This window comes from Nerophis lumbriciformis, linkage group LG24, assembly GCF_033978685.3.
Source record: "Nerophis lumbriciformis linkage group LG24, RoL_Nlum_v2.1, whole genome shotgun sequence".
Lineage (NCBI taxonomy): Eukaryota > Metazoa > Chordata > Actinopteri > Syngnathiformes > Syngnathidae > Nerophis > Nerophis lumbriciformis.
In genome coordinates this window covers 40,968,221-41,112,399 of record NC_084571.2, presented here as the reverse complement: position 1 = coordinate 41,112,399, position 144,179 = coordinate 40,968,221, and the positions used below count along the sequence as shown (strand labels likewise).

At 38.2% G+C, this 144,179-nt stretch overlaps 4 protein-coding genes across 7 annotated transcripts; 1 reads left to right on the top strand and 3 right to left on the bottom strand.

The window, feature by feature from the left end:
* Positions 1 to 36,341: 36,341 nt before the first annotated feature.
* LOC133620523 (serine/threonine-protein kinase pim-2-like) lies at positions 36,342 to 52,825 on the bottom strand. 2 transcript variants are annotated; one of them, XM_061982103.1, is made up of 8 exons: positions 51,897 to 52,825; positions 51,091 to 51,822; positions 47,341 to 47,435; positions 47,209 to 47,256; positions 46,853 to 47,077; positions 43,132 to 43,309; positions 36,748 to 36,921; positions 36,342 to 36,653 (listed from the first exon to the last, which is right to left on the bottom strand). In XM_061982103.1, exons 1-8 carry the CDS (start codon positions 51,943 to 51,945, stop codon positions 36,562 to 36,564), a joined length of 1,593 nt encoding a protein of 530 aa, XP_061838087.1. In that variant the 5' UTR covers positions 51,946 to 52,825; the 3' UTR covers positions 36,342 to 36,561. The 2 variants fall into 2 exon arrangements, with proteins under 2 accessions (XP_061838087.1, XP_061838088.1); XM_061982104.1 differs by having other exon boundaries at positions 36,748 to 36,897.
* A 4,607-nt stretch (positions 52,826 to 57,432) lies between these two features.
* On the bottom strand, positions 57,433 to 72,038 carry dnajb1a (DnaJ heat shock protein family (Hsp40) member B1a). Its single transcript, XM_061982084.2, has 3 exons — positions 71,477 to 72,038; positions 67,801 to 68,378; positions 57,433 to 61,379 (listed from the first exon to the last, which is right to left on the bottom strand). Exons 1-3 carry the CDS (start codon positions 71,685 to 71,687, stop codon positions 61,149 to 61,151), a joined length of 1,020 nt encoding a protein of 339 aa, XP_061838068.1. The 5' UTR covers positions 71,688 to 72,038; the 3' UTR covers positions 57,433 to 61,148.
* Positions 72,039 to 75,351: 3,313 nt separating this feature from the next.
* tecra (trans-2,3-enoyl-CoA reductase a) lies at positions 75,352 to 120,429 on the top strand. Of its 3 annotated transcripts, XM_061982082.1 has the most exons (11): positions 75,352 to 76,343; positions 87,537 to 87,588; positions 87,660 to 87,704; positions 87,786 to 87,889; positions 100,067 to 100,182; positions 100,258 to 100,363; positions 110,448 to 110,520; positions 110,587 to 110,630; positions 110,709 to 110,766; positions 112,856 to 112,944; positions 120,005 to 120,425. In XM_061982082.1, exons 1-11 carry the CDS (start codon positions 76,176 to 76,178, stop codon positions 120,176 to 120,178), a joined length of 1,029 nt encoding a protein of 342 aa, XP_061838066.1. In that variant the 5' UTR covers positions 75,352 to 76,175; the 3' UTR covers positions 120,179 to 120,425. The 3 variants fall into 3 exon arrangements, with proteins under 3 accessions (XP_061838066.1, XP_061838067.1, XP_061838065.1); XM_061982083.2 differs by lacking the exon at positions 112,856 to 112,944 and having other exon boundaries at positions 120,005 to 120,429; XM_061982081.1 differs by having other exon boundaries at positions 110,448 to 110,630; positions 120,005 to 120,416.
* A 397-nt stretch (positions 120,430 to 120,826) lies between these two features.
* Positions 120,827 to 142,177, bottom strand: samd1a (sterile alpha motif domain containing 1a). The gene is made up of 7 exons (XM_061982080.1): positions 141,581 to 142,177; positions 129,775 to 130,135; positions 129,621 to 129,709; positions 129,485 to 129,542; positions 123,989 to 124,073; positions 123,811 to 123,925; positions 120,827 to 121,167 (listed from the first exon to the last, which is right to left on the bottom strand). Exons 1-7 carry the CDS (start codon positions 141,998 to 142,000, stop codon positions 121,021 to 121,023), a joined length of 1,275 nt encoding a protein of 424 aa, XP_061838064.1. The 5' UTR covers positions 142,001 to 142,177; the 3' UTR covers positions 120,827 to 121,020.
* Between the last annotated feature and the right edge of the window lie 2,002 nt (positions 142,178 to 144,179).

The following is a 144,179-nucleotide window of genomic DNA, read 5'->3' as shown; positions in this document are numbered from 1 at the left end:
AATCATGAAATAATCAAATGATTAAATGTAATTTTACATTAAATTGATGACACGTTGAATAACACATTTATGTCTTTAAATCAAATTCTAATTAAATATTGGAAAAATGAGGAATTATTTTAAAGACTGACTTTGACAGATAACATGAAACGCTGACAAGGGCCAAAATTGTATTAATAAATTAAATTACTTAATTGTGTAATAAATTAATTAAATCAATAAAAAAAATTGAATTAATTTAATCTGTAAATAATTAAATGACAAAATAATCATATCATGAAACAATGAAGTTAAATAATCAAAAGATCAAATATAATTTTACCTTATATAAATTAATGACACATCCAAGCAGACTTATTTATTTAGTTCAAATTATGATTAATTAATGAATCTTTGAGTGATTATTTAAATATGTATTTATTTAATTTTGGCCCTTGTGAAAAGATCCATTAATTGTATCTGTTAAATTCAGCCGTCAACACCTGACTGGTTAAGTACTTGTATTTACTTTTGCTACCATTTGGCCCTCCATTTCTTTGGGGAAATTTAGGGTGGGGGGGAAATGTCACAAAAGGCAAGAAAAAAAAAAAAAGTCCTCTTAATAAAAGTGAAATAAACACATGATTGTTCTGCTAGCGACAGATAACTTTCTAACTTAAATACAAGATTCTTCTTCGCATTCGGGCGGAAGGCGGGGTGCACCCTGGACAAGTCGCCACCTCATCACAGGGCTTAATAATTACTTAATTTTAACATGAATGAATATAATTTGGGATAAAATACAGTGTCACTCATTTCATTCATGTAAAAAAAAGTACATTTGATTATTTAATAATTGAATTATTTCATGATTAAATTATTTGTAATGAATTAAATGACTAAATAAAGCTTTAAATACTTAAATGTGTCATTTAGTTAATTAAAAAAAAAAAAGTGATATTTAATTCATGAAACAATTAAATAAATCATGAAATAATCAAATGATTAAATGTAATTTTACATTAAATTGATGACACATTGAATAACACATTTATGTCTTTAAATCAAATTCTAATTAAATATTGGAAAAATGAGGAATTATTTTAAAGACTGACTTTGACAGATAACATGAAACGCTGACAAGGGCCAAAATTGTATTAATAAATTAAATTACTTAATTGTGTAATAAATTAATTAAATCAATTAAAAAAAAATTCAATCATGAAATTGAATTAATTGAATCTGTAAATAATTAAATTACAAAATAACCATATCATGAAACAATGAAGTTAAATAATCAAAAGATCAAATATAACTTTACCTTATATAAATTAATGACACATCCAAGCAGACGTATTTATTTAGTTCAAATTATGATTAATTAATGAATCTTTGAGTGATTATTTAAATATGTATTTATTTAATTTTGGCCCTTGTGAAAAGATCCATTAATTGTATCTGTTAAATTCAGCCGTCAACACCTGACTGGTTAAGTACTTGTATTTAATTTTGGTACCATTTGGCCCTCCATTTCTTTGGGGAAATTTAGGGTGGGGGGGAAATGTCACAAAAGGCAAGAAAAAAAAAAAGTCCTCTTAATAAAAGTGAAATAAACACATGATTGTTCTGCTAGCGACAGATAACTTTCTAACTTAAATACAAGATTCTTCTTCGCATTCGGGCGGAAGGCGGGGTGCACCCTGGACAAGTCGCCACCTCATCACAGGGCTTAATAATTACTGAATTTTAACATGAATGAATATAATTTGGGATAAAATACAGTGTCACTCATTTCATTCATGTAAAAAAAAAGTACATTTGATTATTTAATAATTGAATTATTTCATGATTAAATTATTTGTAATGAATTAAATGACTAAATAAAGCTTTAAATACTTAAATGTGTCATTTAGTTAATTAAAAATTTAAAAAAAGTGATATTTAATTCATGAAACAATTAAATAAATCATGAAATAATCAAATGATTAAATGTAATTTTACATTAAATTGATGACACGTTGAATAACACATTAATGTCTTTAAATCAAATTCTAATTAAATATTGGAAAAATTAGGAATTATTTTAAAGACTGACTTTGACAGATAACATGAAATGCTGACAAGGGCCAAAATTGTATTAATAAATTAAATTACTTAATTGTGTAATAAATTAATTAAATCAATTAAAAAAAATTGAATTAATTGAATCTGTAAATAATTAAATTACAAAATAATCATATCATGAAACAATGAAGTTAAATAATCAAAAGATCAAATATAATTTTACCTTATATAAATTAATGACACATCCAAGCAGACTTATTTATTTAGTTCAAATTATGATTAATTAATGAATCTTTGAGTGATTATTTAAATATGTATTTATTTAATTTTGGCCCTTGTCAAAAGATCCATTAATTGTATCTGTTAAATTCAGCCGTCAACACCTGACTGGTTAAATACTTGTATTTAATTTTGGTACCATTTGGCCCTCCATTTCTTTGGGGAAATTTAGGGTGGGGGGGAAATGTCACAAAAGGCAAGAAAAAAAAAAAAAAGTCCTCTTAATAAAAGTGAAATAAACACATGATTGTTCTGCTAGCGACAGATAACTTTCTAACTTAAATACAAGATTCTTCTTCGCATTCGGGCGGAAGGCGGGGTGCACCCTGGACAAGACGCCACCTCATCACAGGGCTTAATAATTACTTAATTTTAACATGAATGGATATAATTTGGGATAAAATACAGTGTCACTCATTTCATTCATGTAAAAAAAAGCACATTTGATTATTTAATAATTGAATTATTTTATGATTAAATTATTTGTAATTAATTAAATGACTAAATAAAGCTTTAAATACTTAAATGTGTCATTTAGTTAATTAAAAAAAATGTGATATTTAATTCATGAAACAATTAAATAAATCATGAAATAATCAAATGATTAAATGTAATTTTACATTAAATTGATGACACATTGAATAACACATTTATGTCTTTAAATCAAATTCTAATTAAATATTGGAAAAATGAGGAATTATTTTAAAGACTGACTTTGACAGATAACATGAAACGCTGACAAGGGCCAAAATTGTATTAATAAATTAAATTACTTAATTGTGTAATAAATTAATTAAATCAATAAAAAAAAATTGAATTAATTGAATCTGTAAATAATTAAATGACAAAATAATCATATCATGAAACAATGAAGTTAAATAATCAAAAGATCAAATATAATTTTACCTTATATAAATTAATGACACATCCAAGCAGACTTATTTAGTTCAAATTATGATTAATTAATGAATATTTGAGTGATTATTTAAATATGTATTTATTTAATTTTGGCCCTTGTCAAAAGATCCATTAATTGTATCTGTTAAATTCAGCCGTCAACACCTGACTGGTTAAGTACTTGTATTTACTTTTGCTACCATTTGGCCCTCCATTTCTTTGGGGAAATTTAGGGTGGGGGGGAAATGTCACAAAAGGCAAGAAAAGAAAAAAAAAGTCCTCTTAATAAAAGTGAAATAAACACATGATTGTTCTGCTAGCGACAGATAACTTTCTAACTTAAATACAAGATTCTTCTTCGCATTCGGGCGGAAGGCGGGGTGCACCCTGGACAAGTCGCCACCTCATCACAGGGCTTAATAATTACTTAATTTTAACATGAATGAATATAATTTGGGATAAAATACAGTGTCACTCATTTCATTCATGTAAAAAAAAGCACATTTGATTATTTAATAATTGAATTATTTCATGATTAAATTATTTGTAATGAATTAAATGACTAAATAAAGCTTTAAATACTTAAATGTGTCATTTAGTTAATAAAAAAAAAAAAATGTGATATTTAATTCATGAAACAATTAAATAAATCATGAAATAAACAAATGTAATTTTACATTAAATTGATGACACGTTGAATAACACATTTATGTCTTTAAATCAAATTCTAATTAAATATTGGAAAAATTTGGATTTTAAAGACTGATTTTGATGGCTGAGTTTGACAGATAACATGAAACGCTGACAAGGGCCAAAATTGTATTAATAAATTAAATTACTTAATTGTGTGATAAATTAATTAAATCAATAAAAAAAAATTCAATCATGAAATTGAATTAATTGAATCTGTAAATAATTAAATTACAAAATAATCATATCATGAAACAATGAAGTTAAATAATCAAAAGATCAAATATAATTTTACCTTATATAAATTAATGACACATCCAAGCAGACTTATTTAGTTCAAATTATGATTAATTAATGAATCTTTGAGTGATTATTTAAATATGTATTTATTTAATTTTGGCCCTTGTCAAAAGATCCATTAATTGTATCTGTTAAATTCAGCCGTCAACACCTGACTGGTTAAGTATTTGTATTTAATTTTGGTACCATTTGGCCCTCCATTTTTTGGGGAAATTTAGGGTGGGGGGGAAATGTCACAAAAGGCAAGAAAAGAAAAAAAAAGTCCTCTTAATAAAAGTGAAATAAACACATGATTGTTCTGCTAGCGACAGATAACTTTCTAACTTAAATACAAGATTCTTCTTCGCATTCGGGCGGAAGGCGGGGTGCACCCTGGACAAGACGCCACCTCATCACAGGGCTTAATAATTACTTAATTTTAACATGAATGAATATAATTTGGGATAAAATACAGTGTCACTCATTTCATTCATGTAAAAAAAAGTACATTTGATTATTTAATAATTGAATTATTTCATGATTAAATTATTTGTAATGAATTAAATGACTAAATAAAGCTTTAAATACTTAAATGTGTCATTTAGTTAATTAAAAATGAAAAAAAAATGTGATATTTAATTCATGAAACAATTAAATAAATCATGAAATAATCAAATGATTAAATGTAATTTTACATTAAATTGATGACACATTGAATAACACATTTATGTCTTTAAATCAAATTTTAATTAAATATTGGAAAAATGAGGAATTATTTTAAAGACTGACTTTGACAGATAACATGAAACGCTGACAAGGGCCAAAATTGTATTAATAAATTAAATTACTTAATTGTGTAATAAATTAATTAAATCAATAAAAAAAATTTGAATTAATTGAATCTGTAAATAATTAAATTACAAAATAATCATATCATGAAACAATGAAGTTAAATAATCAAAAGATCAAATATAATTTTACCTTCTATAAATTAATGACACATCCAAACAGACTTATTTAGTTCAAATTATGATTAATTAATGAATATTTGAGTGATTATTTAAATATGTATTTATTTAATTTTGGCCCTTGTCAAAAGATCCATTAATTGTATCTGTTAAATTCAGCCGTCAACACCTGACTGGTTAAGTACTTGTATTTAATTTTGGTAAGATTTGGCCCTCCATTTCTTTGGGGGAATTTAGGGTGAGGGGAAATGTCACAAAAGGCAAGAAAAAAAAAAAGTCCTCTTAATAAAAGTGAAATAAACACATGATTGTTCTGCTAGCGACAGATAACTTTCTAACTTAAATACAAGATTCTTCTTCGCATTCGGGCGGAAGGCGGGGTGCACCCTGGACAAGTCGCCACCTCATCACAGGGCTTAATAATTACTTAATTTTAACATGAATGAATATAATTTGGGATCAAATACAGTGTCACTCATTTCATTCATGTAAAAAAAAGTACATTTGATTATTTAATAATTGAATTATTTCATGATTAAATTATTTGTAATGAATTAAATGACTAAATAAAGCTTTAAATACTTAAATGTGTCATTTAGTTAATTAAAAATGAAAAAAAAGAAGTGATATTTAATTCATGAAACAATTAAATAAATCATGAAATAATCAAATGATTAAATGTAATTTTACATTAAATTGATGACACGTTGAATAACACATTTATGTCTTTAAATCAAATTCTAATTAAATATTGGAAAAATGAGGAATTATTTTAAAGACTGACTTTGACAGATAACATGAAACGCTGACAAGGGCCAAAATTGTATTAATAAATTAAATTACTTAATTGTGTAATAAATTAATTAAATCAATAAAAAAAATTGAATGAATTTAATCTGTAAATAATTAAATGACAAAATAATCATATCATGAAACAATGAAGTTAAATAATCAAAAGATCAAATATAATTTTACCTTATATAAATTAATGACACATCCAAGCAGACTTATTTATTTAGTTCAAATTATGATTAATTAATGAATCTTTGAGTGATTATTTAAATATGTATTTATTTAATTTTGGCCCTTGTGAAAAGATCCATTAATTGTATCTGTTAAATTCAGCCGTCAACACCTGACTGGTTAAGTACTTGTATTTAATTTTGCTACCATTTGGCCCTCCATTTCTTTGGGGAAATTTAGGGTGGGGGGGAAATGTCACAAAAGGCAAGAAAAAAAAAAAAGTCCTCTTAATAAAAGTGAAATAAACACATGATTGTTCTGCTAGCGACAGATAACTTTCTAACTTAAATACAAGATTCTTCTTCGCATTCGGGCGGAAGGCGGGGTGCACCCTGGACAAGTCGCCACCTCATCACAGGGCTTAATAATTACTTAATTTTAACATGAATGAATATAATTTGGGATAAAATACAGTGTCACTCATTTCATTCATGTAAAAAAAAGTACATTTGATTATTTAATAATTGAATTATTTCATGATTAAATTATTTGTAATGAATTAAATGACTAAATAAAGCTTTAAATACTTAAATGTGTCATTTAGTTAATTAAAAATGAAAAAAAAATGTGATATTTAATTCATGAAACAATTAAATAAATCATGAAATAATCAAATGATTAAATGTAATTTTACATTAAATTGATGACAGATTGAATAACACATTTATGTCTTTAAATCAAATTCTAATTAAATATTGGAAAAATGAGGAATTATTTTAAAGACTGACTTTGACAGATAACATGAAACGCTGACAAGGGCCAAAATTGTATTAATAAATTAAATTACTTAATTGTGTAATAAATTAATTAAATCAATAAAAAAAATTTGAATTAATTGAATCTGTAAATAATTAAATTACAAAATAATCATATCATGAAACAATGAAGTTAAATAATCAAAAGATCAAATATAATTTTACCTTATATAAATTAATGACACATCCAAACAGACTTATTTAGTTCAAATTATGATTAATTAATGAATCTTTGAGTGATTATTTAAATATGTATTTATTTAATTTTGGCCCTTGTCAAAAGATCCATTAATTGTATCTGTTAAATTCAGCCGTCAACACCTGACTGGTTAAGTACTTGTATTTAATTTTGGTAAGATTTGGCCCTCCATTTCTTTGGGGGAATTTAGGGTGAGGGGAAATGTCACAAAAGGCAAGAAAAAAAAAAAGTCCTCTTAATAAAAGTGAAATAAACACATGGTTGTTCTGCTAGCGACAGATAACTTTCTAACTTAAATACAAGATTCTTCTTCGCATTCGGGCGGAAGGCGGGGTGCACCCTGGACAAGTCGCCACCTCATCACAGGGCTTAATAATTACTTAATTTTAACATGAATGAATATAATTTGGGATCAAATACAGTGTCACTCATTTCATTCATGTAAAAAAAAGTACATTTGATTATTTAATAATTGAATTATTTCATGATTAAATTATTTGTAATGAATTAAATGACTAAATAAAGCTTTAAATACTTAAATGTGTCATTTAGTTAATTAAAAATGAAAAAAAAAAGTGATATTTAATTCATGAAACAATTAAATAAATCATGAAATAATCAAATGATTAAATGTAATTTTACATTAAATTGATGACACGTTGAATAACACATTTATGTCTTTAAATCAAATTCTAATTAAATATTGGAAAAATGAGGAATTATTTTAAAGACTGACTTTGACAGATAACATGAAACGCTGACAAGGGCCAAAATTGTATTAATAAATTAAATTACTTAATTGTGTAATAAATTAATTAAATCAATAAAAAAAATTGAATTAATTTAATCTGTAAATAATTAAATGACAAAATAATCATATCATGAAACAATGAAGTTAAATAATCAAAAGATCAAATATAATTTTACCTTATATAAATTAATGACACATCCAAGCAGACTTATTTATTTAGTTCAAATTATGATTAATTAATGAATCTTTGAGTGATTATTTAAATATGTATTTATTTAATTTTGGCCCTTGTGAAAAGATCCATTAATTGTATCTGTTAAATTCAGCCGTCAACACCTGACTGGTTAAGTACTTGTATTTACTTTTGCTACCATTTGGCCCTCCATTTCTTTGGGGAAATTTAGGGTGGGGGGGAAATGTCACAAAAGGCAAGAAAAAAAAAAAAAGTCCTCTTAATAAAAGTGAAATAAACACATGATTGTTCTGCTAGCGACAGATAACTTTCTAACTTAAATACAAGATTCTTCTTCGCATTCGGGCGGAAGGCGGGGTGCACCCTGGACAAGTCGCCACCTCATCACAGGGCTTAATAATTACTTAATTTTAACATGAATGAATATAATTTGGGATAAAATACAGTGTCACTCATTTCATTCATGTAAAAAAAAGTACATTTGATTATTTAATAATTGAATTATTTCATGATTAAATTATTTGTAATGAATTAAATGACTAAATAAAGCTTTAAATACTTAAATGTGTCATTTAGTTAATTAAAAAAAAAAAAGTGATATTTAATTCATGAAACAATTAAATAAATCATGAAATAATCAAATGATTAAATGTAATTTTACATTAAATTGATGACACATTGAATAACACATTTATGTCTTTAAATCAAATTCTAATTAAATATTGGAAAAATGAGGAATTATTTTAAAGACTGACTTTGACAGATAACATGAAACGCTGACAAGGGCCAAAATTGTATTAATAAATTAAATTACTTAATTGTGTAATAAATTAATTAAATCAATTAAAAAAAAATTCAATCATGAAATTGAATTAATTGAATCTGTAAATAATTAAATTACAAAATAACCATATCATGAAACAATGAAGTTAAATAATCAAAAGATCAAATATAACTTTACCTTATATAAATTAATGACACATCCAAGCAGACGTATTTATTTAGTTCAAATTATGATTAATTAATGAATCTTTGAGTGATTATTTAAATATGTATTTATTTAATTTTGGCCCTTGTGAAAAGATCCATTAATTGTATCTGTTAAATTCAGCCGTCAACACCTGACTGGTTAAGTACTTGTATTTAATTTTGGTACCATTTGGCCCTCCATTTCTTTGGGGAAATTTAGGGTGGGGGGGAAATGTCACAAAAGGCAAGAAAAAAAAAAAGTCCTCTTAATAAAAGTGAAATAAACACATGATTGTTCTGCTAGCGACAGATAACTTTCTAACTTAAATACAAGATTCTTCTTCGCATTCGGGCGGAAGGCGGGGTGCACCCTGGACAAGTCGCCACCTCATCACAGGGCTTAATAATTACTGAATTTTAACATGAATGAATATAATTTGGGATAAAATACAGTGTCACTCATTTCATTCATGTAAAAAAAAAGTACATTTGATTATTTAATAATTGAATTATTTCATGATTAAATTATTTGTAATGAATTAAATGACTAAATAAAGCTTTAAATACTTAAATGTGTCATTTAGTTAATTAAAAATTTAAAAAAAGTGATATTTAATTCATGAAACAATTAAATAAATCATGAAATAATCAAATGATTAAATGTAATTTTACATTAAATTGATGACACGTTGAATAACACATTAATGTCTTTAAATCAAATTCTAATTAAATATTGGAAAAATTAGGAATTATTTTAAAGACTGACTTTGACAGATAACATGAAATGCTGACAAGGGCCAAAATTGTATTAATAAATTAAATTACTTAATTGTGTAATAAATTAATTAAATCAATTAAAAAAAATTGAATTAATTGAATCTGTAAATAATTAAATTACAAAATAATCATATCATGAAACAATGAAGTTAAATAATCAAAAGATCAAATATAATTTTACCTTATATAAATTAATGACACATCCAAGCAGACTTATTTATTTAGTTCAAATTATGATTAATTAATGAATCTTTGAGTGATTATTTAAATATGTATTTATTTAATTTTGGCCCTTGTCAAAAGATCCATTAATTGTATCTGTTAAATTCAGCCGTCAACACCTGACTGGTTAAATACTTGTATTTAATTTTGGTACCATTTGGCCCTCCATTTCTTTGGGGAAATTTAGGGTGGGGGGGAAATGTCACAAAAGGCAAGAAAAAAAAAAAAAAGTCCTCTTAATAAAAGTGAAATAAACACATGATTGTTCTGCTAGCGACAGATAACTTTCTAACTTAAATACAAGATTCTTCTTCGCATTCGGGCGGAAGGCGGGGTGCACCCTGGACAAGACGCCACCTCATCACAGGGCTTAATAATTACTTAATTTTAACATGAATGGATATAATTTGGGATAAAATACAGTGTCACTCATTTCATTCATGTAAAAAAAAGCACATTTGATTATTTAATAATTGAATTATTTTATGATTAAATTATTTGTAATTAATTAAATGACTAAATAAAGCTTTAAATACTTAAATGTGTCATTTAGTTAATTAAAAAAAATGTGATATTTAATTCATGAAACAATTAAATAAATCATGAAATAATCAAATGATTAAATGTAATTTTACATTAAATTGATGACACATTGAATAACACATTTATGTCTTTAAATCAAATTCTAATTAAATATTGGAAAAATGAGGAATTATTTTAAAGACTGACTTTGACAGATAACATGAAACGCTGACAAGGGCCAAAATTGTATTAATAAATTAAATTACTTAATTGTGTAATAAATTAATTAAATCAATAAAAAAAAATTGAATTAATTGAATCTGTAAATAATTAAATGACAAAATAATCATATCATGAAACAATGAAGTTAAATAATCAAAAGATCAAATATAATTTTACCTTATATAAATTAATGACACATCCAAGCAGACTTATTTAGTTCAAATTATGATTAATTAATGAATATTTGAGTGATTATTTAAATATGTATTTATTTAATTTTGGCCCTTGTCAAAAGATCCATTAATTGTATCTGTTAAATTCAGCCGTCAACACCTGACTGGTTAAGTACTTGTATTTAATTTTGCTACCATTTGGCCCTCCATTTCTTTGGGGAAATTTAGGGTGGGGGGGAAATGTCACAAAAGGCAAGAAAAGAAAAAAAAAGTCCTCTTAATAAAAGTGAAATAAACACATGATTGTTCTGCTAGCGACAGATAACTTTCTAACTTAAATACAAGATTCTTCTTCGCATTCGGGCGGAAGGCGGGGTGCACCCTGGACAAGTCGCCACCTCATCACAGGGCTTAATAATTACTTAATTTTAACATGAATGAATATAATTTGGGATAAAATACAGTGTCACTCATTTCATTCATGTAAAAAAAAGCACATTTGATTATTTAATAATTGAATTATTTCATGATTAAATTATTTGTAATGAATTAAATGACTAAATAAAGCTTTAAATACTTAAATGTGTCATTTAGTTAATAAAAAAAAAAAAATGTGATATTTAATTCATGAAACAATTAAATAAATCATGAAATAAACAAATGTAATTTTACATTAAATTGATGACACGTTGAATAACACATTTATGTCTTTAAATCAAATTCTAATTAAATATTGGAAAAATTTGGATTTTAAAGACTGATTTTGATGGCTGAGTTTGACAGATAACATGAAACGCTGACAAGGGCCAAAATTGTATTAATAAATTAAATTACTTAATTGTGTGATAAATTAATTAAATCAATAAAAAAAAATTCAATCATGAAATTGAATTAATTGAATCTGTAAATAATTAAATTACAAAATAATCATATCATGAAACAATGAAGTTAAATAATCAAAAGATCAAATATAATTTTACCTTATATAAATTAATGACACATCCAAGCAGACTTATTTAGTTCAAATTATGATTAATTAATGAATCTTTGAGTGATTATTTAAATATGTATTTATTTAATTTTGGCCCTTGTCAAAAGATCCATTAATTGTATCTGTTAAATTCAGCCGTCAACACCTGACTGGTTAAGTATTTGTATTTAATTTTGGTACCATTTGGCCCTCCATTTTTTGGGGAAATTTAGGGTGGGGGGGAAATGTCACAAAAGGCAAGAAAAGAAAAAAAAAGTCCTCTTAATAAAAGTGAAATAAACACATGATTGTTCTGCTAGCGACAGATAACTTTCTAACTTAAATACAAGATTCTTCTTCGCATTCGGGCGGAAGGCGGGGTGCACCCTGGACAAGACGCCACCTCATCACAGGGCTTAATAATTACTTAATTTTAACATGAATGAATATAATTTGGGATAAAATACAGTGTCACTCATTTCATTCATGTAAAAAAAAGTACATTTGATTATTTAATAATTGAATTATTTCATGATTAAATTATTTGTAATGAATTAAATGACTAAATAAAGCTTTAAATACTTAAATGTGTCATTTAGTTAATTAAAAATGAAAAAAAAATGTGATATTTAATTCATGAAACAATTAAATAAATCATGAAATAATCAAATGATTAAATGTAATTTTACATTAAATTGATGACACATTGAATAACACATTTATGTCTTTAAATCAAATTTTAATTAAATATTGGAAAAATGAGGAATTATTTTAAAGACTGACTTTGACAGATAACATGAAACGCTGACAAGGGCCAAAATTGTATTAATAAATTAAATTACTTAATTGTGTAATAAATTAATTAAATCAATAAAAAAAATTTGAATTAATTGAATCTGTAAATAATTAAATTACAAAATAATCATATCATGAAACAATGAAGTTAAATAATCAAAAGATCAAATATAATTTTACCTTCTATAAATTAATGACACATCCAAACAGACTTATTTAGTTCAAATTATGATTAATTAATGAATATTTGAGTGATTATTTAAATATGTATTTATTTAATTTTGGCCCTTGTCAAAAGATCCATTAATTGTATCTGTTAAATTCAGCCGTCAACACCTGACTGGTTAAGTACTTGTATTTAATTTTGGTAAGATTTGGCCCTCCATTTCTTTGGGGGAATTTAGGGTGAGGGGAAATGTCACAAAAGGCAAGAAAAAAAAAAAGTCCTCTTAATAAAAGTGAAATAAACACATGATTGTTCTGCTAGCGACAGATAACTTTCTAACTTAAATACAAGATTCTTCTTCGCATTCGGGCGGAAGGCGGGGTGCACCCTGGACAAGTCGCCACCTCATCACAGGGCTTAATAATTACTTAATTTTAACATGAATGAATATAATTTGGGATCAAATACAGTGTCACTCATTTCATTCATGTAAAAAAAAGTACATTTGATTATTTAATAATTGAATTATTTCATGATTAAATTATTTGTAATGAATTAAATGACTAAATAAAGCTTTAAATACTTAAATGTGTCATTTAGTTAATTAAAAATGAAAAAAAAGAAGTGATATTTAATTCATGAAACAATTAAATAAATCATGAAATAATCAAATGATTAAATGTAATTTTACATTAAATTGATGACACGTTGAATAACACATTTATGTCTTTAAATCAAATTCTAATTAAATATTGGAAAAATGAGGAATTATTTTAAAGACTGACTTTGACAGATAACATGAAACGCTGACAAGGGCCAAAATTGTATTAATAAATTAAATTACTTAATTGTGTAATAAATTAATTAAATCAATAAAAAAAATTGAATGAATTTAATCTGTAAATAATTAAATGACAAAATAATCATATCATGAAACAATGAAGTTAAATAATCAAAAGATCAAATATAATTTTACCTTATATAAATTAATGACACATCCAAGCAGACTTATTTATTTAGTTCAAATTATGATTAATTAATGAATCTTTGAGTGATTATTTAAATATGTATTTATTTAATTTTGGCCCTTGTGAAAAGATCCATTAATTGTATCTGTTAAATTCAGCCGTCAACACCTGACTGGTTAAGTACTTGTATTTAATTTTGCTACCATTTGGCCCTCCATTTCTTTGGGGAAATTTAGGGTGGGGGGGAAATGTCACAAAAGGCAAGAAAAAAAAAAAAGTCCTCTTAATAAAAGTGAAATAAACACATGATTGTTCTGCTAGCGACAGATAACTTTCTAACTTAAATACAAGATTCTTCTTCGCATTCGGGCGGAAGGCGGGGTGCACCCTGGACAAGTCGCCACCTCATCACAGGGCTTAATAATTACTTAATTTTAACATGAATGAATATAATTTGGGATAAAATACAGTGTCACTCATTTCATTCATGTAAAAAAAAGTACATTTGATTATTTAATAATTGAATTATTTCATGATTAAATTATTTGTAATGAATTAAATGACTAAATAAAGCTTTAAATACTTAAATGTGTCATTTAGTTAATTAAAAATGAAAAAAAAATGTGATATTTAATTCATGAAACAATTAAATAAATCATGAAATAATCAAATGATTAAATGTAATTTTACATTAAATTGATGACAGATTGAATAACACATTTATGTCTTTAAATCAAATTCTAATTAAATATTGGAAAAATGAGGAATTATTTTAAAGACTGACTTTGACAGATAACATGAAACGCTGACAAGGGCCAAAATTGTATTAATAAATTAAATTACTTAATTGTGTAATAAATTAATTAAATCAATAAAAAAAATTTGAATTAATTGAATCTGTAAATAATTAAATTACAAAATAATCATATCATGAAACAATGAAGTTAAATAATCAAAAGATCAAATATAATTTTACCTTATATAAATTAATGACACATCCAAACAGACTTATTTAGTTCAAATTATGATTAATTAATGAATCTTTGAGTGATTATTTAAATATGTATTTATTTAATTTTGGCCCTTGTCAAAAGATCCATTAATTGTATCTGTTAAATTCAGCCGTCAACACCTGACTGGTTAAGTACTTGTATTTAATTTTGGTAAGATTTGGCCCTCCATTTCTTTGGGGGAATTTAGGGTGAGGGGAAATGTCACAAAAGGCAAGAAAAAAAAAAAGTCCTCTTAATAAAAGTGAAATAAACACATGGTTGTTCTGCTAGCGACAGATAACTTTCTAACTTAAATACAAGATTCTTCTTCGCATTCGGGCGGAAGGCGGGGTGCACCCTGGACAAGTCGCCACCTCATCACAGGGCTTAATAATTACTTAATTTTAACATGAATGAATATAATTTGGGATCAAATACAGTGTCACTCATTTCATTCATGTAAAAAAAAGTACATTTGATTATTTAATAATTGAATTATTTCATGATTAAATTATTTGTAATGAATTAAATGACTAAATAAAGCTTTAAATACTTAAATGTGTCATTTAGTTAATTAAAAATGAAAAAAAAAAGTGATATTTAATTCATGAAACAATTAAATAAATCATGAAATAATCAAATGATTAAATGTAATTTTACATTAAATTGATGACACGTTGAATAACACATTTATGTCTTTAAATCAAATTCTAATTAAATATTGGAAAAATGAGGAATTATTTTAAAGACTGACTTTGACAGATAACATGAAACGCTGACAAGGGCCAAAATTGTATTAATAAATTAAATTACTTAATTGTGTAATAAATTAATTAAATCAATAAAAAAAATTGAATTAATTTAATCTGTAAATAATTAAATGACAAAATAATCATATCATGAAACAATGAAGTTAAATAATCAAAAGATCAAATATAATTTTACCTTATATAAATTAATGACACATCCAAGCAGACTTATTTATTTAGTTCAAATTATGATTAATTAATGAATCTTTGAGTGATTATTTAAATATGTATTTATTTAATTTTGGCCCTTGTGAAAAGATCCATTAATTGTATCTGTTAAATTCAGCCGTCAACACCTGACTGGTTAAGTACTTGTATTTACTTTTGCTACCATTTGGCCCTCCATTTCTTTGGGGAAATTTAGGGTGGGGGGGAAATGTCACAAAAGGCAAGAAAAAAAAAAAAAGTCCTCTTAATAAAAGTGAAATAAACACATGATTGTTCTGCTAGCGACAGATAACTTTCTAACTTAAATACAAGATTCTTCTTCGCATTCGGGCGGAAGGCGGGGTGCACCCTGGACAAGTCGCCACCTCATCACAGGGCTTAATAATTACTTAATTTTAACATGAATGAATATAATTTGGGATAAAATACAGTGTCACTCATTTCATTCATGTAAAAAAAAGTACATTTGATTATTTAATAATTGAATTATTTCATGATTAAATTATTTGTAATGAATTAAATGACTAAATAAAGCTTTAAATACTTAAATGTGTCATTTAGTTAATTAAAAAAAAAAAAGTGATATTTAATTCATGAAACAATTAAATAAATCATGAAATAATCAAATGATTAAATGTAATTTTACATTAAATTGATGACACATTGAATAACACATTTATGTCTTTAAATCAAATTCTAATTAAATATTGGAAAAATGAGGAATTATTTTAAAGACTGACTTTGACAGATAACATGAAACGCTGACAAGGGCCAAAATTGTATTAATAAATTAAATTACTTAATTGTGTAATAAATTAATTAAATCAATTAAAAAAAAATTCAATCATGAAATTGAATTAATTGAATCTGTAAATAATTAAATTACAAAATAACCATATCATGAAACAATGAAGTTAAATAATCAAAAGATCAAATATAACTTTACCTTATATAAATTAATGACACATCCAAGCAGACGTATTTATTTAGTTCAAATTATGATTAATTAATGAATCTTTGAGTGATTATTTAAATATGTATTTATTTAATTTTGGCCCTTGTGAAAAGATCCATTAATTGTATCTGTTAAATTCAGCCGTCAACACCTGACTGGTTAAGTACTTGTATTTAATTTTGGTACCATTTGGCCCTCCATTTCTTTGGGGAAATTTAGGGTGGGGGGGAAATGTCACAAAAGGCAAGAAAAAAAAAAAGTCCTCTTAATAAAAGTGAAATAAACACATGATTGTTCTGCTAGCGACAGATAACTTTCTAACTTAAATACAAGATTCTTCTTCGCATTCGGGCGGAAGGCGGGGTGCACCCTGGACAAGTCGCCACCTCATCACAGGGCTTAATAATTACTGAATTTTAACATGAATGAATATAATTTGGGATAAAATACAGTGTCACTCATTTCATTCATGTAAAAAAAAAGTACATTTGATTATTTAATAATTGAATTATTTCATGATTAAATTATTTGTAATGAATTAAATGACTAAATAAAGCTTTAAATACTTAAATGTGTCATTTAGTTAATTAAAAATTTAAAAAAAGTGATATTTAATTCATGAAACAATTAAATAAATCATGAAATAATCAAATGATTAAATGTAATTTTACATTAAATTGATGACACGTTGAATAACACATTAATGTCTTTAAATCAAATTCTAATTAAATATTGGAAAAATTAGGAATTATTTTAAAGACTGACTTTGACAGATAACATGAAATGCTGACAAGGGCCAAAATTGTATTAATAAATTAAATTACTTAATTGTGTAATAAATTAATTAAATCAATTAAAAAAAATTGAATTAATTGAATCTGTAAATAATTAAATTACAAAATAATCATATCATGAAACAATGAAGTTAAATAATCAAAAGATCAAATATAATTTTACCTTATATAAATTAATGACACATCCAAGCAGACTTATTTATTTAGTTCAAATTATGATTAATTAATGAATCTTTGAGTGATTATTTAAATATGTATTTATTTAATTTTGGCCCTTGTCAAAAGATCCATTAATTGTATCTGTTAAATTCAGCCGTCAACACCTGACTGGTTAAATACTTGTATTTAATTTTGGTACCATTTGGCCCTCCATTTCTTTGGGGAAATTTAGGGTGGGGGGGAAATGTCACAAAAGGCAAGAAAAAAAAAAAAAAGTCCTCTTAATAAAAGTGAAATAAACACATGATTGTTCTGCTAGCGACAGATAACTTTCTAACTTAAATACAAGATTCTTCTTCGCATTCGGGCGGAAGGCGGGGTGCACCCTGGACAAGACGCCACCTCATCACAGGGCTTAATAATTACTTAATTTTAACATGAATGGATATAATTTGGGATAAAATACAGTGTCACTCATTTCATTCATGTAAAAAAAAGCACATTTGATTATTTAATAATTGAATTATTTTATGATTAAATTATTTGTAATTAATTAAATGACTAAATAAAGCTTTAAATACTTAAATGTGTCATTTAGTTAATTAAAAAAAATGTGATATTTAATTCATGAAACAATTAAATAAATCATGAAATAATCAAATGATTAAATGTAATTTTACATTAAATTGATGACACATTGAATAACACATTTATGTCTTTAAATCAAATTCTAATTAAATATTGGAAAAATGAGGAATTATTTTAAAGACTGACTTTGACAGATAACATGAAACGCTGACAAGGGCCAAAATTGTATTAATAAATTAAATTACTTAATTGTGTAATAAATTAATTAAATCAATAAAAAAAAATTGAATTAATTGAATCTGTAAATAATTAAATGACAAAATAATCATATCATGAAACAATGAAGTTAAATAATCAAAAGATCAAATATAATTTTACCTTATATAAATTAATGACACATCCAAGCAGACTTATTTAGTTCAAATTATGATTAATTAATGAATATTTGAGTGATTATTTAAATATGTATTTATTTAATTTTGGCCCTTGTCAAAAGATCCATTAATTGTATCTGTTAAATTCAGCCGTCAACACCTGACTGGTTAAGTACTTGTATTTAATTTTGCTACCATTTGGCCCTCCATTTCTTTGGGGAAATTTAGGGTGGGGGGGAAATGTCACAAAAGGCAAGAAAAGAAAAAAAAAGTCCTCTTAATAAAAGTGAAATAAACACATGATTGTTCTGCTAGCGACAGATAACTTTCTAACTTAAATACAAGATTCTTCTTCGCATTCGGGCGGAAGGCGGGGTGCACCCTGGACAAGTCGCCACCTCATCACAGGGCTTAATAATTACTTAATTTTAACATGAATGAATATAATTTGGGATAAAATACAGTGTCACTCATTTCATTCATGTAAAAAAAAGCACATTTGATTATTTAATAATTGAATTATTTCATGATTAAATTATTTGTAATGAATTAAATGACTAAATAAAGCTTTAAATACTTAAATGTGTCATTTAGTTAATAAAAAAAAAAAAATGTGATATTTAATTCATGAAACAATTAAATAAATCATGAAATAAACAAATGTAATTTTACATTAAATTGATGACACGTTGAATAACACATTTATGTCTTTAAATCAAATTCTAATTAAATATTGGAAAAATTTGGATTTTAAAGACTGATTTTGATGGCTGAGTTTGACAGATAACATGAAACGCTGACAAGGGCCAAAATTGTATTAATAAATTAAATTACTTAATTGTGTGATAAATTAATTAAATCAATAAAAAAAAATTCAATCATGAAATTGAATTAATTGAATCTGTAAATAATTAAATTACAAAATAATCATATCATGAAACAATGAAGTTAAATAATCAAAAGATCAAATATAATTTTACCTTATATAAATTAATGACACATCCAAGCAGACTTATTTAGTTCAAATTATGATTAATTAATGAATCTTTGAGTGATTATTTAAATATGTATTTATTTAATTTTGGCCCTTGTCAAAAGATCCATTAATTGTATCTGTTAAATTCAGCCGTCAACACCTGACTGGTTAAGTATTTGTATTTAATTTTGGTACCATTTGGCCCTCCATTTTTTGGGGAAATTTAGGGTGGGGGGGAAATGTCACAAAAGGCAAGAAAAGAAAAAAAAAGTCCTCTTAATAAAAGTGAAATAAACACATGATTGTTCTGCTAGCGACAGATAACTTTCTAACTTAAATACAAGATTCTTCTTCGCATTCGGGCGGAAGGCGGGGTGCACCCTGGCCAAGACGCCACCTCATCACAGGGCTTAATAATTACTTAATTTTAACATGAATGAATATAATTTGGGATAAAATACAGTGTCACTCATTTCATTCATGTAAAAAAAAAAGTACATTTGATTATTTAATAATTGAATTATTTCATGATTAAATTGTTTGTAATGAATTAAATGACTAAATAAAGCTTTAAATACTTAAATGTGTCATTTAGTTAAAAAAAAAAAAAGTGATATTTAATTCATGAAACAATTAAATAAATCATGAAATAATCAAATGATTAAATGTAATTTTACATTAAATTGATGACACGTTGAATAACACATTTATGTCTTTAAATCAAATTCTAATTAAATATTGGAAAAATGAGGAATTATTTTAAAGACTGACTTTGACAGATAACATGAAACGCTGACAAGGGCCAAAATTGTATTAATAAATTGAATTACTTAATTGTGTGATAAATTAATTAAATCAATTAAAAAAATTGAATTAATTGAATCTGTAAATAATTAAATTACAAAATAATCATATCATGAAACAATGAAGTTAAATAATCAAAAGATCAAATATAATGTTACCTTATATAAATTAATGACACATCTAAGCAGATTTATTTAGTTCAAATTATGATTAATTAACGAATCTTTGAGTGATTATTTAAATATGTATTTATTTAATTTTGGCCCTTGTCAAAAGATCCATTAATTGTATCTGTTAAATTCGGCCGTCAACACCTGACTGGTTAAGTATTTGTATTTAATTTTGGTACCATTTGGCCCTCCATTTTTGGGGAAATTTAGGGTGGGGGGGAAATGTCACAAAAGGCAAGAAAAAAAAAAAAGAGTCCTCTTAATAAAAGTGAAATAAACACATGATTGTTCTGCTAGCGACAGATAACTTTCTAACTTAAATACAAGATTCTTCTTCGCATTCGGGCGGAAGGCGGGGTGCACCCTGGACAAGTCGCCACCTCATCACAGGGCTTAATAATTACTTAATTTTAACATGAATGAATATAATTTGGGATAAAATACAGTGTCACTCATTTCATTCATGTAAAAAAAGTACATTTGATTATTTAATAATTGAATTATTTCATGATTAAATTATTTGTAATGAATTAAATGACTAAATAAAGCTTTAAATACTTAAATGTGTCATTTAGTTAATTAAAAATGAAAAAAATGTGATATTTAATTCATGAAACAATTAAATAAATCATGAAATAATCAAATGATTAAATGTAATTTTACATTAAATTGATGACACATTGAATAACACATTTATGTCTTTAAATCAAATTCTAATTAAATATTGGCAAAATGAGGAATTATTTTAAAGACTGACTTTGATGGCTGAGTTTGACAGATAACATGAAACGCTGACAAGGGCCAAAATTGTATTAATAAATTAAATTACTTAATTGTGTAATAAACTGATTAAATCAAATAAAAAAAATTCAATCATGAAATTGAATTAATTGAATCTGTAAATAATTAAATTACAAAATAATCATATCATGAAACAATGAAGTTAAATAATCAAAAGATCAAATATAATGTTACCTTATATAAATTAATGACACATCCAAGCAGACTTATTTAGTTCAAATTATGATTAATTAATGAATCTTTGAGTGATTATTTAAATATGTATTTATTTAATTTTGGCCCTTGTCAAAAGATCCATTAATTGTATCTGTTAAATTCAGCCGTCAACACCTGACTGGTTAAGTATTTGTATTTAATTTTGGTACCATTTGGCCCTCCATTTTTGGGGGAAATTTAGGGTGGGGGGGAAATGTCACAAAAGGCAAGAAAAAAAAAGAGTCCTCTTAATACAAGTGAAATAAACACATGATTGTTCTGCTAGCGACAGATAACTTTCTAACTTAAATACAAGATTCTTCTTCGCATTCGGGCGGAAGGCGGGGTGCACCCTGGACAAGACGCCACCTCATCACAGGGCTTAATAATTACTTAATTTTAACATGAATGAATATAATTTGGGATAAAATACAGTGTCACTCATTTCATTCATGTAAAAAAAAAAGTACATTTGATTATTTAATAATTGAATTATTTCATGATTAAATTATTTGTAATGAATTAAATGACTAAATAAAGCTTTAAATACTTAAATGTGTCATTTAGTTAATAAAAAAAAAAGTGATATTTAATTCATGAAACAATTAAATAAATCATGAAATAATCAAATGATTAAATGTAATTTTACATTAAATTGATGACACGTTGAATAACACATTTATGTCTTTAAATCAAATTCTAATTAAATATTGGAAAAATGAGGAATTATTTTAAAGACTGACTTTGACAGATAACATGAAACGCTGACAAGGGCCAAAATTGTATTAATAAATTAAATTACTTAATTGTGTAATAAATTAATTAAATCAATTAAAAAAAATTGAATTAATTGAATCTGTAAATAATTAAATGACAAAATAATCATATCATGAAACAATGAAGTTAAATAATCAAAAGATCAAATATAATGTTACCTTATATAAATTAATGACACATCCAAGCAGACGTATTTATTTAATTCAAATTATGATTAATTAATGAATCTTTGGGTGATTATTTAAATATGTATTTATTTAATTTTGGCCCTTGTCAAAAGATCCATTAATTGTATCTGTTAAATTCAGCCGTCAACACCTGACTGGTTAAGTACTTGTATTTAATTTTGGTACCATTTGGCCCTCCATTTTTGGGGGAAATTTAGGGTGGGGGGGAAATGTCACAAAAGGCAAGAGAAAAAAAAAAAGTCCTCTTAATAAAAGTGAAATAAACACATGATTGTTCTGCTAGCGACAGATAACTTTCTAACTTAAATACAAGATTCTTCTTCGCATTCGGGCGGAAGGCGGGGTGCACCCTGGACAAGACGCCACCTCATCACAGGGCTTAATAATTACTTAATTTTAACATGAATGAATATAATTTGGGATAAAATACAGTGTCACTCATTTCATTCATGTAAAAAAAAAGTACATTTGATTATTTAATAATTGAATTATTTCATGATTAAATTATTTGTAATGAATTAAATGACTAAATAAAGCTTTAAATACTTAAAAATGTGATATTTAATTCATGAAACAATTAAATAAATCATGAAATAATCAAATGATTAAATGTAATTTTACATTAAATTGATGACACGTTGAATAACACATTAATGTCTTTAAATCAAATTCTAATTAAATATTGGAAAAATGAGGAATTATTTTAAAGACTGACTTTGACAGATAACATGAAACGCTGACAAGGGCCAAAATTGTATTAATAAATTAAATTACTTAATTGTGTGATAAATTAATTAAATCAATAAAAAAAAATTGAATTAATTGAATCTGTAAATAATTAAATTACAAAATAATCATATCATGAAACAATGAAGTTAAATAATCAAAAGATCAAATATAACTTTACCTTATATAAATTAATGACACATCCAAGCAGACTTATTTATTTAATTCAAATTATGATTAATTAATGAATCTTTGGGTGATTATTTAAATATGTATTTATTTAATTTTGGCCCTTGTGAAAAGATCCATTAATTGTATCTGTTAAATTCAGCCGTCAACACCTGACTGGTTAAGTACTTGTATTTAATTTTGGTACCATTTGGCCCTCCATTTCTTTGGGGAAATTTAGGGTGGGGGGGAAATGTCACAAAAGGCAAGAAAAAAAAAAAAGTCCTCTTAATAAAAGTGAAATAAACACATGATTGTTCTGCTAGCGACAGATAACTTTCTAACTTAAATACAAGATTCTTCTTCGCATTCGGGCGGAAGGCGGGGTGCACCCTGGACAAGTCGCCACCTCATCACAGGGCTTAATAATTACTTAATTTTAACATGAATGAATATAATTTGGGATAAAATACAGTGTCACTCATTTCATTCATGTAAAAAAAAGTACATTTGATTATTTAATAATTGAATTATTTCATGATTAAATTATTTGTAATGAATTAAATGACTAAATAAAGCTTTAAATACTTAAATGTGTCATTTAGTTAATTAAAAATGAAAAAAAAAGTGATATTTAATTCATGAAACAATTAAATAAATCATGAAATAATCAAATGATTAAATGTAATTTTACATTAAATTGATGACAGATTGAATAACACATTTATGTCTTTAAATCAAATTCTAATTAAATATTGGAAAAATGAGGAATTATTTTAAAGACTGACTTTGATGGCTGAGTTTGACAGATAACATGAAACGCTGACAATTAATAAATTAAATTACTTAATTGTGTAATAAATTAATTAAATCAATAAAAAAAATTCAATCATGAAATTGAATTAATTGAATCTGTAAATAATTAAATTACAAAATAATCATATCATGAAACAATGAAGTTAAATAATCAAAAGATCAAATATAATGTTACCTTATATAAATTAATGACACATCCAAGCAGACTTATTTAGTTCAAATTATGATTAATTAATGAATCTTTGAGTGATTATTTAAATATGTATTTATTTAATTTTGGCCCTTGTCAAAAGATCCATTAATTGTATCTGTTAAATTCAGCCGTCAACACCTGACTGGTTAAGTATTTGTATTTACTTTTGGTACCATTTGGCCCTCCATTTCTTTGGGGAAATTTAGGGTGGGGGGAAATGTCACAAAAGGCAAGAAGAAAAAAAAGTCCTCTTAATAAAAGTGAAATAAACACATGATTGTTCTGCTAGCGACAGATAACTTTCTAACTTAAATACAAGATTCTTCTTCGCATTCGGGCGGAAGGCGGGGTGCACCCGGGACAAGTCGCCACCTCATCACAGGGCCAACACAGATAGACAGACATGTTGAAGTTCATGTTAAAGTAGCAATGATTGCATACTTGCCAACCCTGAGACCTCCGATCTGGGGAGGTGGGGGGTTGGGACTGGGGCGTGGTTGTGGGCGGGCGCGTGGTTAAGAGGGGAGGTGTATATTGACAGCTAGAATTCACCAGTCAAGTATTTCATACATATACATATACATATATATATATATATATACATATACATATATATATATATATATGTGTGTATATGTATGAAATATATATATATATATATACATATGTATGTGTGGGGGAAAAAAATCACAAGACTATTTCATCTCTACAGGCCTGTTTCATGAGGGGGGGTTCCCTCAATCATCAGGAGATTTTAATGGGAGCATTCGCATACCATGGTTTGTATAGGGCACAGAGTGGGTGGGTACAGGCTGGCGTAGGGGCGTGGTGATTGGCTCATGTGTTACCTAGGAGGTGTTTCCGTCTGTGGCGGCATGCTGTTACAATTTCGCTGCGCTTGTTGAGGGATGACAGGTCTGGACGGTAAATAATAAACAGTTTCTCTTTCAAGCATAGGTTTCATCTTTTATTACCACTATTGTAAGGTGTGCTGGATGCAAGAATTTGCCATGTTATTGAATATTCAACATTATTGTCTTTGAGGTCCCAAATGTGTTTGCTGAGTTCTGTGGTATTCCGCAGGTTTTGGTTCCTGAAAGAAGCCTTGTGATTGTTCCATCTGGTTTTGAATTCTCCCTCGGTTAATCCTACATATGTGTCGGATGTGTTAATGTCCTTGCGTGTTACCTTAGATTGGTAGACAACTGATGTTTGTAAGCACCCCCCGTTGAGAGGGCACTCAGGTTTCTTTCGACAGTTACAGCCTTTGTTGGTTTTGGAGTCGCTCTGTCCGGGGGCCGACGGCTCATTTGCAATTGTTTTGTTGTGGTTTGAGATAATTTGTCGTATATTGTTCATGCAGCTGTAGCTCAATTTAATGTTGTTCTTGTTGAATACTTTTCTTAGGGTGTTGTCTTTGGGAAAGTGTTTGTCAATCAGATTGAGGAATTTGTGTCCAATGTTAGTTGAGACGTTTTTGCTGTATGGGGGGTTGTACCAGATGATGTCGTTTCGTTTTCTGTTCTTTTTTGGCTGGTTTCCTGGCGTGGGTTCATAGGTGAGGGTGAAATTGTATCCGCTTTCATCAAGGGCTTTTTGGTACGGGGGGGTTGCTTGGTCAAATTCAGCTTTGCTAGATGACAGCATCGATAGCCTTTTATTAATTCCGGTAGGTATTCTTTTCGTGGTGGTGGGTGGGTGGTTGCTGTCATGGTGCACGTATTGGAGTGTTGTGTTGGGTTTCGTGAATGGTTGGTAGCTGTTATTTCTCAGGTTGAAAGTGACGTCAAGGAAGTTGACGGTTTGCTTGTTGGCTTCAATCGTGATCCGTAGGCCGTTCTCTTTGAAAATTTGGCATATGCGCTTCTTGGTATTCTCGCTGCTCCTTGGCGAGGCGCGACACACTGCCAGTCCGTCATCACGGTAAATACCAAGGTTCAGATTGAGGCTAGCGAGCTGGGAGAGGAGGAAACTCCCAACGAGTTCACACGTTTCTGCTCCGTCATATATATATATATATATATATATATATATATATATATATATATATATATATATACATAAATATATATATATATATATATATATATATATATATATATCCTGAAAATATGCAAACAAAACTGTGTTTAGATAGTTGATACTTCAAACTTGCATAAATAAATATTAAGGAATATAACATAACTTGGCTTCTGAGAGCTTCAAAATGTAATGAATAAAATGCTAAAGTTGTTGATAAACAAGCAATTATTTTAATAATTAAATATGGTCATTTTAAATGAATTATTATGATAATTTAAAATTAATTATTTCATATATGTTTATTTTAATGTATAATTCTATGGCTGGATGTTATAAGGAGTCAGAAAAAAATACAAATAAAAACAATTAATTTTGATGTTTTTAGCAAAATATAGTAAAAATGTATTTAGGTTTTTTTTTGTAATTAATAAATGTATTTAGTTTTAGGTAAGATAAACATAATAATACAATTTATCTCTAGTCTGGATGATTTAGTTCTTGTCACCCTGTTGTCCTCCTGTCATTAAAAAAAAAAAAGGCTGTCCTCACTCAGGTCCGCATGGAGCTGGAGGGGGCGTGGCCTCCAGCTCCGGCTGAAAATCGGGAGGTTTTCGGGTGAGGCGCTGAATTTCGGGAGTCTCCCGGAAAATTCGGGAGGGTTGGCAAGTATGATGGTTGTCACACGTACACACATGAGGTGTGGCGAAATGATTCTCTGCATAATAATAATAATAATGGATTTTATTTGTAAAAGCACTTTACATTGAGCAAACGACCTCAAAGTGCTACATCCATAGCCTATCTCAGCTGCATTCGTGCAGAAGTGTGTAATAAAGAATAAAAAGATACTAAAAAAATAAATAAAAAGATAATTTAAAAAAACTGCAACAGCCTAATAGCTAAAACTAGCAGGCATATGTAAAAAAAAGAGGCTTTCTTTTTAAAAAGAGGGGTTTTTAAGCCTTTTTTAAAAACATCTACAGTCTGTGGTGCCCTCAGGTGGTCAGGGAGGGCGTTCCACAGACATTTGACCCATCACCCTTGGTGAGGGGAGCAGTGAGCAGCAGCGGTGGCCGCGCCCAGGAATCATTTTTGGTGATTTAACCCCCAATTCCAAGCCTTGATGCTGAGTGCCAAGCAGGGAGGTAATGGCTCCCATTTTTATAGTCTTTGGTATGACTCGGCCGGGGTTTGAACTCACGACCTACCCATCTCAGGGCGGACACTCTAACCACTAGCAGTAGTGTTGTTAAAACATGTAAAAACTGAACATCACACTGGTGTGCCGTGCAGGAGATGATTTAATTTCACCTAATTGGGTTAAAAATATTATTTTGCAAAGCAGTAATTATAGTCTGCAAATGATGTGTTGTTGTCTAGAGCTCGGCAGAGTAACCCTGTAATACAGGGAGACAGGTCTGTACTACAGGCAGGCCAGTCTAGTACCCGCACTCTTTTACTATGAAGCCACGTTGATGTAACACGTGGCTTGGCATTGTCTTGCTGAAATAAGCAGGGGCGTCCATGGTAACGTTGCTTGGATGGCAACATATGTTTGCTCCAAAACCTGTATGTACCTTTCAGCATTAATGGTGCCTTCACAGATGTGTAAGTTACCCATGTCTTGGCCACTAATACACCCCCATACCATCACACATGCTGCCTTTTACACTTTGCGCCTAGAACAATCCGGATTGTTCTTTTCCTCTTTGGTCCGGAGGACACGACGTCCACAGTTTCCAAAAACAATTTGAAATGTGGACTCGTCAGACCACAGAACACTTTTCCACTTTGTATCAGTCCATCTTAGATGAGCTCAGGCCCAGCGAAGCCGACGGCGTTTCTGGGTGTTGTTGATAAACGGTTTTCGCCTTGCATAGGAGAGTTTTAACTTGCACTTACAGATGTAGCGACCAACTGTAGTTACTGACTTTCTGAAGTGTTCCTGAGCCCATGTGGTGATATCCTTTACACACTGATGTCGCTTGTTGATGCAGTACAGCCTGAGGGATGGAAGGTCACGGGCTTAGCTGCTTACGTGCAGTGATTTCTCCAGATTCTCTGAACCCTTTGATGATATTACGGAGCGTAGATGGTGAAATCCCTAAATTCCTTGCAATAGCTGGTTGAGAAAGGTTTTTCTTAAACTGTTCAAAAATTTGCTCACGCATTTGTTGACAAAGTGGTGACCCTCGCCCCATCCTTGTTTGTGAATGACTGAGCATTTCATGGAATCTACTTTTATACCCAATCATGGCACCCACCTGTTCCCAATTAGCCTGCACACCTGTGGGATGTTCCAAATAAGTGTTTGATGAGCATTCCTCAACTTTATCAGTATTTATTGCCACCTTTCCCAACTTCTTTGTCACGTGTTGCTGGCATCAAATTCTAAAGTTAATGATTATTTGCACACAAAAAAAAAAAGTTTATGAGTTTGAACATCAAATATGTTGTCTTTGTAGCATATTCAACTGAATATGGCTTGAAACTGATTTGCAAATCATTGTATTCCGTTTATATTTACATCTAACACCATTTCCCAACTCATATGGAAACGGGGTTTGTCGATGTCGGGAACAGCGGGAGGCAGTGTGGAGGTAAAAAGCTGCCTAATGCTTGAACCTAGGGCTGGTCGATATATGGAATATACTGGATATATGGTGGGTTTGTCTCTGTGCGATATAGAAAATGACTATCGTGATATTGGAGTATACGTTCTCACGCAGTTGTTTTTAGCTGCTGGCATTACTAATCACTCTTTCTTGTCTCTCCTTCTCACAGAGACATAAAACATGCGCACCTTCTTACATACGTCACATACTGTCACGCGTGCAACGTCACACGCCCTCGCCGAGCAGAGAGGTAGCATGTGGTGCGAATCTGGTAACAAATGAAGAATAATTAATTCCCAAGGAAAACAGCAGGGGGTCCATCGTCTGGCAGTGGTTTGGCTTCAAGCGGGAAGATGTTGAACAGACAACCGCAATATGTCAAGTGTGGGGCAAAAGCGTTGCTACAAAAAGTAGCATTACTGCTAATATGTAGCATTTGAAAAGTCACCCGCTAGAGAATGAAGAGTGCTTGAAACTCCGCATGTCAACATCTCCGTTCGGTGCTGTAATGTCTGTGTAATCATGTTTTGTTTAGTTATAGGACTCTTTAGTTTCTGTCTTTTCACTCCCTTGTCTTGTTTCCATGATTACCCCATTAGTTTCACCTGTTCCACGTTTGGACGCATTGTGCACTCTTGTTTGTCACCATAGCAACCATTAGTTTTCATCTGTCACGTGAAGGGGGGGGGGGGGGGTCGCAACTCGCTGCGCGGGTGTTTTTCCAATGCAAAGAGACGGCTCCGGACAACAGCGTGAAGGTAGGCTAGGATTTATTAACATAAATCACGCACTACTGCAAACATAAACAATACAACAACAACAAAAAAGGCAAGTGTCACGTTCAAACACTGAGGACATCTATTAAACAAGACAAAAGGCAAGGAATCAAACAGAGACAGAATTCAATTTGGACTCAATTGAGGAGAGACATGGCCACTGCACTCTCTGTAAAGTTAAAGTTAAAGTACCAATGATTGTCACACACACACTAGGTGTGGCGAGATTATTCTCTGCATTTGACCCTTCACCCTTGATCACCCCCTGGGAGGTGAGGGGAGCAGTGGGCAGCAGCGGTGGCCACGCCCGGGAATCATTTTGGTGATTTAACCCCCAATTCCAACCCTTGATGCTGAGTGCCAAGCAGGGAGGTAATGGGTCCCATTTTTTTATAGTCTTTGGTATGACTCGGCCGGGGTTTGAACTCACAACCTACCGATCTCAGGGCGGACACTCTAACCACTAGGCCACTGAGTAGTCCTGCACCACGCTCTGACGAAGAAGGTTTTCATCTACTCCTTTATTCAGATGTTCAATGTTCACGCACCAACACATGTCACAGCAGGAATGGGAAGTATTTAAAACAGTCATTGTTTTCGGTCGCTTTGAAGTCCAAGAAGAGGATTTCTCGGGCTTGGGCTCTTCCTGGATCCAGCTGGGGCAGGTGTTGGAGGACAATGGATAACCCCTCCCGTCTCCTGACCACAGTGACTTCAAGAGGGCAGCGGGTCGTAAATAGCGTTGACCTCGGTTACCAAATAGTTGGAAGAGAGTTTGTGAAATACTTCAAAGAGAGTTCGTTTAACACTTCAAAGAGAGTTCCTCTGGAAGTTGAGCAGACCCTGCCATCTGTCCGTGTTGAAATCACAGTGGAGTTTTACGAGCCTTCTTCCTCTTGTTAGGCCTCGAAAGACAGCATTCATAATACAACGTTTCTTTTGTGATAACTTACAAACAATTATTCCAACAGCAAGCGTGCCTAAAACGCAAGTGAGGCTAATCTTAAACAGAAGCTATGGCATGGACATGGAAACTTACTTGGACAGAGCAAGACATAGCTCTGCCTTCAATACAATAATCCCGGACAGACTCTGCAATAAACTGGACACTCTTGGCCTCCCCCCTCTCACAAACGCCTGGATAAGGGACTTCCTAACGGACCGACCCCAGAATGTGAGACTTGGCCCGCACCTCTCATCCTCCCGCACGCTGAGCATCGGCTCCCCACAGGGCTGTGTGCTGAGCCCCCTCCTCTACTGCCTTTACACCCATGACTGCAGTCCGGCCCACAGTGACAACCTTACCGTCAAGTTCGCCGACGATACCACAGTGGTCGGGCTCATCTCCAGGGGTGACGAGGCTGCCTACAGAGAGGAGGTCCTGAAGCTGACGGCCTGGTCTTCGGAGAACAACCTCGCTCTCAACACCAGCAAGACCAGAGAGATCATCGTCGACTTCAGGAGGAGCAGCACCGACCCTGCCCCCCTCTACATCAACGGCGAGCGTGTAGAGAGGGTCCACACCTTCAGGTACCTTGGAGTCCACATCTCTAATGACTTCTCCTGGACAGTCAACACCACATCAATCATCAAGAAGGCTCAGCAGCGGCTACACTTCCTTAGAGTCCTCGGGAAGTACAACCTGAAGCCTGACCTGCTGCTGACCTTCTACCGCTCGTCCATCGAGAGCCTGCTGACCTACTGTATTACGGTATGGTACGGCAGCTGCACTGCAGCAGACAGGGAGAGGCTGCAAAGAGTGGTCAAGACGGCTCAGAAGATCATCGGCCGCCCTCTCCCTTCTCTGACGGACATCTACACCTCCCGCTGCCTCAACAGAGCCAGTGCCATCATCAAGGACAGCACCCACCCTGGCTCTGACCTGTTCCACCTGCTGCCCTCTGGGAAGCGCTACAGGTGCATTAAAACCAAAACAAACAGGCTAAAGAACAGCTTCTTCCCCAGGGCCATAACCATCCTGAACGGACTGCCCCATTGTCCCTCATAACTGCCTTCTCTTCGGTGCAATAACCCATTCCACCAACCACCCTGTTTTTGTTTTGGTTTTTCATGTATATATTCATTTCACACCATATTCATTGCACTTCTACATTTTTTAAATTTTTATATATTTGCACATTGTTTTTCTAGCATGCACACATCGCACTGTATGGAATGGCCTCAATCTCGTTACCTTGCGTAATGACAATAAAGCTGATTCTGATTCTGATTCTGGACTAAACATATCCACATATATATGGTGTATGGTGACATGGACTAAACATATCCACATATTAATAAAAGGTCATATCGCCCAGCCCTACTAAAACCAAAAATAAAGAAAAGGTGAGTGCCCCTAAGAAAAGGCATTGAATCTTAGGGAAGGCTATTGTCGGAGGCAGATATTTACATATATCCGAATTTAAGTTGTACTTCTTTCATTTCTTAGTCATATTTGAAAACAGCTCGTGTTTTCCATTTCTTCTCTTGATGCTCTGTCAGCAAGTATACTGTGTGTGTTAACCTTGAGTTCTTTGGAATGTATTATGTCTAGGGAGACGTTGTGCTTGTATTATGGCTAGGGAGGGGGAAGGAAAGAGGGGTTTTTGGCGTCGGGAAGACAGACCATTTTGGGAGGCGCAATAGAATGTTCTAGGGTTAGACTGGTCTCAAAATGTATATTGGCAAAGCTTTGAAAATATACAACAAAATACCTATTCTGTCTCTGGTGGTTTTTTCAACTCAGCTTTAAGTGTCGTAAAGAGCTTGGGAGCGAATTGTGACTTGAATTCCCTGGGAGGAACAACTGGTCCAAAACGCAACACTATGCAGAACAAAACTAAAACTGAACTGGCTACAAAGTAAACAAAAACAGAATGCTGGACGACAGCAAAGACTTACTGTGGAGCAAAGACAATGTACATCCGAACATGACATGACAATCAACAATGTCCCCACAAAGGATAAAAACTGAAATATTCTTGATTGCTAAAACAAAGTAGATGCGGGAAATATCGTTCAGGAAGACATGAAACTGCTACAGGAGAATACCAAAAAAAAGAGAAAAATCCACCAAAATAAGAGCGCAAGACAAGAAGTAAAACACTACACACAGGAAAACAGCAAAAAAGTCCAAATAAGTCAGGGTGTGATGTGACAGGTGGTGACAGTACACCTACTTTGAGACAAGAGCTATAGTGATGCATGCTTGGTGATGCTTTAAAGTCATATCCAACAACTTTTTACTGTCAACTGAGTTTAGTTTTTTAATGATTTCTGCTGGTGGTGTGCCTCCGCATTTTTTCAACGCAAAAAATGTGCCTCGGCTCAAAAAAGGTTGAAAAACACTGAGTTATAGACAAACTTACCCGTATGTTGGTTGGTAGAAGTGTACACAGTTCCAATATGATACATCACATAGTTCCCATTCCTCATTACAACACGCCCGGAAATGAGAAGAATATAAGTCGATTTGTTTGTAGTTTGTTAAATTCCGTGTTATGTGAGCGTGTCACACTGTAATCACACCGACAGGTTAAATATATATGAAATAGAAGTGTAACATTTGATTTGGTATGTTCTTATTTTTGAATGGAAAGACTCTTATTTACACATTATTGAGTCACATTACTGTTATTCTCATGTAACACGTTTGTTGTATTGTCATTTATTTTATTTTATACGGTCCCGCATCTTTAAAAATGAGGGTGGTCCCAAAAAGGAGGGATTTTTCACATTGACTGTGTGTTGCCTTTAAAAGTGCTCCCCCTCTGGCAACATATGAAATAACAAGTGTAAAAAAATTTAAGTGCACCCCCTCTGGCAACATATGAAATAAAAAAATGTATTAAAAAAAATACAATATGTATATAGAGACATACTGTAATAACTTGAAGTAAATAGTGAATATTAAAAACCAATTACAAAAATAAAATACAACTTTGAAAAATGAACTAAAAGCAGTCTTTTTCTCACAATGTGTTGACTTCTTTCTTATAAAAATAGGGAACAATTTTCTCATATTCTTTCTGTTTCTGTCATATTTTCTCATAAAATTATTACTTTCTTAATGCAAAATTATTACTTTTTTATGCAAAATGGTGACATTTATCATATGCAATTCTGACTTTTATCACAACATTGCCAATTATTTTGTTCTTGTAAAACAGTGACATTTTTGGAGTAAAATTATTGTAGTAAACTTTGAGTAAATTTTAAGTAAAATTTGTGCACTTTTTGAAGAGCTGTATTACTTTCAGTTTTGTGCCCAAAGGACTGATTTTATTTAACACTATGTTATTATTTATACACCTATAGTGATCCCAGAGACAGGTTGTTTTTGTGTTACTGTATATATTTGTTTTTCTGAAAAATCCCACTTAATATACTTTAGGTAACAACAGTCAATATATATAAATATATATATATATATATATATATATATATATATATATATATATATATATGTATATATATATATATATATATATTGACTGTTGTTGTAGAGATGAAATAGTCTTGTGATTTTTTCCCCACACATACATATATATATATATATATATATATTTTTTTTTTAGGGGGTAACAGTCAATATATATTCATTTTATTTTATTTTTTTCTTATAAAATAAAAGCGAGCTTTTGGTTAAACCAAATTTTAAGTAAAATGTTGTCATAATTTTGCCTAGTAAAATTCAGATTATTAATATTATCATAATATTGCCAACATTTTTTTAGTTTTCTTACAAAAACTGTGACTTGTCGAGTAAAATGACGACTTTTTTCATAAAATTGCCAAAATGTTAAGCTTCACTTGGAAAATTGCGACCGTTATTAGTAAAATTCCAACTTTTATCAGAATATCGCACAAATGTTCAGTTTTTCTTGTAAGATTTTGACTCGCGTCGAGTAAAATGACTTTTATTATAATGCTGCCAAAATTCTCAAGTTTTTCTTGTGAAATTGTGACCTTTTTCTTGTGAAATTCCAACTCCTTTTTCACAACAAGATTTTTTATATTTGCATAGTATGTATATATTATTAATGTTGTAAATACACTTCTTTATATATCTAGAAAGGCTGGTCCTAAAGAGGTAGGCATTTTTCTCAGGTCTCAAGAAGGTAACAAATACGTGTGTGTGTGTGTGTGTGTGTGTGTGTGTGTGTGTGTGTGTGTGTGTGTAATAAAGTGGAGTCAAGCACAAGTCACACACTAAAACAGTTCGAAAGCAAAACTATCCATCCATCCATCCATTTTCTACCGCTTGTCCCTTTCGGGGTCGCGGGGGGTGCCGGAGCCTATCTCAGCTGCACTCGGGCTGAAGGCGGTGTACACCCAGGACAAGACGCCACCTCATCACAGGGCTTAATAATTACTTAATTTTAACATGAATGAATATAATTTGGGATAAAATACAGTGTCACTCATTTCATTCATGTAAAAAAAAGTACATTTGATTATTTAATAATTGAATTATTTCATGATTAAATTATTTGTAATGAATTAAATGACTAAATAAAACTTTAAATACTTAAATGTGTCATTTAGTTAATAAAAAATAAAAAATAAATGTGATATTTAATTCATGAAACAATTAAATAAATCATGAAATAATCAAATGATTAAATGTAATTTTACATTAAATTGATGACACATTGAATAACACATTTATGTCTTTAAATCAAATTCTAATTAAATATTGGAAAAATGAGGAATTATTTTAAAGACTGACTTTGATGGCTGAGTTTGACATGAAACGCTGACAAGGGCCAAAATTGTATTAATAAATTAAATTACTTAATTGTGTAATAAATTAATTAAATCAATAAAAAAAAAATCAATCATGAAATTGAATTAATTGAATCTGTAAATAATTAAATTACAAAATAATCATATCATGAAACAATGAAGTTAAATAATCAAAAGATCAAATATAATGTTACCTTATATAAATTAATGACACATCCAAGCAGACTTATTTATTTAGTTCAAATTATGATTAATCAATGAATCTTTGAGTGATTATTTAAATATGTATTTATTTAATTTTGGCCCTTGTCAAAAGATCCATTAATTGTATCTGTTAAATTCAGCCGTCAACACCTGACTGGTTAAGTACTTGTATTTAATTTTGGTACCATTTGGCCCTCCATTTTTGGGGGAAATTTAGGGTGGGGGGGAAATGTCACAAAAGGCAAGAAAAAAAATAATAAAAGTGAAATAAACACGTTTGTTCTGCTAGCGACAGATAACTTTCTAACTTAAATACAAGATTCTTAACATTTATTCTATTTATTCTAAAAAAAAAACACTGTTTTTGTCCAATTGTACTCATTAGCAAGCTATTTCCTGCTTAATGAAAAGTAACTGGACTGTGCCAAGAGTTGAGTTTTTCCTCGGTAAACATGCCACTAGTCAGTTGAGATCGTTTTTAAATTCAAACTGATAAAAACAACAAAATAAAAGCTACAAAAAGGAGTGAAAACACTGTAGCTTGCATGCCAGGCCAGTAGGGGGCACTGTCACTTTTACACAAACTGTTTTCATAAGATTGCACTTTGACAACTTATTTTTTTGTGTGTACATATTCAGCTTCCAAAATGCAGTTCCAATATGCTGCTAAGTTCAGGGCTATTTAGAGGAGCCACGGGTGCTGGTGTATCTGCACCAGAGTGGCGCGCTGATCCGGATCGGAATTGAGGCACAGCTGCAAGAAGTCTCTGCAATCTGGAAAATGAAAATGGCGGTTAGGGACAAGCGGTAGAAAAATGGATGGATGGGTCAGGCTGCGGTTTGTACGACCTGTCGGTCACAGCCATACCTTGGGATAGAACACGGTTCAGTCCGAGCATCTGCGAGATGAAGAGGAGCGTGTCAAACTGTTTGGTGCCAGCCAGTAGCTCAAAGAGCATGGCGCCCAGGTGCCACACCGTGGTGGGTCCGGCCCTGTACGCCCCCCTCAGGACAAACTCTGGGGGCGCGTAAGAGAGAGTCCCTAAAGAACCACGTCAAAGTCAAGTATGAGAGGGTGGAGTGAGAAGGTGATGGAGGTCGGGATGATGTTCGAAATCGGTTCTCCCGGGTGTTCGATAAGAAAAGAACCGATTCTATGCACTCGAATCCCTTTTTGAGAACCGGTTCCTGTTATCGAGGCCACTACAGGTAAAAGCCAGTAAATTAGAATATTTTGAAAAACTTGATTTATTTCAGTAATTGCATTCAAAAGGTGTAACTTGTACATTATATTTATTCATTGCACACAGACTGATGCATTCAAATGTTTATTTCATTTAATTTTGATGATTTGAAGTGGCAACAAATGAAAATCCAAAATTCCGTGTGTCACAAAATTAGAATATTACTTAAGGCTAATATAAAAAAGGGATTTTTAGAAATGTTGGCCAACTGAAAAGTATGAAAATGAAAAATATGAGCATGTACAATACTCAATACTTGGTTGGAGCTCCTTTTGCCTCAATTACTGCGTTAATGCGGCGTGGCATGGAGTCGATGAGTTTCTGGCACTGCTCAGGTGTTATGAGAGCCCAGGTTGCTCTGATAGTGGCCTTCAACTCTTCTGCGTTTTTGGGTCTGGCATTCTGCATCTTCCTTTTCACAATACCCCACAGATTTTCTATGGGGCTAAGGTCAGGGGAGTTGGCGGGCCAATTTAGAACAGAAATACCATGGTCCGTAAACCAGGCACGGGTAGATTTTGCGCTGTGTGCAGGCGCCAAGTCCTGTTGGAACTTGAAATCTCCATCTCCATAGAGCAGGTCAGCAGCAGGAAGCATGAAGTGCTCTAAAACTTGCTGGTAGACGGCTGCGTTGACCCTGGATCTCAGGAAACAGAGTGGACCGACACCAGCAGATGACATGGCACCCCAAACCATCACTGATGGTGGACACTTTACACTAGACTTCAGGCAACGTGGAGCCTGTGCCTCTCCTGTCTTCCTCCAGACTCTGGGACCTCGATTTCCAAAGGAAATGCAAAATTTGCATGGTTGGGTGATGGTTTGGGGTGCCATGTCATCTGCTGGTGTCGGTCCACTCTGTTTCCTGAGATCCAGGGTCAACGCAGCCGTCTACCAGCAAGTTTTAGAGCACTTCATGCTTCCTGCTGCTGACCTGCTCTATGGAGATGGAGATTTCAAGTTCCAACAGGACTTGGCGCCTGCACACAGCGCAAAATCTACCCGTGCCTGGTTTACGGACCATGGTATTTCTGTTCTAAATTGGCCCGCCAACTCCCCTGACCTTAGCCCCATAGAAAATCTGTGGGGTATTGTGAAAAGGAAGATGCAGAATGCCAGACCCAAAAACGCAGAAGAGTTGAAGGCCACTATCAGAGCAACCTGGGCTCTCATAACACCTGAGCAGTGCCAGAAACTCATCGACTCCATGCCACGCCGCATTAACGCAGTAATTGAGGCAAAAGGAGCTCCAACCAAGTATTGAGTATTGTACATGCTCATATTTTTCATTTTCATACTTTTCAGTTGGCCAACATTTCTAAAAATCCCTTTTTTGTATTAGCCTTAAGTAATATTCTAATTTTGTGACACACGGAATTTTGGATTTTCATTTGTTGCCACTTCAAATCATCAAAATTAAATGAAATAAACATTTGAATGCATCAGTCTGTGTGCAATGAATAAATATAATGTACAAGTTACACCTTTTGAATGCAATTACTGAAATAAATCAAGTTTTTCAAAATATTCTAATTTACTGGCTTTTACCTGTATAGTAAAGAAAAAGAGTTGGTTCTTTATTCCAATCCCTTCCCACCTACAGGAAATGCCCTGTGGGACCTGCAATGTTATGCCCATTTGATTGTAGACTCTTACTGACACCTTGTGGCGATATGAAAATACTACACGTCATTAGTTTGGGCACTTTCGGGTTGAAACGATTGAGAAGTAGACAAGTCATACTTGCCAACCCTCCCGGATTTTCCGGGAGACTCCCGAAATTCAGCGCCTCTCCCGAAAACCTCCCGGGACAAATTTTCTCCCGAAAATCTCCCGAAATTCAGGCGGAGCTGGAGGCCACGCCCCCTCCAGCTCCATGCGGACCTGAGTGACGTGTTGACAGCCTGTTCTCACGTCCGCTTTCCCACAATATAAACAGCTAATGATGGAGGGCGAGTTCTTGGTTTCTTATGTGGGTTTATTGTTAGGCAGTTTCATTAACGTCCTCCCAGCGCGGTAACAACACACAACAACAGCAGTCAAGTTTTCGTCCCCCGTAAAGCAGTTTGTCTGCCGTAAACAGCAATGTTGTGACACTTTTAAACAGGACAATACTGCCATCTACTGTACATGCATATGTGACCCACCCATAATGTGTCACATTTTTGTGTTGATTTATTTAGTTTATTTTGTGGTTTGAATTCGTTTTTGGAGCTGTCATTACACATTTATCAGTATTCACGTTGGTCAGTAGGGGGCAGTAGGGCGTTTCTTCCCAATTGAATGCTATCACCTGCAGACCGGAAGTGTCTTGTCATTCTGATGAGCGCGACCAGTCTGTGAACAATTGAAACGTCCTGTGTGCTTTTTCTTCCTGTATAACAGGTTAGTTTTGGTGAATCAACTCACTGAATAATATCCATGTGATCTTTATAAGTTTAAGTACACATTCTGATGGTGGAGCCTAACTCTAAAGTGTTTGTGAGTTGTAGTTTGTATTTGTGAATGAATCCAGTGCACAGCTGCAGTAATCAATACAAAAAGGCGACGTGAGTGCGCAATGTTTATATAGGAACTTCTGATCCTAATTCAGACTTCCCAAATTAGAGCTCCCGTTTTCTTATTGATTTTATAATGTATATTTGTATAATGTGTGTGTTCTGAAATAGTGACAGAGAATAGAACAAGGATGGACAATTCAACCCTTAACTCAACAATGAGTAGATGAGTGTTATGTGTGTGTATATGTGTAAATAAATGAACACTGAAATTCAAGTATTTCTTTTATTTATATATATATATATATATATATATATATATGTAATAAAATATATATATATATATATATATATTAGAGATGCACGGTTTGCGGGCACAACCGCGGAGTCCGCGGATTATCCGCGGATCGGGCGGATGAAATTTAAAAAAATTAGATTTTATCCGCGGGTCGGGTCGGGTCGGGTCGGGCGGTTGAAATAAAAAAAAAATTAGAGTTTAAATAGATTCAGGCGGGTGGCAGTTAAACCAATTGGGAAATATATATACATAGTTAAATGTTGTTACCCACATACGAAAAACGAGCAGGCACCTGCAGCATATGCCACAACAGAAGAAGAAAAAAAAAAAGAGATGGACACTTTTACGGAGCGGAGAAGGGACGCCTCGCCGGGGTCCGGGACCGAGGCCCCTTCCCCCGAGAGGGCTCCACCGGGAGCCGTAGCTGAGGCAATCCGCGAGAAGGGCCCGACGCACGTCCAGGGTCACCACCGCGCCCACCGCACCGACACCCCGCCTCGTCCGCCTTCGCCGCGGCCGGCGTCACGCGCAGCAGGTAAGCAGCTTACCTGCCCGCCACCCCCGTGGCCGGGGGCTCGTAACAGGGGTCAATCCGCGCGCTCCGCCCGCGCAGCTTACCTGCCCGCCACCCCTGTTGCCGGGGGCGCGTAACAGGGGTCACTCCGCGCGCAGTGCGCTCACGAAAGGGGTGGGGCTCACCCTGGTTGATATAGACAGCAGGACGGTGGCCATGGAAGGTGGAACCCGCTAAAGAGTGTGTAACAACCCACCTGCCGAATCAACTAGCCCTGAAAATGGATGGCGCTGGAGCGTCGGGCTCATACCCGGCCGTCGCCGGCAGCGAGACGCGCTTGGAGGTGCGCTCAGCGCGGCTCCCATATGATTGCGCACTGGTGTGCGTCTGGGTCGTGACAGCGTGGCACGCGAATGTCTGTGCTGCATTGGATCAGTCTCCTTTCTTTAACAGGCAAAAGCTTTATAACCTCACTAATGCCTTGCATCGTCTATATTAGATATATAACAATGGGCGGGTGCGGGCGGGTGTGGTTCTGATAAAATGTTAGGTCGGGTGGATGGCGGATGGTTGACGACTTTCTGATGCGGTTGCGGATGAAATAATTGCCTATCCGCGCATCTCTAATATATATATACATGTAATAAAATATATATATATATATATATATAGCTAGAATTCACTGAAAGTCAAGTATTTCTTATATATATATACATATATATCTTAACCACGCCCCCAACCACGCCCCAACCACGCCCCCTGCCCCACCCCCGATCAGGCCCCCTGCCCCCATGCTCAGGGTGTTTGTGGAGATTGGGGGTTTTGCACAAATGTGATGCACCATGTTAGATGTCCCGGTTTTGTGACTGTCGGAGACATAAACAGCGTCGCAGCTCTTGCAAATCACGTAGCCAGCATTACTATCATCCTGATTTACAACCTCATAAAAACGAGTCCACGCTGAACTTTTCTGGCATTTTTTTCCCCCTGGTCTTTAGTATTCCCTTTTTTAGTTTGTCGTGTACCACGTTTGCTGTCTCTTTTTTTTTTCTTCTTCTGTTGTGGCATATGCTGCAGGAGCCTGCTCGTTTTTTGTATGTGGGTAACAACATTTAACTATGTATATATATTTCCCAATTGGTTTAACTGCCACCCGCCTGAATCTATTTAAAATCTAATTTTTTAAAATTTCAACCGCCCGACCCGACCCGCGGATAAAATCTAATTTTTTTTTATTTCAACCGCCCCGACCCGCGGATAATAAAGTTGTGTCCGCAAACCGCGCATCTCTAGTGTGTAGTTAGTATGTTCCAATAGCAGAAGAAGTGCACTTTTTGGAGAGCTGTATTATTTTCAGTTTTGTGCCCAAGGGACTGATTTTATTTAACATTATGTTATTATTTATACACCTATAGTGATCACAGAGACAGGTTGTTTTTGTGTTACTATATATATTTGTTTTTCTGAAAAGCCCACTTAATATACTTTAGGTAACAACAGTCAATATATATATATACCGTATTTTCCGCACTATAAGGCGCACCTAAAAACCACAAATTTTCTCAAAAGCTGACAGTGCGCCTTATAACCCGGTGCGCTTTATATATGGATAAATATTAAGATTCATTTTCATAAAGTTTCGGTCTCGTAACTACGGTAAACAGCCGCCATCTTTTTTCCCGGTAGAACAGGAAGCGCTTCTTCTTCTACGCAAGCAACCGCCAAGGTAAGCACCCGCCCCCATAGAACAGGAAGCGCTTCTTCTTCTACTGTAAGCAACCACCTGCCCGCGTAGAAGAAGAAAAAGCGCGCGGATATTACCCGTTTCATTTCCTTTGTGTGTTTACATCTGTAAAGACCACAAAATGGCTCCTACTAAACGACAGGGATCCGGTTCATGAAAAGACGCAATCTCTCCATCCGCACACGGATTACTATTTCACAGCAACTGATATTCCTGTGAACCGCACTGTGGATACAACGGGAGCACGTACGGTGAATATTCGCACCACAGGGAATGAGAAGTCATCCTTCACTGTGGTTCTAGCTTGCCATGCTAATGGCCAGAAACTTCCACCCATGGTGATATTCAAAAGGAAGACCTTGCCAAAAGAGACCTTTCCAGCCGGCGTCATCATAAAAGCTAACTCAAAGGGATGGATGAAGAAAAGATGAGCGAGTGGTTAAGGTAAGTTTAAGTTTACGCGAAGAGGCCGGGTGGCTTTTTTCACGCAGCTTCGTCCATGTTGATATACGACTCCATGCGCGCCCACATCACGCTGGTTTTTAATATATTATTAAAGTTTGACTGACCTATCTGACTGTTTTTTTGACATTCCTTTAGCGCAGTTAGATGCGGCTTATAACACGGGGCGGCTTATAGGTGGACAAAGTTTTGAAATATGCCGTTCATTGAAGGCGCGGCTTATAACCCAGGGCGCCTTATGGTGCGGAAAATACGGTATATATATATATATATATTTTTTTTTTTAGGGGGGTAACAGTCAATATTTATTTATTTATTTTATTTTTTCCTTATAAAATAAACCAAATATTGTGTTTTTTTCCATATACAACAACCTATCCGGATTCGATAAGAGAATCGATAAGGAATCGGTTCGATGAGAGGATTCGATAATGGACTCGAACTCGATCATTTCTTATCAAACATCATCCCTAGATGGAGGTGGTGTAGTACCCGTGTAGTCGTAGTAAGGTTCCTCCGTCACGAAGCAGCTGCAGCCAAAGTCGATGACGCGCACTCGAGGGACGCCGTAGGTGGCCTCCAGGAGAATGTTCCCCGGTTTGAGGTCGCGGTGGAAAACGTTGACGGCGTGCATTTTGATGGCGGCGTCCACCAGCTGCTTCATGATGTTCTACAGCCAAAACAATGAAGGAGACATGGACACTTCATTAGGCACACCATCTCATCCCATTCAATCATTGTGTGAATGCTCCAAACACTATTTTCACACTTTTTTACCCACATTTCTTTACCCACTTCCACCGTCAAAACATTCCTCTTAATCAGGACAAAAAACAAAGTTGTTTTTTGAACTGGAAAAATTCCCGGTTTTCCCGAAATTCCAGGAATTCCTTGATACCATTTCTGAATTAAAAATGTTAACACTTCAACATCTCTCTACCGTTTTGTAACATTGACATTTTTTTTTACCATTTTCCAAAAAATTCCCTTTTTTCCGGATTTCCCAAATTGAAATCAATGGGACATTTTTCCAAGTTGCACAACTCCCACATTTTTCATCCAATTCAAACCGTTTTAATTTCAAAATATTCCACCTGTTCAGGAATTGTGTGCTCCCTTTCAGCAATTATACAAAAATTTCCCGAATTTCCTAGAATTCCCAGTTTTCAGGGACATTTTTCCCATTCCAAATGATTTATCAATTTTTCAAACTTCCACAATTCCCCCAGTTTTCAACCAATTCCACCTTCAACATATTCAACTCATCCTGGAAATTCAAACTACCACTTTTCCACGTTCAACAAATTTCCAGGAATTTACATACATACATACATACATACATATATATATACACACACACATATATACATATATATGTATACATACATATACATATATACATATACATATATATATATACATACATATATATGTGTATATATATATATACATATATATGTATGTATTAGAGATGCGCGGATAGGCAATTTATCTCATCCGCAACCGCGTCAGAAAGTCGTCATCCATCCGCCATCCACCCGATGTAACGTTTGATCAGAACTGCATCCGCCCGCCATCCGCCCGATGTTATATATCTAATATTAATAAAAAAAAAAAAAAAGGGTGAAAACTACGCGAATTGCACCTTGTGCAGACAAGATTTTTCGATCGGACACGGAGGAATTAGCGATGTAAAAGACCACGTTGGGACAAAAAAACACAAGTCTAATGCCGTTGCTAGCGATACAAGTGGAAAACTTTCAACGTTTTTCGTCGCCCAAACAGATTCTTTGGATGTGATAAATGCCGAAGTTTTATTTACGGAGGCAATAATTGAGCATGGACTTCCAATCGCACTGGCTGATCACATGGGACAGTTAAATGTTTGTAATGCAACCTTTAAAAATCATTACGCGGTGATCGCGATCCCAAAAATAAACTTTTCTTGCATGATAATGTCCAGAAAATTTCGCTTTATATTACTATAGAGTCCTTTTAACGAATGAGTTTGATGGTTTATCACAAACCTTAAATGAAATTCCATGGCCACCGTCCTGCTGTCTATATCAACCAGGGTGAGCCCCACCCCTTTCGTGAGCGCACTGAGCGCGGAGTGACCCCTTTTACGCGCCCCCGGCAACAGGGGTGGCAAGCAGGTAAGCTGCGCGGGTGGAGCGCGCGGAGTGACCCATGTTACGAGCCCCCGGCCACGGGGGTGGCGGGCAGGTAAACTGCTTACCTGCTGCGCGTGACGCCGGCCGCGGCGAAAGCGGACGAGGCGGGGTGTCAGTGCGGTGGGCGCGGTAGTGACCCTGGACGTGCTTCGGGCCCTTCTCGCGGATCGCCTCAGCTACGGCTCCCGGTGGGGCCCTCTCGGGGGAAGGGGCCTCGGTCCCGGACCCCGGCGAGGCGTCCCTTCTCCGCTCCGTAAAAGTGTCCATCTCTTTTCTTTTTTTTTCTTCTGTTGTGGCATATGCTGCAGGTGCCTGCTCGTTTTTCGTATGTGGGTAACAACATTTAACTATGTATATATATTTCCCAATTGGTTTAACTGCCACCCGCAAAAAAAAAAAAAAAAAAAAAAAATCTAATTAATCCGCCCGACCCGACCCGCGAGCCGATAAAATCTTTTTTTTTTAAATTTCATCCGCCCGATCCGCGGATAATCCGCGGACTCCGCGGTTGTGTCCGCAAACCGCGCATCTCTAGTATGTATACAAATATGTATATATATATATATACATATATGTGTATATATACATATATATATATATATACATATATATATATATATATACATATATATATATATATATATATATATATATATACATATATATGTGTATATATACATGTACATGTATATATACATATATATATACATATATTGCGCTCTACTACGGTATCGAGCACTATTTTTTGGATAACCTTATTAAGACATATATATATATACATATATATGTGTATATATACATATATATATATATTTGTATATATACATATATATATATATGTATATATATATATATATACACATATATATATTTGTATATATACATATATATATATATGTATATATATGTATGTGTGGGGGAAAAAATCACAAGACTATATATATGTATATATGTATATATATATATATATATACATATATATATATGTATATATATACATATATATGTATATATACATATATATATACATACACACATATATATATATATATATATATCATATATATACACATGTATATATATATATAAATACACACAATATATTTATACATATATATACATATATGCATATAAATATATACATATATGCATATAAATATATACATATATACATACATACATATATATACACACACACATATATACACCTATATATGTATACATACACATATATATATATATGTATACATACATATACATATACATATATATATATACATACATATATATGTGTATATATACATATATATGTATAAAAACACATATATACATATATGTATATATATATACATATATATGTATATATATACACATATATATGTATATATACATATATATATATATATATATATGTATATATACATATATATGTATATATATACATATATATGTATATATATACATATATATGTATATATACATATATATATATGTATATATACATATATATACATATTTGTATATATACATATATATATGTATGTATAGATGTATATATATATATACATATATATATATATGTATACATACATACATCTATATACATACACACATATATATATACATCTATATACATACACATATATATATATATATATATATATATATATATATATATATATATATATATATATACATATATATATATATTATATATACACACGTATATATAAATACACACAATATATTTATACATATTTAAAAAAATATAAAACAGAATACATATGTTATATACATCCCATTTTTTTAAATACATTTTATTTATATTTTATAGAAATATTTTCACATATTTTCTCTGCAAAATATTACATGTGTACAGTTAGTTAGCCAATGAATGTAATATTTATAATTATTTATAAATATTATTTATAATTATAAGTATTTTATGATGAGTTTACCAGTGATGAGATATATTCAATCATGTGTCAGTATTCAAACTGCAAACTAATCAAGACGCTTTGTTCACTTAGTCTCCTCACCTTTGCCTCGTGTTCCTTGAGGTGTCCGAGGCGACACCTGGTGATGTACGTGAACATGTCCACCGACCGCACCGGCTTCTCCATGACCAGCACCAGCTCCTGCCCCAGGTCGTACTTGTCCAGCAGGGACACCACGGCCGACTTGCCGTCCGCGTTCTTTATGGAAGAAGCCTGAAGCATGAGCAGCGCCTCCAGTGGGACGTCCTGCTTTCTGCCATTGATGTTCTAAAGGAATGAAACACTCATACATCAACCATCCATCTTTTCCCTCAATGAACCGCAGCTCCCCCGTCATGCTGGCAGAACTCATGCAGCAATAGCCGTGCTTGACAGTAGACAAGACACCATCACCTTACCAGTGGGATTATCTTGACTTCATCTTTGGGGATGTGTTTGATGGCCACCTGCAAGACACAATCATTTCTTTTTCACAAGTGGGATTTTTCTACACTCCATGATTGACGCATCAATAATAAAAAAATACTTACGGCAAAAGAATCATTTTTCCGGTATCCTGCATAGACGGAGCCGAAGCCTCCTTCACCGATCTTCTCCAGCTGCTGATACTTTTGCTCAAACGAGGCTGTGCAGGCGGGTCCATCAGTCAAAAATACAAAAACAAACAAGTATTGGATGACATCAGCTTGCTCTCTGGTACAAGACTGCTGGACAGACAGTTAACAGCTCAATGTCTTCCAATAAACACACAAAGTTGGTGTGCTATTATAATGAAGTCATTTACAAACCCCGTTTCCATATGAGTTGGGAAATTGTGTTGGATGTAAACATGTTGGGAAAGGGCATGTTCACCACTGTGTTACATGGCCTTTCCTTTTAACAACACTCAGTAAACATTTGGGAACTGAGGAGACACATTTTTGAAGCTTCTCAGGTGGAATTCTTTCCCATTCTTGCTTGATGTACAGCTTAAGTTGTTCAACAGTCCGGGGGTCTCCGTTGTGCTATTTTAGGCTTCACATTTTCAATGGGAGACAGGTCTGGACTGCAGGCGGGCCAGTCTAGTACCCGCACTCTTTTACTATGAAGCCACGTTGATGTAACACGTGGCTTGGCATTGTCTTGCTGAAATAAGCAGGGGCGTCCATGGTAACGTTGCTTGGCTGGCAACATATGTTGCTCCAAAAGCTGTATGTACCTTTCAGCATTAATGGCGCCTTCACAGATGTGTAAGTTACCCATGTCTTGGGCACTAATACACCCCCATACCATCACACTTTCACCCTATAACAATCCGGATGGTTCTTTTCCTCTTTGGTCCGGAGGACACGACGTCCACAGTTTCCAAAAACAATTTGAAATGCGGACTCGTCAGACCACAGAACACTTTTCCACTTTGTATCAGTCCATCTTAGATGAGCTCAGGCCCAGCGAAGCCGACAACATTTCTGGGTGTTGTTGATAAATGGTTTTCGCCTTGCATAGGAGAGTTTTAACTTGCACTTACAGATGGAGCGACCAACTGTAGTTACTGACAGTGGGTTTCTGAAGTGTTCCTGAGCCCATGTGGTGATATCCCATACTAACTACATTCTAGCTATATATATATATTTATTTTATTATATATATGTATATATATTTACATATATATATATATATATATGTAACTTTGGACACAAATTCCTCACTCTGATTGACAAACACTTTCCCAAAGACAACACCCTAAGAAAAGTATTCAACAAGAACAACATTAAATTGAGCTACAGCTGTATGAACAATATACGACAAATCATCTCAAACCACAACAAAACAATTGCAAATGAGCCGTCGGCCCCCGGACAGAGCGACTCCAAAACCAACAAAGGCTGCAACTGCCGCAAGAAACCTGATTGCCCTCTCAACGGGGGGTGCTTACAAACATCAGTTGTTTACCAATCTAAGGTAACACGCAAGGACATTAACACATCCGACACATATGTAGGATTAACCGAGGGAGAGTTTAAAACCAGATGGAACAATCACAAGGCTTCTTTCAGGAACCAAAACCTGCGGAATACCACAGAACTCAGCAAACACATTTGGGACCTCAAAGACAATAATGTTGAATATTCAATAACATGGCAAATTCTTGCATCCAGCACACCTTACAATAGTGGTAATAAAAGATGCAACCTATGCTTGAAAGAGAAACTGTTTATTATTTACCGTCCAGACCTGTCATCCCTCAACAAGCGCAGCGAAATTGTATCAGCATGCCGCCACAGACGGAAACACCTCCTAGATAACACATGAGCCAATCACCACGCCCCTACGCCAGCCTGTACCTACCCACTCTGTGCCCTATATAAACCATGGTATGTGAATGCTCCCATTAAAATCTCCTGATGATTGAGGGAACCCCTCATGAAACAGGCCTGTAGAGATGAAGTAGTCTTGTGATTTTTTTCCCACACATACATATATATATATATATATATATATATATATATATATATATTTTTTTTTTTTTTTTTTTCATGCACATTGAGATAAATTCCTCAAAATTACAATTAAAATGTTTTTGGCCGGGGGTCGGGCTGTATCTATGCGCACTAATTGACGGAAAGAGCACACACTTGGTGCAATGATGTCATGTTGTCGATGGAAAAATGCATTTTTAGACAATATAATTTGCCTGAGAGGCTAGGAGACCCCGAGAGTAACAAGCAGTTGCCTTGTTGCTTTTCCATTAAGAACAATAAACTAGTTTTTAGTGTAAGTTTGCTGGTTTCAAGAAATGTAATATCATTATGTCAAGATAATGGCACTAGCATTTACTTCATTTAAGAATATTTTTCAACATATTGAGCAAAAAGGTCTTTTTTTTCTACCAAGAAAAGTGCACTTGTTATTAGTGAGAATATACTTATTTTAAGATATTTTTGGGTTCATTGAGGTTAGCTAATTAGGGCCCGCATGGCCCATTGCATAAGGACTCCCGAAGGGAGTCCTTATGCAATGGGACATAAGGACCTATTGTTTTTCTAAGGTTTTATTATTCTTTATTCTTCCGCCGCCACATTAAACTGTAATTTGACCCACTTAACATGCTTCAAAACTCACCATATTTGACCCACACATCAGGACCTGCGAAAATTGCCTTTTTTTTTTAAAAAACCGAACCACAAAACTCAAAATTATGCTCTAGCGCCCCCTAGGAAACTCCCACTAAGAAGGTCGGAGAGACATGAAACAAAAACCTCTATGTAGGTCTGACTTAGAACTACATTTCATAATTGTACATTTTTGGGCTAAAATCAACAGGAAGTTGGCAATTCCCCCTTCAAGACAAAAAAAGTACTAAAAACAGTAACTTTTGCCTCTTTGAGCTGTAATTTGACCCCCTTAACACGCTTCAAAACTCACCAAACTGAACGCACACATCAGGACTGGCAAAAATTGCGATCTAATAAAAAAACCTAACCCCAAATCTCAAAATTGCGCTCTAGCGCAATTTTTTAATAAAACGCAGAAAAAACTGCTCCTCGCAAGAAACAAATGACAAAACTGCCTGTAACTCCCACTGGGAAGGTCGGAGAGACATGAAACAAAAACCTCTATGTAGGTCTCACTTAGACCTACATTTCATAAATTGACAACCCCCAGAAAAAATCAACAGGAAGTTGTCTATTCCCCCTTCAAAACAACATTTTTGTAAAAACCGGTCACCTTTCTTCAAACATTATCTCCTCTGAGCGCGTTTGTCGTTTCGGCTTCAAACTAACACAGGAGAGAGATTGAACCCTTTTGATTAAAAGTTATTGAAAGAGTTTTAATACCAACTCCGGTTTTGATTTTATGACCCTTCAAAGAGCCGCTGCGCTGATGCTGCTGTTTTTTCAAGAAGGCTGCTTAAAAGCAGGAAGCACCAGCGTGCCCACACAATGCAGACAAGGTAGGTACACTACACAAAAGTATTGGGACAATTCGGACTAAAAGTAGACAAAAGTATTGGGACACTTATGACGAAAACTGAACAAAAGTATTGGGACACTTAGGACTAGCACCTGCCAAATACGCGGGCCCGATAAATGCTGCTTGCAGCTTTAATTTGACTTGTTTTGGAAAGTCTTGACAAGCCAAATTTTCTTGTTCTATTGGCAGATAATTTTGTTTAATTCAAGTAAAATACCCCTCATTTTTGTATTTTTTTCCCCCTTGTTTTTGAACACTGACTTTTTGCAGTGCAGGAACTCCACCAGGGGCCCAAAAGGCATCTTTTAAGGGGCTTCTGGACTTACCTTGACTGGTGGTGGCCAGGAGACGCCTCTGGGCCTGTTGGACCATGGACATCTGCGTGGCTTTGACCCACTGCCTCCTCGTCAAAGTCTCTGGTCTCTTATCAGCCCTCCGTCTGGGTCTGGTCCTCCTGGACCACTCATTGGTTTTTCCTCTATGTCTCCTCTTCGGTTTGTCTTTGCCGCCTCGTCTCCTCGTCAGCGACTGTAGTTTGGATTTACCCTTTCGCCTGCGCATGAGGGTCTCTGGCTTGACTTTGGGTTTCCTCATCTGCGGTCTGGTTTTCAGTTTAGCCGGCACCACCTTTACGGACACCCTCTGCTTTTTTGTGAGGGTCACGAGCTTGGTGTCAGCCTTCCTCTTGGTGCCCCGTGCAGGTCCGACTTTCACAGGCAGGGTCTTGGTGACATTCTTTAGCAGGGCGTCCGGTTTTGGGTTTTTTGTAGATTTGACCCTCTTTTTTTTTTTAAGGCTGTCCATTTTTCTTCTGCTCTTGCGTTTGGTTCTCCGAGACGCCTTCATGGACCCCTTGGTAGACGTGACCCTTCTGTTGGACAAGAGGGTCTCTTGTTTGGTCCTTTTGGTGGGCACAGCTTCTGCGGCTACCGCTCTGGAGCCGCCAGTATTTAGGACAATGGGGTCATAGCACCTCTTGGTGGGTATTGCTCCATTTTTGATGGCGGCGCACTTTGGGTTCCTCGCCCTGCAGGTGCTTTTTGCTGGGTGGTCTGCAACTAGTAAGACAAAGTCAGCATTATCTAAACAATGACAACTACCACTTTTCAGCTTAGATACTCATGCCTTATACCTGAGAGGATGCCAGATGATGCAAAATCAACACACTTGTTGACATTCATTTTGTTAGCAATATTGTCCAAAACTCTATTTTAGAAATAAATTTAAAAAAAGTAATAAATGTGTGTACGCGTCAGTGAATCCGAACTTTATTTTGCTTTTTAGTCACCCACACGTCAAGGCCACTTACTGCAGGAGGAAGGTGACGTCACGAGGGCAACAACACGTTTAGTAAACACCAAAGAATACAAAAATATCATATTTTATTTCGGATTCGGGTGTGGATTGGTACATACGGTGTGAATAACAATAAAGATGTGTGTTTTTTTTAAAATTTTAATTATTATTATAACGAGACGACATGATGTTGCATTCACGGGCTATAGGATGTCACAGTGACAGCAAAAGTTGACGTGTGTTTTCTTCTCCCCCGAGCCAAAACAAAATAAATAGCACGTCTTGTTTTTGATGAGCAGTTGTTAAAAAGGTTGTCGTCATGGTGAGAGCCTGTGGGACTCTCATGCAAAGCATTTGACGACACTTTCTCACGTGATAAACTTTCCTCCATTGTTGTGTTAGAAGGGTGGTGCACTTACGCAGACGGCCGCTAGAGGGCAATGGGCACTGAATGCAAGTCTGTTGGCAATAAAAAGATGACAAAAGTCAATGAAAAACAGTAATGTGTGTATTTAAATAATATTTATTATAAAATATCAATGTCCCTACCAAACAGTAATCGTAATCAGATGTTGGTTGAGTAATGAGACATTTTATTCCTGTTTTGCAGTCTTCTGGCCTATGAAAAGTCACTTCCAATGGCATAAGTTACTGATGTGTTAGTGCAAACCAAGTGTGCCAAAAATGTAAATCATGACAATAAAAGCATTAAAAAATCATCATTTTTAAAAGTGCAAATAAATAGAGAATATCCCTCAATGCAAACATACTTTCAATACTACTTAATGATGTTAAAATGTGGTAATGCGAGATGAAACAAGCCATTATAATTTCAATAAATCCCTTCGTGAAGCAACAATAGCATCAATCACAACCTAATAAGGCTCAACCTAATAAGAGCTTACGAATTATTCTCCACCTGCCCTCACCATCCACACATTATTTGGCACATTGACGTAAACAAAGTGCGCCATTTTGAAATAAGGTATTTTTACGTCAACAATTTGAATTAAAAAAAAAAATCCCTCTGTATCAGACTGCTACATCAGTGGCACTCTTACTGTGGGAAGGAAGCGTGGTGGTATTCAAGTTGTGTTAACAAGACATCTCAGTGAATATGAGGTAACTAAGTAAAGATATTTAGCGTAAATAGGTGACATGATGAAGGACCTCTCAGGGAGGTAACAGGAGTGGTTCAACTCAACGCCTCGGCTGTAAATAACGGAGAAGCACAGATGATGAAGAGGCTTTCTACCAAGGAGCCACACTGACAAAGTTGCTCCTGGGTGGAGTCATAATCCTACAATAATAAAGTCATATTACGGGGGAAAGAAAGTCCAAATAGTACAAAAAACAAAAACAAAATTAAAGCTGCAAGCAGCATTGGTCGGGCCCGCGTATTTGGCAGGTGCTAGTCCTAAGTGTCCCAATACTTTTGTCTACTTTTAGTCTGAAGTGTCCCAAGACTTTTGTCTAGTGTACCTACCTTGTCTGCATTGTCTGGGCACGTTGGTGCTTCCTGCTTTTAAGCAGCCATCTTAAAAAAACAGCAGCGCAGCAGCATCAGCGCAGCGGGTCTTTGAAGGCTCATAAAATCAAAACCGGAGCAGTTAACTTTTATTTGGAAGGGTTCAATCTCTCGACAAACGCGCTCAGAGGAGATAATGTTTGAAGAGAAGTGACCGGTTTATAAAAAAAAAAATTTGTTTTGAAGGGGAAATTGCAAACTTCCTGTTGATTTTTGCTGAGGGTTGTCAATCTATGAAATGTAGGTCTAAGTGAGACCTACATAGAGGTTTTTGTTTCATGTCTCTCCGACCTTCCCAGGGAGAGTTACAGGCAGTTTTGTCAGTTTTTTCATCCGGAGCAGTTTTTTGTGCGTTTCATTAAAAAATTGCGCTAGAGCACAATTTTGAGATTTGGGGTTAGGTTTTTTTATTACATCGCAATTTTTGCCAGTCCTGATGTGTGCGTTCAGTTTGGTGAGTTTTGAAGCATGTTAAGGGGGTCAAATTGCAGCTCAAAGAGGCAAAAGTGACTGTTTTTAGTAATTTTTTGTCTTGAAGGGGGAATTGCCAACTTCCTGTTGATTTTTGCCCGAGAATATACTATTATGAAATCTAGGTCTAAGTCAGACCTACATAAAGGTTTTTGTTTCATGTCTCTCCGACCTTCCTAGTGGGAGTTACAGGCAGTCTAGTTTTGTTTTTTTCCTAGGGGGCGCTAGAGCGCAATTTTGAGTTTTGAGGTTTTATTTTTTGATAAAACGTTTTGCCGTATATTACTGATGTGTGTGTAAAATTTGGTGAGTTTTGAAGTATGTTAAGGGGGTCAAATGACAGCGCAAAGTTGCGGAAGAATAATAATAATAATTAAAGCTGCAAGCAGCATTGGTCGGGCCCGCATTTTTGGCAGGTGCTAGTCCTAAGTGTCCCAATACTTTTGTCTACTTTTAGTCTGAAGTGTCCCAAGACTTTTGTCTAGTGTACCTACCTTGTCTGCATTGTGTGGGCACGCTGGTGCTTCCTGCTTTTAAGCAGCCATCTTAAAAAAACAGCAGCGCAGCAGCATCAGCGCAGCGGGTCTTTGAAGGCTCATAAAATCAAAACCGGAGCAGTTAACTTTTATTTGGAAGGGTTCAATCTCTCGACAAACGCGCTCAGAGGAGATAATGTTTGAAGAGAAGTGACCGGTTTATAAAAAAAATTTGTTTTGAAGGGGAAATTGCAAACTTCCTGTTGATTTTTGCTGAGGGTTGTCAATCTATGAAATGTAGGTCTAAGTGAGACCTATATAGAGGTTTTTGTTTCATGTCTCTCCGACCTTCCCAAGGAGAGTTACAGGCAGTTTTGTCAGTTTTTTCATCAGAGGAGCAGTTTTTTGTGCGTTTCATTAAAAAAATTGCGCTAGAGCACAATTTTGAGATTTGGGGTTAGGTTTTTTTATTACATCGCAATTTTTGCCAGTCCTGATGTGTGCGTTCAGTTTGGTGAGTTTTGAAGCATGTTAAGGGGGTCAAATTGCAGCTCAAAGAGGCAAAAGTGACTGTTTTTAGTAATTTTTTGTCTTGAAGGGGGAATTGCCAACTTCCTGTTGATTTTTGCCCGAGAATATACTATTATGAAATCTAGGTCTAAGTCAGACCTACATAAAGGTTTTTGTTTCATGTCTCTCCGACCTTCCTAGTGGGAGTTACAGGCAGTCTAGTTTTGTTTTTTTCCTAGGGGGCGCTAGAGCGCAATTTTGAGTTTTGAGGTTTTATTTTTTGATAAAACGTTTTGCCGTATATTACTGATGTGTGTGTAAAATTTGGTGAGTTTTGAAGTATGTTAAGGGGGTCAAATGACAGCGCAAAGTTGCGGAAGAATAATAATAATAATTAAAGCTGCAAGCAGCATTGGTCGGGCCCGCATTTTTGGCAGGTGCTAGTCCTAAGTGTCCCAATACTTTTGTCTACTTTTAGTCTGAAGTGTCCCAAGACTTTTGTCTAGTGTACCTACCTTGTCTGCATTGTGTGGGCACGCTGGTGCTTCCTGCTTTTAAGCAGCCATCTTAAAAAAACAGCAGCGCAGCAGCATCAGCGCAGCGGGTCTTTGAAGGCTCATAAAATCAAAACCGGAGCAGTTAACTTTTATTTGGAAGGGTTCAATCTCTCGACAAACGCGCTCAGAGGAGATAATGTTTGAAGAGAAGTGACCGGTTTATAAAAAAAAAAATTGTTTTGAAGGGGAAATTGCAAACTTCCTGTTGATTTTTGCTGAGGGTTGTCAATCTATGAAATGTAGGTCTAAGTGAGACCTATATAGAGGTTTTTGTTTCATGTCTCTCCGACCTTCCCAAGGAGAGTTACAGGCAGTTTTGTCAGTTTTTTCATCAGAGGAGCAGTTTTTTGTGCGTTTCATTAAAAAAATTGCGCTAGAGCACAATTTTGAGATTTGGGGTTAGGTTTTTTTATTACATCGCAATTTTTGCCAGTCCTGATGTGTGCGTTCAGTTTGGTGAGTTTTGAAGCATGTTAAGGGGGTCAAATTGCAGCTCAAAGAGGCAAAAGTGACTGTTTTTAGTAATTTTTTGTCTTGAAGGGGGAATTGCCAACTTCCTGTTGATTTTTGCCCGAGAATATACTATTATGAAATCTAGGTCTAAGTCAGACCTACATAAAGGTTTTTGTTTCATGTCTCTCTGACCTTCCTAGTGGGAGTTACAGGCAGTCTAGTTTTTTTTTCCTAGGGGGCGCTAGAGCGCAATTTTGAGTTTTGAGGTTTTGTTTTTTGATAAAAAGTTTTGCCGTATATTACTGATGTGTGTGTAAAATTTGGTGAGTTTTGAAGTATGTTAAGGGGGTCACATGACAGCGCAAAGTTGCGGAAGAATAATAATAATAATAATAAACGATCGAAAAACAATAGGGTCCTCTGTCCCATTGTAAAAGGACTCCCTTCGGGATTCCTTTTACAATGGGCCATGCGGGCCCTAAAAAGAGATGATGTATTGTAAGACTACAATTTAACACGTTTACTTTAGTAAAGCAAAATTACACATTTTGCCATTATATTTTTCAGACTATTTTGGTTAAACATTTAAACGTTATATTCGTATTTGTATCATAAAATGATAATCTTATATATCTTTAATAAAATTACAACTTTGTATTCAAAATGTTATTTTCCCCCCTCAATATTACGTTACTGTAATATATTTAACCTACCGTATTTTCCGCACTATTAGCCGCACCTAAAAACCACAAATTTACTCAAAAGCTGACAGTGCGGCTTATAACCCGGTGCGCTTTATATATGGATTAATATTAAGATTCATTTTCATAAAGTTTCGGTCTCGCAACTACGGTAAACAGCTGCCATCTTTTTTCCCCGTAGAAGAGGAAGTGCTTCTTCTTCTACGCAAGCAACCGCCAAGGTAAGCACCCGCCCCCATAGAACAGGAATTGCTTCTTCTTCTACTGTAAGCAACCACCCGCCCGCGTAGAAGAAGAAGAAGCGCGCGGATATTACGTTTAATTTCCTTTGTGTGTTTACATCTGTAAAGACCACAAAATGGCTCCTACTAAGCGACAGGTTTCCGGTTCATGAAAAGACGCAATCTCTCCATCCGCACACGGACTACTATTTCACAGCAACTGCCTAAAGACTTTCAAGAAAAGCTGGCTACTTTCCGTGCATATTGTAAAAACAAGATAGCTGAAAAAAAGATCCGGCAGGAGAACATTATCAACATGGACGAGGTTCCATTGACTTTTGATATTCCTGTGAACCGCACTGTGTATACAACGGGAGCACGTACGGTGAATATTCGCACCACAGGGAATGAGAAGTCATCCTTCACTGTGGTTCTAGCTTGCCATGCTAATGGCCAGAAACTTCCACCCATGGTGATATTCAAAAGGAAGACCTTGCCAAAAGAGACCTTTCCAGCCGGCGTCATCATAAAAGCTAACTCGAAGGGATGGATGGATGAAGAAAAGATGAGCGAGTGGTTAAGGTAAGTTTACGCGAAGAGGCCGGGTGGCTTTTTTCACGCAGCTCCGTCCATGTTGATATACGACTCCATGCGCGCCCACATCACGCTGGTTTTTAATATATTATTAAAGTTTGAGTGACCTATCTGACTGTTTTTTTGACATTCCTTTAGCGCAGTTAGATGCGGCTTATAACACGGGCGTCTTATAGGTGGACAAAGTTTTGAAATATGCCGTTCATTGAAGGCGCGGCTTATAACCCAGGGCGCCTTATGGTGCGGAAAATACGGTAGTTGTTTTAATATTAGAACTTTATAATTCTAATAGTTCTGTCAAGTTATTATAATTACGAAGTTCTAATATGTAGAAAAAAAAGTAGTTATTTTGTCATATTTTTACATGTATTTTCGTGTATTGGCATTAGAGGATGCTTTATTATTATTTGTTTTCTACAAATAATAATCCCAATATTTTGACAGTTTTTTGTGATGAAACACACTGTTTCTATTAATATTTAGACCACTTTTGGTCATAAAATGAGAACTTTAGGTTTATTATATAATGAGAATGTTTTCCTACAAAATTATTCTTGTAAAATGACCCCTTCTTGGGGTATTATTAAAACCTTTTCTCATGAAGTTACATCATTAGATTAATAATATTTAGACGATTTCACCCCTAAAATGATGACTTTAGATCGTAATATTTGGACTTTTTCCTCTCTAAAAACAATTGATGATGTTGTTTTTCTGTTTCAGTGTGGCCCTGATACTTGGTAGGCCCTAACTCTTATCTGGCTCAGTGTTTGTCTTGAACTTTATAATTATAATAGTTCTGTCAAGTTATTATAATTATGAAGTTCTAATATAAAAAAAAAAAGTAGTTCTTTTGTCATATTTTTACATAATGTATTTTCGTGTATTGGCATTAGAGGATGCTTTATTATTATTATTTGTTTCCGACAAATAATAGTCCCAATATTTTGACTGTTTTTTGTGATGAAACACACTGTTTGTATTCATATTTAGACCACTTTTGGTCATAAAATGAGAACTTTAGGTTTATTATATAACTAGAATGTTTTCCTACAAAATGATTCTTGTAAAATGACCCCTTCTTGGGGTATTATTAAAACCTTTTCTCATGAAGTTACATCATTAGATTAATAATATTTAGACGATTTCACCCCTAAAATGATGACTTTAGATCGTAATATTTGGACTTTTTCCTCTCTAAAAACAATTGATGATGTTGTTTTTCTGTTTCAGTGTGGCCCTGATACTTGGTAGGCCCTAACTCTTATTTGGCTCAGTGTTTGTCTTGAACTTTATAATTATAATAGTTCTGTCAAGTTATTATAATTACGAAGTTCTAATATAAAAAAAAAAAGTAGTTCTTTTGTCATATTTTTACATAATGTATTTTCGTGTATTGGCATTAGAGGATGCTTTATTATTATTATTTGTTTCCGACAAATAATAGTCCCAATATTTTGACTGTTTTTTGTGATGAAACACACTGTTTGTATTCATATTTAGACCACTTTTGGTCATAAAATGAGAACTTTAGGTTTATTATATAACTAAAATGTTTTCCTACAAAATGATTCTTGTAAAATGACCCCTTCTTGGGGTATTATTAAAACCTTTTCTCATGAAGTTACATCATTAGATTAATAATATTTAGACGATTTCACCCCTAAAATGATGACTTTAGATCGTAATATTTGGACTTTTTCCTCTCTAAAAACAATTGATGATGTTGTTTTTCTGTTTCAGTGTGGCCCTGATACTTGGTAGGCCCTAACTCTTATTTGGCTCAGTGTTTGTCTTGAACTTTATAATTATAATAGTTCTGTCAAGTTATTATAATTACGAAGTTCTAACATTAAAAAAAAAAGTAGTTATTTTGTCATATTTTTACATAATGTATTTTCGTGTATTGGCATTAGAGGATGCTTTATTATTATTATTTGTTTCCGACAAATAATAGTCCCAATATTTTGACTGTTTTTTGTGATGAAACACACTGTTTCTATTAATATTTAGACCACTTTTGGTCATAAAATGAGAACTTTAGGTTTATTATATAATTAGAATATTTTCCTACAAAATTATTCTTGTAAAATGACCCCCTTCTTGGGGTATTATTAAAACCTTTTCTCATGAAGTTACATCATTAGATTAATAATATTTAGACGATTTCCCCCCTAAAATGATGACTTTAGATCGTAATATTTGGACTTTTTCCTCTCTAAAAACAATCGATGATGTTGTTTTTCTGTTTCAGTGTGGCCGATACTTGGTAGGCCCTAACTCTTATTTGGCTCAGTGTTTGTCTTGAACTTTATAATTATAATAGTTCTGTCAAGTTATTATAATTACGAAGTTCTAACATGAAAAAAAAAAAGTAGTTATTTTGTCATATTTTTACATAATGTATTTTCGTGTATTGTCATTAGAGGATGCTTTATTATTATTATTTGTTTCCGACAAATAATAGTCCCAATATTTTGACTGTTTTTTGTGATGAAACACACTGTTTGTATTCATATTTAGACCACTTTTGGTCATAAAATGAGAACTTTAGGTTTATTATATAATTAGAATGTTTTCCTACAAAATGATTCTTGTAAAATGACCCCTTCTTGGGGTATTATTAAAACCTTTTCTCATGAAGTTACATCATTAGATTAATAATATTTAGACGATTTCCCCCCTAAAATGATGACTTTAGATGGTAATATTTGGACTTTTTCCTCTCTAAAAACAATTGATGATGTTGTTTTTCTGTTTCAGTGTGGCCCTGATACTTGGTAGGCCCTAACTCTTATTTGGCTCAGTGTTTGTCTTGAACTTTATAATTATAATAGTTCTGTCAAGTTATTATAATTACGAAGTTCTATCATAAAAAAAAAAAGTAGTTCTTTTGTCATATTTTTACATAATGTATTTTCGTGTATTGTCATTAGAGGATGCTTTATTATTATTATTTGTTTCCGACAAATAATAGTACCAATATTTTGACTGTTTTTTGTGATGAAACACGCTGTTTGTATTCATATTTAGACCACTTTTGGTCATAAAATGAGAACTTTAGGTTTATTATATAATTAGAATGTTTTCCTACAAAATTATTCTTGTAAAATGACCCCTTCTTGGGGTATTATTAAAACCTTTTCTCATGAAGTTACATCATTAGATTAATAATATTTAGACGATTTCCCCCCTAAAATGATGACTTTAGATCGTAATATTTGGACTTTTTCCTCTCTAAAAACAATTGATGATGTTGTTTTTCTGTTTCAGTGTGGCCCTGATACTTGGTAGGCCCTAACTCTTATTTGGCTCAGTGTTTGTCTTGAACTAATGATAGTAAAAAAAAACAAACTGAAGTAAACAGCTTCAATGTTTCAGTGTTGGTTCACTCGTACAAAAACAAAACACCTTTTAGTCCATTGATAGAATCCAGCTAACAATAAATACTCAAATCTTTGATTCTGTCAGTTTTTAGGTGTTGTAAGTCAAATGAGGCTTTAAAAAAACCATAATAATAAAGTTAAGCACCCTGAAGAACGGCGTTGGAAGTGTTGGGAGTTGTTGCGTCCCCGCATCATGGCGGGAGAACCTGCCTGAGTGCGTCGCGGGTGTTTTGTCCCAGTTTGTCAGGGAATTTGACCGTAAAGTCCAAGATCATGTCGCCCCTCTTGTCGGGACGCTTGGACAGGGGCAGGCCTTCCCCCACGATGCGCTTCTTCATGCCCGGCTTCACCACGTCTCTGGAGGACACGGTGATGGTGCGGCCGTCCAGCGTGGGGGCGCTGACCGAGCAGCCGCACAGAGCCTGGACACAGAGACACACGCATTGTCACGCTCGCTGCCATCTTACACACCGCTTTACAACCCATACAAGTGGCCTCCACTCCAATTGACTTAAGTTAAGGCTGGACTCATGGACAGGCATGTCATCCAGTGAAATAAACGCAGCACCTCAAATAGATGCCTTGTTTTTCCCTCATTAGGTGGCTGCAGTGATCTTTGCACTGTTATTTTACATGGAACCATATGCATACCTGCCAACTTTTGAAATCAGAAAAACCTAGTAGCCAGGGTCCAGGGGTTGCAGGCCCCGGTAGGTCCAGGACAAAGTCCTGGTGGGGGGTTCAGGCTTCGCCCCCCCCCGACGCAAAATGATTATTAGCATTCAGACAGGTTAAAATGTTGCTAAAACCATCACTTTTCTATCAGTCACAGTGACTTTTCAAAACAAAAATATTACAGCAAAAATCATATGGGTTGATTGACATGTTTATTCTGTAAGCTAACTTCAATAGTTTGAAATTATTTTGACAGTTAATGCCAGTTATCCTGTCAACCTTTCACAAGACTTCAATTTGTTCATTGAAAGTATAAACACTTTTTACAGTAAACAAATGGTAAAACAGTACTAAACAATTCCATTAAAAAAAAAATTGGTGTCATTATTAACTTTCTGTCCAAGCTTGTATAATCTACTGCCTTGTTCAATTGTAAAAAATATTCTGTGCCTAAAATTCACATTTCTATCATAATTATAATTATCATACTGTAAACATGGTAAGCTAACTTCATTAAAAATAATAGTCCTGTCAACAGCATGGAATTACAATTCAAATGTAGTTTTTTTGTAAGCCTCTCAAAAGAATTCAAAATATGAAAAATTAATGAAAATTAATTTAAGCCATCAGACACTTGAAAAGTGGCACATCACATCTCTAATGTACCGTATTTTCCGCACTATTAGCCGCACCTAAAAACCACAAATTTACTCAAAAGCTGACAGTGCGGCTTTTAACCCGGTGCGCTTTATATATGGATTAATATTACGATTCATTTTCATAAAGTTTCGATCTCGCAACTTCGGTAAACAGCCGCCATCTTTTTTCCCGGTAGAACAGGAAGCGCTTCTTCTTCTACGCAAGCAACCGCCAAGGTAAGCACCCGCCCCCATAGAACAGGAAGCGCTTCTTCTTCTACTGTAAGCAACCACCCGCCCGCGTAGAAGAAAAAGCGCACGGATATACCGTACGTTTCATTTCCTTTGTGTGTTTACATCTGTAAAGACCACAAAATGGCTCCTACTAAGCGTCAGGGATCCGGTTCATGAAAAGACGCAATCTCTCCATCTGCACACGGACTACCGGTACTATTTCACAGCAACTGATATTCCTGTGAACCGCACTGGATACAACGGGAGCACGTACGGTGAATATTCGCACCACAGGGAATGAGAAGTCATCCTTCACTGTGGTTCTAGCTTGCCATGCTAATGGCCAGAAACTTCCACCCATGGAGATATTCAAAAGGAAGACCTTGCCAAAAGAGACCTTTCCAGCCGGCGTCATCATAAAAGCTAACTCGAAGGGATGGATGAAGAAAAGATGAGCGAGTGGTTAAGGTAAGTTTAAGTTTACGCGAAGAGGCCGGGTGGCTTTTTTCACGCAGCTCTGTCCATGTTGATATACGTATGTTTGTGATTGCATATTTGCGTACATTTTGGGAGTGAACAGAGTTGTTAGAACGCTGGTTTTTAATATATTATTAAAGTTTGACTGACCTATCTGACTGTTTTTTTGACATTCCTTTAGCGCAGTTAGATGCGGCTTACAACACCGGGCGGCTTATAGGTGGACAAAGTTTTGAAATATGCCGTTCATTGAAGGCGCGGCTTTTAACCCAGGGCGCCTTATGGTGCGGAAAATACGGTAATCATTTGAACTTTTCAACAGAAATAGCATTGCAAAAATATTAAGGACATACTTCTGTATTTTGGTAGTTATGCTGTCAACATTTAACAAGATTTCTTCAACTTGGACTTGAAAGCAAAAATAGTATAAACACTTTTAACAGTATAACAGTACGAAAAAATTCCAATAGATAACATTGATGTCATTACCTTTTTGTGGCTAAAATCCAAATGTATCCAAAGAATCTGTTTGGGCGACGAAAAACGTTGAAAGTTTTCCACTTGTATCGCTAGCAACGGCATTAGACTTGTGTTTTTTTGTCCCAACGTGGTCTTTTACATCGCTAATTCCTCCGTGTCCGATCGAAAAATCTTGTCTGCACAAGGTGCAATTCGCCTAGTTTTCACCCTTTTTGGAACGGATAATTATTCCCGGATAGGCTTTTGAATATTCTTCACGGAATGACTGCAGTTTTCTTTTCGGTTTAAGACTCGTTTGCGATTTTTCTCCGGCTGATTCCATGATCGTTCGCTCGTTTGGAAACAATGGCAACTGGTGCCTCGTGCTTGGCAGCGGTGCTATAAATAGCCTCGCGCATGGCATTCGGAATGGCTCGATAGGAAGTTACGGGAAGCAGTGTCGATTGTCATTGTTGTTACGCGATTTCGTGAATAAAACTTTTTTTTAAATATTTTTTTTAATTAATGAAAAAACATATTTTTTATCACTGCAACCGTAACCCGGAATAGGTTGCAGCTCTGTTTCCTGAGATCCAGGGTCAACGCAGCCGTCTACCAGCAAGTTTTAGAGCACTTCATGCTTCCTGCTGCTGACCTGCTCTATGGAGATGGAGATTTCAAGTTCCAACAGGACTTGGCGCCTGCACACAGCGCAAAATCTACCTGTGCCTGGTTTACGGACCGTGGTATTTCTGTTCTAAATTGGCCCGCCAACTCCCCTGACCTTAGCCCCATAGAAAATCTGTGGGGTATTGTGAAAAGGAAGATGCAGAACGCCAGACCCAAAAACGCAGAAGAGTTGAAGGCCACTATCAGAGCAACCTGGGCTCTCATAACACCTGAGCAGTGCCAGAAACTCATCGACTCCATGCCACGCCGCATTAACGCAGTAATTGAGGCAAAAGGAGCTCCAACCAAGTATTGAGTATTGTACATGCTCATATTTTTCATTTTCATACTTTTCAGTTGGCCAACATTTCTAAAAATCCCTTTTTTGTATTAGCCTTAAGTAATATTCTAATTTTGTGACACACGGAATTTTGGATTTTCATTTGTTGCCACTTCAAATCATAAAAATTAAATGAAATAAACATTTGAATGCATCAGTCTGTGTGCAATGAATAAATATAATGTACAAGTTACACCTTTTGAATGCAATTACTGAAATAAATCAAGTTTTTCAAAATATTCTAATTTACTGGCTTTTACCTGTATACCTTGATGTTGCAGAAAAAAGACCATATATTTTTTTAACCGATTTCCGAACTCTAAATGGGTGAATTTTGGCGAATTAAATATTCGCTCTTGGAGCGATGACGTCACAAGGTGACATCACATCAGGTAGCAATCCGCCATTTTCTCAAACACCGGGTCAAAACACCTCTGGTATTTTCCGTTTTTTCGACTGTTTTCCGTACCTTGGAGACATCATGCCTCGTCGGTGTGTTGTCGGAGGGTGTAACAACACAAACAGGGACGGATTCAAGTTGCACCAGTGGCCCAAAGATGCGAAAGTGGCAAGAAATTGGACGTTTGTTCCGCACACTTTACCGACGAAAGCTATGCTACAACAGAGATGGCAAGAATGTGTGGATATCCTGCGACACTCAAAGCAGATGCATTTCCAACGATAAAGTCAAAGAAATCTGCCGCCAGACCCCCATTGAATCTGCCGGAGTGTGTGAGCAATTCAGGGACAAAGGACCTCGGTAGCACGGCAAGCAATGGCGGCAGTTTGTTCCCGCAGACAAGCGAGCTAAACCCCCTGGATGTCTTGGCTCACACCGTCCCAAGATGATCAAGAGAAGAATATTGACCCTAGCTTCCCTGGCCTGCTGACATGAGGGTATGTCTGCAGAATATATTAATTGATAAAAATTGGGCTGTCTGCACTCTCAAAGTGCATGTTGTTGCCGAATGTATTTCATATGCTGTAAACCTAGTTCATAGTTGTTAGTTTCCTTTAATGCCAAACAAACACATACCAATCGTTGGTTAGAAGGCGATCGCCGAATTCGTCCTCACTTTCTCCCGTGTCGCTGGCTGTCGTGTCGTTTGTCGGTTTCGCTTGTATACGGTTCAAACCGATATGGCTCAATAGTTTCAGTTTCTTCTTCAATTTCGTTTTCGCTACCTGCCTCCACACTACAACCATCCGTTTCAATACATGCGTAATCTGTTGAATCGCTTAAGCCGCTGAAATCAGAGTCTGAATCCGAGCTAATGTCGCTATAGCTTGCTGTTCTTTCCGCCATGTTTGTTTGTGTTGGCTTCACTATGTGACGTCACAGGAAAATGGACGGGTGGTTAAAATCAGGCACTTTGAAGCTTTTTTTTAGGGATATTGCGTGATGGGTAAAATTTTGAAAAAAACTTCGAAAAATATAATAAGCCACTGGGAACTGATTTTTAATGGTTTTAACCATTCTGAAATTGTGATAATGTTCCCCTTTAAACAAGTTGAAAAACTTATTGGGGTGTTACCATTTAGTGGTCAATTGTAAGGCTGAAACGACGCGTCGACGTCATCGGTTACGTAAATACGTCGACGCCGTTTTTGTGCGTCGGCGCGTCGCATATTTACGTCACACTACTTTACTGTCATGGCGGAGCGCAAAGCAGACGATGCGAGCGAGGGGAAAAAAGCACGCCAAAAGTCGTCAAAAGTGTGGGAGTATTTCAATAAACGGCCTAATAATGTTGTTGTATGCACACTGTGTCGAGCGGAAATGGCCTATCATAGCAGCACAACGGCTATGAACGAACATTTGAAAAGAAAACCCCCGACAGCGTTCTTGCCATCACCATCAACAAGTCAATCGTCCGCGTGCGTATACGTTGTCATTATTACACAAAAACATGAATGTGTCATTTGTATCTGCGTTGTAAATTCATAAACTAAAGCACCGTTTCGCTCTGAGAGGCGCGTTTGGCGTGCCTGTTCAGTGTTTACAAAGACGCGCTCCTCTTTAACGCTGTGGAGAGGCGGCGGCGGCGAGGCGCGCCGGGAGCGACGCCGCAATCGTGCCCAGGTGCGCGATCCGCGCAGTTGGAAGAGAAAAGACTTTGTGTAAAATTAAAAGATTGTAAACCTGGTAAAGCCGTCTGGCGTTCAGTCTGTCGGTCCTGAAAGAACCCCACGGCACAAGACGTGTCACAAACGCTAACGTTAATTAGTTGTGCAAATACCTTTTACAACATTAACAGTTACATATACTATGTACAAACCAACAATTAACTTTCACTTTAATCATACTATCATTGTTGTGTTATTAAGCAAAATAAGCAATACTTTTACTTTTGTTCAAATGTTTACACTGTACACTTTTTTGTATTGGATGTTTAGCTTTATTTTTGCACATTTTAGCAAATAAGCAATACTTTTACTTTTGTTGAAATGTTTACACTTGTTACAGAATATTTCCGTTTTGCACTTTTTTGTATTGGATGTTTATCTTTATTTTTGCACATTTTAAAGCAAAATAAGCAATACTTTTACTTTTGAAATGCTTATACTATTCCAGAATATTAAGATTTGCACTGGATGTTTACTTTTATATTTGCACATTAAAAAGCAAATAAGCTACTTTTAATTTTGTTAAATGTTAAAAGTTTTAAATGTTTACATTGTTACAGAATATTTTGTCATGTTGTTGTCAATGTTGACTGAGTGGCCATACTTTTTTTTTGTAAATAAAAGCCATGCCTTTTGAAAAAACTGGCCTACATTTATTTTTTCCTCTTCATTTTAAATAAAAAAAAAAAATCGGTAAAAGGAAAAATAATCTATAGATTAATCGAAAAAAATAATCTATAGATTAACCGATTAATCGAAAAAATAATCTATGGATTAATCGATAGAAAAATAATCGTTAGCTGCAGCCCTAGTCAATTGTACTGTACTGTGCAATCTACTAATAAAAGTCTCAATCAATCAATCAATGCTTAAAACGTGCTATATAAATAAAGTTTGGTTAAGTGATTGAATAGTTAAGTTGTGTAAATAACCACCCCTGCCAAAAACACACAATATGTTAGCTGTAGAAAACCACACTGTCTTCACAATGTCTACTACATTTTTCAACATAAAATATTTGCAAAAAAAAAAAAAGAGGATTATGAATGAGAGTCTCCAAATACTAAATGAAAAATAGAATAAAAATATAGAAAATAGGAAATATGACTACAAAAATGCTCATTTTTGATTGACAGGGTTTTAACATGCGTTGAAACATTGTGGTAATGTGATGAGAGGTAGGGCTGAGGTGTGCCTAATGAAGTGACAAATGAGAGTACTTACATCTCGAAGTGATATTTTTGCAGGATAAATAATATCAGAGCCCTCCCTCCTGAACACGGGATGAGGTTTGTCTTTGACCACAAACACCACGTCCGCGGGAATGTTGGTGGGGGTCTCGTCTCCCTCCCGAGGGAAGGTGATTTTGGTCCCCTCTTTCCAGCCGCGCTTGATGTCCACGGACAGAATCTTGTCCTCGCAGCGCACGGTGCGGCCGTCCGGGTTCAGTCTTTTGCGGGAGATCTTCATCTTTTTGGTGCAGCCCGAGAACACCTCCTCCAGGCTCACCTTTAGCTCGTGCACCACGGGCGGGTCCTTCTTCTTCCCGCGGGCGCCGCCCGTGTGGGGTTTAAAGGGCCGGTGGAAGTTGCCCATGCCACCCATGCCTCCCATGCTGAAGGCGGCAAAGGGGTCGTTGACGTCCATGTTGTTGTCGTCGCCGTTCTGCGCGAAGAAGTGATCGAACGGGCTGCGGCCGCCAAAGAATTCGGCGAACATGGCATGAGGGTCTCCATGGAAGGTGTAGCTGTAGGTGGCGCCGCTGTGACCTCCACCCCCGCCTCCAGCTGGACCCTTCAGGCCTAAAATAAAAGAGAAAAAATAAAAGCTAAATGTGTACACCCTTCAAAAATATTTCCTGATGTAATCCAAACAGAAATTAAAGCTGCAAGCAGCATTGGTCGGGCCCGCGTATTTGGCAGGTGCTAGTCCTAAGTGTCCCAATACTTTTGTCTACTTTTAGTCTGAAGTGTCCCAAGACTTTTGTCTAGTGTACCTACCTTGTCTGCATTGTGTGGGCACGTTGGTGCTTCCTGCTTTTAAGCAGCCATCTTAAAAAAACAGCAGCGCAGCGGGTCTTTGAAGGGTCATAAAATCAAAACCGGAGCCGGTATCAAAACCCTTTCGATAACTTTTAATCAGAAGGGTTCAATCTCTCTCCTGTGTTAGTTTGAAGCCGAAAGGACAAACGCGCTCAGAGGAGATAATGTTTGAAGAAAGGTGGCCGGTTTTTACAAAAATGTTGTTTAGAAGGGGGAATAGCAAACTTCCTGTTGATTTTTGCTGGGGGTTGTCAATTTATGAAATGTAGGTCTAAGTGAGACCTACGGAGAGGTTTTTGTTTCATGTCTCTCCGACCTTCCCAGTGGGAGTTACAGGCAGTTTTGTCATTTTTTTCTTCCGAGGAGCAGTTTTTTCTCCGTTTTATTCAAAAATGTTTAAATTTGGGGTTAGGTTTTTTTATTAGATCGCAATTTTTGCCAGTCCTGATGTGTGTGTTCAGTTTGGTGAGTTTTGGAGCATGTTAAGAGGGTGAAAATACAGCTCAAAGAGACAAAATTGACTGTTTTAGTACTTTTTTGTCTTGAAGTGGGAATTGCCAACTTCCTGTTGATTTTTGCCCGAGGATATACAATTATGAAAACTAGGTCTAAGTCAGACCTACATAGAGGTTTTTGTTTCATGTCTCTCCGACCTTCCTAGTGGGAGTTACAGGCAGTCTAGTTTTTTTTTTTTCTAGGGGGCGCTAGAGCGCAATTTTGAGTTTTGAGGTTTGGTTTTTTGATAAAAAGTTTTGCCGTATATTACTGATGTGTGTGTAAAATTTGGTGAGTTTTGAAGTATGTTAAGGGGGTCAAATTACAGCGCAATGTTGCGGAAGAATAATAATAATAAAACCTTAGAAAAACAATAGGTCCTTATGTCCCATTTTCGGGAGTCCTTATGCAATGGGCCATGCGGGCCCTAATTAAACATTTAAAAATGTAATATTGATAGGTGATTTCTAACAAAGAGTATAATAGACACAAATAAGTCAGATTATGGGGGAAAAGTTGTCATGTTATTCTTAACTTGTGTTGTCTCATGTTGTGAGAATAAATGCAACAAATAAATATGCTAATCCAACTATAAAATCTTACTTTTTAAAATAAAACTAATTAAGGTGATAATATTTAAAAATGTATGTCTTTCTTTTTTTTTTAAACACATTATTGCAACAGACTTTTAAATTTAATAACTTATAATACATACATTTTCTCACAGGAACCATAGATTTCGATAATGGTCAACTAAAACTACTATTTACAACTTTATATTCCTATTTCAAAATGTTTTCTCAGTAACACAACTCTGTGTCCATGTTTTCATGACTTTTAACCACATAACTTCACACACCTTGAATATGTTTTCTCATAAAATCACAACTATGTTTAGACAAACTTTGGTCATCAAATTACAACTTCCTATACGTAATATTGAGACTATTTTACAACTTGATATAGTTATGCTATATCAAAACTTTATAGGCAAAAATATATAATTTCTGTCCACAATTTTACATGAAAATTTCAGACATTTTTAATAATACCGTATTTTCCGCACTATTAGCCGCACCTAAAAACCACAAATTTACTCAAAAGCTGACAGTGCGGCTTATAACCCGGTGCGCTTTATATATGGATTAATATTAAGATTCATTTTCATAAAGTTTCGGTCTCGCAACTACGGTAAACAGCCGCCATCTTTTTTCCTCGTAGAAGAGGAAGTGCTTCTTCTTCTACGCAAGCAACCGCCAAGGTAAGCACCCGCCCCCATAGAACAGGAAGCGCTTCTTCTTCTACTGTAAGCAACCACCCGCCCGCGTTGAAGAAGAAGAAGAAGCGCGCGGATATTACGTTTCATTTCCTTTGTGTGTTTACATCTGTAAAGACCACAAAATGGCTCCTACTAAGCGACAGGTTTCCGGTTCATGAAAAGAGGCAATCTCTCCATCCGCACACGGACTACTATTTCACAGCAACTGCCTAAAGACTTTCAAGAAAAGCTGGCTACTTTCCGTGCATATTGTAAAAACAAGATAGCTGAAAAAAAGATCCGGCCAGAGAACATTATCAACATGGACGAGGTTCCACTGACTTTTGATATTCCTGTGAACCGCACTGTGGATACAACGGGAGCACGTACGGTGAATATTCGCACCACAGGGAATGAGAAGTCATCCTTCACTGTGGTTCTAGCTTGCCATGCTAATGGCCAGAAACTTCCACCCATGGTGATATTCAAAAGGAAGACCTTGCCAAAAGAGACCTTTCCAGCCGGCGTCATCATAAAAGCTAACTCGAAGGGATGGATGGATGAAGAAAAGATGAGCGAGTGGTTAAGGTAAGTTTACGCGAAGAGGCCGGGTGGCTTTTTTCACGCAGCTCCGTCCATGTTGATATACGACTCCATGCGCGCCCACATCACGCTGGTTTTTAATATATTATTAAAGTTTGACTGACCTATCTGACTGTTTTTTTGACATTCCTTTAGCGCAGTTAGATGCGGCTTATAACACGGGGCGGCTTATAGGTGGACAAAGTTTTGAAATATGCCGTTCATTGAAGGCGCGGCTTTTAACCCAGGGCGCCTTATGGTGCGGAAAATACGGTAATGATTATTTGCAAAAAAAAAAAAAAAAAAAAAGTTTAAAGTTTGAACATCAAATATGTTGTCTTTGTAGCATATTCAACTGAATATGGGTTGAAAATGATTTGCAAATCATTGTATTCCGTTTATATTTACATCAATTTCCCAACTCATATGGAAACGGGGTTTGTAGATTATGCACGCGTTGATTTCTGGATCTTTCTAGCAAGTTCCAAAACCATCTCAATATTTAGCCCAGGAATGCGCTTACCTTCTTCGCCATATCGATCGTAAATATCCTTCTTCTTCGCATCACTGAGGACGTCGTAGGCTTCTGCGATCTCCTTAAATTTGTCCTCGGCCCCTGCAGACTTGTTCTTGTCGGGATGGTAGCGGAGGGCCTGCTTTCTGTACGCCTTCTTGATTTCATCTTCCGTGGCACCCTTGGCTATCCCCAGCACTTTGTAATAATCTTTACCCATCCCTACTGACCGGTCACTTCTTCAAAAAAAAGAACATTCCAGATGGATCCTCTTCCCACATCAGCAAGCCTCCAGCATGCGGCTAACGACGCCTAGCTTCCCCCCTCGCTCGCTAGCAAGAGGTAAAGGTGTTAGCCGGTTTGACTCGGAACACGTCGACGACTTTTCTGTCGCGCGCCAAAGACGAGGAGACAAATGTCACCGAAATTCAACCGCCCGACGTCAGGCGGCGTGTTCGAACAGCGAGTTTGCTGTAACGGGCCGCAAGGGAGCAGCAGCAGAGAATCGCCGGGAAGAAACTTCTGGAAGAAGCCAGCGTTCATGACGTGTGTCATCGTTCGTGGCGAGATCGTTCACGCCAACAACTTCCGGTTTCGTGTGGAACCCAGGAAATGTGCTACTCTTACTTATTTCTTACGAAAACTGTTTAAAATATACTCAATGCGCTTTCTTGTTTCGGATACAATTCTTTAAAGCTACGGTTTAGTTTACTGCTAATATGCTGGCAGTAAAACTAAGTATACATAGTTTTTTAATGCGCGTGCGCAGTTGACAGCGGGACACTATCGCTAATATGCGAGTTTTCCCAATATTTCCGTAAGTTATTCTTAATTTTGACTATATACGACATGTATGGATACACAGCTGTTTCAATAACTGAAACTTGTAAGCTATTTTAAATCTTGTCCATGAAGATCTGTCGTCTAATAATGGCTAAGCTTGTTAGCATCAAAACAACTTCCGGTCTCGTGTGGAAACCGTCTCGGTTTTATTTCTCTCCGGTAAATGTTAACATTCTGTTGAACGCGCTTTCTTGTTTCGGATACAATTTTTTTAAAGCTACGGTTTAGTTTACTGCTAATATGCGGGCAGTAAAACAAAGTATACATAACTTAAGGACCTAGTATAGTTTTCATTACAGTAGTTCACAATGCGCATGCGCAGTTGACAGCGCGACACAAATGCTAATATCCGAATGTTCCCAATATTTCCGTAAGTTATTCTCAACGTTACCTTAACTTTGACTATATACGACATGTATAGATACACAGCTGTTTCAATAACTGAAACGTGTAAGCTATTTTAAATCTTGTCCATGAATATCTGTCGTCTGTTAGTTATCCATCCATCCATCCATCCATCTTCTTCCGCTTATCCGAGGTCGGGTCGCGGGGGCAGCAGCCTAAGCAGGGAAGCCCAGACTTCCCTCTCCCCAGCCACTTCGTCCAGCTCCTCCCGGGGGATCCCGAGACGTTCCCAGGCCAGCCGGGAGACATAGTCTTCCCAGCGTGTCCTGGGTCTTCCCCGTGGCCTCCTACCGGTCGGACGTGCCCGAAACACCTTCATAGGGAGGCGTTCGGGTGGCATCCTGACCAGATGCCCGAACCACCTCATCTGGCTCCTCTCCATGTGGAGGAGCAGCGGCTTTACTTTGAGCTCCCCCCGGATGACAGAGCTTCTCACCCTATCTCTAAGGGAGAGCCCCGCCACCCGGCGGAGGAAACTCATTTCGGCCGCTTGTAACCGTGATCTTGTCCTTTCGGTCAAAACCCAAAGCTCATGACCATAGGTGAGGATGGGAATGTAGATCAACCGGTAAATTGAGAGCTTTGCCTTTGTTTAAAGAAGGTGAACAGCGGACATGACAAATTAGGTTATTTGATACATAAAATAATGTTTATTTATGCTTTATTTGTTTTTTGTATAATCCTAGATGGGCTGTGACTTAAAGTTTAATTGCTTTGTAGAATAAAGCGACTTCCGGACGGCTTCGAAGCAATTCTGGACCACCATCCGCTGCCTCAGGAAGGGGAAGCAGTGCACTATCAACACCGTGTATGGCGAGGATGGTGTTCTGCTGACCTCGACTGCGGATGTTGTGGATCGGTGGAGGGAATACTTCGAAGACCTCCTCAATCCCACCAACATGTCTTCCTATGAGGAAGCAGTGCCTGGGGAGTCTGTGGTGGGCTCTCCTATTTCTGCGGCTGAGGTTGCTGAGGTAGTTAAAAAGCTCCTCGGTGGCAAGGCCCCAGGGGTAGATGAGATCCGCCCGGAGTTCCTTAAGGCTCTGGATGCTGTGGGGCTGTCTTGGTTGACAAGACTCTGCAGCATCGTGTGGACATCGGGGGCGGTACCTCTGGATTGGCAGACCGGGGTGGTGGTTCCTCTCTTTAAGAAGAGGAACCGGAGGGTGTGTTCTAACTATCGTGGGATCACACTCCTCAGCCTTCCCGGTAAGGTCTATTCGGGTGTACTGGAAAGGAGGCTACGCCGGATAGTCGAACCTCGGATCCAGGAGGAACAGTGTGGTTTTCGTCCTGGTCGTGGAACTGTGGACCAGCTCTATACTCTCGGCAGGGTCCTTGAGGGTGCATGGGAGTTTGCCCAACCAGTCTACATGTGTTTTGTGGACTTGGAGAAGGCATTCGACCGTGTCCCTCGGGAAGTCCTGTGGGGAGTGCTCAGGGAGTAGGGGTATCGGACTGTCTGATTGTGGCAGTCCGCTCCCTGTATGATCAGTGTCAGAGCTTGGTCCGCATTGCCGGCAGTAAGTCGGACACGTTTCCAGTGAGGGTTGGACTCCGCCAAGGCTGCCCTTTGTCACCCATTCTGTTCATAACTTTTATGGACAGAATTTCTAGGCGCAGTCAAGGCGTTGAGGGGATCTGCTTTGGTGGCTGCAGGATTAGGTCTCTGCTTTTTGCAGATGATGTGGTCCTGATGGCTTCATCTGGCCAGGATCTTCAGCTCTCGCTGGATCGGTTCGCAGCCGAGTGTGAAGCGACTGGGATGAGAATCAGCACCTCCAAGTCAGAGTCCATGGTTCTCGCCCGGAAAAGGGTGGAGTGCCATCTCCGGGTTGGGGAGGAGATCTTGCCCCAAGTGGAGGAGTTCAAGTACCTCGGAGTCTTGTTCACAAGTGAGGGAAGAGTGGATGGTGAGATTGACAGGCGGATCGGTGCGGCGTCTTCAGTAATGCGGACGCTGTATCAATCCGTTGTGGTGAAGAAGGAGCTGAGCCGGAAGGCAAAGCTCTCAATTTACCGGTCAATCTACGTTCCCATCCTCACCTATGGTTATGAGCTTTGGGTTATGACCGAAAGGACAAGATCACGGGTACAAGCGGCCGAAATGAGTTTCCTCCGCCGGGTGGCGGGGCTCTCCCTTAGAGATAGGGTGAGAAGCTCTGTCATCCGGGGGGAGCTCAAAGTAAAGCCGCTGCTCCTCCACATCGAGAGGAGCCAGATGAGGTGGTTCGGGCATCTGGTCAGGATGCCACCCGAGCGCCTCCCTAGGGAGGTGTTTAGGGCACGTCCGACCGGTAGGAGGCCGCGGGGAAGACCCAGGACACGTTGGGAAGACTATGTCTCCCGGCTGGCCTGGGAACGCCTCGGGGTCCCAAAGGAAGAGCTGGACGAAGTGGCTGGGGAGAGGGAAGTCTGGGCTTCCCTGCTTAGGCTGCTGCCCCCGCGACCCGACCTCGGATAAGCGGAAGAAGATGGATGGATGGATGCTTTGTAGAAACACTGAGATGAAGTCTTAGTTCATTGTGTTCTTTATGGTGTTTCTGAAACTGCACCATTTTTCCCACTAACTTGAAATGTTTTTGTCAAATGTTTTTAGAATGTGCTTGTTTTATTTTGGGCCGAAGTAAAACAAAGAAAACAATCTGAAGTTGTCGTAGTTGTATTTTTAAAGTAATTATGCCATGATTTTACCCAGACGGCCCCCGTGGGAATAGATGGTCTTCCGTGTTTATTTATACACAATAATGTTGCGATCCAGTGGATTATACTTTGCATATTGCCTCACACAGGAGAGAAAGGAAAAGGAGAGTGAGCAGGAACAAAAAAAGGACCGCGTGGATTTTGGAATGCCTTTTCCGTCCAATTTTGTTCTCGCAGAGGTCAGGTAGAGGAAAGAATACCCGGCACACAGGTGGTCCGAGGTCACGGCGGGAGTAAGGGAAGGGGGTTAGTGTATGTGTGTTGGCATGTGGAGGTCGTTCTTCCCTCCCATCGGGCTTTCAATTCGGGCCTTTCTTGAGCTGCCAAAGCCAGAAGCAGAGCAGTTGAGTCTCCGATCGCTTTTACAGAAGCCGTAGTTGAGCGGCGTCCAAAGACCACACGTTGGTATTGTGTTCCGTAAGCGGCGTCCCAAGGTTACCAGGCGAGCTGCTGTGCGAAGAGCAAATCAGCTGGCTTATATTTAGCCTTGCAAATGGCGCTCTGTGGATTATGTCTTGCGACTCTCCGGTTTCGTCTTCAGCGAGTGTGTTTGCTAGCACGACTGGGGCTCCGGTCCGTGCTATTCAGGTGAGGCTCCCAGTGTCGTGTTCTTCCGCACCGGCTCGTCTTCCAGGCATTTTTTCGCTCCCCCCCTTGGCACAGCGAAAGATATTTACAGAGGTGAGGAGAGCAGCAAATCCACTTGTGTGTCAGGACGTGGGGACGACCAGTCCAGTCTCTTTAGGGGCGGGGGATCATGGATGTTCTGGCCTTAGAGGCAAAGAATGTGAACGGTGCAGAACCAGAGAAGAAGGCTGCGTCCAGGCCCAGACCTAAACCTCCAAAAAAGCCCAAAAGGATTGTGTACTTTGAGGTAGAGATTGTGGATGTTAAGACCAAGGAGAAACTTCTACTCCTGGACAAGGTGAGGATGCAAGTTTTTCTTTTTTTTACGATGTACAATGATATATATAAATATATATCATTGCATGCTGTTTGAAGTCCTTGACCCTACCGAACTAAGACAGCTGAAGAATAACAAGCATGTTGTAACGTTTATGGTTCCTTTTTGGCTCTTTGTCACCTCCCAGGAAGACTTTCATGTCACAAGATAGCTTTGGACAAATGTGTGCCGAAGTGGCGTCCTCTCAGCAGTGCGATTAAGTCTTCCGACTGCAAGGGTTCTGTAAAAATAGAAGAGCCAAATTAATGACTTTTTGGACACCAATTTTATTCTGTCACCATTTCAGTCAGGTTTTCGTAGAAATCACAGTACTGTTACTGCTGCTATGAAGTTTATAAATGATGTAACTGAAGCTCTTGACAAGAAGCAGTGCTGTCTGTCCCTCTTTATTGACTTTTCAAAGGCATTTGATACTGTTGATCATGTCATTTTAATCAAACGTCTTTCAGCTATTGGTTTTTCTCAGCAAGCAGTTGGATGGTTTGCAAATTACCTCACAAGTAGAACTCAGGCTGTTCAGATATAAGGTTCCTCCTCGGACGTACTGCAAGTGAAAAAGGGTGTCCCTCAAGGTTCTGTGTTGGGCCCCTTATTATTCACTATTTACATAAATAATCTTGGACAGAATATTCCGAACTCAACTTTCCATTTCTATGCTGATGATACTGTCATATACTGCACAGCACCCACTCTTGCTGAGGCTTTTAAATATCTACAACATGCATTTGACAGAGTACAAGAACAACTTTGCTACCTTCAACTGGTTTTAAATGCAGAGAAAACAAAGTGTATGCTCTTTACCACATCAATGCTCGTTAATAACACAGCATTCTCTAGCTATCATGCTAAGTGCTTATAATTAACAGCGATGACATCACTACACTCATGTCGGGTTCTGCGAGGTAACACCGTGACATCCTTGCTAACCCTTAAGACAGAGCTGCGCAAATATTTTGACTCAGGGGCCACATTGAGAGAAAAACATGTGTCTGGGGGGCCAATTAGAGCTCAAAGAGGCAAAAGTGACTGTTTTTAGTACTTTTTTGTCTTGAAGGGGGAATTGCCAACTTCCTGTTGATTTTTGCCCGAGGATATACAATTATGAAAACTAGGTATAAGTCAGACCTACATAGAAGTTTTTGTTTCATGTCTCTCTGGCCTTCCTAGTGGGCGATATAGGCAGTCTAGTTTTTTTTTTCCCTAGGGGGCGCTAGAGCGTAATTTTGAGTTTTGGGGTTCGGTTTTTTTATTAAAAGACCATTTTCGCAGGTCCTGATGTGTGGGTCAAATATGGTGAGTTTTGAAGCATGTTAAGTGGGTCAAATTAGTGCTCAAAGAGGCGGCGGAATAATAATAATAATAATAATAATAATAAACCTTAGAAAAACAATAGGTCCTTATGTCCCATTGCATAAGGACTCCCTGTGGGAGTCCTTATGCAATGGGCCATGCGGGCCCTAATAATAATAATAATAAAACCTTACAAATTCAATAGGTCCTTATGTCCCATTGCATAAGGACTCCCTGTGGGAGTCCTTATGCAATGGGCCATGCGGGCCCTAATAATAATAAAACCTTAGAAAAACAATAGGTCCTTATGTCCCATTGCATAAGGACTCCCTTCGGGAGTCCTTTTGCAATGGGCCATGCGGGCCCTAATTAAAGCTGCAAGCAACATTGGTCGGGCCCGCGTATTTGGCAGGTGCTAGTCCTAAGTGTCCCAATACTTTTGTCTACTTTTAGTCTGAAGTGTCCCAAGACTTTTGTCTAGTGTACCTACCTTGTCTGCATTGTGTGGGCACGTTGGTGCTTCCTGCTTTTAAGCAGCCATCTTAAAAAAACAGCAGCGCAGCAGGTCTTTGAAGGGTCATAAAATCAAAACCGGAGCAGGTATTAAAACGCTGTTCTGTTATTTTATACACAAGGGTTTAATCTCTCTCCTGTGTTAGTTTGAAGCCGAAACGACAAACGCGCTCAGAGGAGATAGTTTTTGAAGGAAGGTGACCGGTTTTTACAAAAAATTTGTTTTGAAGGGGGAATAGCAAACTTCCTGTTGATTTTTGCTGGGGGTTGTCAATGTATGAAATGTAGGTCTAAGTGAGACCTACATAGAGGTTTGTGTTTCATGTCTCTCCGACCTTCCCAGTGGGAGTTACAGGCAGTTTTGTCATTTTTTTCTTCCGAGGAGCAGTTTTTTCTGCGAGCGCAATTTTGAGATTTGGGGTTAGGTTTTTTTATTAGATCGCAATTTTTGCCAATCCTGATTTGTGTGTTCAGTTTGGTGAGTTTTGAAGCATGTTAAGATGGTGAAAATACAGCTCAAAGAGGCAAAAGTTACTGTTTTTAGTACTCTTTTGTCTTGAAGGGGGAATTGCCAACTTCATGTTGATTTTTGCCCGAGAATATACTATTATGAAATCTAGGTCTAAGTCACACCTACATAAAGGTGTTTGTTTCATGTCTCTCCGACCTTCCTAGTGGGAGTTACAGGCAGTCTAGTTGTTCTTTTCGTAGGGGGCGCTAGAGCGCAATTTTGAGTTTTGAGGTCTGGTTTTTTGATAAAAAGTTTTGCCGTATATTACTGATGTGTGTGTAAAATTTGGTGAGTTTTGAAGTATGTTAAGGGGGTCAAATTACAGCGCAAAGTTGCGGAATAATAATAATAATAATAAAACCTTACAAATTCAATAGGTCCTTATGTCCCATTGCATAAGGCCTTATGCAATGTTCCATGCGGGCCCTAATAATAATAATAATAGATTTTATTTGTAAAAAGCACTTTACATCGAGTAAACAACCTCAAAGTGCTACAGTGTATAAAAAAAATAAAACAAAAAGATAATAAAAAATAAATACAAATAAAAACTAGAACAGCCAAATAGTTAAAACTAGTATGCATATATCTAAAAAAAAAGGCTTTTTTTAAAAAGAAGGGTTTTTAAGCCTTTTTTAAAAGCATCCACAGTCTGTGGTGCCCTCAGGTGGTCAGGGAGAGCGTTCCACAGACTGGGAGCGGCGGAGCGGAAAGCCCGGTCTCCCATTGTTCGTAGCTTTGTCCTCGGAGGTTGGAGGAGGTTAGCCTGTCCGGAAAGGTGGTGTCGTGTGGAGGATTTGGGGGTGAGTAGTTCTTTGAGGTAGAGGGGGGCATTTCCATGGAGGCACTGGTAAATGTACACATTTAGCTGTAATAATCTGCTGTACAGTATGTGTGTTTGGGTCCCTTTTTGTCAGGAACACTGATACCAAAAGTCACAATGTCCGATGTAGTTCTAAAAACGTCAAGACAGACCACCTCAAAAAAATGGGAGTGGAATTTCACAGTTTTTTACTGAATGGAACACCCAAAATGTACATGAAAATAAAGAAAGTGAGATTTACAATATTAACTATGAACAATAAAACACTGAATATTAACAACATATGAACATATTTGACTTCTCAGACCAAGCAAAACACAACAAAAATGTAAAAGACAGCAAACTATGAATGCAAAGTGCAATAAACACCTACAATATGATATATTATCACGTAAAAATCTGCTTCCGCATCTGTTTGTGACACACACGTTTCGGGCGAGCTGCTCTGAAAACAAACCCCGCCCACTCAGGTTTGTTCCTCGTCTGAGCTGCGTAATAACTCCTAGAACACCCGAAAGCGCAGATTTCGACCATTGAAATACTTTCCATAGTTCAAGATAGTGATGGGTTGATGAGGCGTCATGAAGCGTTTCGACACATTGCAAAACTGTATTGATACTGTGTCGATACTGTGTCACTAAATACTGACATCTGCTGGACATTAAAAATCCCTACAGGCAACCTATGGACCGACTCAACTGACACTGATTTGATGCCCTAGTACAGGGGTCACCAACCTTTTTGAAACCAAAAACTACTTCTTGGGTACTGATTAATGCGAAGGGCTACCAGTTTGATACACACTTAAATAAATAAATATATTGTCATTTGTAAGTTACACGTAAGTGTGATTTAAACAAGAATAGCTAAATAAATACATTTATATATATAAAAAAATGGGTATTTCTGTCTGTCATTCCGTCGGACATTTTTTTTTCCTTTTACGGAAGGTTTTTTGTAGAGAATAAATGATGAAAAAAACACTTAATTGAACGGTTTAAAAGAGGAGAAAACACGAAAAAAAATTTAAATAAAATTTTGAAACATAGTTTATCTTCAATTTCGACTCTTTAAAATTCAAAATTCAACCGACAAAAAGAAGAGAAAAACTAGCTTATTTGAATCTTTTTGAAAAAATTAAAAAAAGAATTTATGGAACATCATTAGTAATTTTTCCTGATTAAGATACATTTTAGAATTTTGATGACATGTTTTAAATTGGTTAAAATCCAATCTGCACTTTGTTAGAATATTTCTAACAAAGACGAATCAGTATTTCTTCTAGATTTTCCAGAACAAAATTTTTTAAAAGAAATTCAAAATACTTTGAAATAAGATTTAAATTTGATTCTACAGATTTTCTAGATTTGCCCGAATACTTTTTTTGAATTTTAATCATAGTAAGTTTGAAGAAATGTTTCACAAATATTCTTCGTCGAAAAAACAGAAGCTAAAATATTTATTATTCTTTACAATAATAAAAAATTTTTTTTACTTGAACATTGATTTAATTTGTCAGGAAAGAAGAGGAAGAAATTTAAAAGGTATATTTGTTTAAAAATCCTAAAATCATATTTAATGTTGTATTCTTTCTCTAAAATTGTATTTCTAAAAGTAATAAGAAGCAAAGTAAAAAATAAATGAATTTATTTAAACAAGTGAAGACCCATCCATCCATCCATTTCTACCGCTTTGAAATCAGAAAAACCTAGTAGCCAGGGTCCAGGGGCCGCAGGCCCCGGTAGGTCCAGGACAAAGTCCTGGTGGGGGTTTCCTTCGCCCCCCGACGCAAAATGATTGATTGCATTCAGACAGGTTAAAATGTTGCTAAAACCATCACTTTTCTATCAGTCACAGTGACTTTTCAAAACAAAAATATTACAGCAAAAATCATATGGGTTGATTGACATGTTTATTCTGTAAGCTAACTTCAATAGTTTGAAATTATTTTGACGGTTAATGCCAGTTATCCTGTCAACCTTTCACAAGACTTCAATTTGTTCATTGAAAGTATAAACACTTTTTACAGTAAACAAATGGTAAAACAGTACTAAACAATTCCATAAAAAAAAAAATTGGTGTCATTATTAACTTTCTGTCCAAGCTTGTATAATCTACTGCCTTGTTCAATTGTAAAAAATATTCTGTGCCTAAAATTCACATTTCTATCACAATTATCATACTGTAAACATGGTAAGCTAACTTCATTAAAATTAATAGTCCTGTCAATAGCATGGAATTACAATTCAAATGTAGTTTTTTTGTAAGCCTTTCAAAAGAATTCAAAATATGAAAATTTAATGAAAATTAATTTAAGCCATCAGACACTTGAAAAGTGGCACATCACATCTCTAATGTAATCATTTGAACTTTTCAACAGAAATAGCACTGCAAAAATATTAAGGACATACTTCTGTATTTTGGTAGTTATGCTGTCAACATTTAACAAGATTTCTTCAACTTGGACTTGAAAGCATAAATAGTATAAACACTTTTAACAGTATAACAGTACTAAACAATTCCAATAGATAACATTGGTGTCATTACCTTTTTGTTTGCTCAATTATTGCCTCCGTAAATAAAACTTCGGCATTTATCACATCCAAAGAATCTGTTTGGGCGACGAAAAACGTTGAAAGTTTTCCACTTGTATCGCTAGCAACGGTATTAGACTTGTGTTTTTTTTGTCCCAACGTGGTCTTTTACATGGCTAATTCCTCCGTGTCCGATCGAAAAATCTTGTCTGCACAAGGTGCAATTCGCCTAGTTTTCACCCTTTTTGGAACGGATAATTATTCCCGGATAGGCTTTTGAATATTCTTCACGGAATGACTGCAGTTTTCTTTTCGGTTTAAGACTCGTATGCGATTTTTCTCCGGCTGATTCCATGATCGTTCGCTCGTTTGGAAACAATGGCAACTGGTGCCTCGTGCTTGGCAGCGGTGCTATAAATAGCCTCGCGCATGGCATTCGGAATGGCTCCATAGGAAGTTACGGGAAGCCATGTTGATTGTCATTATTGTCACGCGATTTTGTGAATAAAACTTTTTTAAAAATTATTATTTTTTAATGAATGAAAAACCGTATTTTTTATCACTGCAACCGTAACCCGGAATAGGTTGATGAAAACTGTACTAATTACGGGAAAACCGGAGTAGTTGGCAGGTATGGTATATGTTCAAATAAAACCAGTATGAATCTGAATCTGGCTAAGGCAATACACCTTAGTCTATACAATACTGCCATCTAATGTCTTAGAATTGCCACTTCATGCGAGGTCTACTAAATAATACAGTACAGTACTTGCGAATGATACACAGAAGAGCAGAGCTCAGTGTTAAATACGTTTTTAGTTTTTTTTTTTTAAACTGATACATTTATTTACACATTTAAACACACAGAAGTTATGAACATTGGTACCGTCAAGTATCGGTATCGAATCCAAAGTACAGAGAATTGGTACCATATCGATTCAAATGTGAAAGGTTCGCTTTTAGATGGAGGGGGGGGGGGGGGGGGGGTCTGGAATGCAGGACGCGCTGATCGATACTTTCATGTTTGTCTACAAAAATGTCCAAACGTACCAGAAAAAGCGACACATTTACATACATCGCAACAAAGTAGCTAAATTAGAAACACAAATCCCTCCTGCTACATCTTCTTATTCTCTGGTAGACCGAGTGCGTATTAGGTGTGTTCAAGCAGAGTTGCAATAAGAAAGGAATTGCAAGTGAAAGTGAATGTATCGCATACTTGCCGACCCTCCCGGATTTTCCGGGAGACTCCCGAAATTCAGCGCCTCTCCCGAAAACCTCCCGGGACAAATTTTCTCCCGAAAATCTCCCGAAATTCAGGCGGAGCTGGAGGCCACGCCCCCTCCAGCTCCATGCGGACCTGAGTGACGTGTTGACAACACACAACAACAGCGTCTACCGTAAAGCAGTTCGTCTGCCGTAAACAGCAATGTTGTGACACTTTTAAACAGGACAATACTGCCATCTACTGTACATGCATATGTGACCCACCCATAATGTGTCACATTTTTGTGTTAATTTATTTATTTTATTTTGTGGTTTGAATTCGTTTTTGGAGCTGTCATTACACATTTATCAGTATTCATATTGGTCAGTAGGGGGCAGTAGGGCGTTTCTTCCCAATTGAATGCTATCACCTGCAGACCGGAAGTGTCTTGTCATTCTGATGAGCGCGACCAGTCTGTGAACAATTGAAACGTCCTGTGTGCTTTTTCCTCCTGTATAACAGGTTAGTTTTGGTGAATCAACTCACTGAATAATATCCATGTGATCTTTATAAGTTTAAGTACACATTCTGATGGTGGAGCCTAACTCTAAAGTGTTTGTGAGTTGTAGTTTGTATTTGTGAATGAATCCAGTGCACAGCTGCAGTGATCAATGCAAAAAGGCGACGTGAGTGCGCAATGTTTATGTAGGAACTTCTGATCCTAATTCAGACTCCCAAATTAGAGCTCCCGTTTTCTTATTGATTTTATAATGTATACCGTATTTTCCGCACCATAAGGCGCCCTGGGTTATAAGCCGCGCCTTCAATGAACGGCATATTTCAAAACTTTGTCCACCTATAAGACGCCCCGTGTTATAAGCCGCATCTAACTGCGCTAAAGGAATGTCAAAAAAACAGTCAGATAGGTCAGTCAAACTTTAATAATATATTAAAAACCAGCGTGATGTGGGCGCGCACGGAGTCGTATATCAACATGGACGGAGCTGCGTGAAAAAAGCCACCCGGCCTCTTCGCTTAAACTTACCTTAACCACTCGCTCATCTTTTCTTCATCCATCCCTTCGAGTTAGCTTTTATGATGACGCCGGCTGGAAAGGTCTCTTTTGGCAAGGTCTTCCTTTTGAATATCACCATGGGTGGAAGTTTCTGGCCATTAGCATGGCAAGCTAGAACCACAGTGAAGGATGACTTCTCATTCCCTGTGGTGCGAATATTCACCGTACGTGCTCCCGTTGTATCCACAGTGCGGTTCACAGGAATATCAAAAGTCAGTGGAACCTCGTCCATGTTGATAATGTTCTCTGGCCGGATCTTTTTTTCAGCTATCTTGTTTTTACAATACGCACGGAAAGTAGCCAGCTTTTCTTGAAAGTCTTTAGGCAGTTGCTGTGAAATAGTAGTCCGTGTGCGGATGGAGAGATTGCGTCTTTTCATGAACCGGATCCCTGTCGCTTAGTAGGAGCCATTTTGTGGTCTTTACAGATGTAAACACACAAAGGAAATGAAACGTAATATCCGCGCGCTTCTTCTTCTTCTACGCGGGCGGGTGGTTGCTTACAGTAGAAGAAGAAGCGCTTCCTGTTCTATGGGGGCGGGTGCTTACCTTGGCGGTTGCTTGCGTAGAAGAAGAAGCACTTCCTCTTCTACGGGGAAAAAAGATGGCGGCTGTTTACCGTAGTTGCGAGACCGAAACTTTATGAAAATGAATCTTAATATTAATCCATATATAAAGCGCACCGGTTTATAAGGCGCACTGTCAGCTTTTGAGAAAATGTGTGGTTTTTAGGTGCGCCTTATAGTGCGGAAAGTACGGTATTTGTATAATGTGTGTGTTCTGAAATAGTGACAGAGAATAGAACAAGGATGGACAATTCAACCCTTAACTCAACAATGAGTAGATGAGTGTTATGTGTGTGTATATGTGTAAATAAATGAACACTGAATTTCAAGTATTTCTTTTATTTATATATGTATATATATATATATATGTATACATATATATATACATATATGTATGTAATAATATATATATATATATATATATATATATATATATATATATATATATATATATAGCTAGAATTCACTGAAAGTCAAGTATTTCTTATATATATATATCTTAACCACGCCCCCCACCCCCACACCCCCACCTCCCGAAATCGGAGGTCTCAAGGTTGGCAAGTATGATGCATTGCAACATTCCATTACTATACATTACAGTAAGGTATTGTTTCTTTAATCAGAAAAAAAAACAGTAAATATTTCAGCTGTTCCTCTCAAACTCTTATTTTGTTTGCACAGTCAGACAGGCTGTAATGCACATGGATTTTATTGTGAAATTAAAACAAAATCCATCCATAATTGATCAAGTGGATTTTACCTAGCCCAAACGACGAGCTACATTTATAGTCCCATTATTAATGTGTTTAATAATGAGTGAGAATAGGTGTAGCCAAATGTATTTGTGACGGGACGCCACAAATGCAAACCATTTTCACATTAATCACAACATAAACTAGTAAATAACTCAGTTTGGGCCAATGGTTTTCAGTTTTTTATATTCGTAGTTGTCCACCAGATGGTGCTATATTTTCCCATTCAAAGCATGCAGCAAAATGTATTTGACTGTTTACCACAAAGGTGCCTTGCTACTGGAATGATAACAGTGTGTGTGGATGTGTGGGTTTTATTTTGGTTGTCCTTTTTTTTCCCTCTTAAAAAATGTGAAACTAAGTCATCAGAATCCTGGAAATATAAACTGTATTTGATATTTAATCAATTAAAGCAGAATTAATTTACACAGATTGACATGTTAAAAGTGAAAATAAATATTATTATGTGATGTATTTTGCACCTGAATAGACCTTCACACTCCTCAGCCTTCCCGGTAAGGTCTATTCAGGTGTACTAGAGAGGAGGCTACACCGGATAGTCGAACCTCGGATTCAGGAGGAACAGTGTGGTTTTCGTCCTGGTCGTGGAACTGTGGACCAGCTCTATACTCTCGGCAGGGTCCTTGAGGGTGCATGGGAGTTTGCCCAACCAGTCTACATGTGCTTTGTGGACTTGGAGAAGGCATTCGACCGTGTACCCCGGGAAGTCCTGTGGGGAGTGCTCAGAGAGTATGGGGTAACGGACTGTCTTATTGTGGCGGTTCGCTCCCTGTATGATCAGTGCCAGAGCTTGGTCCGCATTGCCGGCAGTAAGTCGGACACGTTTCCAGTGAGGGTTGGACTCCGCCAAGGCTGCCCTTTGTCACCGATTCTGTTCATAACCTTTATGGACAGAATTTCTAGACGCAGTCAGGGCGTTGAGGGGATCTGGTTTGGTGGCTGCAGGATTAGGTCTCTGCTATTTGCAGATGATGTGGTCCTGATGGCTTCCTCTGGCCAAGATCTTCAGCTCTCGCTGGATCGGTTCGCAGCCGAGTGTGAAGCGACTGGGATGAGAATCAGCACCTCCAAGTCCGAGTCCATGGTTCTCTCCCGGAAAAGGGTGGAGTGCCATCTCCGGGTTGGGGAGGAGATCTTGCCCCAAGTGGAGGAGTTCAAGTACCTCGGAGTCTTGTTCACGAGTGGGGGAAGAGTGGATCGTGAGATCGACAGGCGGATCGGTGCGGCATCTTCAGTAATGAGGACGCTGTATCAATCCGTTGTGGTGAAGAAGGAGCTGAGCCGGAAGGCAAAGCTCTCGATTTACCGGTCGATCTACGTTCCCATCCTCACCTATGGTCATGAGCTTTGGGTCATGACCGAAAGGACAAGATCACGGGTACAAGCGGCCGAAATGAGTTTCCTCCGCCGAGTGGCGGGGCTCTCCCTTAGAGATAGGGTGAGAAGCTCTGTCATTCGGGGGGAGCTCAAAGTAAAGCCGCTGCTCCTCCACATCGAGAGGAGCCAGATGAGGTGGTTCGGGCATCTGGTCAGGATGCCACCCGAACGCCTCCCTAGGAAGGTGTTTCGGGCACGTCCGACCGGTAGGAGGCCACGGGGAAGACCCAGGACACGCTGGGAAGACTATCTCTCCCGGCTGGCCTGGGAACGCCTCGGGATCCCCCGGGAGGAGCTGGACGAAGTGGCTGGGGAGAGGGAAGTCTGGGCTTCCCTGCTTAGGCTGCTGCCCCCGCGACCCGACCTCGGATAAGCGGAAGAAGATGGATGGATGGATGGATGTATTTTGCAACATTTTCTTTACCTACAAATCTTCCCTACAACAAGTGAAAACACATGTGCATTGTTGCACCGCTGTCGTCACAGGTGGAGCCAACCGCCACGGTTCTGGACATCAAGGCCCTGTTTCATAAATCATGTAAGTCAACAACATGACAAACTCACAAATGACTTCCAACATGACAACATAAACGCGCACATTTTCAACAGATCCTAAGTGGCACCCGGCCAGACAATCCCTGCGCCTGGATCCAAGTACGAGCCACAATCCTATCTTGATTGGCAGGAGGTCATGTGATCTTGATTGGCTGAATGTCTTTTTCCTTTTCTTTTCAGAGGCTAAAAGTCTCAGGGATGAAGAAGTTCTCCAAACCCTTCCTGTGGGAACCACAGCTAGCTTTTACTTCAGCGACCTCGGACCTCAACTCACATGGGGAACCGTGAGTCCACGCACGTGCAGATGCGCCTCCTATATTTAAGCTACTAATATACAGTCTATAAAGAGAGTATGGCCAACTGAACAACAGCCGGTATTTTTGCTATCAAGGATAAAAGCAATTGCTGTTGTTTTGACGTTAATTTTTCTGACAAAACCAAGCAAAATAATATGTCTACATATAGTTCTAAACATACTCTAGCTCATAAACATACCCATACTTGCCAACCTTGAGACCTCCGATTTCGGGAGGTGGGGGGAGGGGTGGGCGTGGCTAAAAGGGGAGGAGTATATTTACAGCTAGAATTCACCAAGTCAAGTATTTCATATACCGTATTTTCCGCACTATAAGCCGCACCTAAAAACCACAAATTTTCACAAAAGCTGACAGTGCGGCTTATAACCCGGTGCGCCTTATATATGGATTAATATAAATATTTATTTTCATAAAGTTTCGGTCTCGCAACTACGGTAAACAGCCGCCATCTTTTTTCCCCGTAGAAGAGGAAGCGCTTCTTCTTCTATGGTAAGCAACTGCCAAGGTAAGCACCCGCCCCCATAGAAGAGGAAGCGCTTCTTCTACGGTAAGCAACCACCCGCCCCCGTAGAAGAAGAAGCGCGCGGGTATTACGTTTCATTTCCTTTGTGTGTTCCATGTTGATATACGACTCCATGCGCGCCCACATCACAGATGGTGTCAAAAAACAAGTGAAGCACACAAATACAACACTCGCCGTCATTCCGGGTGGATTAACCAAAGAACTCCAACCGCTCGATATTGGTGTTAACAGGGCATTTAAAGCACGACTGCGAACGGCGTAGGAACAATGGATGACCGAAGGCGAACACACATTCACTAAGACAGGGAGACAGCGCCGGACGACATACGCCAACATCTGCCAGTGGATCGTAAATGCCTGGGCGGATATTTCGGTCACAACTGTGGTCCGAGCTTTCCGGAAGGCAATGACTTCGACGAGACGGAGCCGGCCATTTTGGATCCCGTATTCGCCCAACTTTTTAATTCGGACACCGAAGGAGAAGAATTCGAGGGATTTATGAATGAAGAATAATTTCAGAAAGTGAGCGTTATGTTTATTTTGTGTGTTGTGACATTAACGTTCGAGCAACATTAAGTTATTGATGTTATTGCTCTGCACTATTTTGAATTTTACTATGTTTGTGATTGCACATTTGCACATTACCGTACATTTTGGGAGTGAACAGAGTTGTTAGAACGCTGGTTTTTAATATATTATTAAAGTTTGACTGAACTATCTGACTGTTTTTTTGACATTCCTTTAGCGCAGTTAGATGCGGCTTATAACACGGGGCGGCTTATAGGTGGACAAAGTTTTGAAATATGCCGTTCATTGAAGGCGCGGCTTATAACCCAGGGCGCCTTATGGTGCGGAAAATACGGTATATATAGATAATATATATATATATATATATATATATATATATATATATATATATATATATATATATATATATATATATATATATATATATAAGAAATACTTGACGTTCAGTGAATTCTAGCTATATATATATATATATATATATATATATATATATATATATATATAAATATATATATATATATATATATATATATATATAAAATAAATACTTGAATTTCAGTGTTCATTTATTTACACATATACACACACATAACACTCATCTACTCATTGTTGAGTTAAGGGTTGAATTGTCCATCCTTGTTCTATTCTCTGTCACTATTTTTCGAACCATGATGCATTGCTGTGTGGCACGCACAAAAGTGCTTTCATCAAATGCACTAGATGGCAGTATTGTCCTGTTTAAGAGTGTCACAACATTGCTGTTTACGGCAGACGAACTGCTTTACGGTAGACAAAAAACTTGACTGCTGTTGTTGTGTGTTGTTGCCGCGCTGGGAGGACGTTAATGAAACTGCCTAACAATAAACCCACATAAGAAACCAAGAACTCGCCCTCCATCATTCTACAGTTATAACGTGATTGGGCAGGTATGCTGTTTAAATTGTGGGTTAATACTCAAATAAAATATTTGTTATTATGGATCTGAGTCCGCCTGAATTTCGGGAGATTTTCGGGAGAAAATTTGTCCCGGGAGGTTTTCGGGAGAGGCGCTGAATTTCGGGAGTCTCCCGGAAAATCCGGGAGGGTTGGCAAGTATGAACATACCATAAAACATGCTTTTATTTCGTGCATGTATAATTTTGCGACCGTTTTTGATGCACTTTGCTGCTGCATTCATACAGGCTCGATAAAACGCACCCCACGGCACAAGAAATATAGGGATGTCCGATAATGGCTTTTTTGCCGATATTCCGATATTGTCCAACTCTTAATTACCGATATCAACCGATACCGATATATACAGTCGTGGAATTAACACATTATTATGCCTAATTTGGACAACCAGGTATGGTGAAGAAGGTCCTTTTTTTTTAAATTAATACAATAAAATAAGATAAATACCGTATATTACCAAATAGTAGCCCGGGCGTTTATTTCACAAAATCGATTTTGGAGACAGGCATTTAAAAGAAGCAGGCGGTTATTTGCACAAGGCTTTTATTTATTTTTGCACCAGCCTGCACCAGGCCATTATTTGGTTACAATGGTTACTGTCCAGTATTTTTTTTTCGTACAAAAAACTTTAAATGTAAAAGCTATTGTAAACATACAAACAAAAAAACAAGAGATCAACATGAGGTAGGCTACCAAAAGACAAGAGATCAACAAGGCCTCAACATGGCAGTAGTGCAACAATTGTCAAATAGAATACCAATACTAAAAATAGATAAACTTTTTAAATAAAGCAGCCTACTAGGAAAAATAAAATGATGGTACCAAGTACCCAAGTATAAAACCCAGCATCAAAACAGAACAATAATACTGTCACTTAAATAAAATAAAGGCTACAGTACTCCAAACTTTAAATAAAGCAGCATACAGGAAAAATAAAATGATGGTACCAAGTACTCTATAAAACCATCAAAACAATAATACTGCAGCAAACGCAACCCAAGTAGCATTTTAATCTAAATTATGCAAATAACATCCCATGGGCGGCTATTTGGACAGAGGCGGTTATTAGGAAGAGGCGGTTAATTCACAAAATGGGGTCAGACCCCGGGCGGCTATTAGGACATGGGCGGTTATTTGCCCAAGGGCGTTTATTTGGTAATATACGGTAAATTAAAAACATTTTCTTGAATAAAAGAGAAATTAAAACAATATAAAAACAGTTACATAGAAACTAGTAATTAATGAAAATGAGTCAAATTAACTGTTAAAGGTTAGTACTATTAGTGGAGCAGCAGCACGCACAATCATGTGTGCTTACGGACTGTATCCCTTGCAGACTGTATTATTGTATAATATAGTATAAATATACACTTTTAAAAATATATATATTTTTTTTAATTTTTATAACTTTATTATCTTTTTATTTTTTTTATTTTTTTTTAATACACTGTAGCGCTTTGAGATTGTTTACTCAATATAAAGTGCTTTTTACAATTAAAATCTATTATTATTATTATTGATATATATTGATGTATAATGTAGGAACCAGAATATTAATAACAGAAAGAAACAACCCTTTTGTGGGGGAGGGAGGTTTTTTGGGTTGGTGCACTAATTGTAAGTGTATCTTGTGTTTTTTATGTTGATTTAATTTATTAAAAAAAACAAAAAAAAAAAAAAACGATACCGATTATTTCCGATATTACATTTTAAAGCATTTATCGGCCGATAATATCCCTAAAGAAATATAAACAAAAATACACAGAATGACTGAAAAAATGACTGATTATTAGCTTTGGACCAACAATCACGGAGAAATTGTGACTTTTGTGTAAAGTATGTTAACTGTTGTATTTGAGCTATGGCTGTGCTTTTAGACTGAGACAAACTATCATCACACCCAAAATCTTATCAATCAATCAATCAAAGTTTATTTATATAGCCCAAAATCACAAGTGTCTCAAAGGGCTGCACAAGCCACAACGACATCCTCGGCTTACAATGTCTACTCCCGTCTATTGGTAATTGTGTTTAAACGTCCTCTTCTGCTGTTACCAAATAGCATCATCCTAGTTTTACTGAAAATCAAGGATAGTCTTTTTTTTTTGTTAAACCATTTGTACATCTTTCTGTTATTATTTGTATTAGCTTCTGTGTGTTCTGTCCTGAACAAAACGGAAAACAACTAACGAGGAAGCGCCGCAAACACATACAGTAGCATCAGCCAAATTCGGGAGCAGTCATGGCGCCATGTAGTCATGGTCGTGTCTTATGGGCAATCATTGAGATCGTCAGAAACCAGCAGAGGTGGGTAGTAACGCGCTACATTTACTCCGTTACATCTACTTGAGTAACTTTTGGGATAAATTGTACTTCTAAGAGTAGTTTTAATGCAACATACTCTTACTTTTACTTGAGTATATTTATAGAGAAGAAACGCTACTTTTACTCCGCTACTTTTATCTACATTCAGCTCGCTACTCGCTACTAATTTTTATCGATCTGTTAATGCACGCTTTGTTTGTTTTGGTCTGTCAGACAGACCTTCAAAGTGCCTGCGTTTCAACAAATACAGTCACTGGTGACGTTCACTCTGTTCCACCAATCAGATGCAGTCACTGGTGACGTTGGACCAATCAAACAGAGCCAGGCGGTCACATGACCTGACTTAAACAAGTTGAAAAACTTATTCGGGTGTTACCATTTAGTGGTCAATTGTACGGAATATGTACTGTACTGTGCAATCTACTAATAAAAGTTCCAATCAATCAATCAAAACTGTGAAGGAAAAAATACCTTTTTTTTTTTTCAACATCCCGTCAAAAGCCTAAAGACTGACTGCACAGTTCCTGTCTTCACAATAAAAGTGCTGCTCCATTGCGCCTGCGCTTTCAAAATAAGAGTCTCCGAAAGCCAGCGCAAACAAGCTAGCAAGCTACGGAGTTTGCCGCCAATGTATTTCTTGTAAAGTGTATAAAAACGAATATGGAAGCTGGACAAATAAGATGCCAAAAACCAACCACTTTCATGTGGTATTAGACAGAAAGGAGTAACTTTTTTTCTCCTCCATTTGAAAATGTGGACATTATCAGCACTACTGTCTGATTCCAATCAATGCAAGTCATCAGAATCAGGTAATACACCAACTTATATTCTTGTCTTCATGAAAGAAAGGAATCTATATGTGTTAAACATGCATGTATATTCATTAAAACACCTTTAACATGTAAACAAAAGCGGCAAAATAAATAAATATAAATTATATACTGTATATATCAATGTATGTATATATATATATATATATATGTATATATGTGTGTGTGTGTATGTATATATATATATATATATATATATATATATATATATATATATATATATATATATATATATATATATATATATATGTGTGTGTGTGTATGTTACTCATCAGTTACTCAGTACTTGAGTAGTTTTTTCACAACATACTTTTTACTTTTACTCAAGTAAATATTTGGGTGACTACTCCTTACTTTTACTTGAGTAATAAATCTCTAAAGTAACAGTACTCTTACTTGAGTACAATTTCTGGCTACTCTACCCACCTCTGGAAACCAGGTTGGCCGTACTCTCTCTATACACGACTCTGATATGCAGAAAGTATTGGCGCCATCAAATGGTGTCATTTCAGGTTTCACGTAGCCTTAGTGTCCTTGTAAAACTGGTCAAGTTGGAGCAGAATATCCGACATTAATGTATTTTATCCAGAACCATGCAATGTGTAAAAATAGATGTCCGCAATAGACAATAAAGTATAATGAATGATGTAATACAGACTTACCCGCAAACCTAATTTGGGTAAGCGGTTTTTGTTCATTAAATAATTTCTGATCATTTCATTATCCTCTAAGCAAAATTGAATAGATAGCTAGATTTATAATTATATCAAATCATTTATTTTTCAACTGTTTTAAATATTTTAAATTATAACATTAACATTATCATTTTATTTTATTATTGCAATATTGTTATTATTAGAAATTATAATATGCAACACTTTAGAATGTATTATGGTACCCAAGTCATGATGAACAAAAAATACAATTCAATAAATAATTAAAGCTGCAAGCAGCGTTGGTCGGGCCCGCGTATTTGGCAGGTGCTAGTCCTAAGTGTCCCAATACTTTTGTCAAGTTTTAGTCCCAAGTGTCCCAATACTTTTGTCAAGTTGTAGTCTTAAGTGTCCCAATACTTTTGGCCAGTGTAGGTGTCCCAATACTTTTGTCCAGTGGTAGTCCTAAGTGTCCCAATACTTTTGTCCAGTTTTAGTCCTAAGTGTCCCAATACTTTTGTCAAGTAGTTGCCATAAGTGTCCCAATACTTTTGTCCAGTGTAAGTGTCCCAATACTTTTGTCCAGTTTTCGTCCTAAGTGTCGCAATACTTTTGTTCAGTGGTATTCGTAAGTGTCCCAATATTTTTTTCCAGTGTGAGTGTCCCAATACTTTTGTTCAGTTTTCGTCATAAGTGTCCCAATACTTTTGTCTACTTGTAGTCCGAATTGTCCCAAGACTTTTGTTTAGTGTACCTACCTTGTCTGCATTGTGTGGGCACGCTGGTGCTTCCTGCTTTTAAGCAGCCTTCTTGAAAAAACAGCAGCATCAGCGCAGCGGCTCTTTGAAGGGTCATAAAATCAAAACCGGAGCCGGTATTAAAACTCTTTCGATAACTTTTAATCAAAAGGGTTCCATCTCTCTCCTGTGTTAGTTTGAAGCCGAAACGACAAACACGCTCAGAGGAGATAATGTTTGAAGAAAGGTGACCGGTTTGTACAAAAATGTTGTGTTGAAGGGGGAATAGCAAACTTCCTGTAGATTTTTGCTGGGGGTTGTCAATTTATGAAATGTAGGTCTAAGTCAGACCTACGGAGAGGTTTTTGTTTCATGTCTCTCCGACCTTCCCAGTGGGAGTTACAGGCAGTTTTGTAAAAAAAAAAATTCCGAGGAGCAAATTTTTCACCGTTTTATTAATAAATTGCTCTAGAGCGCAATTTTTAAATTTGGGGTTAGGTTTTTTTTTATTAGATCGCAATTTTTGCAAGTCCTGATGTGTGCGTTCAGTTTGGTGAGTTTTGAAGCGTGTTAAGGGGGTCAAATTACAGCTCAAAGAGGCAAAAGTTACTGTTTTTAACTCAAATTTAGTGTTGAAGGGGGAATAGCAAACTTCCTGTAGATTTTTGGCCGAGGAAATAAATTAATTAAATTTAAGTCTAAGTAAGACCTACATAGAGGTTTTTGTTTCATGTCTCTACAACATTCGTACTGGGAGTTAAAAGCAGTTTTCTTTCTAGGGGGCGCTAGAGCGCAATTTTGAGTTTTGGGGTTTGGTTTTTTGATAACAAGTTGTGAGCGGGTCTTTTCTACAGCCGGAGAAATAATAACTAAGAAAAATCGTCTAAAATGTAATACGTCGGAAAAACTTTTTTTTTAAATTTTTTTTTTATATAAATGTGTAAAAAAATAAAATTAAAAAAATTCCCAGTCCACAATCATCCACAACACGTTCTCTTAGATTTCCATGTTATGATACATGTTCACATTATTTATTGACTGTATCTAAAAAAGATAAAAATATATTTTTATTTAAATGAAGATATGAAATAATCCTAAATGAAATACAATGACTTGGTTTACATTATATAGTTTTGCCGTATATTACTGATGTGTGTGTAAAATTTGGTGAGTTTTGAAGCATGCTAAGGGGGTCAAATTACAGCGCAAAGTTGCGGAAGAATAATAATAATAAAACCTTACAAATTCAATAGATCCTTATGTCCCATTTCATAAGGACTCCCTTTGGGAGTCCTTATATAATGGGCCATGTGGGCCCTAATTAAAACATTTTAAATTTCTGTTTCAATTCAACCCTCAAAAGTAAATTGGCCACAGACACATATTTATTTATGTCGTTTTAGTATTTCTAAAAATGTATGATTTTTTTCCATAAAGTCTTGCCACATCCAGTCAATGGCATAATAATATTTCATTATTTAAGCAGCACTGTGGGGGGTTCGTTACCAGAGGTGGGTAGAGTAGCCAGAAATTGTACTCAAGTAAGAGTACTGTTACTTTAGAGATGTATTACTCAAGTAAAAGTAAGGAGTAGTCACCCAAATATTTACTTGAGTAAAAGTAAAAAGTATGTTGTGAAAAAACTACTCAAGTACTGAGTAACTGATGAGTAACATATACACACACATATATATATATATATATATATATATATATATATATAAACCAGCCAAAAAAGAACAGAAAACGAAACGACATCATCTGGTACAACCCCCCATACAGCAAAAACGTCTCAACTAACATTGGACACAAATTCCTCAATCTGATCGACAAACACTTTCCCAAAGACAACACCCTAAGAAAAGTATTCAACAAGAACAACATTAAATTGAGCTACAGCTGCATGAACAATATACGACAAATCATCTCAAACCACAACAAAACAATTGCAAATGAGCCGTCGGCCCCCAGACAGAGCGACTCCAAAACCAACAAAGACTGTAACTGTCGAAAGAAACCTGATTGCCCTCTCAACGGGGGATGCTTACAAGCATCAGTTGTCTACCAATCTAAGGTAATACGCAAGGACATTAACACATCCGACACATATGTAGGATTAACCGAGGGAGAATTCAAAACCAGATGGAACAATCACAAGGCTTCTTTCAGGAACAAAAACCTGCGAAATACCACAGAACTCAGCAAACACATTTGGGACCTCAAAGACAATAATGCTGAATATTCAATAACATGGCAAATTCTTGCATCCAGCACACCTTACAATAGTGGTAATAAAAGATGCAACCTATGCTTGAAAGAGAAACTGTTTATTATTTACCGTCCAGACCTGTCATCCCTCAACAAGCGCAGCGAAATTGTAACAACATGCCGCCATAGACGGAAACACCTCCTAGGTAACACATGAGCCAATCACCACGCCCCTAGGCCAGCCTGTACCCACCCACTCTGTGCCCTATATAATCCATGGTATGTGAATGCTCCCATTAAAATCTCCTGATGATTGAGGGTACCCCCCCTCATGAAACAGGCCTGTAGAGATGAAATAGTCTTGTGATTTTTTTCCCCACACATACATATATATATATATATATATATATATATATATATATATATATATATATATATATATATATATATATATATATATACACACACACATATATATATATGTATCCATACATTGATATATACAGTATATAATTTATATTTATTTATTTTGCCGTTTTTGTTTACATGTTAAAGGTGTTTTAATGAATATACATGCATGTTTAACACATATAGATTCCTTTCTTTCATGAAGACAAGAATATAAGTTGGTGTATTACCTGATTCTGATGACTTGCATTGATTGTAATCAGACGGTAGTGATGATAACGTCCACGTTTTCAAATGGAGGAGAAAAAAAGTTCCTCCTTTCTGTCTAATACCACATGAAAGTTGTTGGTTTTTGGCATCTTATTTGTCCAGCTTCCATATTCGTTTTTATACACTTTACAAGAAATACATTGGCGGCAAACTCCGTAGCTTGCTAGCTTGTTTGCGCTGGCTTTCGGAGACTCTTATTTTGAAAGCGCAGGCGCGATGGAGCGGCACTTTTATTGTGAAGACAGGAACTGTGCAGTCAGTCTTTAGGCTTTTGACGGGATGTACGGTTGAAATAAAAAATTGTCTTTTTTCCTTCACACTTTTGATTGATTGATTGGAACTTTTATTAGTAGATTGCACAGTACAGTATATATTCCGTACGATTGACCACTAAATGGTAACACCCGAATACATTTTTCAACTTGTTTAAGTCAGGTCATGTGACCGCCTGGCTCTGTTTGATTGGTCCAACGTCACCAGTGACTGCATCTGATTGGTGGAACGGAGTGAACGTCACCAGTGACTGTATTTGTTGAACCGCAGGCACTATGAAGGTCTGTCTGACAGACCAAAACAAACAAAGAGTGCATTAACAGATCGATAAAAATTAGTAGCGAGTAGCGAGCTGAATGTAGATAAAAGTAGCGGAGTAAAAGTAGCGTTTCTTCTCTATGAATATACTCAAGTAAAAGTAAAAGTATGTTGCATTAAAACTACTCTTAGAAGTACAATTTATCCCAAAAGTTACTCAAGTAGATGTAACGGAGTAAATGTAGCACGTTACTACCCACCTCTGTTGGTTACTATTATAAATAAAAGTTTAAAAAAAAGAAAGTAGAATAGGTAACCAACATGACTAAATATAAAACAAGTTATATTAGTCAAGCATATCAGTATGCGTAATAGTACACATACTATACTTACTACTAATAGGCTGGAAGGGGGCAGCCAACATGACTACACTCTTAGAAATAAAAGTGCTAAGTAGAACCATATAAGGTTCTTCGGCTCGTCCTCATAGGAGAACCCTTTTTGGCTCCAGGTAGAACCTTTTTATAAAGGTTCCACCTGGAACCCTTTTGGAGGGTTCTACCTAGAACTGTGTGTGTAAGGTTCCACCCAGAACCCCCCATGAGAGGTTCTACAAAGAACCCACGCAGGGAGTTCCACTAAGAACCCTTTCATGTTTCAAGGGTTTCATCTAGAACCCACACAGGGAGTTCCACTAAGAACCCTTTCATATTTCAAGGGTTTCATCTAGAACCCACACAGGGAGTTCCACTAAGAACCCTTTCATGTTTCAAGGGTTTCATCTAGAACCCACACAGGGAGTTCCACTAAGAACCCTTTCGTATTTCAAGGGTTTCATCTAGAACCCACGCAGGGAGTTCCACTAAGAACCCTTTCATGTTTCAAGGGTTTCATCTAGAACCCACACAGGGAGTTCCACTAAGAACCCTTTCGTATTTCAAGGGTTTAATCTAGAACCCACACAGGGAGTTCCACTAAGAACCCTTTTGTATTTCAAGACTTTCATCTAGAACCCACGCAGGTAGTTCCACTAAGAACCCTTTCGTATTTCAAGGGTTTCATCTAGAACCCACACAGGGAGTTCCACTAAGAACCCTTTCGTTTGTCAAGGGTTTCATCTAGAACCCATGCAGGGAGTTCCACTAAGAACCCTTTCATGTTTCAAGGGTTTCATCTAGAACCCACACGGGAGTTCCACAAAGAACTCTTTCATGTTTCAAGGGTTTCATCTAGACCTGACACAGGGGGTTCTAAAAACATCCCTTTTCAAAGGTTTTCACCGATAACCGTCTTGTCTTCTGAGGGTTCTATAAAGAACCATATTGTATTCTACAGATCAGTTTAGTTCATATTATATTGTGGTCATTTATCATGTTGACATTGAACAAACATTCAAAACATTTTAATGAGAAAAACATTTATTTAAAGATAGGCACCATTATTGGCAAATGTTATCAGGAAGTATGTCCCTGGTGACACAGGATCTTACCCATTCTTTCAACAATCCCTGAAGAACTCTTTTCTTCCAAAAACGGTTCTCTGGATCAAAATAGTTCTTACTGGAACCCTTAGTGTTAGTGAGAACCCTTTTAAAACCAATTATTCAGAAAAGGGGTTTTAAAGGGTTCTCTGGATCAAAATGGTTCTTACTGGAACCATTAGCGTTACCAAGAACCCTTGAAAAACCCTTTCTTCGGGAAAGGGTTTTTCAGAAGCAAATGGTTCCAGTTAGAACCTCAGCCCTTGTAGAAGAACCCTTTTAGAACCCTTATTTCTAAGAGTGTAGATATAAAAGAAGTTATAATATTAGTCAATCGTAATAGTACACCTACTATATTTACTACTAATATACGATTTGTTTTACCATGATACAATGTCGTGTGCATCTGGATTAGACGTGATTTAAGCACAACTCATATTTTGAGCCTCACTTGTGACACCCGTCATACATCGTATGTAATAAAAGTCCATTTGGCTGCTTTGTGTTCCTCCTCCTCCGCCTGTCCTCTACGCCGGGACATCTAATCTCATGGCCTCATTTCTCCTGCTGGTGTTTATCCCCTTCCAGCCTCTCACTTGTCTCTCACTTTGTTCACCCTTTAGCCACTCGCTGCCTTCTCTGTCCTTACACTGCAGCGCTGGCTCCCTGCGTGATGACGCCATTGTGTCCATTTCAGGTGTTCCTGGCAGAGTGTCTCGGCCCACTGCTCATCTATTTAATGTTCTACTTCCGCCTCCCCTTCATCTACGCTCCAAAATATGACTTTACCAGCAGCAAACACTGGGTGGTACAGTGAGTATCAACGTGTGTTTTTTAGGAGAGGGTTGCAATACATAAACAAATAGATAAAAACATTTTTTTCCACAGTTCTGCTTGCATCTGTCACTCCTTCCATTACATCAAGAGGGTTCTGGAGACACTGTTTGTCCACCGCATCTCCCACGGGACCATGCCTCTGAGGAACATATTTAAGGTGAGTCCGTTTGAAAGCACAACAAAATGGTGAAACGATTGCTTAGAAATAGGAATGTGCCTATCAAAAATGTATGTGATCGCCATTGTCGAGTAATAAAGTTAAAAAGTACCAATGATTGTCACTAGTGATGGGTCCGGCAACACCGATGCATCGGCGCATGCGTCGAGCTCATAGAGCGAAACCCTGTGTCGGTGCGCGTACCGCTTTTAGAAAGTCACGTGACCGATCATGAGCTGTTTTGGTCACGTGACCGATACGCCAACTGTGTCGCCTCCTCTGTGCCCTGTGAGCGGCTCTTTTCTACAGCCGGAGAAATAATAACTAAGAAGAGAAATCGTCTAAAATGTAATACGTCGGAAAAACGTTTTTTTTTGGTTTTTTTTTGTTTTATAAAAATGTGTAAAAAAATAAAATTAAAAAAATTCCCAGTCCACAATCATCCACAACACGTTCTCTTAGATTTCCATGTTATGATACATGTTCATCCATCCATCCATCCATCTTCTTCCGCTTATCCGAGGTCGGGTCGCGGGGGCAGCAGCCTAAGCAGGGAAGCCCAGACTTCCCTCTCCCCAGCCACTTCGTCCAGCTCCTCCCGGGGGATCCCGAGGCGTTCCCAGGCCAGCCGGGAGACATAGTCTTCCCAGCGTGTCCTGGGTCTTCCCCGTGGCCTCCTACCGGTCGGACGTGCCCTAAACACCTCCCTAGGGAGGCGTTCGGGTGGCATCCTGACCAGATGCCCGAACCACCTCATCTGGCTCCTCTCGATGTGGAGGAGCAGCGGCTTTACTTTAAGCTCCCCCCGGATGGCAGAGCTTCTCACCCTATCTCTAAGGGAGAACCCCGCCACCCGGCGGAGGAAACTCATTTCGGCCGCTTGTACCCTTGATCTTGTCCTTTCGGTCATAACCCAAAGCTCATGACCATAGGTGAGGATGGGAACGTAGATCGACCGGTAAATTGAGAGCTTTGCCTTCCGGCTCAGCTCCTTCTTCACCACAACGGATCGATACAGCGTCCGCATTACTGAAGACGCCGCACCGATCCGCCTGTCGATCTCACGATCCACTCTTCCCTCACTCGTGAACAAGACTCCGAGGTACTTGAACTCCTCCACTTGGGGCAAGATCTCCTCCCCAACCCGGAGATGGCACTCCACCCTTTTCCGGGCGAGAACCATGGACTCGGACTTGGAGGTGCTGATTCTCATCCCAGTCGCTTCACACTCAGCTGCGAACCGATCCAGTGAGAGCTGAAGATCCTGGCCAGATGAAGCCATCAGGACCAAATCATCTGCAAAAAGCAGAGACCTAATCCTGCAGCCACCAAACCGGATCCCCTCAACGCCTTGACTGCGCCTAGAAATTCTGTCCATAAAAGTTATGAACAGAATCGGTGACAAAGGGCAGCCTTGGCGGAGTCCAACCCTCACCGGAAACGTGTCCGACTTACTGCCGGCCATGCGAACCAAGCTCTGACACTGATCATACAGGGAGCGGACCGCCACAATCAGACAGTCCGAAACCCCATACTCTCTGAGCACTCCCCACAGGACTTCCCGAGGGACACGGTCGAATGCCTTCTCCAAGTCCACAAAGCACATGTAGACTGGTTGGGCAAACTCCCATGCACCCTCAAGGACCCTGCCGAGAGTATAGAGCTGGTCCACAGTTCCACGACCAGGACGAAAACCACACTGTTCCTCCTGAATCCGAGGTTCGACTATCCGGCGTAGCCTCCTCTCCAGTACACCTGAATAGACCTTACCGGGAAGGCTGAGGAGTGTGATCCCACGATAGTTAGAACACACGAGAGGAACCACCACCCCGGTCTGCCAATCCAGAGGTACTGCCCCCGATGTCCACGCGATGCTGCAGAGTCTTGTCAACCAAGACAGCCCTACAGCATCCAGAGCCTTAAGGAACTCCGGGCGGATCTCATCCACCCCCGGGGCCTTGCCACCGAGGAGCTTTTTAACTACCTCAGCAACCTCAGCCCCAGAAATAGGAGAGCCCACCACAGATTCCCCAGGCACTGCTTCCTCATAGGAAGACGTGTTGGTGGGATTGAGGAGGTCTTCGAAGTATTCCCTCCACCGATCCACAACTTCCGCAGTCGAGGTCAGCAGAACACCATCCGCACCATACACGGTGTTGGTAGTGCACTGCTTCCCCTTCCTGAGGCGGCGGATGGTGGTCCAGAATCGCTTCGAAGCCGTCCGGAAGTCGTTTTCCATGGCTTCCCCGAACTCCTCCCATGTCCGAGTTTTTGCCTCCGCGACCGCTGAAGCCGCACACCGCTTGGCCTGTCGGTACCTGTCCGCTGCCTCAGGAGTCCCATGAGCCAAAAGAACCCGATAGGACTCCTTCTTCAGCTTGACGGCATCCCTCACCGCCGGTGTCCACCAACGGGTTCTAGGATTACCGCCACGACAGGCACCAACTACCATGTACCTATGATACATGTTCACATTATTTATTGACTGTATCTAAAAAAAGATACAAATATATTTTTATTTAAATGAAGATATGAAATAATCCTAAATGAAATACAATGACTTGGTTTATATTATTGTATATACTAGGGCAGGGGTCACCAACGCGGTGCCCGCGGTCACCAGGTAGCCCGTAAGGACCAGATCAGTCGCCCGCTTGCCTGTTCTTAAAAATAGCTCAAAGAGCAGCACTAACCAGTGAGCTGCCTCTATTTTTTAAATTGTATTTATTTACTAGCAAGCTGGTCTCGCTTTGCTCGACATTTTTAATTCTAGAAGAGACAAAACTCAAATAGAATTTGAAAATCCAAGAAAATATTTTAAAGACTTGGTCTTCACTTGGAATAAGCGGTAGAAAATGGATGGATGGATGGGTCTTCACTTGTTTAAATAAATTCATTTATTTTCTACTTTGCTTCTTATTACTTTTAGAAATACAATTTTAGAGAAAAAATACAACCTTAAAAATGATTTTAGGATTTTTAAACAAATATACCTTTTTACCTTTTAAATTTCTTCCTCTTCTTTCCTGACAATTTAAATCAATGTTCAAGTAATTTTTTTTTTTAATTATTATTGTAAAGAATAATAAATATTTTAGCTTCTGGTTTTTCGACGAAGAATATTTGTGAAATATTTCTTCAAACTTACTATGATTAAAATTCAAAAAAATTATTCTGGCAAATCTAGAAAATCTGTAGAATCAAATTTAAATCTTATTTCAAAGTATTTTGAATTTCTTGTTCTGGAAAATCTAGAAGAAATACTGATTTGTCTTTGTTAGAAATATAGCTTGGTCCAATTTGTTAAATATTCTAACAAAGTGCAGATTGGATTTTAACCAATTTAAAACATGTCATCAAAATTCTAAAATGTATCTTAATCAGGAAAAATTACTAATGATGTTCCATAAATTATTTTTTAAATTTTTTCAAAAAGATTCAAATTAGCTAGTTTTTCCTCTTCTTTTTGTCGGTTGAATTTTGAAATTTAAAGAGTCGAAATATAAGATAAACTATGTTTCAAAATTGTATTTTAATTTTTTTCGTGTTTTCCCCTCTTTTAAACCGTTCAATTAAGTGGTTTTTGTCGTAATTTATTCTCTACAAAAAACCTTCCGTAAAAGGAAAAAAAAAATGTACGACGGAATGACAAGACAGAAATACCCATTTTTTTTATATATATAAATGTATTTATTTAGCTATTCTTGTTTAAATCACACTTACGTGTAACTTACAAATGACAATATATTTATTTATTTAAGTGTGTATCAAACTGGTAGCCCTTCGCATTAATCAGTACCCAAGAAGTAGTTTTTGGTTTCAAAAAGGTTGGTGACCCCTGTACTAGGGCATCAAATCAGTGTCAGTTGAGTCGGTCCATAGGTTGCCTGTAGGGATTTTTAATGTCCAGCAGATGTCAGTATTTAGTGACACAGTATCGACACAGTATTAATACAGTTTTGCAATGTGTCGAAACGCTTCATGACGCCTCATCAACCCATCACTAATTGTCACACACACACACACTAGGTGTGGCGAAATTATTCTCTGCATTTGACCCATCACCCTTGATCACCCCCTGGGAGGTGAGGGGAGCAGTGAGCAGCAGCGGTGGCCACGCCTGGGAATCATATTTGGTGATTAAACCCCCAATTCCAACCCTTGATGCTGAGTGCCAAGCAGGGAGGTAATGGCTCCCATTTTTATAGTCTTTGGTATGACTCGATAATACCTTTCAATGCAGATCTTAAACGTAGATCTGGCCTACTGTATATTGTATTTATTATTCAGCAGCTAGCAGCTACATATGTGTGTCCATACACAGTGTGGACCCGTCCCCCTAAACTAATAATAATCCCCTCCATTACGACAACTAAATTAGAATATATATGGACTATATTTGCATATAACGAGATTAAGGACTCCAATTTAAGGTGCGGTAGTGGGAACAAATATGGGGTAAAAATAAATTACACAACAGGTAATAAAGAAAAAACTAACAATTGAAATAAACAGACTACTATCCAATAAAAATAATAAGCAATCCTGTACAATATACAAAACACTATAGAAATACAAAATACTGTACAATATACAGAACAAGACAAGAGTACCGGAGTAATAAATAACAATCAGTGTCGGACGTATTGCACTCGAAGGGTAATATTGCACAGTAGGGTATTAGGGTAGGATATTGTCCATCCATCCATCCATCCTCCTCCGCTCATCCGAGGTCGGGTCGCGGGGGCAGCAGCCTAAGCAGGGAAGCCCAGACTTCCCTCTCCCCAGCCACTTCGTCCAGCTCCTCCCGGGGGATCCCGAGGCGTTCCCAGGCCAGCCGGGAGACATAGTCTTCCCAACGTGTCCTGGGTCTTCCTCGTGGCCTCCTACCGGTCGGACATGCCCTAAACACCTCCTTAGGGAGGCGCTCGGGTGGCATCCTGACCAGATGCCCGAACCACCTCATCTGGCTCCTCTCGATGTGGAGGAGCAGCGGCTTTACTTTAAGCTCCCCCCGGATGACAGAGCTTCTCACCCTATCTCTAAGGGAGAGCCCCGCCACCCGGCGGAGGAAACTCATTTCGGCCGCTTGTACCCGTGATCTTGTCCTTTCGGTCATAACCCAAAGCTCATGACCATAGGTGAGGATGGGAACGTAGATCGACCGGTAAATTGAGAGCTTTGCCTTCCGGCTCAGCTCCTTCTTCACCACAACGGATCGATACAGCGTCCGCATTACTGAAGACGCTGCACCGATCCGCCTGTCGATCTCACGATCCACTCTTCCCTCACTCGTGAACAAGACTCCGAGGTACTTGAACTCCTCCACTTGGGGCAAGATCTCCTCCCCAACCCGGAGATGGCACTCCACCCTTTTCCGGGCGAGAACCATGGACTCGGACTTGGAGGTGCTGATTCTCATCCCAGTCGCTTCACACTCAGCTGCGAACCGATCCAGTGAGAGCTGAAGATCCTGGCCAGATGAAGCCATCAGGACCAAATCATCTGCAAAAAGCAGAGACCTAATCCTGCAGCCACCAAACCGGATCCCCTCAACGCCTTGACTGCGCCTAGAAATTCTGTCCATAAAAGTTATGAACAGAATGGGTGACAAAGGGCAGCCTTGGCGGAGTCCAACCCTCACCGGAAACGTGTCCGACTTACTGCCGGCGATGCGAACCAAGCTCTGACACTGATCATACAGGGAGCGGACCGCCACAATCAGACAGTCCGAAACCCCATACTCTCTGAGCACTCCCCACAGGACTTCCCGAGGGACACGGTCGAATACCTTCTCCAAGTCCACAAAGCACATGTAGACTGGTTGGGCAAACTCCCATGCACCCTCAAGGACCCTGCCGAGAGTATAGAGCTGGTCCACAGTTCCACGACCAGGACGAAAACCACACTGTTCCTCCTGAATCTGAGGTTCGACTATCCGGCGTAGCCTCCTCTCCAGTACACCTGAATAGACCTTACCGGGAAGGCTGAGGAGTGTGATCCCACGATAGTTAGAACACACCCTCCGGTTCCCCTTTTTAAAGAGAGGAACCACCACCCCGGTCTGCCAATCCAGAGGTACTGCCCCCGATGTCCACGCGATGCTGCAGAGTCTTGTCAACCAAGACAGCCCTACAGCATCCAGAGCCTTAAGGAACTCCGGGCGGGTCTCATCCACCCCCGGGGCCTTGCCACCGAGGAGCTTTTTAACTACCTCAGCAACCTCAGCCCCAGAAATAGGAGAGCCCACCACAGATTCCCCAGGCACTGCTTCCTCATAGGAAGACGTGTTGGTGGGATTGAGGAGGTCTTCGAAGTATTCCCTCCACCGATCCACAACTTCCGCAGTTGAGGTCAGCAGAACACCATCCGCACCATACACGGTGTTGGTAGTGCACTGCTTCCCCTTCCTGAGGCGGCGGATGGTGGTCCAGAATCGCTTCGAAGCCGTCCGGAAGTCGTTTTCCATGGCTTCCCCGAACTCCTCCCATGTCCGAGTTTTTGCCTCCGCGACCGCTGAAGCCGCACACCGCTTGGCCTGTCGGTACCTGTCCGCTGCCTCAGGAGTCCCATGAGCCAAAAGAACCCGATAGGACTCCTTCTTCAGCTTGACGGCATCCCTCACCGCCGGTGTCCACCAACGGGTTCTAGGATTACCGCCACGACAGGGACAGCTCTGGGAAAGAAGCTTGTCTCTGAGCCTGTTTGTTCTGGCTCTGATGCACCTGTTGCGCCTGCCCGATGGTAGCAGGTCAAACAGGTGAAAGCCAAGGTGTGTGCTGTCCTTGGTGATGCTTTTTGCTCTGTTGAGGCAGCGGGAGTTGTGTACATCCTTCAGTGAGGGGAGGGGGCAGCCGATGATTTTTTTGTGCAGACTTTATGACCCTCTGAATCGCCTGTTTGTCTGCTTCAGTGCAGCTGGCGTACCACGCTGTTATGCAGTACGTCAGCAGGCTCTCGACAGCCGAGCAACTGTAAACCGAAAAACTACATTTCTCAATATCTCAAGTATCATTATCAAGTATTATCATCATTGGAGGGCGAGGCTAAACATGTTACACACCAAGAGCATGCGATTATAAACAGGTTTAACATGAATAAGTAGATCAATAAGAGACGAGAGAGAGCATAACATAACAGTAACTGTTGGTGTGTCAGCATTGTCACACCACATGTAAGTAAAAGGGGCAACGATTCATAAATCGGTGGTAATATCAGTACATAATCGATACTAGGGTGACTAGATCGATATTTTTTATTTTCTCAAAATCATTGTAATATTTACAGGGAATAATTCCCTGGACACAAGAGGATTTTGAGGGCAAAAACCAAATTATATAAATGAGTCATAGATAGTTGTTTTTTTTTGTTTACTTGAAGTGTACACTATTGACTTTGTTTTGTTCTAACAATTGTATGTAATAAAAGAGAATATGGAACTAGTCTTATTGTGATGCTATTGTTCAACTTTCAATAGTACTCAGCGTGAATACATTGAACAATGTACAGTTAATACATGCGATTGGTATCGGCCGATGTCACTCATGGACAGTGCCGGCCCAAGCCTCCATGGGGCCCTAAGCAAAATTAGATTTTGGGGCCCTCTATTTCTGCCAATAATATTGATTGTTGATCATTCACACACCTATACTATAAACTCATTGCGGCTCTGGCAGTGTTGTTTACATGATCCTATTGTCAGCCTGGCATGTCTTTACAAATGACATGTCATTTATAAAGATATGGGGGTGGCCCAGTTAAGAACATAAATAATACCAATGAATGAACGAATGAAGTCCAGAGTGCCACATATGGTTCCTAATCTTAAAATGTAGAAAACATTCAGCTACAAGAGTGGCCTGGGGTTGAACAGTCCAAGTGATAAAGCTTTGTATTTACAGTAAAAGTGTCATCTTGTCTCATCAGTCTTGTACTTATTAGCAGAGGTGTGGACTCGAGTCACATGACTTGGACTCCAGTCAGACTCGAGTCATGAATTTGATGACTTTAGACTCGACTTGACAAAATGTAAAAAGACTTGCAACTCGACTTAGACTTTAACATCAATGACTTGTGACTTCACTTGGACTTGAGCCTTTTGAATTGACATGACTTGACATGACTTGCTACTTTCCCCAAAACCCAAAGATGAAAAAGTTATTCGGGAGCGCTCCGTATTTTTCATTGTGTACTTGTCTATCAGCGTTGCGTGTGTCAGCTGGTGTGCTCTCAGTACAACAGCCAATCAAATTAGATCTACTTTGTTTTCATCACACAGCATTCATCCAATCAAATTGCAGGACAACCAACGAAGAAGACATGTCCAAACCACACGCCAGTGAACAAAAAATGATGCCTAAAATAATTTCGTTTGGGTATAGAAATTACGAGGTGGTCAACACAAAACGGTTTGCAGTATGCAACACATGCGGTTCCAAAATGACTGATGGAGAGGCAACAACTTCCAACTTCGTCCGGCATTTGAAGTTGCACAAAGAACGGTAAGTTTTGAATGTAAGATAACGTTTATTGGCTAAGTAACGTGACTTTTATTTGCTGTGTAGTTAAATCAGTGAGGCTGTAAACTCACTGCTAACGTTATAACGTTATTGCAAACACGGGAATCTGTTGCAGTTCACTACCTTATTCATACTTTTTGTTCAGTGATTTTTTTAAGCAGGGTTACATTAGTCAATATATCACACGTAACGTTAGACGGCGGTCAGCAGCACCGCGTATTTTAGCCACCTAAAAAAAAGACAAAAATAGTAAAATAAAGGTCAGTTAAAATGTATACTATATTATGAATATGTGTACCGTTTTAGCTAGCTTTCTGACATACTGTTGGTTGTTTACCTCAGTGGTCCCCAACCACCGGGCCGCGGCCCGGTACTGGTCCGTGGATCGATTGGTATTGGGCCGCACAAGAAAATTTTTTTTTTTTTTTTTTTTTAAATTAAATCAACATAAAAAAACACAAGATACACTTACAAGTAGTGCACCAACCCAAAAAAACTCTCTCCCCCTTTTGTTCTGGGCATTGAACATGAAGACTCTTCCTTCACTGTTCCGAGTGGCCATGAGAGTCTTGGCAGTGCCTGCCTCCAGTGCTCCAGTGGAGCGAGTTTTCAGCCATGGTGGCATCATACTACGCCCCCATCGTGCACAAATGACTGACAGACTCTTGGCTAATTTGGTCTTTTGCAAATGCAATGCAGCATAGGGCCCTGACATATAAAAAGTACAACTTTTTTGTTATGTTCACGTATATGTCATGTTTTTTCAATGTTAACACTTTTGTACAAATAAGTACATTTGCACTTCATTTTTCAATGTGTTTGTTCTGTAAAGGAATGAGTTAATGTTTAAAATGACTAGTTAATAGTGCTATTATAAAGTGCAATGTCAGCACAATTTTCTTTCCTGCAATTTAAAATGCACTTGTTTTAATAAATAAATACAGCGTTTGAAAAGCATACACAATCTGTGTTAATATATTAGTCTGTGGTTAAAAGGACTTGAAAGGACTCGAAACTCAAAATGCAGGACTTAGGACTTGACTTGAGACTTTCCAGTCTTGACTTTGGACTTGACTCGGGGCTTGCCTGTCTTGACTCGGGACTTGACTTGGACTTGAGGGCAAAGACTTGAGACTTACTTGTGACTTGCAAAACAATGACTTGGTCCCACCTCTGGTCTATTGTGATGATATTGTTCAACTTTCAATAGTACTCAGCGTGAATACATTGAACAATGTACAGTTAATACATGCGATTGGTATCGGCCGATGTCACTCATGGTTGATCAGTATCGGCAGCATAACATCCCTTGTTAGGAACAATAAAATGGTTGATCCTTGTTGCTAGGCAACATTCATAGCCTTCATTTAAATCACTGTTCTGTATTGGATATAAAAGCTCCAATTAATGCCTCTATTCAAAACATTTGAATTGTGTGGATATCTCCACCCCAAGATAGCAGTGGCTGCCTTTGAACTGTATTGTTTACAGTCAGTGGTATTAATGCTGGCTCAGCAGTTTGCTCCTTACCACTATTCCAACATCGGGTGTGTTGCTTTTGTCAGAATTGTGGCTATTACTGGTGCGTGGCAGCCTGGATGGCGTACCACATCAACCACCCTCTCTACACCACGCCTTGTAAGTGCAACTCTCTTCTGTTTACACTCGTAGCTATTCCTTCATCCGCCTCTCCTCTTTCTACAGTTTACGGGCAGCAACAGGTCAATGTAGGACTTTACATGTTCTGGGTAAGTTGAAGATGAACATCCAGGTAGTTGACGTGCCACTGCTCACTGCTCAGACTTTTCTTTTCTTTACCCGCACAGGTCTGCCAAATAGGGAATTTCTCCATCCATGTTGCTCTTCGTAACCTGAAACCACCAGGTAGCGCATTCTGGAATACTACTGATACTACTACTACTATATCTACTAGTACTACTGCTACTTATACTACTACAACTATTACTATTAACACTACCACAGCTATCACTCCTACTATTACTACTACTATTAACACTACTACATATATTACTCCTACTATTACTACAACAACTATTACTACTACCGCAATTATTACTACTACTATTACTTCTACTAGTACTACTACTGTTTCTACTACTACACCTACAATTATTACTACTACTATTATTACTTCTACTATTTCTACTACTACAACTATTAGTACTACTTCTACCAGGCCCGGCCCTAACCAATCTGGCGCCCTAGGCAAGATTTTAGGTGGCGCCCCCCCACATCGGCAGTGAAGTGTATATACTCACAAGAAACCGAGTAGCTTTGTCTTTGACCTTTTTTTTACTTAAAGAAAGCAAATTAACAATCAGAATAGTTAACAAGATTAAAAAAAATATGAATAAATAAATGAATGCAAAAAATAAAAAATGAATATATGAAATACAATATTTTTTACATACATATTGCTTAATTTACATTAATGATGTGCACTTTAACAACTAGGCTTACAACAATACCTAATATATAAAGGGGTGGAAAAGTGACTATTACCTGCAGGGCAAACATTAGCTAACCAGAAGGCAATAACAATGTAAACAAAAAACACCTGCTTAAAAGATCTAATACAAATGTCCCTGAGGAATGTAAGGTGGGAGTACTGTAATTACCTAACGTTACATTATTATTTTCCATAACAATTTAGCCAGGCCCGGCCCTCACCAATCTGGCGCCCTAGGCAAGATTTTAGGTGGCGCCCCCCCACATCGGCAGTGAAGTGTATATACTCACAAGAAACCGAATGGCTTTGTCTTTGACCTTTTTTTTTTTTTTACTTACAACTATACCTAATATATAAAGGGGTGGAAAAGTGACTATTACCTGCAGGGCAAACATTAGCTAACCAGAAGGCAATAACAATGTAAACAAAAAACACCTGCTTAAAAGATCTAATACAAATGTCCCTGAGGAATGTAAGGTGAGTACTGTAATTACCTAACGTTACATTATTATTTTCCATACCAATTTAGCCAGGCCCGGCCCTCACCAATCTGGCGCCCTAGGCAAGATTTTAGGTGGCGCCCCCCCACATCGGCAGTGAAGTGTATATACTCACAAGAAACCGAATAGCTTTGTCTTTGACCTTTTTTTTTTTTACTTACAACTATACCTAATATATAAAGGGGTGGAAAAGTGACTATTACCTGCAGGGCAAACATTAGCTAACCAGAAGGCAATAACAATGTAAACAAAAAACACCTGCTTAAAAGATCTAATACAAATGTCCCTGAGGAATGTAAGGTGGGAGTACTGTAATTACCTAACGTTACATTATTATTTTCCATAACAATTTAGCCCCCTCCACAATATTAACCCGACGTTAAAACAGAACTAGCTATTTATTGATTAGCAATTGCCGAATCATGTAACATTAGCTTAATGCTAAAAAGCCAGGTTACTATCACATTCTGTAACAGACAAATAATTTCATAATTTTTCTACTCCTCTTCTTTTCTCTTTTTCCTTCCCTGGGCACCTGACAGTTTTGGCCGTTTTGACATCTTGTGTTGATTTTTTGATGTGGTGACGTCCAAAAGGAGTCATGATACGGGAAGGGAGGGGGCGCACCGTGCGGGGGGAGGAGGGGGCGTAATGTTGCAACAAATAATATTTCTATTAAATAGGCTTTACTTTGCATTTTAATTAACGTGGGATTATTTTTTGTATTTAGAAATAATAGTACCAACTTTATTTTTTATTTTTATTTTTTTTTCTCCAACATTTGTGGCACTGGCGTGGCGCCCCCTGATGGACGGCGCCCTTAGCATTTGCCTATACGGCCTATGCCACGGGCCGGCCCTGACTACAACTATTACTACTACTATTAATACAACTACTATTACTGAACTACTACAGCAATTACTACCACCACTACTACAACTATTACAAGTATTACTACTACTACTACTTGTTAAAAGAATGTATTCCAAACAATCCCTTTCAGGTTCAAAAGTGAAAAAGATTCCTTACCCGACGAAAAATCCGTTCACGTGGATTTTCTGGCTGGTGTCGTGTCCAAACTACACCTATGAGGTAAGAAGATGCAAACATGTGCTAGACAAGGTGATAAATAAATATGTTTCATTAGTAATCCATTACAAAAGGTACATGAAGAGTACAAAAACGGAGGCCATTTTTACCATAATAAATAAATATGTTGCAGACACCCAAAACACACTTTACAGAGAATACTTCAATAAATAACAATGATCAATACCACAGTAGTATTGGCCACTGGATGAGACCACACCAATCAGAGCGCACTGTTGAGAATGGTGGCCTCTGATTGGCTCAGCCTCAGGTAATATTACTATATTGGATTTGAGAGAGTGTAAAGGTGACTAAAAGCGGGGTTAGGGCTATCATAATGTTCAAAACTTATTAGCAGGTCGTAAAAACAGTTTTTAATATTCTAGCTATGAAAATATTCAATCTATAATCAATAATAATAAAAATAATAACCTATGCAGTCTGGAATCTGACACACAATTATTTGACATTTCTACTTCATTTTTTAATGGAAGGTCAAATGGGACAATTGAAGTAAATAAATAAATAAATACATCCTTTAGCAACTACTTCACTGCCACATTTATTTATTGGAATTGGAATAAACTATGTCAATAATTTATTCAACGTAAAAGTCATTATTCAATATTTAATTAATGAATTTAATGTTTCATGATTTAATGAGTGATTTCATGATAAAATGTATTAATTAATTAATTATCTAATGATTCTGTGTCTGTGTCATGATTTGATTTTATTCTCACAGAAATGGGACAAAATTGAAGGAATAAATATTATTTATTAGGTATTATTATACATTTTATTATTTCATGATTCAATTAATAATTTCATGATTTAATGAGTGATTTCATGATAAAATGTACTATTTAATTATGTAATGATTCTGTGTCATTGTGTCATGATTTGATTTTATTCTCACAGAAATGGGACAAAATTGAAGAAATAAATATTATTTATTAGGTATTATTATACATTTTATTATTTCATGATTCAATTAATAATTTCATGATTTAATGAGTGATTTCATGATAAAATTTAATTATGTAATGATTCTGTGTCATTGTCACGACTTGATCTTGGGAGTTTGCTTTTCCAGGATGCAACGGAAAGTTGGCACGGGCGAGACGGGAATTAAGGTACATGGCGGGTTTTAATACATCAATTTAATATATAAAAAAAAAAAGGGATAAATGAAAGCGCGCACAGTGGCGGATAATAAACTATGAAACCAAAAGACTATAGCAAAAAGTACAAATGAAAAGCACGCACAGTGGCGGAGAATAAACTATGAAAAACAAAAAGATTATAAACATGGAACAAAAACTTACTTGGCATGGACAAAAAAGGAGCAGCGTGAACGATGGACATGAAAAGGAGTTAGAGGCATGAACAGAGCATAAATGTGTTGTGAGGTCGTCAGGCCGAACAACAGAAAATGAATGAACTTAAATACTATGGACATGATTAGTGAAAGCAGGTGCGTGACTCAAAACGTGAAACAGGTGCGTGACGTGACAGGTGAAAACTAATGGTTGCTATGGTGACCAGACAAGGGAGTGAAAAGACAGAAACTAAACAAAACATGACTTAAAACAAAACATGATAATACAGACATGACAGTCATTGTGTCATGATTTGATTTTATTGTCACAGAAATGGGACAAATTTCAAGAAATAAATATTATTTATTAGGTATTATTATACATGTTATTATTTCATGATTCAATTAATAATTTCACGATTTAATGAGTGATTTCATGATAAAATGTATTATTTAATTATCTACTGATTCTGTCTCAGTGTCATGATTTTATTTTATTCTCACAGAAATGGGACAAAATTGAAGAAATAAATATTTATTAGGTATTATTATACATTTTATTATTTCATGATTCAATTAATAATTTCACGATTTAATGAGTGATTTCATGATAAAATGTATTATTTAATTATCTACTGATTCTGTCTCAGTGTGTCATGATTTTATTTTATTCTCACAGAAATGGGACAAAATTCAAGAAATAAATATTATTTATTAGGTATTATTATACATTTTATCATTTCACGATTAAATTAATAATTTCACGCTTTAATGAGTGATTTCATGATAAAATGTATTATTTAATTATCTACTGATTCTGTCTCAGTGTGTCATGATTTTATTTTATTGTCACAGAAATGGGACAAAATTCAAGAAATAAATATTATTTATTAGGTATTATTATACATTTTATCATTTCATGATTAAATTAATAATTTCACGCTTTAATGAGTGATTTCATGATCAAATGTATTTAATTATGTAATGATTCTGTGTCAGAGCGTCATGATTTTATTCTGGCAGAAATGGGACAAAATTCAATAAATAATAAATATGATCGTTTATTAGTTATTATTGGGGACGGCGTGGCGCAGTTGGGAGAGTGGCCGTGTCAGCAACCTGAGGGTTCCTGGTTCGATCCCCACCTTCTAACAACCTCGTCACGTCCGTCGTGTCCTTGAGCAAGACACTTCACCCTTGCTCCTGATGGGTGGTGGTTAGGGCCTTGCATGGCAGCTCCCGCCATCAGTGTGTGAATGTAGAAATAATGTCAAAGCGCTTTGAGTACCTTGAAGGTAGAAAAGCGCTATACAAGTATAACCCATTTATTTATCATTAATTAGTACTTCAAGGAAATTCATTTTTAACGGTCAGGTCCGGACCCAATGAACAGATGAATGAGGGTTTATTGTAAAGCCAAAAATGGGGCGTACAAAAACTGACAAACGTCTATATTTGCTTTATAATATTGAAAATGTAATAAAAAGAAAAAGTCTACTTGTATTGTTGTTGTTGGGTGATAAAATCAAATCAAAAATGTCCACAACAAACAATTCACATATGAAAAGCATGCATCTCCAAATTGGGTCACTTTATATTTTTGGCACAAACACCAAAAATGAAAGAAACTCACAAAAATTGGCGTTAAAAAAACATCCATCCATCCATCCATCTTCTTCCGCTTATCCGAGGTCGGGTCGCGGGGGCAGCAGCCTAAGCAGGGAAGCCCAGACTTCCCTCTCCCCAGCCACTTCATCCAGCTCCTCCCGGGGGATCCCGAGGCGTTCCCAGGCCAGCCGGGAGACATAGTCTTCCCAACGTGTCCTGGGTCTTCCCCGTGGCCTCCTACCGGTCGGACGTGCCCTAAACACCTCCCTAGGGAGGCATTCGGGTGGCATCCTGACCAGATGCCCGAACCACCTCATCTGGCTCCTTTCCATGTGGAGGAGCAGCGGCTTTACTTTGAGCTCCCCCCGGATGGCAGAGCATCTCACCCTATCTCTAAGGGAGAGCCCCGCCACCCGGCGGAGGAAACTCATTTCGGCCGCTTGTACCCGTGATCTTGTCCTTTCGGTCATAACCCAAAGCTCATGACCATAGGTGAGGATGGGAACGTAGATCGACCGGTAAATTGAGAGCTTTGCCTTCCGGCTCAGCTCCTTCTTCACCACAACGGACCGATACAGCGTCCGCATTACTGAAGACGCCGCACCGATCTGCCTGTCGATCTCGCGATCCACTCTTCCCTCACTCGTGAACAAGACTCCGAGGTACTTGAACTCCTCCACTTGGGGCAAGATCTCCTCCCCAACCCGGAGATGGCACTCCACCCTTTGCCGGGCGAGAACCATGGACCCGAGTCCGAGTCCCGGAGTCCACTTGGAGGTGCTGATTCTCATCCCAGTCGCTTCACACTCAGCTGCGAACCGATCCAGTGAGAGCTGAAGATCCTGGCCAGATGAAACCATCAGGACCACATCATCTGCAAAAAGCAGAGACCTAATCCTGCAGCCACCAAACCGGATCCCCTCAACGCCTTGACTGCGCCTAGAAATTCTGTCCATAAAAGTTATGAACAGAATCGGTGACAAAGGGCAGCCTTGGCGGAGTCCAACCCTCACTGGAAACGTGTCCGACTTACTGCCGGCAATGCGGACCAAGCTCTGACACTGATCATACAGGGAGCGGACCGCCAAAATCAGACAGTCCGATACCCCATACTCTCTGAGCACTCCCCACAGGACTTCCCGAGGGACACGGTCGAATGCCTTCTCCAAGTCCACAAAACACATGTAGACTGGTTGGGCAAACTCCCATGCACCCTCAAGGACCCTGCCGAGAGTATAGAGCTGGTCCACAGTTCCACGACCAGGACGAAAACCACACTGTTCCTCCTGAATCCGAGGTTCGACTATCCGGCGTAGCCTCCTCTCCAGTACACCTGAATAGACCTTACCGGGAAGGCTGAGGAGTGTGATCCCACGATAGTTAGAACACACCCTCCGGTTCCCCTTCTTAAAGAGAGGAACCACCACCCCGGTCTGCCAATCCAGAGGTACCGCCCCCGATGTCCACGCGATGCTGCAGAGTCTTGTCAACCAAGACAGCCCCACAGCATCCAGAGCCTTAAGGAACTCCGGGCGGATCTCATCCACCCCCGGGGCCTTGCCACCGAGGAGCTTTTTAACTACCTCAGCAACCTCAGCCCCAGAAATAGAAGAGCCCACCACAGATTCCCCAGGCACTGCTTCCTCATAGGAAGACGTGTTGGTGGGATTGAGGAGGTCTTCGAAGTATTCCCTCCACCGATCCACAACATCTGCAGTCGAGGTCAGCAGAACACCATCCCCACCATACACGGTGTTGACACTGCACTGCTTCCCCTTCCTGAAGCGGCAGATGGTGCAAATTGAGTCACTTTATATTTTTGTCACAAACACCAAAAATGAAAGAAACTCACAAAAATTGGCGTTAAAAAAAACATAAACATAAATAAAGTAATTTGACAAATATACATGAATATTCTTTTTACTGTGATGGTAGAATCTCTCGTTGAATATTCTGAACTCCTGCTTTCATGCCAGTGCTGTATATAGCAAACTGCTGCTAACTGGAGGTGTGCCAGGCATAGCGTGCTTCTTAGGACACAGTTAAATCTCTATTGGAATGTTCTCAACTCCTGTTTCCATGCTAGTGTTAAAACTTAGCATCCCATCAGGGACGTCATGTTGTACGCCTTTGGGACAGCAAAGTATTTGAGACTGAATCAACAGCGCCTCTGGTGGTTGCACACAAGCATTGCACTCCTTTTGGGCCTTAATTACATCTAAACACAACGAATCAACAATCGGCCTCGGAAGTAAATTAGCACCAGAGGTGGGACCAAGTCATTGTTTTGCAAGTCACAAGTAAGTCTCAAGTCTTTGCCCTCAAGTCCGAGTCAAGTCCCGAGTCAAGACAGGCAAGCCCCGAGTCAAGTCCAAAGTCAAGACTGGAAAGTCTCAAGTCAAGTCCTAAGTCCTGCATTTTGAGTCCTTTCAAGTCCTTTTAACCACAGACTAATATATTAACACAGATTGTGTATGCTTTTCAAACGCTGTATTTATTTATTAAAACAAGTGCATTTTAAATTGCAGGAAAGAAAATTGTGCTGACATTGCACTTTATAATAGCACTATTAACCAGTCATTTTAAACATTAACTCATTCCTTTACAGAACAAACACATTGAAAAATAAAGTGCAAATGTACTTATTTGTACAAAAGTGTTAACAATGAAAAAACATGACATATACGTGAACATAACAAAAAAGTTGTACTTTTTATATGTCAGGGCCCTATGCTGCATTGCATTTGCAAAAGACCAAATTAGCCAAGAGTCTGTCAGTCATTTGTGCACGATGGGGGCGTAGTATGATGCCACCATGGCTGAAAACTCGCTCCACTGGAGCACTGGAGGCAGGCACTGCCAAGACTCTCATGGCCACTCGGAACAGTGAAGGAAGAGTCTTCATGTTCAATGCCCAGAACAAAAGTGGGGAGAGAGTTTTTTTGGGTTGGTGCACTACTTGTAAGTGTATCTTGTGTTTTTTATGTTGATTTAATTAAAAAAAGAAAAAAGAAAAAAAAATTATTTCTTGTGCGGCCCGATACCAATCGATCCACGGACCAGTACCGGGCCGCGGCCCGGTGGTTGGGGACCACTGAGGTAAACAACCAACAGTATGTCAGAAAGCTAGCTAAAACGGTACACATATTCATAATATAGTATACATTTTAACTGACCTTTATTTGACTATTTTTGTCTTTTTTTAGGTGGCTAAAATACGCGGTGCTGCTGACCGCCGTCTGTAACGTTACGTGTGATATATTGACTAACGTAACCCTGCTTAAAAAAAAATCACTGAACAAAAAGTATGAATAAGGTAGTGAACTGCAACAGATTCCCGTGTTTGCAATAACGTTATAACGTTAGCAGTGAGTTTACAGCCTCACTGATTTAACTACACAGCAAATAAAAGTCACGTTACTTAGCCAATAAACGTTATCTTACATTCAAAACTTACCCTTCTTTGTGCAACTTCAAATGCCGGACGAAGTTGGAAGTTGTTGCCTCTCCATCAGTCATTTTAGAACCGCATGTGTTGCATACTGCAAACCGTTTTGTGTTGACCACCTCGTAATTTTTATACCCATACAAAATTATTTTAGGCATCATTTTTTGTTCACTGGCGTGTGGTTTGGACATGTCTTCTTCGTTGGTTGTCCTGCAATTTGATTGGATGAATGCTGTGTGATGAAAGCAAAGTAGATGTAATTTGATTGGCTGTTGTACTGAGAGCACACCAGCTGACACACGCAACGCTGATAGACAAGTACACAATGAAAAATACGGAGCGCTCCCGAATAACTTTTTCATCTTTGGGTTTTGGGGAAAGTAGCAAGTCATGTCAAGTCATGTCAATTCAAAAGGCTCAAGTCCAAGTGAAGTCACAAGTCATTGATGTTAAAGTCTAAGTCGAGTTGCAAGTCTTTTTTACATTTTGTCAAGTCGAGTCTAAAGTCATCAAATTCATGACTCGAGTCTGACTCGAGTCCAAGTCATGTGACTCGAGTCCACACCTCTGGTAGTCAATCACAAGGGTCAGTTCAATATGTACAAATGCTGCCATCTCGTGGTTGCAGAAGGTTTTACAGCTGGATCTGTGTGTGTGTGTGTGTGTGCTTGTCTGTGCGCACACAGCTGGGCTCGTGGATAGGCTTCAGCGTGATGACGCAATGTGTCCCCGTGGCTCTCTTCACCGTGGTGGCCTTGGTCCAGATGAGCGTGTGGGCTCGAGGGAAACACCGCGGCTACTTGAAGGAGTTTAAGGATTATCCCACCCTGCGCTCCTCAATGCTGCCCTTCATCCTTTAGGGCAGGGACCACCCCTGCTCCTTCCAGTCCAAGCTTGAGGCAGACTTGGGCTGGTTCAAAGTCTTAATTGACTGTTGTTGACAAGAAGATGCATTTAAAAAAAAAAAAGGTAATTGTCTTCTATTCAGATTTTCGCAGCAGACCCATGTGTGACCGTGGTCATCAAGTACACGCTATGATCATTTTTGGTGCATTTTGGGGGTTCAGAACCAAGTTTCCAACTAAACTTTGGGGGGGGGAAAGGAAAGGAAGTCACATGTTTTTAGTACAGTATTTGTAAGTTCTTTGGATTTATTTCTGTACCGATGTGAGTCATAGTTTGCTTACAGACATCTGTGATAAAACATTTGAAATGATTCTACCAACTAAGGCTGAATGAAGGCTTTTATTTTTGAAGGACTGCTTGAAGTGAACTTCAGCCTGTGGAATGTTACATACTTCCAAGTGTCTTCTTTGGAGGACACAAACACAAACACACGAATGCTAACAAATATTGCATCTGTTGTATTATTAAACAGGTAAGTACAAAAACAAGGAAGTGTTAGCAGCTACTGCAGGAACTCGGGGGTTTTACCTGCGTCTTTTTGGGAAGGTGCCATCTCGGATGAGTTGGAAGAAGGTTCCGATTTGAGTCCAAAGTGCAGCACTTCACGGTCAGTGAGGAAGAAAGGAAGTCCACAAGGTGCACGCCCATGGCTTCAAGATGCAGAGTGTGGCTCTTCTTAAAGGGCCAGCGCTCCTCCTATGCGCGAGGGTGGAATGAGGCTCATGAGAGGTAGGATGAACGTCTTAAAAGTCTCACACTCTTCTCCCTCCTTCATCCGTATATTGTCTGGTGTGCCTTAAAGGTCCTCACACTCCAGGAAGTGGGTCCTCTGGAGCACCTTGATGTGACGCTCGTAGATTTTGAGTGCAGGGCCGAGGCGGATGGACAGGCCCGTCAGCACGTCGCTGCGCTGCATGAGGAGCAAAGACTTGCCGTCTATCTCCTGTTGGGTAGGGAGAAACACACATCTTGTAAACGACATCACGTCTTGCTTCACAGGACTGTAACATTTCATTCAGGGGCAGGGGGAGTGGTTTCATTTGTCTAAACGCAGGGGTCGGCAACCCAAAAATGTTTAAAGAGCCGTATTGGACCAAAAATATAAAAAAAAGTAATCTGCCTGGAGCCACAAAAAATTAAAAGACTTATATACCGTATTTTCCGCACTATTAGCCGCACCTAAAAACCACAAATTTACTCAAAAGCTGACAGTGCGCCTTATAACCCGGTGTGCTTTATATATGGATAAATATTAAGATTCATTTTCATAAAGTTTCGGTCTCGCAACTTCGGTAAACAGCCGCCATCTTTTTTCCCGGTAGAACAGGAAGCGCTTCTTCTTCTACGCAAGCAACCGCCAAGGTAAGCACCCGCCCCCATAGAACAGAAAGCGCTTCTTCTTCTACTGTAAGCAACCACCCGCCCGCGTAGAAGAAGAAAAAGCGCGCGGATATTATCATTTCCTTTGTGTGTTTACATCTGTAAAGACCACAAAATGGCTCCTACAAAGCGACAGGGATCCGGTTCATGAAAAGACGCAATCTCTCCATCCGCACACGGATTACTATTTCACAGCAACTGATATTCCTGTGAACCGCACTGTGGATACAACGGGAGCACGTACGGTGAATATTCGCACCACAGGGAATGAGAAGTCATCCTTCACTGTGGTTCTAGCTTGCCATGCTAATGGCCAGAAACTTCCACCCATGGTGATATTCAAAAGGAAGACCTTGCCAAAAGAGACCTTTCCAGCCGGCGTCATCATAAAAGCTAACTCGAAGGGATGGATGAAGAAAAGATGAGCGAGTGGTTAAGGTAAGTTTAAGTTTACGCGAAGAGGCCGGGTGGCTTTTTTCACGCAGCTTCGTCCATGTTGATATACGACTCCATGCGCGCCCACATCACGCTGGTTTTAATATATTATTAAAGTTTGACTGACCTATTTGACTGTTTTTTTGACATTCCTTTAGCGCAGTTAGATGCGGCTTACAACACGGGGCGGCTTATAGGTGGACAAAGTTTTGAAATATGCCGTTCATTGAAGGCGCGGCTTATAACCCAGGGCGCCTTATGGTGCGGAAAATACGGTACTGTAAAAAGTGTTTATACTGTTTGTACTTTCAATGAACAAATTGAAGTCTTGTGAAAGGTTGACAGGATAACTGGCATTAACTGTCAAAATAATGTCAAACTATTGAAGTTAGCTTACAGAATTAACATGTCAATCAACCCATATGATTTTTGCTGTAATATTTTTGTTTTGAAAAGTCACTGTGACTGATAGAAAAGTGATGGTTTTAGCAACATTTTAACCTGTCTGAATGCAATCAATCATTTTGCGTCGGGCCTGAACCCCCCACCAGGACTTTGTCCTGGACCTACCGGGGCCTGCGGCCCCTGGACCCTGGCTACTAGGTTATTCTGATTTCAAAAGTTGGCAGGTATGCCAATGTTCCCTCTAATTGTTCATGTGTGTGAGCAAAGGCAAAAAGTCCCTGAGCATTGAGTGGAGCCCATGTGAGCAACATCAGACGTGCACACTGTGGCTACACCTGCAGCACACCTGTCCCAAACCTGACTAAATAACAAGTTACATCTCCATCCATCCATCCATTTTCTACCGCTTGTCCCTTTCGGGGTCGCTGGAGCCTATCTCAGCTGCATTCGGGCAGAAAGCGGGGTACACCCTGGACAAGTCCCCACCTCATCGTAGGGCCAACACAGATAGACAGACAACATTCTCTTATTATTAGAATAAAATGAAAGCAGTCATTTCCATGAGGTTATTTTCTAATATAAGTATTTAGGCCCACTTACAATGACAACAACAACAAATATTGTTTTTCATGAACTGTGTACTTGTATTGTTTGTCTGGGCGGAGGTCCTGCTTTGGAAATAATTTGTACCCCTTTCAGACATTGCATTTAGTTCCCATTAAAACATTCACATGTTGCACAATGAGATGTAAGCAGGGGATCATGTGTACATTCCTGCAACTTCCTGTTTGTAAATAATATATTTTTATTAGAATTTATTTCATATACTAACAGCATTTCATGATTAATATTTATAAATGAAGATTCTTAATAAATGACACTAGAATAAGCACACATTTGATTGGTAAATCATAGTGTAACCACCTGGAATGACACTTTATGTGTGGTGTTGGAGTTGTCCGACTTTTTGTGTGTCTGTAAACGCATCACTGGCTAAGTGCCATATGTGCATGTGTTGGCGCAAGTGAGAAAGAGCGAGCGGCTCCTGTTGATATAACAAAGTTGCTTTTGGTCTGGTTTGTGCTGCAGAAAATGACCAGTTTTGCTAGATATAATTTTTTTTACTAATGATTTTTGCTGTAATATTTTTGTTTTGAAAAGTCACTGTGACTGATAGAAAAGTGATGGTTTTAGCAACATTTTAACCTGTCTGAATGCAATCAATCATTTTGCATTGGACCCTGGCTACTAGGTTTTTCTGATTTCAAAAGTTGGCAGGTATGCTAATTGTGTAGTAATGACATGAGACAGTAATCTGGGCCAACATGTCAATAAGGACACAATAAAAGCTGCATCGAGCACCAACCTGCACCCTGAAGGCCAGTGCCTGCTCTGGAAAGCCAGCCTCGGAGAAGTAAGTGACCACGTCTGCCACGCTCCACTGCAGCAAGTTCTGACTCATCTTCTCCTTCTTCACCGAGCTGCCAGGAGACGTGTATTACAAGACAAAGAAAACATCTCATTTGTGACGACGGGACACTCACACGTCTTGGCTTTGATCACCGTTCACCAGGACGTTGTTGGTCTGTGGGAAGGAGGACGGCGTCTCTGCGTTCTTCTTCAAGGTGCCTGTTCAACACACTTTGTTATTCCACACACCAATAACAGGTCACAATGTGTTTGGGAGTACAACATCTCTCATGATGAGATGTTCTCCTGTCATGTGACCAGGCTCATAAACGCTGACATGTCACATCTTTTACGTGCTTTTCTCACATAACGACAATGAATATTGCCATCAATTACTAACAAACTCAAGCACACTTTTTGCTTCAAATGTGCTCATCTTCAACCTACAACATACCTGCCAACTTTTGAAATCAGAAAAACCTAGTAGCCAGGGTCCAGGGGCCGCAGGCCCCGGTAGGTCCAGGACAAAGTCCTGGTGGAGGGTTCAGGGCTTCGCCCCCCGACGCAAAATGATTATTAGCATTCAGACAGGTTAAAATGTTGCTAAAACCATCACTTTTCTATCAGTCACAGTGACTTTTCAAAACAAAAATATTACAGCAAAAATCATATGGGTTGATTGACATGTTTATTCTGTAAGCTAACTTCAATAGTTTTAAATTATTTTGACAGTTAATGCCAGTTATCCTGTCAACCTTTCACAAGACTTCAATTTGTTAATTGAAAGTATAAACACTTTTTACAGTAAACAAATGGTAAAACAGTACTAAACAATTCCATTAAAAAAAAAAAATTGGTGTCATTATTAACTTTCTGTCCAAGCTTGTATAATCTACTGCCTTGTTCAATTGTAAAAAATATTCTGTGCCTAAAATTCACATTTCTATCACAATTATCATACTGTAAACATGGTAAGCTAACTTCATTAAAATTAATAGTCCTGTCAATAGCATGGAATTACAATTCAAATGTCGTTTTTTTGTAAGCCTTTCAAAAGAATTCAAAATATGAAAAATTAATGCAAATTAATTGAAGCCATCAGACACTTGAAAAGTGGCACATCACATCTCTAATGTAATCATTTGAACTTTTCAACAGAAATAGCACTGCAAAAATATTAAGGACATACTTCTGTATTTTGGTAGTTATGCTGTCAACATTTAACAAGATTTCTTCAACTTGGACTTGAAAGCATAAATAGTATAAACACTTTTAACAGTATAACAGTACTAAACAATTCCAATAGATAACATTGGTGTCATTACCTTTTTGTGGCTAAAATCCAAATTTATTCTATCAGATTGATCATACTGCAAAAATGATATGGTAACTTTATGATAAGTTTACTTGAAGTGGCATAAAACACTGAAAGTGATTGTTCCTATAACCCCTTTCTTTCAAATGTTTGTTCCACTTGTGGCAGTCGGGCACCAGCATACCGTCTTTGACAACTTGAAGTGGCATAAAACACTGAAAGTGATTGTTCCTATAACCCCTTTGTTTTAAATGTTTTATGCCACTTCAAGTTGTCAAAGACGTGCTGTGAAATACAGCCGACAGGATTGCGCACCAAACACGAAGCAAGGCCAAAAGCGCATGCATGGTGCAGGAGAACAAAGGACTTCTTTCATTTAAGGTTTGTGATAAACCATCAAACTCATTCGTTAAAAGGACTCTATAGTAATATAAAGTGAGTTTTTCTGGACATTATCATGCAAGAAAAGTTTATTTTTGGGACCGCGATCACCGCGTAATGATTTTTAAAGGTTGCATTACAAACATTTAACTGTCCCATGTGATCAGCCAGTGCGATTGGAAGTCCATGCTCAATTATTGCCTCCGTAAATAAAACTTCGGCATTTATCACATCCAAAGAATCTGTTTGGGCGACGAAAAACGTTGAAAGTTTTCCACTTGTATCGCTAGCAACGGCATTAGACTTGTGTTTTTTTTGTCCCAACGTGGTCTTTTACATCGCTAATTCCTCCGTGTCCGATCGAAAAATCTTGTCTGCACAAGGTGCAATTCGCCTAGTTTTCACCCTTTTTTTTTTTTAATTAATGAAAAACCGTATTTTTTATCACTGCAACCGTAACCCGGAATAGGTTGATGAAAACCGTACGAATTACGGGAAAACCGGAGTAGTTGGCAGGAATGCTACAAGAAGAAAGACTTCACACTCCCACTCTCATGATATATCACGTCCACCGGGACTTTCTTTCACTCTGTGACAATATCGCCATTTTCACCAGATTTACACTCAATCTAAAGATATAATGTTTAGGAAGATGACTTTAATAATCACTTCTGAAATATTGGTCCCCTCTTTTTAGGGACCAACCGTAAAAACTCTAGTCAAAGATCCTCAATGTGACAGGAATGTGCAACTGCTTTTAAGGACCTAGTTTGAAAATCCTAGTCAAAGATCTTCTATATGACAGGAGAGAGCTGCAGTTTTAAGGACCAACTGCAAAATAGCCCGTCAAAGGTTTTCTATTATGACAGGACTGCTCTGCTTGTTTTTAAGGACCTTCGGTAAAAACTCTAGTCAAAGATCCTCTGTGACAGGAGTGTGCTACTGTTTTTAAGGACCAACTGCAAAAAAAAACTCCTGTCAAAGATCCTCTATATGACAGAAATCATTTACTGTTTTTACTAAGCTACTTGGAAAAAAACCTGTAAAAGATCATCTATGTGACAGGAGTATGCAAATGTTTTAAGGACTTGTTGCAAAAATGCTACACAAAGATCATCTATGTGACAGGCGTATGCGACTGTTTTAAGGACTTGTTAAGAAAATGTTAGATAAAGATCATATATGTGACAGGAGTATGCGACTGTTTTAAGAACTTGTTACAAAAATGATAGAGAAATATAATCTATGTGACAGGAGTATGCGACTGTTTTAAGGACTTATTACAAAAATCCTAGACAAAGATAATCTATGTGACAGGAGTATGCGACTGTTTTAAGGACGTATTACAAACATGCTAAACAAAGATCATCTATGTGACAGGAGTATGCGACTGTTTTAAGGACTTATTACAAAAATCCTAGACAAAGATAATCTATGTGACAGGAGTATGCGACTGTTTTAAGGACGTATTACAAACATGCTAAACAAAGATCATCTATGTGACAGGAGTATGCGACTGTTTTAAGGACGTATTACAAACATGCTAAACAAAGATCATCTATGTGACAGGAGTATGCGACTGTTTTAAGGACTTATTACAAAAATCCTAGACAAAGATCATCTATGTGACAGGAGTATGCGACTGTTTTAAGGACATATTACAAAAATGCTAGACAAAGATCATCTATGTGACAGGAGTATGAGACTGTTTTAAGGACGTATTACAAACATGCTAAACAAAGATCATCTATGTGACAGAAGTATGTGACTGTTTTAAGGACGTATTACAAACATGCTAGACAAAGATCATCTATGTGACGGGAGTATGCGACTGTTTTAAGGACATATTACAAAAATGCTAGACAAAGATCATCTATGTGACAGGAGTATGAGACTGTTTTAAGGACGTATTACAAACATGCTAAACAAAGATCATCTATGTGACAGAAGTATGTGACTGTTTTAAGGACGTATTACAAACATGCTAGACAAAGATCATCTATGTGACAGGCGTATGCGACTGTTTTAAGGACTTGTTAAGAAAATGTTAGATAAAGATCATCTATGTGACCAGTGTATGCGACTCTTTTAAGGACTTATTACAAAAATCCTAGACAAAGATCATATATGTGACAGGAGTATGCGACTGTTTTAAGGACTTGTTACAAAAATGCTAGACAAAGATCATATATGTGACAGGAGTATGCGACTGTTTTAAGGACTTGTTACAAAAATGCTAGACAAAGATCATCTATGTGACAGGAGTATGCGACTGTTTTAAGGACGTATTACAAACATGCTAAACAAAGATCATCTATGTGACAGAGTATGCAACTGTTTTAAGAACTTGTTACAAAAATGCTAGACAAAGATCATCTATGTGACAGGCGTATGCGACTGTTTTAAGGACGTATTACAAACATGCTAAACAAAGATCATCTATGTGACAGGAGTATGCGACTGTTTTAAGAACTTGTTACAAAAATGCTAGAGAAAGATCATCTATGTGACAGGCGTATGCGACTGTTTTAAGGACTTATAAAAATCCTAGACAAAGATCATCTATGTGACAGGAGTATGCAACTGTTTTAAGGACTTGTTACAAAAATGCTAGACAAAGATCATCTATGTGACAGGCATATGCGGCTGTTTTAAGGACTTATTACAAAAATCCTAGACAAAGATCATCTATGTGACAGGCAGGCCCGGCCCTAACCAATCTGGCGCCCTAGGCAAGATTTTAGGTGGCGCCCCCCCACATCGGCAGTGAAGTGTATATACTCACAAGAACCCGAATAGCTTTGTCTTTGACCTTTTTTTTTACTTAAATAAAGCAAATTAACAATCAGAATAGTTAACAAGATAAAAAAATATATATATATGAATATATGAAATACAATATTTTTTACATACACATTGCTTAATTTACATTAATGATGTGCACTTTAACAACTAGGCTTACAACTATACCTAATATATAAAAGGGTGGAAAAGTGACTATTACCTGCAGGGCAAACATTAGCTAACCAGAAGGCAATAACAATGTAAACAAAAAACACCTGCTTAAAAGATCTAATACAAATGTCCCTGAGGAATGTAAGGTGGGAGTACTGTAATTACCTAACGTTACATTATTATTTTCCATAACAATTTAGCCCCCTCCACAATATTAACCCGACGTTAAAACAGAACTAGCTATTTATTGATTAGCAATTGCCGAATCATGTAACATTAGCTTAATGCTAAAAAGCCAGGTTACTATCACATTCTGTAATAGACGAATAATTTCATAATTTTTCTACTCCTCTTCTTTTCTCTTTTTTCTTCCCTGGGCACCTGACAGTTTTGGCCGTTTTGACATCTTGTGTTGATTTTTTGATGTGGTGACGTCCAAAAAGAGTCATGATACCGGAAGGGAGGGGGCGCACCGTGCGGGGGGGGGGGGGCGTAATGTTGTAACAAATAATATTTCTATTAAATAGGCTTTACTTTGCATTTTAATTAACGTGGGATTATTTTTTGTATTTAGAAATAATAGTACCAACTTTTTTTTTCTTTTCTCCAACATTTGTGGCACTGGCGTGGCGCCCCCTGATGGACGGCGCCCTTAGCATTTGCCTATACGGCCTATGCCACGGGCCGGCCCTGGTGACAGGAGTATGCGACTGTTTTAAGGACGTATTACAAACATGCTAGACAAAGATCATCTATGTGACAGGAGTATGCGACTGTTTTAAGGACGTATTACAAACATGCTAGACAAAGATCATCTATATGACGGGACTGGGAAGTGTGCAGCTGTATTGAAGGACCGACTGCCAAAAAAACTCCTGTCAAAGATCCTCTATAGTGATCTATTAGCATTTGAGCTCTTATTTGTAACATTTGTGTACATTCCTAAGCAGTTTTTAAGAGGTGAAAGGTGTTGACTCACAATCATCTGACGATGACAAAACCTGGGCGCGTCCCTCGGACACATCTGCGCTCCTCTCCTGCAGGGAATACATGAGGAAGTAGGGAATGAGGGAATAAGGAGACAATGAGGACGTGGAAAGGCTGAGGGTCTTTACCAGTTGTGCTGCGTAGTCCGGGACCAGCTGGTCTGACAGAGGACTGCCGCCCTCCTTCTTGTCTTCTTTCTGCACCTCAGGGTGGACTACTGCTGACAAGAAGGCATTGGAATGGATCCCATAGGAGACTAAATCCTTTCTAGTCCGTCAGTACCTTTGTGGGTCTGCATGCCCGGGGGTCCTGGGTCCTGGCGCTCCACAGGGCCGGCGGCGGCGGCACCATAAGACCATTCATTGTGTGGGAGGGTCCGGGGGCTGGAGGGGGGCAAGGAGCTGGGCCTCGTACCAGCACTCTGGAAAAACACGCAGTCCAGGCCCGAGCCGGGGGGACCGCCGGGACCGGGCCGAGGGCCAGACGGGGAGCAGGGGGCGGAGGCCGCTCGCACCCCCCCCACCTGCGTGGCCGGGACTTGGCACGCAGGGCCCGGGGAGGGTCCGTAGTGTCTGTCCCGGCTCTCGTCTCCCCCCTCCTCATCTGCATTACTGTCTGTGTCCATCGCCATGGAGATGTCCGCCTGCAGGGGACAAACATGACGTCATCATCGTCCATTCTGCTCATGGCCACCAGGGGGCAGCGTGCTGTATTTATCATGCGAGCTTCCTGCACTCGATATGATCAGCACATGTGCACATTTTTAACCAAAGAAAAAGTTCAAATACAGAAAATAGATTTGTAGCAGTTTAATGAACACATGATTATTCATTTTTAAATTATTATTTTTATCCGTTATCAAAATAAGTGAAGCTGACCACATGCTTCCAATCAGATTGCGATGAAAAAACTATTTATGCATCTGGAGGCATATTTGCATGGTATCTGGGTACTAGAGATGCGCGGTTTGCGGGCACAACCGCGGAGTCCGCGGATTATCCGCGGATCGGGCGGATGAAATTTAAAAAAAATTAGATTTTATCCGCGGGTCGGGTCGGGTGGTTGAAATAAAAAAAAATTAGATTTTAAATAGATTCAGGCAAGTGGCAGTTAAACCAATTCGGAAATATATATACCGTATTTTCCGCACTATAAGCCGCACCTAAAAAACACAAATTTTCACAAAAGCTGACAGTGCGGCTTATAACCCGGTGCGCCTTATATATGGATTAATATAAATATTTATTTTCATAAAGTTTCGGTCTCGCAACTACGGTAAACAGCCGCCATCTTTTTTCCCCGTAGAAGAGGAAGCGCTTCTTCTTCTACGCAAGCAACCGCCAAGGAAAGCACCCGCCCCCGTAGAAGAGGAAGCGCTTCTTCTTCTACGGTAAGCAACCACCCGCCCCCGTAGAAGAAGAAGCGTGCGGGTATTACGTTTCATTTCCTTTGTGTGTTTACATCTGTAAAGACCACAAAATGGCTCCTACTAAGCGACAGGTTTCCGGTTCATGAAAAGACGCAATCTCTCCATCCGCACACGGACTACTATTTCACAGCAACTGCCTAAAGACTTTCAAGAAAAGCTGGCTACTTTCTGTGCATATTGTAAAAACAAGATAGCTGAAAAAAAGATCCGGCCAGAGAACATTATCAACATGGACGAGGTTCCACTGACTTTTGATATTCCTGTGAACCGCACTGTGGATACAACGGGAGCACGTACGGTGAATATTCGCACCACAGGGAATGAGAAGTCATCCTTCACTGTGGTTCTAGCTTGCCATGCTAATGGCCAGAAACTTCCACCCATGGTGATATTCAAAAGGAAGACCTTGCCAAAAGAGACCTTTCCAGCCGGCGTCATCATAAAAGCTAACTCGAAGGGATGGATGAAGAAAAGATGAGCGAGTGGTTAAGGTAAGTTTAAGTTTACGCGAAGAGGCCGGGTGGCTTTTTTCACGCAGCTCTGTCCATGTTGATATACGTATGTTTGTGATTGCACATTTGCGTACATTTTGGGAGTGAACAGAGTTGTTAGAACGCTGGTTTTTAATATATTATTAAAGTTTGACTGACCTATCTGACTGTTTTTTTGACATTCCTTTAGCGCAGTTAGATGCGGCTTACAACACGGGGCGTCTTATAGGTGGACAAAGTTTTGAAATATGCCGTTCATTGAAGGCGCGGCTTTTAACCCAGGGCGTCTTATGGTGCGGAAAATACGGTATACTGTATTTATCATGCTAGCTTCCTGCACTCTATATGATCAGCACATGTGCACATTTTTAACCAAAGAAAAAGTTCAAATACAGAAAATAGATTTGTAACACTTTAATGAACACATGATTATTCATTTTTAAATTATTATTTTTATCTGTCATCTAGTGATGAGTCCGGCAACACCGATGCATCGGCGCATGCGTCGAGCTCATAGAGCAAAACCCTGTGTCGGTGCGCGTACCGCTTTTAGAAAGTCACGTGACCGATCATGAGCTGTTTTGGTCACGTGACCGATCATGAGCTGTTTTGGTCACGTGACCGATACGCCAACTGTGTCGCCTCCTCTGTGCCCTGTGAGCGGCTCTTTTCTACAGCCGGAGAAATAATAACTAAGAAGAGAAAGCGTCTAAAATTGAATACGTTGGAAAAACTGTTTTTTAAAAAAAATAAAAATGTGTAAAAAAATAATAATAATAATTTCCAGGTCCACAAGCATCCTCATTCACAACACGTTCTCTTAGATGTCCATGTTATGATACATGTTCACATTATTTATTGACTGTATCTAAAAAAGACAAAAAATATATTTTTATTTAAATGAAGTTATGAAATAATCCTAAATGAAATACAATGACTTGGTTTATATTATTGTATACCGTATTTTCCGCACTATAAGGCGCACCTAAAAACCACAAATGTTCTCAAAAGCTGACAGTGCGCCTTATAACCCGGTGCGCTTTATATATGGATAAATATTAAGATTCATTTTCATAAAGTTTCGGTCTCGCAACTTCGGTAAACAGCCGCCATCTTTTTTCCCGGTAGAACAGGAAGCGCTTCTTCTTCTACGCAAGCAACCGCCAAGGTAAGCACCCGCCCCCATAGAACAGGAAGCGCTTCTTCTTCTACTGTAAGCAACCACCCGCCCGCGTAGAAGAAGAAAAAGCGCGCGGATATACCGTACGTTTCATTTCCTTTGTGTGTTTACATCTGTAAAGACCACAAAATGGCTCCTACCAAGTGACAGGGATCCGGTTCATGAAAAGACGCAATCTCTCCATCCGCACACGGATTACTATTTCACAGCAACTGATATTCCTGTGAACCGCACTGTGGATATAACGGGAGCACGTACGGTGAATATTCGCACCACAGGGAATGAGAAGTCATCCTTCACTGTGGTTCTAGCTTGCCATGCTAATGGCCAGAAACTTCCACCCATGGTGATATTCAAAAGGAAGACCTTGCCAAAAGAGACCTTTCCAGCCGGCGTCATCATAAAAGCTAACTCGAAGGGATGGATGAAGAAAAGATGAGCGAGTGGTTAAGGTAAGTTTAAGTTTACGCGAAGAGGCCGGGTGGCTTTTTTCAGCAGCTCCGTCCATGTTGATATACGACTCCATGACTGTTTTTTTGACATTCCTTTAGCGCAGTTAGATGCGGCTTACAACACGGGGCGGCTTATGGGTGGACAAAGTTTTGAAATATGCCGTTAATTGAAGGCACGGCTTATAACCCAGGGCGCCTTATGGTGCGGAAAATACGGTATACTAGGTCAGTGGTTCTCAACCTTTTTTCAGCAATGTACCCCCTCGGAATTTTTTTTTAATTCAAGTACCCCCTAATCAGAGCAAAGCATTTTTGGTTGAAAAAAAAAAAGATAAAGAAGTCAAATACAGCACTATGTCATCAGTTTCTGATTTATTAAATTGTATAACAGTGCAAAATATTGCTCATTTGTAGTGGTCTTTCTTGAACTATTTGGAAAAAAAAGATATAAAAATAGCTAAAAATGTGTTGAAAAATAAACAAGTGATTCAATTATAAATAAAGATTTCTACACCTAGAAGTAATAATCAACTTAAAGTGCCCTCTTTGGGGATTGTAATAGAGATCCATCTGGATGCATGAACTTAATTCTAAACATTTATTCTCAAAAAAAAAAATCTTTAACATCAATATTTATGGAACATGTCCACAAAAAATCTAGCTGTCAACACTGAATATTGCATTGTTGCATTTCTTTTCACACTTCTTTTTGACAGACATTTTAGTGACAAACCTGAGCTTGTGCTTCACTGAGTTTATGAACTTACATTCATATTTTGTTGAAGTATTATTCAATAAATATGTTTATAAAGGATTTTTGAATTGTTGCTATTTTTAGAATATTTTTTTAAAATCTCACGTACCCCTTGGCATACCTTCAAGTACCCCCAGGGGTTCGCGTACCCCCATTTGAGAACCACTGTACTAGGGCATCAAATCAGTGTCAGTTGAGTCGGTCCATAGGTTGCCTGTAGGGATTTTTAATGTCCAGCAGATGTCAGTATTTAGTGACACAGTATCGACACAGTATCAATACAGTTTTGCAATGTGTCGAAACGCTTCATGACGCCTCATCAACCCACCACTACTCTGTTTATTGCACTTCTGAGTGTTGGATTGCATTGTTATGGTATCACTGTGTATTGTTTTGTTGGATTGATTCATTAAAAAAAATAAAAATAAATAAATAAATTATTTTTTTTTAAATCGATTTTTAAAAAATGACAATCGATTCTGAATTGCACAACGTGAGAATAGCGATTCGAATCGATTTTTTCCCACACCCCTATTGGTTATGCTTTTAAGTCATATCCAGCAATTGCGACTTTTTATCATACTTGCCAACCTTGAGACCTCCGATTTCGGGAGGTGGGGGGAGGGGGTGGGTGTGGTCGGGATGGGACGGGGGCGTGGCTAAAAGGGGAGGAGTATATTTACAGCTAGAATTCACCAAGTCAAGTATTTCATATACCGGTATATATATATATATATATATAAGAAATACTTGACGTTAAGTGAATTCTAGCTATATATATATATATATATATAAAATAAATACTTGAATTTCAGTGTTCATTTATTTACACATATACACACACATAACACTCATCTACTCATTGTTGAGTTAAGGGTTGAATTGTCCATCCTTATTCTATTCTCTGTCACTATTTTTCGAACCATGCTGAACACCCTCTCTGATGATGCATTGATGTGTGGCACGCACAAAAGTGCTTTCATCAAATGCACTAGATGGCAGTATTGTCCTGTTTAAGAGTGTCACAACATTGCTGTTTACCGCAGACGAACTGCTTTACGGTAGACAAAAAAAGTGACTGCTGTTGTTGTGTGTTGTTGCCGCGCTGGGAGGACGTTAATGAAACTGCCTAACAATAAACACACATAAGAAACCAAGAACTCGCCCTCCATCATTCTATAGTTATAACGTGATTGGGCAGGTACTAGAGATGCGTGGTTTGCGGGCACAACCGCGGAGTCCGCGGATTATCCGCGGATCGGGCGGATGAAATAAAAAAAAATTAGATTTTATCCGCGGGTCGGGTCGGGTGGTTGAAATAAAAAAAAATTAGATTTTAAATAGATTCAGGCGGGTGGCAGTTAAACTAATTGGGAAATATATATACATAGTTAAATGTTGTTACCCACATACGAAAAACGAGCAGGCACCTGCAGCATATGCCACAACAGAAGAAGAAAAAAAAAGAGATGGACACTTTTACGGAGCGGAGAAGGGACGCCTCGCCGGGGTCCGGGACCGAGGCCCCTTCCCCCGAGAGGGCCCCACCGGGAGCCGTAGCTGAGGCGATCCGCGAGAAGGGCACGACGCACGTCCAGGGTCACCACCGCGCCCACCGCACCGACACCCCGCCACGGCCGGCGTCACGCGCAGCAGGTAAGCAGCTTACCTGCCCGCCACCCCCGTGGCCGGGGGCTCGTAACAGGGGTCACTCCGCGCGCTCCGCCCGCGCAGCTTACCTGCCCGCCACCCCTGTTGCCGGGGGCGCGTAACAGGGGTCACTCCGCGCGCAGTGCGCTCACGAAAGGGGTGGGGCTCACCCTGGTTGATATAGACAGCAGGACGGTGGCCGTGGACGTCGGAACCCGCTAAGGAGTGTGTAACAACCCACCTGCTGAACCAACTAGCCCTGAAAATGGATGGCGCTGGAGCGTCGGGCCCATATACCCGGCCGTCGCCGGCAGCGAGACGCGCTTGGAGGTGCGCTCAGCGCGGCTCCCATATGATTGCGCACTGGTGTGCGTCTGGGTCGTGACAGCGTGGCACGTGAATGTCTGTGCTGCATTGGATCAGTCTCATTTCTTTAACAGGCAAAAGCTTTATAACCTCACTAATGCCTTGCATCGTCTATATTAGATATATAACAACGGGCGGGTGCGGTTCTGATCAAATGTTACATCGGGTGGATTGCGGATGGTTGACGACTTTCTGATGCGGTTGCGGATGAAATAATTGCCTATGCGCGCATCTCTAGCAGGTACGCTTTTTTATATTGTGGAGGACCTGAGTCCGCCTGAATTTCGGGAGGTTTTCGGGAGAGGCGCTGAATTTCGGGAGTCTCCCGGAAAATCCGGGAGGGTTGGCAAGTATGCTTTTTATTGTCTGCTGAGTTTCATGTTTTCATGATTTCTGCCGGATTTTTTCAATGAAAAAAATGTTGAAGGTTGAAAAACACTGCATTAAAACATGCTTGACGCATAATAAAACATGATCTCAACAAAAAAAACGCGAGGGGACGAAGTAGTTTTAGGGAGAGAAGAGAAGAACCATGGCGTGCTTTGCCTTTTTTGGGGGCCAGGGCGGCTCGTCACAGACTGCGTGTCCACGAGGTGCGCGCCCGCGGCTCCTCCTTCCGCTCCGATGGCCATCGCACAACTTTCACGGCCCACGCCTGAACCAACAATCCCGCGGCTCTCAGCCTTCAACCGCCGCGCCGATGCGCTCCTTGGCCGCGGCGGCCATGCGCGGTGCTTGATGGCGCGCGGGCAGCCAGGCCGGAAAGGGACCGAGGGGAGGTGTTTTTTCTTTGTTTTGCTACAATTCCCTACGAAGTGCGCATGCAGTTGCGGATTGTCGCCATTGTGCGTTTTCTTCTCGGCGAGGCGCGGCTGCAGGAGGGAGGAAAAAATAATAATAAAAAAACCCCCGACTTGCAGCTACACTTTCACTTTGCACAAGCACGATTTCAGGTTAAGACAAAGTGATTACAATGTTTTTTTGCCTCAAAAAACAACAAACTGGTTTTGATCGCAGCTTAACCCACATATCGCACATGCGCACCAGCGACGCAGCGGCGACGCAGGCCGTTACTTCACTTTCTGCTCCCGTGCAACTAACTACGTCCACCATCGCTAATCCACTACAAAGTGTTGTGCGGGACACCCACTATCCCCACTCCCCACTCTCCACTCCCCCGACACGGGACAGACGTGACCGGGCTGAGCAGCAAGCAACCGTGGTCGACTTCTCCCCCGTGCGGAGCGTCATCGAACGTGCATCATGTTCGGTTTGAACGTGACAAAACGTATAAAGTGATGGCATATTTTTTGCTCAAATGTGCACGGAAGTGTCTCTGTAACATTGCAAAACATGTATCCCGCTCACATTATCATCAAACATTATATGTTTACGACTTTTTAACCACGTTGGTAAAATAGGTGGAAGTAAACATGCGTTTCCGGTCCGCCCTGTCAAAATAAAACCCACAAAGAAAAGCGCTCGCGTTGACGGTGACTCAACTTCCGGTTTCGACGCGCACTTCGAGCGCCAGCTTCACCACCCCCCCCTCACCTTACAACCGAACAAACGCAGAGTTTGAGTGTTCGTCAAACGGCCCCTTTTTGTGCTCAAATGGTGGCTGGTGTCGACAGGGACACGTTTTATAAACGGTTTAGGACTTTTTTTAACCACGTTGGTAAAATGGAGGTGGAAATACACGCGCGTTTCCGGTGCGCCCTGTCAAAATAAAACGCACAAAGAAAAGCGCTCGCATTGACGGTGACTGTGACATTCACCCCCACGTACTTCTTAACCACGTTGGTAAAATGAAGATGGGAATACACGTGCGTTTCCGGTGCACCCTGTCAAAATAAATCCAATCCACTTTATTTATATAGCACATTTTAACAACAAAAATGTTTCTAAAGTGCTGCACAACAACATTAAAAACTATATTCAAATATTATCCTTAGCTCCACCAATGATTGAATAAAAACAAAAAAATAAATACATATAAAACCAATATAAAAATAAATATGATTAAAAACGACAGTGACCATGACATTCACCCCACTTCCGGTTTCGACGCCTGCCCCCCCTCCTCCTTCACTCCCACCTTAACGCATAGTTTTTTGTGCTCAAAATGGTGGCTCGTGTCGACAGGGACACGTTTTAAAAGGGCACAGGTGGCGGTTTAAGACTTTTTAAACCATCCATCCATTTTCTACCACTTGTCCCTTTCAGGGTCGCTGGAGCCTATCTCAGCTGCATTCGGGCGGAAGGCGGTGTACACCTTGGACAAGTCGCTATACCCCATCACAGGACCAACACAGATAGAAAAACAACATTCACATACTTTTTAACCACGTTGGTAAAATGAAGGTGGAAAATACACGCGCGTTTCCGTTGCGCCCTGTCAAAATAAAACCCACAAAAAAAAGCGCTCGCGTTGACGGTAACCAATCTGGCGCCCTAGGCAAGATTTTAGGTGGCGCCCCCCCACATCGGCAGTGAAGTGTATATACTCACAAGAACACGAATAGCTTTGTCGTTGACCTTTTTTATTTTATTTACAACTATACCTAATATATAAAGGGGTGGAAAAGTGACTATTACCTGCAGGGCAAACATTAGCTAACCAGAAGGCAATAACAATGTAAACAAAAAACACCTGCTTAAAAGATCTAATACAAATGTCCCTGAGGAATGTAAGGTGGGAGTACTGTAATTACCTAACGTTACATTATTATTTTCCATAACAATTTAGCCCCCTCCACAATATTAACCCGACGTTAAAACAGAACTAGCTATTTATTGATTAGCAATTGCCGAATCATGTAACATTAGCTTAATGCTAAAAAGCCAGGTTACTATCACATTCTGTAACAGACAAATAATTTCATAATTTTTCTCCTCCTCTTCTTTTCTCTTTTTTCTTCCCTGGGCACCTGACAGTTTTGGCCGTTTTGACATCTTGTGTTGATTTTTTGATGTGGTGACGTCCAAAAGGAGTCATGATACGGGAAGGGAGGGGGCACACCGTGCGGGGGGAGGAGGAGGGGGGTGTAATGTTGTAACAAATAATATTTCTATTAAATAGGCTTTACTTTGCATTTTAATTAACGTGGGATTATTTTTTGTATTTAGAAATAATAGTACCAACTTTCTTTTTTTTGGTGTTGTTCTCCAACATTTGTGGCACTGGCGTGGCGCCCCCTGATGGACGGCGCCCTTAGCATTTGCCTATACGGTAGAGATGCGCGGATAGGCAATTATTTCATCCGCAACCGCATCAGAAAGTCGTCAACCATCCGCAATCCACCCGATCTAACATTTGATCAGAACCGCAGCCGCCCGCACCCGCCTGTTGTTATATATCTAATATAGACGATGCAAGGCATTAGTGAGGTTATAAAGCTTTTGCCTGTTAAAGAAAGGAGACTGATCCAATGCAGGACAGACATTCGCGTGCCACGCTGTCACGACCCAAACGCACACCAGTGCGCAATCATATGGGAGCCGCGCAGAGCGCACCTCCAAGCGCGTCTCGCTGCCGGCGACGGCCGGGTATATGGGCCCGACGCTCCAGCGCCATCCATTTTCAGGGCTAGTTGATTCGGCAGGTGGGTTGTTACACACTCCTTAGCGGGTTCCGACTTCCATGGCCACCGTCCTGCTCTCTATATCAACCAGGGTGAGCCCCACCCCTTTCGTGAGCGCACTGCGCGCGGAGTGACCCCTGTTACGCGCCCCCGGCAAAAGGGGTGGCGGGCAGGTAAGCTGCGCGGGTGGAGCGCGCGGAGTGACCCCTGTTACGAGCCCCCGGCCACGGGGGTGGCGGGCAGGTAAGCTGCTTACCTGCTGCGCGTGACGCCGGCCGCGGCGAAGGCGGACGAGGCGGGGTGTCGGTGCGGTGGGCGCGGTGGTGACCCTGGACGTGCGTCGGGCCCTTCTCGCGGATCGCCTCAGCTACGGCTCCCGGTGGGGCCCTCTCGGGGGAAGGGGCCTCGGTCCCGGACCCCGGCGAGGCGTCCCTTCTCCGCTCCGTAAAAGTGTCCATCTCTTTTTTTCTTCTTCTTCTGTTGTGGCATATGCTGCAGGTGCCTGCTCGTTTTTCGTATGTGGGTAACAACATTTAACTATGTATATATATTTCCCAATTGGTTTAACTGCCACCCGCCTGAATCTATTTAAAATCTAATTTTTTTTTATTTCAACCACCCGACCCGACCCGCGGATAAAATCTAATTTTTTTAAATTTCATCCGCCCGATCCGCGGCTAATCCGCGGACTCCGCGGTTGTGCCCGCAAACCGCGCATCTCTAATATATAAATATATATATATATATATATATATATATATATATATATATATATACACACATACATACATACATATATATATATATATATACACATACATACATATATATATATATATATATATATATATATATATATATATATGTCAAGTATTTCATATATATATATATAAGAAATACTTGACTTTCAGTGAATTCTAGCTATAAATATATATTTCTTTTATTGTATATATATATATATATATATATATATATATATATATATATATATATATATATATATATATATATATATATATATATATATATATATATATATATATATATATATATATAAGAAATACTTGAATTTCAGTGTTCATTTATTTACACATATACTTGTTGAGTTAAGGGTTGAATTGTCCATCCTTGTTCTATTCTCTGTCACTATCTTTCTAACCATGCTGAACACCCTCTCTGATGATGCATTGCTGTGTGGCACGCACAAAAGTGCTTTCATCAAATATGCACTAGATGGCAGTATTGTCCTGTTTAAGAGTGTCACAACATTGCTGTTTACGGCAGACGAACTGCTTTAGGTTAGACCAAAACGTGACTGCTGAGTCCGCCTGAATTTCGGGAGATAATTTGTCCCGGGAGGTTTTCGGGAGAGGCGCTGAATTTCGGGAGTCTGCCGGAAAATCCGGGAGGGTTGGCAAGTATGCCGTGACGTTCACTCCACTTCCGGTTTCGACGCGCACTTGGAGCGCCAGCTTGACCCCCACCCCCCCTCTCCACTCCCACCTTACGGCCGAACAAACGCAGAGTTTGGCGTTTGTTAAACGGCCCCTTTTTGTGCTCAAAATGGTGGCTGGTGTCGACACGGACAAGTTTTAAAAACGGCACAGGTGGCGGTTTAGGACTTTTTTTTTTTTAACCACGTTGGTAAAATAGAGGTGGAAATAAAACTGGCGTTTCCGGTACGCCCTCTCAAAATAAAACCCACAAAAGAAGAGCGCTCGCGTTGACGGTGACCGTGACGTTCTCCCCACTTCCGGTTTCGACGCGCACTTCGAGCGCCAGCTTGACTTCACTCCCCACCTTACGGCCGAACAAACGCAGAGTTTGGCGTTTGTTAAACGGCCTCTTTTTTGTGCTCAAAATGGTGGCTGGTGTCGACGCGGACAAGTTTTAAAAAAGGGCGAGTCGAGCACGTTGTAGACGCGCGATAGCAGCGCAGCGTCCAAAAAAAAAAAAAAAAAATGGAGGTTATTTAGCTCACGAGCGCACCTTCTTGCCCCCCCCCCTTCCTCCCTCCCTCCGCGGTAGCGCTCACGCGAGGTCTAACCGCCGCTCCCCGGTTTGCGGCATTCTTTCCTGGGTGCACTCACTGGAACACCCCGCTCTCATAACACACAATAAAAGCGATAAAAAAAATAAAAAAAAGCCGCTTGGTTCAGGCAAGCTAAAACACGTCACCAACCTCCTCGTCATCGTCGTCGTCCGGGTCCGCCGCACCGAGCGCGCTGTCCCCGTTGCTCAAGTCCGAATGACTGGCGTCGTCCGCCGCGCTCTTTGCCGCCGCCACGGCCGCTCCTCCTCCTCCTCCTCCTCCTCCTCCCCCTCCTCCTCCTCCTCCAGTCGCCGACACCGCGTCGTCCTTTTTGCGGCACCTCCGCTGAACCTTGGCGGCGTTGCGGTATGAAATGGAGCCCTTGTAGTTGACTTTGAGCACCGTCTGCTCCCGGATCAGTTTCTCCAGTTCCGCGCACGTCTGGTCGGGCTCGGAGCCGTGGCGCCTGCGGACCATCCGGCAGATCCTCTCCAAGTCCGGCCGGGCTTTCCTGGAGCGCAGGGAGTCGATAGTGTCCAAGATCCACTCTCGGTACTTGGAGTCGGACATTGTTCTCCCTCCGCCGTCTTCGTGGTCGGTGCGTCAAAGCTTGCGTGAGTTACGTTAGTTTAGTTCGGAGAGTCTCGGGAGCCGCGAGTGAGAAGCGGAAACCTTCGCCGCACGCCTGCTCGTGCGCTTAAGGTGGACTGGCGGAGTTGCGAGCAAAACTTTCCCTCCTCCTCCTCCTCCCTCCTCCCTCCTCCTCCTCCTCCCTCTTAAGGTGGAATTGTCGGTCCCGCCATCGTCGACCTGCGCTCACGTCGACGTGTGAAAAAGCGGCCAAAGAAACAACACACACACACAAAGGGACTATAAAGTGACGTCTTCACTCACACTTGTGTGTGGTTGATGATTACTTTCATCATTGTGGAAAAAACACAGCGCATGTTGGGGGAGTTTTTTGTTTTTCTTGACATTAACATACCTGCAATTTTTGGGGGGGAGTCAGAGTTGTATGATGCACACCGCAAGAAAACATGAAAAGGTGTTAGCATTTAGCTAGCATTGCACCACCTCGTTGAGCTGCAGAACCAGTTGTTTCAGCTCTCTCTCTCTGGTTTCCCTGCTCTTCAGGGGATTTTATCAATCAATGTTTATTTATATAGCCCTAAATCACAAGTGTCTCAAAGGGCTGCACAAGACAAAAACGATTTTATTATATATATAGCTATATATATATAGAGAGCTATATATATATATATATATATATATAGCTATCCATGTATCTCTCTCTCTAATGTTTCCCTGCTCTTCAGAGGATTTTATTTATATATATATACATAGTTATATATATATATATATATACACACACATACATATAGCTATATATATATATAGCTATTAGCTATGTTTATATAGATATATATGGCTATATATATATAGCTATATATAGATATATCTATATATAGCTATATATATTTCTAGATATATATAGCTATATACATATAGCTATATCTATCTATCTATCTATATATATCTATAGATATATATGGCTATATATAGCTTTAGATATATATAGCTATATATAGATATACAGTATCTATCTATATATATAGCTATATCTATCTATCTATATATATATATATAGATATATATGGCTATATATAGCTATATATATATAGCTTTAGATATATATAGCTATATATAGATATACAGTATCTAATATATATATATATATATATATATATCGCTATATATAGATATACAGTATATATATATATATATATATATATATATATATATATATATATATAGCTATCCATGTATCTCTCTCTCTGTTTCCCTGCTCTTCAGAGGATTTTATTTATATATATATACATATAGTTATATATATATATATACACACACATACATATAGCTATATATATCTAAAGCTATATATATAGCTATATATAGCCATATATATCTATAGATATATATATATATATATATATATATAGATAGATATAGCTATATATATATATATATAGCTATATCTATCTATCTATATATATATATATATATATATATATATATATATATATATATATATATATATATATATATATATAGATATATATGGCTATATATAGCTATATATATAGCTTTAGATATATATAGCTATATATAGATATACGGTACAGTATCTATCTATATATATATAGCTATATCTATCTATCTATATATATATATATCTATAGATATATATGGCTATATATAGCTATATATATATATATATAGCTCTATATATATATAGCTTTAGATATATATAGCTATATATAGATATACAGTATCTAATATATATATATATATATATCGCTATATATAGATATACAGTATCTATATATATATATATATATCGCTATATATAGATATACAGTATCTATATATATATATATATAGATATATATCGCTATATATAGATATACAGTATCTATATATATATATATATATATAGATATATATATATATATAGATATAGATGTATATACCCATCCATTTTCTACCACTTATTCCCTCCAGGGTCGCGGGAGGCACTGAAGCCTATCTCAGCTACAATCAGGTTGAAGGCGGTGTACACCCTGGACAAGTCGCCACCTCATCACAGGGCCAACACAGATAGACAACATTCACACACTAGGGACCATTTAGTGTTGCCAATCAACCTATCCCCAGGTGCATGTCTTTGGATATATATATATATATATAT

Bases quoted from the DNA above. Each gene is read 5' to 3' on its own strand.
- tecra (XM_061982081.1), top strand. From the start codon at position 76,176: ATGGATGTTCTGGCCTTAGAGGCAAAGAATGTGAACGGTGCAGAACCA. The intron at 76,344-87,536 runs GTGAGGATGCAA...CTGTCGTCACAG, and splicing joins AACTTCTACTCCTGGACAAG to GTGGAGCCAACCGCCACGGT. The intron at 87,589-87,659 runs GTAAGTCAACAA...CATTTTCAACAG, and splicing joins GGCCCTGTTTCATAAATCAT to ATCCTAAGTGGCACCCGGCC.
- samd1a (XM_061982080.1), bottom strand. From the start codon at position 142,000: ATGTCCGACTCCAAGTACCGAGAGTGGATCTTGGACACTATCGACTCC. The intron at 129,710-129,774 runs GTACTGACGGAC...TCTTGTCAGCAG, and splicing joins GGGCATGCAGACCCACAAAG to TAGTCCACCCTGAGGTGCAG. The intron at 129,543-129,620 runs GTAAAGACCCTC...TATTCCCTGCAG, and splicing joins CGGACTACGCAGCACAACTG to GAGAGGAGCGCAGATGTGTC.
- LOC133620523 (XM_061982103.1), bottom strand. From the start codon at position 51,945: ATGAATGTCAACAAGTGTGTTGATTTTGCATCATCTGGCATCCTCTCA. The intron at 47,436-51,090 runs GTAAGTCCAGAA...CCGCCTGCACAG, and splicing joins CCTGGCCACCACCAGTCAAG to CCTCGTTTGAGCAAAAGTAT. The intron at 47,257-47,340 runs GTAAGTATTTTT...TGTGTCTTGCAG, and splicing joins GGAAAAATGATTCTTTTGCC to GTGGCCATCAAACACATCCC.
- dnajb1a (XM_061982084.2), bottom strand. From the start codon at position 71,687: ATGGGTAAAGATTATTACAAAGTGCTGGGGATAGCCAAGGGTGCCACG. The intron at 68,379-71,476 runs GTAAGCGCATTC...CTTTTATTTTAG, and splicing joins CGATCGATATGGCGAAGAAG to GCCTGAAGGGTCCAGCTGGA. The intron at 61,380-67,800 runs GTAAGTACTCTC...CTCTGTGTCCAG, and splicing joins CAAAAATATCACTTCGAGAT to GCTCTGTGCGGCTGCTCGGT.